The following is a 141,429-nucleotide window of genomic DNA, read 5'->3' as shown; positions in this document are numbered from 1 at the left end:
CCGTTTAGTAGAATGCTTGGGTACATTTGGCAACAAGTTAGACGTATGACTGGAGTATCCCAAGCGGTTCAGTACACCCCCCTGTGGGGGAACGCACACTTACCACAAGTTATGCAACTGGGTGATGTTGAATATTGGGAGAAACAGGGGATACATTTTATTGCACAGGTTTTTGATAAAGGACAGATCAAGCCTCTAAACGAAATCCTCCCTGACACCACACTAGGATTCATTGATAAATTCCGATACGAACAGTTACGACACGCCATACACTACACGGAAAATAAGAACTATTTAAATATCGCACGGAACACCTTTCTAGATCTCTGTTATGACATGACAATAAACACTTCCGCTATATTGCACATCTATGTAAAGTTAAAATATGAATATACAAAATCGATCACATTTAGAGCTGAGGCTAAATGGGAAAAAGATCTGCAGAATGTGGAATCCATCTTGTGGAATATTGTCTATAAAAATATTAAAAGGTCCACGGTCTCCCCTGCCCATACGTGGATTCTTTTGAAAATTATACACCGTCTCTATTACACACCAGCACTATTGCACACTGTTTATAAAGACAGAGAACAGAACTGCTATAAATAATAAAGACAGAGGAGAGTACAAACACTTGCTGTGGGAATGCCCGGGGATAAAAGATTACTGGATTAAAATATTTGGGAAACTGCAGAATAGCTCCCCCATGAAATCCGAAGTGCGTATTGATTATGCGATTCTGGGTATTTTCCCAGAGACAGATAAAAATAAAACTGAGCAACTACTTTGGCTTCGGGGCATTGCCTTGGCCAAAATAATAATAGTTAAACATTGGGGCTCCACTAAATATCCTAATTTCCAGGAATGGATAGAGTGTATGAAGAGGGTAAAGCTGTATGAATACAGTCTTGCCCAAACAGAGCCTGGCTGCGGACATGGGGTAATTGGAAATGACAACACTAGGTGCGATGACGGTAGCTCCACGAAAAAAAAAAAAGGGGTTGGAGGGATGGGTGGGAGGGTATAAAACAAGGGAGATTTAATACAAGATGAGAACATGTCGTATTGTACTGCTTTTGATATTGAATTGGAATACTGTAGATTTTTCTGAAAATAAAAAAGTATAAAAAAAAAACTATTTTAGGAGGTATCACTATCTGTTTTAAAAACAGAGAAATTGCAATATTGAAAATTGAGAATTTTTTCCAAATGTTTGGTAAATTTGGTATTTTTTTTATAAATAAGAATGAAATATTTTGACTCAAATTTACCACTGTCATGAAGTACAATATGTGACGAGAAAACAATTTCAGAATGGCTTGGATAAGTCAAAGCGTTTTAAAGTTATCACCACATAAAGTGACACATGTCAGAGTTACAAAAAAATGGCTTGGTCCTTAACCCCTTCACGACCGCAATCTGTATATATACGTGATAGCTGCACATACCCCGTGCAGCTACCACGTATATAAACGTCAAACAAGCTCTTTAATCCAAGCGCTGCAAAGCGCTTGGATTAAAGCTTCTGCCCCTGCACTGTATGCTGTCACGGACAGCATACAGTGCAGTAATGCCGGCACGGGACCAATCAGAGTGGCCCCTTGCCGGCAATCGATCCGATTGGTTAGTCTGTGCAGACTAACCAATCGGATCGCGGCAGTGTTAAAATGCCGGTTTCAGGCTCTGATCTGCGCTCTGCAGATCAGAGCCTGAAAGCCGATAGTGTTCCTCATGCACCCCCCCCCCCCCCCGATCTGTGCCGCTCTAAGACCATGATGCCCCACTGTGCCTTGCCGATCTGGCCCTCATCTCCTTCCTGCCATGCGATCCGCCCCTCCCCGCCCCCTGCATTAATTTTCTGTCCGCCCCTCCGCCCCTCCTGTAGTTTGTACCCCCGATTTATCCCCCCCTCCCTTCCAGCGCTGCCCCCAATTCCCCATTCTGTGTGTGATGGCGGCGGCTCCATTCCCGAGCCGCCGCCATCAGCAGAGTGTCAGCTCTATGCTGACACTCTCCTGTAACCCCATAGATGCCGCGGTTGCGGCATCCATGAGGTTAACAGAGGGAGGGAGCTCCCTCTCTCCACCATCGGGGCTGCAGCGCTGTGATTGCAGCACCCGATGGTTGCCATGGCAACCGGACGCTTTGCAAAAGCGTCCGGTTGCCATGGCAAAGGTGTCCAGTGCTGCCACCTACAGGCAATCTGGAAGTACTATACTTTGGAATGCAAGAGCATTGCAAAGTATAGTACAACTATCAGCCCCACTGGATCTTCAAGATCCAAGAGGGAACTGATAAAAAAAAAAGTGAAAATAATAAAAGTAAAAATAAATCAATAAATAAAAAAATGTAAATAAAAAAAGACATTGCCTTTTCCTATAAAAAAATGAAAAAATAAAATAAAATACACATATTAGGTGTCACCGCGTCCGTAACGACCGTCTCTATAAATATATCACATGATGGACCCCGTCCGATAAACACCATAAAAATAAAATTAAAAAAACAGTGCCAAAAAAGCTATTTTTGTCACCTTACATCCCAAAAAGTGCAACAGCAAGCGATCAAAAAGGCTTATGACCCCCAAAATAGTACCAATCAAACCGTCACCTCGTCCCGCAAAAAATGATTCCCTATTTAAGACAATCGCCCAAAAAATAAAAAAGATATGGCTCTCAGACTATAGAGACACTAAAACATCATTTTTTGGGTTTCAGAAATGCTATTATTGTGTAAAACTTAAATAAATAAGAAAACGTATACATATTAGGTATTGCCACGTCCGTAACGATCTTCTCTATAAAACTATCACATGACCTAACTCCTCAGATGAACGCTGTAAAAATAAATAAATGAAAACTGTTCCAAAACAGCCAATTTTTGGGTCACCTTGCCCCATAAAGTGTAATAATGAATGATCAAAAAATCCTATGTACCCAAAAATGGTACCAATAAAAACCTCAACACTTTCTGCAAAAAACGAGCTCCTGCACAAGACAATCGGCAGAAAAACAAAAAACATATGGCGTTCAGAAAACCAATCCAGCACAATCTACCTTCCAAAAACCGTATGGCATTCCTTTCCTTCTGCGCCCTGCCGTGTGCCCGTACAGCAGTTTACGATCATATGTGGGGTGTTTCTGTAAACCGCGGAATCAGGGTAATAAATATTGAGTTTTGTTTAGCTGTTAACCCTCAATGTGTTAAAGAAAAAAAATATATAAAATGGAAAACCTGCCAAAAAAGTGAAATTTTTAAATTTCATCTCCATTTTCCTTTAATTCTTGTGGAACGCCTAAAGGGTTAACAAAGTTTGTAAAATCAGTTTTGAGTAACTTGAGGGGTGCAGCTTCTATATTGGTGTCATTTATGGGGGTTTCCACTATGTAAGCCCCACAAAGGGACTTCAGACCTGAACTGGTCCTTTAAAAGTGGGTTTTGGAAATTTTTCTTTAAAATTGTAAGAATTGCTTCTAAACTTCTAAGCCTTCTAACGTCCTAAAAAAATAAAATGACATTTCCAAAATGATGCCAACATAAAGTAGACATATGGGGAATGTTAAGTAATAAATATTTTATTAGGTATCACTTTCTGTTTTAGAAGCAGAGAAATAGAAATTTGGAAAATTGTGAATTTTTCAATTTTTTTTGTAAATTTGGGATCTTTTCATAAATAAAGGTGAAATATATTGAGTCAAATATATGACTATCATGAAGTACAATGTGTCACGAGAAAACAATCTTAGAATGGCTTGGATAAATAAAAGTGTTCCAAAGCTATTACCACATAAAGCGACACATGTCAGATTTGTAAATTTTGACCTGGACACTGGGGCATCAATGACCCTTGGTCATGAAAGGGTTAAGGTGAAATAGAAAATGCCTATTCTTGTCCGCAAATAGTTTAGAGCAGGGATCAGCAACCTTCGGCACTCCAGCTGCTGTGAAACTACAACTCTCAGGATGCAAACATGCTCAGTTGTTCTCACAACTCCCATAGAAATGAATGGAGCATTCTGGGAGTTGTAGTTTCAGAACATCTGGAGTGATGGAGGTTGCTGATCCCTGGTTTAGAGGAAGAGTAGCCCCAGCAGGGTTGTCCATATGATGTTTCCCTGCATGTTGCGGTTGACATATAGTGGCAGATGGAATGCTGCCTACTGCTGTCTACTTTCACACTCGCGTTTTGGCTTTCCGTTTGTGAGATCGGTTCAGGGCTCTCACAAGCGGTCCAAAACGGATCAGTTTGCATTGTAATGCTTTAGTTCAGTCTCCATTCCGCTTTGGACAAACAAAAAGTGGAAGAGCAGCACAACCGGACCTTTAGACCAAAACCGGAATGCAACAGCCGCGATGGGACCGCAGATCCACAGCAGTCCAGGAACAGCAATGAAAGATGTTAGTCACAGCAGCATATCCAGTATGTCATTTATTGGAATCCTTGAGTGCACACACAGAGTACGACGTTTCGGCTGCGCAGTAGCCTTTGTCAAGTATACAAAAAAAGGTAAAAACTGTCAATGTTAAATACAGATATGTGACCTCTCCCACCACATGTTGGAGCCAATCATTAAAAGGCTCAGCCCACTCAATGCATCAGTGCAATTAAAAACAGCCTCTTCAGTAATCAGGCCGTCTGAAACATATAATAAAATAAATGTGTACCTGAAACATATAAAACATCGTCCAATAGCGCTAGACATATTCCCATCCACCTCGGCGTCTGGCCAATCGCAGTGCACATGACGTCATCGCGCTATCACCATGACGCGCTGCCGTCAGTCACGTGCATAATGTGTCATCAAATCACATGATGATGACGTGTTGGGCGCAAGGTCCTATGCACACATGAAGATACAGCCAACTGGAAGGTCCTATCAACAGACCTAACTGTTCGGCCTGTGTGTGTCAGTGGGGAAAAAATTATGTCTCACACACGGACAACAACACAGGGGCAAAGAAATATATCCACTTTATCTAGATGGATGTTCCATGAGGTCGGACACATATAGAGCATGGCCGTCTAACATTTAATGGATATGGGAATAAAAGCTTAATTCCAACGGAACCGGACAAAACAATGTATCAGATACACAACACAGGTATATATTGTAAATAGACATGTGAACTTAGTGATCAAACAAAATAATCCAAATAAACCATAATCCAACCTAAAAACCAAGTCTATACTGATTCAGACATAAATAGAACCCTACCTATCTATCTACACTGTTTACATTAAATTCAATGTTGAGTCCCTGGGGTTGTAACGATTGTAATGTAAAGATCCATTTACACCAAGTCAATGACCCTAAATCCCAATTGGCTGACAGAGTGTCCACAGTCAACAAAATGCTTAGCCACCGGTTTGTCCACCATTATTTTTTTCCTAATGGTGCTTTTGTGTTTGTTAATACGCTCCCTAATTTCCATGGTTGTTTCTCCCACATAAATCAAACTGCAGAGACAAACAATCATATGGATTACAAACTTGGACCGACATGTATAATATCCTGCAATTTTGTATTTCTTGCCATTGTAAGGGTGTACAAAGGTGTTCCTCTTTAACATATTCTCACAGTTACAACAGCCCAGACATGGCAAATTCCTCATCTTTCTGGGTTTAAGGTAAGTTTGGCCCCCTTTAATAACACCTCCTATGTCAGTCTTAATCAGCTTGTCACGGAAATTGGTGCCCTGTTTGTATGCCATTAATGGCGGACTGTCAAATTCATGTATAGTCGGAAAACCCCTATGAAGGATATGCCACTCTTTCCTCAAAATATGTGTTATCTCAGCACTGTGGTTGCCATAAGTGGAAACAACTCAAGGAGGTTAAGGACAAACCGGTGGGCATCAGGAGTGAGTCCCGTGGCGGCCAGGGCCACATCAACGACATTTAATCCATAATCGTGTGAAATAGACGTATACAGCGACACAACATCAAAACTGACTAAATAAAAGTGAGCCGGTAAAGTAATCTCACTCAACCTAGTCAAAAAATTTCCAGTGTTCCTGACATAGGAGGGCGCTGAGGTTGCATGGACACGGAGCAGTCTATCCAGAAAGATGTGTAACATCCCAGAGTATGTCACTAAAAGCTCTGTTCCCTTGGTACAACATGTTAGGTGTGTATATATTATCATCTTGTGTAATCTTGCTTTGGATTTTCCATTATATGTATTTTCTATGCCTGTTTTATATTATTGCTGTAATTTTCCATGTACACCAGCAGGTGGCAGCAATGTGTAAGCAGTCCATGGTTAGTTAGTATATCTAGTCTGGAATAGTCCATTCCAGTCTAGGCTCCCCTGTGTGATCAGAAGTGGGACGTTCCCATGTCCTGTATCATGAGGAGGAGAAGAAAGTGTAGTCAGTGTACCAGCCACCCCCTGCTGGGGTAGGTTGTGTTAGTTGGAGCTCCCACAAACAGGGATCCCAACCCTGGATCCCGCCTCGGCTGAGGCAAGGATTCATCTTCCCAGCTTCAGCCAACAGCCTCAGCTGGTTGACAAGGAGAGCAGCCACCTCCAGCCTCCAGGAAGAAGCATCCCCTGTGAGCCAAGCTGTGAGTACATATCCAAAGTCCAGGAGAAGCCAAATTCCTCCTCAGCTGGTCAGGCCCGTTTATAAGCAGAAGACAGACAGAGCAGAAGACTAATACCTGCCAGACTCTTTAGGCATATGACAAGAAGCAGAATACATATAGATTCCTGCCACATATTGCCAATACCTGCTGGGACCCAAGACTATTGCTGTAACTTGTATGGATTTAAAGCTGCCAATCAGTAAAGACGAGTTGGATTATATCTCCTGTCTGGATCTCAATTATTCCACCATAACTCCTACTGACCACACTCAATTTATTGCAAGTGAGCCAGGATCCAGCTGTACCAAGGTAGGAGACACCGTTGACACTACTCAGAGAGATTATCCCCCTCTGGCATTCCTCACCTGGTACGTGAGTTATAACATCTTAAAGGGCCCTGCTACAGTACCTGTGCAAGCTGCAATTGGCATCACGAACTATTACATTTATATACTGACCCACTGCATAGCTGACCCACTGTACCGGTGTCCTGCTCATTACATAAAGTGGCGTCACGAACAGGATTCGGATTGAATTGTGTGACCATTCCTGCTAACAGAACCGGATCCAATTGTGTGTGTGAACGGATCCCATCGCATGTTTCACAGTCCTGAAAGTGCTGCTGCTTGTGCAAAGACCCTGAAAAGTGACTGTATTGCTGTGCCAGAAAGCGCTAGACGTGTGCTCCAGCATTCAAAGAGTTAATTCAACATTGTGAAATTCGCCATATTCGTTAAAATGGCGCTTCATCTTCATGCCCAGAAACAAAGGAACAAAAGAAACGCTCTCTCAAGAGCCCGAAAATGCTGAATACACCCCCCAGAAGCGGGAAAATCTAGTAACTCCCCTCAAGAGCGCGAAGATAGCGATTACGCCCCTTTGGAAGCGGGAAGAATAGAGACATTCCCTCCATGAACTTGTTATTGGGACCCAAGGTGATAAAGACTCCACCCTCTGCACCCCTCCCTTAGTTCTGGCAGTCAGTGTGTTCAGAAGAACAGCAAAGATGGCCTACCCGCGTCCCAGGTGGAGAACCTGTTTACCCAGAACAGCCGCTGGAGATCCAGGTCTCCCAGCTCTTGCAAAGACGGGGTCCATCGACCTTTGGTGCCGGTCCGGAGGCAGTGGATCCCTCCGTGCCCAAAAGCCCAGCATCACCTACCCTGGCCAGCATCCCAGAGGAGTCGGAGAAAGCCGCCGCTGATGCCCCAATCCCTGATGTGAAGAGCCAGGATCTAATCAAGTTCCCGGAGGCCGTGGATCCCTCCGTTGAGTCAAGTGCCCCCGCGGAAGAAGACGTGCCTATAAAGATGGAGATTGACGTCAAGCCTGTTCCCGCGGAGGACGCCGCTGACGTACTCACCTTCACCGTGGAGAAGCCAGAAATCCAGATGGTGCCTGAACCTCATGAAGACCAACAGGAGGCACCGGAACCGGCCGCCCGGCCTCGACAACAGGTAGGAGCTCTCGCGGTCCCTGAGGCCCCGGCCCGATCTGTGTCTGTCCCTCCGCCACATCCGGAAACCCCAGCACCTGCCATCAGCCTTGAGGCCCGCATCGCCATTACCACCTACTGGTGCGGCGGAGGCGGCCGGTGATTCCACTCCGCTGCCCAGCTGCGCCAAGCTCTGGAGCCTTAATCCTGAGGTGCCCCACGAAATAACCGCATTTGCCCAAACCGCATGGGAATACAAATCCGCGGTTGAGGAGTGGGTAAAGCAGGTGATTGATAACCCACAGCCAGGAGACCCTAAACTAACCAGGAGAACCGGAACCGTATTATGGTTCTCAGTAGAAAGAGGGGTCGGATTTGTGCAGGACAGTCACTCCGGCACTGAACTGTTTGTGGGCCGACGATCCGTCAAAAGACATTACTTGCCCCAGGCCCGGCATAATCTTTATTCAGGCGACCAAATTGAATACACCCCCATGCGGTCCATGCAAGGACTCTTTGCCGCCGGAGTCACCTTATTAGACAAGCCACTCTCCCCTGCCGTCACCCCAGAGGTCTGGCAGGAGGATCCAGGCTCTGCGGGCAGGACCCGTTGCCTACAAGAAGCTCCAGATGGCCGTTTACAATTTAAAGAGGAGGCCCAACCTGCACCTGCACCCCTAATTCCGGACCTGTCAACGCCACCAACCCTGAGGGTGGGACAGATTAACAATAGCGTATTAACCTTTAACCCCAAGGTCCAGCCATGCTTCATGCCACCATACATGCTTCCCTGGAAGCAGCCTAAACAATCTCCTCCAGCTCTCCCTGAGCCCCTGCAGCCAGAAGTTCTGCCACCTCCTGTATCGGCTGTGGATTCCGGGCTACAGCGTGTCACAGCAGCATTTACTAGGCTGTCAGCACAGCCAATTCCTACAGCCACTGGTAGAGGGCAGTGGCGCACCAATACTAATGCCACCCTAAGCTACCAACAGAGGCTGGAACATCCTCTTATGCATTTTAGCAGCTCCAGCAGTGATGAGGAGCTGGACACCTACCTGTAAGGTGTCTCCTATCAAGAAAATAAATATATATCAGTGACATTTGGGAGCCACTCCATGGACTGCTATCTGACGGGTGAGGACCTGTTCGGCAGTTTTGTGTGCTGTTTTAACCGCTTTGTTTCAGGTTGCCAGTGTTTGTCCTCATCCGGATGGTCATGTCAGTTAGGACTCCCCCCAACAGCACTTAACCCCCTCATGTCCAACTTAACCGTTTTATCCCCTTTTTCAGGTTACTTGATAGCCTTTGCCGCTCTTAGACATTTTAGCCCTTTGGATTACAATTTACTCCTTTGCCCTGTGGATTGCAAGAAACTTTTATCAGTTTCCAGAGGATTCTACAACTTTAAGCACTTTCAGGAAACAGGACTCAAGTTATTGTTGAGCTATCCTCATATTAAAATTTGCACTATTTTATAAAATGTTTTATTGCAACGTAAAAGTTTGCTATTTAATAATTTTTGCACTATTGTACCAGTTTACAAGTTTGGTAACGTTCAAGATAACATGCCCATTGTTTGTATTCTTCTTCTAGGTGCCGCAATGTGATTTTATGCACTGATTGTCTTGATTGCACTTAACAATTGTACTTAACAAAAATGTAGCAACTTACTTAAAGTGTGCCTTTTTACAGCTCTTGTTCTCTTCCCCCTTGTACGGACTGTCATCATAGGGACGTTGTATACTAATGGCCTATACCCGGTGATATATGCCCATAGCTACCCAGTGTAGGACCAAGTGGTAAGTCCAGGCAGATCCAGTAGTTACTTCACAGGTACCCCTGCTGCTTCGGGAATCGTTAGAAGCCCTAGGCTGCTCCTTCCTGCTTGTTTTATGTTCCGGATTGTTCCCATCCGGAGGTGTCTCATTTCCAGGAGCGCACGGGATTAAAGGCCCTCCTCCTGTGACATTGCCAGAAGACACGGAGGTGATAAATACCTCCCCTTCTGAGCCTTTTGCCTAAGGTAAGGCGCCTCATACCTTAGAGCCATACTTAGCTTCCTCTTAGTCATCATAGTGATTGTGCTACAAGCCAAATTTCTTCAGGCTATGGTGCAGGGAAGGGAATACAGGATAAAGCCACCCTTCTATTTGCGGGCTTTGCATTACACAATGGTGGGATTACGGAGTAAAGACACCCCCATACTTTCTTTGGTGTCTACCGAGCTCAGGACATACAAAATAAGTTAGTAATGTTTGCTTTGTGCAGTATTAGGTTACCTGGTTATACCAAGAGAAGGAAACTGTGTGTTGGATACCTTACTCTAGCGGGCAGGAACTTATATGTAAATTCATGCAGCACTTTGTATTTATTGGGTACCCAGAGCTGATTCCTCCACCCTCTTAGCATACGCCGAGGACGGCTTCCCTTAAAGTAAGCGTGTATGTAACATCCCAGAGTATGTCACTAAAAGCTCTGTTCCCTTGTTACAACATGTTAGGTGTGTATATATTATCATCTTGTGTAATCTTGCTTTGCATTTTCCATTATATGTATTTTCTATGCCTGTTTTATATTATTGCTGTAATTTTCCATGTACACCAGCAGGTGGCAGCAATGTGTAAGCAGTTAGTATATCTAGTCTGGAATAGTCCATTCCAATCTAGGCTCCCCTGTATGAGCAGAAGTGGGACGTTCCCATGTCCTGTATCATGAGGAGGAGAAGAAAGTGTAGTCAGTGTACCAGCCACCCCCTGCTGGGTAGGTTGTGTTAGTTGGAGCTCCCAGAAACAGGGATCCTAACCCTGGATCCCGCCTCGGCTGAGGCAAGGATCCATCTTCCCAGCTTGAGCCAACAGCCTCAGCTGGTTGACAAGGAGAGCAGCCACCTCCAGCCTCCAGGAAGAAGCATCCCCTGTGAGCCAAGCTGTGAGTACATATACAAAGTCCAGAAGAAGCCAAATTCCTCCTCAGCTGGTCAGGCCCGTTTATAAGCAGAAGACAGACAGAGCAGAAGACTAATACCTGCCAGACTCTTTAGGCATATGACAAGAAGCAGAATACATATAGATTACTCCCACATATTGCCAATACCTGCTGGGACCCAAGACTATTGCTGTAACTTGTATGGATTTAAAGTTGCCAATCAGTAAAGACAAGTTGGATTATATCTCCTGTCTGGATCTCAATTATTCCACCATAACTCCTACTGACCACACTCAATTTATTGCAAGTGAGCCAGGATCCAGGCGTCCAGCCGTACCAAGGTAGGAGACACCGTTGACACTACTCAGAGACATTATCCCCCTCTGGCATTTCTCACCTGGTACGTGAGTTATAACATCTTAAAGGGCACTGCTACAGTACCTGCGCAAGCTGCAATTGGCATCACAAACTATTACATTTATATACTGACCCACTGCATAGCTGACCCACTGTACCGGTGTCCTGCTCATTGCAGATGGCAATAGTGCTAAAGATAGATCCCCTGCCAGACACAATGTGTCTGCCAGGAGGATCAATCAGACATTTGTGTATCTTGGGGAGCACATAAATCAGCGGGGTGTGGAACCTTGAGAAACTGGCATTAGTCAGCATCTATGATACCCTGTGCACAGGCCGTGTCAACTAAATCAGCGATCACCCTTGCAATCTCCCATTTGGGATCCTGTCTCAAAGTTTCATATACCTCCCCGTCACCCAACTGCCTACGTAACTCTCCCAAATATTTTTCCATGTCCATAACAACCACCGTGCCCCCCTTGTCGGCAGGCTTGATGGCAATGTCACTGTTGCGTGACGGCCTGATTACTGAAGAGGCTGTTTTTAATTGCACTGATGCATTGAGTGGGCTACTGCGTATCCGAAACGTCGTACTTTGTTTGTGTGTGCACTCAAGGATTCCAATAAATAAAGCACTGGATATGCTGCTGTGACTACCATCTTTTATTGCTGTTCCTGGACTGCTGTGGATCTGCGGTCCCATCGCGGCTTATTGCCATTCCGCTTTGGAGACAGACACCAAAACGCTGCTTGCAGCGTTTGTTGTCCGTCTGACAAAACTGAGCAAAACGGATCTGTTTTTACTGAGACAATCTGGCACAATAGAACACTGATCCGTCCTCCATTGACTTTTAATGGTGGTCAAGACGGATCCGTCTTGGCTATGTTAAAGATAATACAAACGGATCCGTTCTGAACGGACGCAGGCGGTTGTATTAACTGAATGGATCCTTCCATGACCGATCCGCACAAAACGCGAGTGTGAAAGTAGTCTAATCCTGTTTCTCCTCTATGTCTGCTTCTGAACTCCACCTTTTGGGTCAGATGGGATATCAATTTTGACATCCTGGCTGGAGTTATCTTCTTTGCTTTCTTCATCTTGGCCTTTCTTTCTTCCTCTTTTTCACTGGCATCTTCGGTGATCTTGATAACCTCCTTATCTTTCTCGTTGCCTCCTCCTTATCTTCTGTCTCTTTTTCATGGCCCCATGGCCTTTCCTTCTTCGTCCATTTCAATGGCCTCTTCCTTTTTCTTTTTTTTTTACTGATGATCTTGACGTCCTCCTCACTGGTGCACTCCTTCCTTATCATATCTTCTTTCTTTTCTTGCCTATTGAATACTTCAACTTTCGCCATCATTATGGGCTCTTCACCATCCGGCTCCTCACACAACATTCTAGTAATTGCTTGCTGTGCCCTATGTTTCTCACTTGGTCTTGTTGTTGGTTCTTTATCCAGGAGAAAAAACTGCCTTTGAGCAAACAAACTTGTTGGCATGAGGTGCTAGGAAAACAAGAAATGAGTACTTTTTTAAATCAATTTTACCTTTTAGCTATAGAAAGAGCATTAAAAAATCATTAAAAAACACAACAGCATGCTCACTCACCCCCTTCTTGAAAAGAGGAGAAGGTAGGACTTTCATACAAAATGCCAGCCGTCGTAGACCTTCCTCTGGTGTGATGCTGGCATAAACTAAAGAAAGAACACAAGAAAAAGGGACTGATCAAAAATGCTCAGAAACTGTCAAAAACACACAGAAAGATCACCCGTTCACTATTCAGAGTAAAATATAGCATGTTCAGTATTTTGCAGTCACTATTTGATGATAAGTTCTCTGCTGTCACGAGGCAGGGTATGGAGCATTTCACCACATACACTTCAGTGCAGTATAAACCACTGTCTATGTTCCCTGTTAGTACTAGAAGTGCACTGTCCATCAGGTGAGTTGTGCCTCTGGCCTCAGGTGGGCTTTGCAGTGGTGGCAATTCAGCCTCCAGCCCTGCACTCCTACATCTATGCATTCGGAGATTATTGTATATTGCAGTTATGTTGTTGTAGTCATTTGCAACAAAAAAAAGGCAACAAAACCACAACCGCATATGTTTTCTTACTGTATATATGTCTGGGTGTAGTTCTCAGTAAATGATCTTGTTCTATATATGTCTACAGAAAGCAGGGCATGCAGGCCAAATTTGACTGGCACGCAGCCACTCTGCATCGCAAAAATTCAGAGGCGCCACACAGGGTGCATCTGTTAGGCCTCGTTCACACTTCAGTGTTTGGTCAGTGATTTCCATCAGTGATTTGTGAGCCAAAACCAGAAGTGGAGCCTCCACAGACATGAGGTAGAAGGGAAAGATCTGCTCCTGTTCTGTGTTTAGAGTTGCACCTAGTTTTGGCTCACAAATCACTGATGGAAATCACTGACCAAACACTGAAGTGTGAACGAGGCCTTAGGCTTGCTTCCCACAGTGCCAGCCAGCTATGAGACTCCACTGCCTCACAGGTGGCCGATTACTGATGCCCCCTGCAGTACCCATCACCAAGGCCCGCCTCTGATGCTTCCGGCCATGCCAGCCAGCTTCAGACTCCTCTACCTCACAGGCTGGCTACCTGCTGTACCGCTGGTGTTCCTCGGATGCTGTTCTGCTGCTGGCTTAGCTTACAGCATAGATATGGGATTACTAATGACACAGATGACAGGGATGGGAGTAGTAGTGACACAAGTGACAGTTAGGCCTCTTGTACACGACCGTATGTATTTTGCGGTACGCAAAAAACGAATCCGCAAAAAATAGGAATGACATCTGTGTGCATTCCGTATTTTGCGGAACGGAACAGTTGGCCCTTCATAGAACAGTACTATTCTTGTCCGTAATGCGGACAATAATAGGATATGTTCTATTTTATTGCGGAACGGAAATATGGAAATGGAATGCACACGGAGTACCTTCTGTTTTTTTTTTTTTTGCGCACCCATTGAAATGAATGGTTCCGTATATGGTGCACAAAAAAAACGGAACGGACACGGAATGAAAATACGTTCATGTGCAAGAGGTCTTAAGGAGATTGGAGTAGTAGTGGCACAGGTGACAGCAGAGGGTTATGAGTAGTGGTGGCATAAGGTGACAGCAAGGGATAGTGTGCTGGGGCAGTAAGATGGAAGGATGCTGATGAGTCAGCAGAAAAGCTAGGTGCACCCCTGATTAGGACATCACAGATGGACCTTAACCCTTTAAGCACTGGAAGTTTTTCAATTTTTGTTTTTCACTCCCTGCCTTTCTGGAGCCATCTTTTATTTTTCCGTTCACATAGCCGTTTGAGGGCTTGTTTTTTGCGGGACAAGTTGCACTTTCCAATTCCAACATTTAATATTGCATACGATGTAGTAGGGAGATGGGAAGAAATTCCAAATGGGGTGAAATTGGAAAAAAAATTCAATTTTACAACTGTTTTATGGGTTTTATTTTTATGGCATTTGGTAAAACTGACCTGTTACTTTCATCATTCAGGTCAGTATGATTATGGTGATACAGTAACATCCACAGTGAACGCCTCTTTAACAGTGACCTCCACAGTGCCTGCCCCTTTAACAGTGATCTCCACAGCGCCCTGCCCCTTTAATGCTAGGGCTACACAACGACATGTCTCGCACAACATTTTGTCTCAACAATTTTTATAATGATAGGCTATGGTGTCGCACTGCGACATGTGACATGCTGCGACGCAACAGTCACAGAAAAATCCATCTTGAATGGATTTTTTGCAACTGTCATGTCGCAGTCGCAGTCGCAGCATGTCACATGTCGCAGTGCGACACCATAGCCTATCATTATAAAAATTGTCGCGCGACATCAATGTAGCAGTGTAGTTGTGCCCTATGTGTTGTGGCAGGCACAGCACTATGAAGTGCTTTTTGCGCTGTGGCATTAGAAGAATTTTGATATCTCTTTTAGTCTAACCAGACTGTCTATTAGGCCTCATGCACACGGCCGTATTTTGTTTCCGTGTCCGATGCGTTTTTTTTGCGGATAGGATGCGGACCCATTCATTTCAATGGGTCTGCAAAAAACGCAGACAGCACACCGTGTGCTGTCCGCATCAGTATGTCCGTTCCGTTGCTCCGCAAAAAAAATAGTGCATGTCCTATTTTTTTCTAGTTTGTGGACAAGGATAGGCATTATTACAATGGATCCGCAACAAAAACGGATCCGCAAAAAAAAACAGATGCCATACGGAACGTCATCCGTTTTTTTTGCGGATCCGCAATTTGCAGAGCGCAAAACACATATGGTCGTGTGCATGTAGCCTAACTCTGTAATTCCTCTAGCGCCGTTCTATGGAAACAGTAGCTTTAAAGAGCACACCAATAACTTTTTTATTAACTGCAACTTTTCTTCATATATAACACTGCCGCCTCCGCAGCAGATAGTCCATATACATAACACGTGTTGAAAAGATATCACGAAATGGCGGTATGCATAAGATGGTGATTCATCTGTTCAATCTTGTCATTCAACATAAAATGGTGGATATATTTCTCTCTTCAGTATCTGTACCCTCACTTTAAGTTATTTAAGCACTTTATGATCTCTCTGAGAGGTATATCTGAGGTTTAATAGTTCTACTTGCTGAATTTGGTTGCAATTTGCAGTAAGCAGTAACTATTTACAGATTGGTTGAGTATGATCTGGCATGGTTGTATGCAATTTGGATTGCAATATGGAATTTTAATGGTTGCAATTGTGAACTTTGTACTTTGCAATTTAATTTGTGGTTTGCAATTGGTAGAACTGTAAGTAAACACACATATAACTGGTTCAGTATACAGTTCACTATATTAACAGTAGGAACATTATATAACTGTTTTAAATAGCTATTTTGGCCTCTCTGCTTCCATAAAACACAGCTCTTAGTAGAGTGAATGTTCAGCTTCTCTCTCTGATGAATGATGATTCCAGCAGCTCCTGCTAGGGGAATTTCCCACACAAGCTGTGTATGAGGCTGGCTGCAATTGGTCAAAACTCCTGGGCTGTGTGAGGCTGGCTAGGATTGGTCAAGACTCCTGCCCAGCAACAACAGTTTAACTCTATGCTTTCTGTTGTTTCTGCTGTGTCATTGAGCTTACCTTACATTATATAATGAATCTTAAAGGCATATTATCTTTTTCTGCTTCCGTGAACACAAAATATAACAGTTTTATGACATCCAAACATGAATTCACTGTAGATAGCTCTGCTTTTGTCTTTAACACACAAACATAGGAACTGTATTAAGGTTATTGGCAGGTTTATCTGTATAAATATATAAGCTATATTAGCAACCTAGGACAGGTCTTAGCTGGCCAGCTACATGTGTCGTGCGACTAATTGTCGCGCAGCCCTAGCCTAAAGCTGACCTCCAGCAGTAAAGAAAAATGGCTGGGTTGTTATGGAAACCTGGAGCAAAACTGTGTGTATGTGGAGACTAACTGCGGAATTCTATTGGCTGATAAGGGACATGTGGCCGTGTGTATGGCAGTTGGGATATGAAGAGAGAGACTTGCAGGCTTGTATTGGCTAATGCAGGTCATTTTTGGGGAATATCTCAGGAATGGTACGTCCTAGAGAGCTGTGCCCCCCCCCCCCCCACAAGATTTCTTTCCAGGTAGCAAGGGATGTGTATACCAAGTTTAGTTGAAATCGATGGTTGCGTTTTTGAGTAATCGCGGAACATACACACATATATACGCCCTTTTATATATATATATATATATATAGATAGATATAGATTGACAGACAGAGTATTACTACTACTGACCAGCCTACCCGGGGTTCCAACCAGTCTCTACTTCCCCTAACCTACTGTCTGATTACCACACTGCACAAACTCTGCATGTCTTGACCACAACTTGTCCACTGACCAAGAAACTACGCCAAGAGTTAAACTTGGTGTACAGGGGTGAAAACCAGGGAACCGCTTTGATAATTCCCTAAATAGAAGTAGTGCTAAGTGAAATCAGTTCAGTTGACAATGGTTCCACACTCACTGCATACAAACTGCATAACAGCTCAGGTCATGGAACCCGCTGGCACCCCAAAGTGTTCCAGGATCTATAAAAGAAGCTGAATACTCAGCGGAGGCACCAAGAACAATTGCTACAGAACATGAACATCATCTCTGCACCTTTGAATTCAATGACTATTGCCATTCCAGTTCCCTCTCTTCAAACCACAGCTCCTGCTCGTCAGCCACGGACTCTGTCATCCCAGCGGTATCGGATTACACCTGCTACTGCTGCCACGTTATGAAGGATATCCTAAGACTTGCCATGACCTCTTGAACCAGTGCATATGTTTCAAACTTCAGGCCCACTAGTTCCCTACAGATCGTGCCAAGATGGCCGTCACAGTTTATCCTCTATGCGATCTGGTATAGCATTGGCTTGGAACACACCTCTTACTAATCTGCATGAATTCCTGAATACCTTCCGTAGGGTCTTTGAAGAGCCTTGTTGGGCCTCATTAGCTACATCAGCCTTGCTACGCCTCCACAAGGACAACTAGGCGGTGGGACAATATGCCATCCAGTTCTGCAACTTGTCCTCAGAGTTAGGGCTCATGCCCACAAACGTAAGGGCTCCGTGCCCGTGCTGCAGACCGCAAATTGCAATCCGCAATGCACAGGCACCGACCGTGGGGCAGCCGCATGTGGATCGCGGACCCATTCACTTGAATGGGGTCTGCGATCCACATCCGACGGTCCACACTGCAAAACAGTAGTGCATGCACAATTTTTTTGCGGTGCAGAGGCACAGGCAGAAACACCATGGAAGGACTCAGTAGTGCTTCCGCTAGGTTCCGATCCATGCTTCCGCACTGCATCTTCGGATTTCTGGACCCATTCAAGTGAATGGGTCTGAATCCGTGATGCTGGGTGCACACGGCCGATGCCCCATGTATTACGGACCCGCCGTATGTGGGCCGCAATACAGCCACGGCGGGGCAACGGCCGTGTGCATGAGCCCTTATCCTGGAACAACAAGGTTCTGGTAGCAGCTTTCTGGCACGGTCAGGCAGGTCAAATCAAAGATGAGCTTGCAGACCGGGACTCATTAGCCACTCTGGACAAATGAATCACTCTGACTACTTGCTTAGGCCTCATGCACACGACCGTATGTATTTTGCGGTCCACAAAAAAATGGATCCGAAAAAATACAACAAAGCTTTAAAATTCCAGTCTGTTGTTACCAGGATTTACCGCAGGGATTCCTGAAGGTGAAGTGGGAACAATTCACAGTTCAGTCAATGCGTTCCCTATCTAATCAGGAAAGCCTCTTCAAGCTCAGATAATCCAATTTCATACACATAGGCAAAACATCAGGACCCACCAGTATTGTTTTCCACCAGATATTCCTGTGGGATATCAGAAAATACACTGATAGCGAAACACTGTAATCCAATGCTACTGACACTCGTATGATTATATTCACGAGCGCAAATGAATATGCAGGCACATCAAACAAATCCAGAGACTTTAATTTCCTTCCTTTCCTCTCTTTTATCCAGTGTAGCTGTGTAAAATATATAAATCGCTCCAAAGCACCGCTTTAAAACCAGTATGAAATGGATTTATTATACTCACAAGCATAAAAAGGTTACATACATTAAAACCAATGCAACGATCCTGCCTGACCCGGGTTTCGCTCTAAGGCCTCTTTCACACTTGCGTTGTCCGGATCCGGCGTGTACTCCACTTGCCGGAATTACATGCCGGATCCGGAAAAACGCAAGTGAACTGAAAGCATTTGAAGACGGATCCGTCTTCAAAATGCGTTCAGTGTTACTATAGCAGCCAGGACGCTATTAAAGTCCTGGATGCCATAGTAGTAGTGGGGAGCGGGGGAGCGGTATACTTACAGTCCGTGCGGCTCCCGGGGCGCTCCAGAATGACGTCAGAGCGCCCCATGCGCATGGATGACGTGCCATGCGATCATGTCATCCATGCGCCTTGGGCGCCCTGACGTCACTCTGGAGCGCCCCGGGAGCCGCACGGACGGTAAGTATACTGCTCCCCCGCTCCCCACTACACTTTACCATGGCTGCCAGGACTTTAGCGTCCCGGCAGCCATGGTAACCATTCAGAAAAAGCTAAACGTCGGATCCGGCAATGCGCCGAAATTACGTTTAGCTTTAGGCCGGATCCAGATCAATGCCTTTCAATGGGCATTAATTCCGGATCCGGCCTTGCGGCAAGTGTTCAGGATTTTTGGCCGGAGCAAAAAGCGCAGCATGCTGCGGTATTTTCTCTGGCCAAAAAACATTCCGGTCCTGAACTGAAGACATCCTGATGCATCCTGAACGGATTTCACTCCATTCAGAATGCATGAGGATAAACCTGATCAGGATTCTTCCGGCATAGAGCCCCGACGACGGAACTCTATGCCGGAAGAAAAGAACGCAGGTGTGAAAGAGCCCTAAGCTTCATCAGGGGCGTGTTCAACAGTTTTCCCACAATTCTCTAAATACCCTCATACCCCTCCCCCATTTTGCCTATAACAAACTTTTAAAATGTATTAATAAAATTAAATACCCAGCAAAGTATCATCTCCCCATCCACAGATCAAATACACAACCTTACCAATTTCATCACTAATTCCTATTATAATATATTCCCTCATCTCCATTAATTCATTCACGGACCCTCCATTCATAAATCTCCTCCAGTCACTTCTCCAATGTGCAGCACCTCATGTGGTACACACCCACCATCCCCGATCGGTCAGCGGCGACACACCCCACTTCTAAAACTCCTTGTACAAATCACCGCTACTCCACCAGGCACGGCTTCAAATCCAATTCCACATTGAGTCCTTGCGGTTGAATTGTATCAAGCTCATATATCCACTTCACTTCTCGACTATCTATCTTTTTAACTGCATCTTCTCCCCGCCAGTCACCTCTTATTAACTCTACTCCAGCAAAGATAAGTCCTCTGGGATTCTTCTGATGGACATTTTTAAAATGCATAAAGACCCTGTGGGTCTCCAGACCTTTTCGAATGTTGCTTATATGCTCCTGTATGCAGACTTTCAGTTTTCTCATAGTGCGTCCTAAATACTGGAGGCAACACGGGCACTCCAGCATGTAGACAACACCGGATCTCTCACACGTGAGTTGCCCTTTGATTTTAAAATCTGCATTCCTTTTAGTTGAATAATTTGTCGATGTTCTCATCTGCTTGTTCTCTCTACTCCTATTCCTATATGGAGGACACAAACCGCACCAGGAAAAAAGGTCCTGTCCTTTCTTCCCATTACTTATCGCGATAGCACTGTGCGCTAGATGATTTTTTAAGGTTCGGTGCTTTTTTTAAAAATAAAGTCAGGGTGGTTTGGGATTTCTTTCCCTATAACCAGATCATTTTTCAACACTGTCCAATTTTTTCTAATAGCATTCTTTATTAATCCTGCATGTGCAGTATACTAGGTGAGAAACGCAAACCTAAAATCCTTACTCTTTTTACCCCCGTCCCTCATCTCCCTTCTTTCACCTTCTTCTACCTCTTGACTATAGGCAGATAAGTCCTCTTTTGTATATCCTTTCTCCATAAATCTTTCTTGAATCACCAAGCTCTGTTCCTTAAATGTAGAAACATCAGTGCAGTTACGGCGAATCCTCCCGATCTGGCCCCCTGAGAATATTTTTAAGCCAAGTGCCATAGTGGCAACTGCTGGTATCAATATAGCCATTTACATCAGTTTTTTTAAGAATATGTTTTGGTCTTAATTTTGCCCTCCTCCACAAAAATCTTAAAAAATCCAGAAAATTGACCTCCCTGTCACTGATGTCGTTAGTAAAATTCAAATTCCAATCATTATCAATAAGCTAAGCAATAAACTACTCCAAGCCTCGTCTTTCTCCTTCCCACACTAAAAGACAATCATCTATGAATCTCTGCCATAAATTTAGTTTGCCAAGTTGCGTTTTCTTACCGTATTTTGCGGAACGGAACAGCTTGCCTCTAATAGAACAGTACTATCCTATTCCACAAAATCTGGGGATCTATGTCGGGAGTTGCATTAATATCGAAATATAATTCAAGGGCTGATTTTAATCTATCCCTATAGTCTGGATGATAAAGTATCGAATCGTTCAAGTGCCATTGTGATGGAAGGGGAGATGAGAATTGTTCTGATAGTGTGACCGTAATGGGGGCATGATCCGACCACGTGATGGTCTGATCACCTGAAGTAAAGAGACCTTATTTACTAGAAAAAAAGTAAATCCTGGAGTATGAATGATGGGGGAGGAGAAAAAGGCATAGTCCCTATCATTACCATGCTGACAACGCCACACGTCAAAATATCTCTCTCTTACATTTAACCGGGCAAGATGCCATAAAGATATGAGGGAACCTCTTATTTGTAAGTTTGGGGAACTTATTTTTATGGAAATTAGTTTCTTGCAGAAATAGTATCTCACAATGGAGATCTCTAGCTTCTTTCTAGACCATGCTTCATTTGAAAGGACTTCACATTTAGAGAAGCAATATTAATTACCTTATTGAGAGTATATATTGTGCCGTCTCTATGATCCACTCACGAGCAGCTGCACCAACCTTCATTACTTCCCAATAGTGAAATGCATAGTGAACTGTACCAATTAGGAAAAAGAAATTAGAAGGTCAGCCTCTGAGTAAAACTGAGGCTAAATCTAAGCATCTTGGGGGGGGGGGGGGGGGGGGGGGGGCGGGGAATGTCAGTCCCACAGAATATAAAGTGAGATGATTGGTAGAAACCTAAAACAATCAAAGATGTGTTAGTATTATCACAGACCCAGGATCTGGGTCCCCACGAATTCCGTCTTCATCCCGGCTTTTGTCTGATAGGAACTGTGGTCCAGTCGGCCTCGATTGTAGATGTCGGACGTCGGTGAGATAGATGGGGGCGACGATCTTTCAACTTGAAGATTCCATGACTCCAACAATTTCATGCCCTCAGCCACTGATGAGATGACAGTCGTTGTTCCGTTCCGTGAAATCAGAAGTTTAATAGGGAATCCCCACCGATATTTGATGTTACTTTCCCTGAGCAACTTAGTAACTGGGAGGAATTCTCTACGGGCTTGCAATGTCGCTGCTGCTAAGTCCGGGAACAAGGAGATCGCAGTGTAAGGCGGTGGAAATGAGCCTCAAATAGGATAAGCTCTTTAATGTGGTAAAAATGTACCCTCACTATTGTATCTTGTGGAGCTTTTTCTGGAGCAGCTTTAGATTTAGGAATCCTATGCGCCCTGTCCAGAGTGAGGTCCATAGGGGTCAAATTGGGCACTAATGTTTGGAAGAGGCGTTTAAGATAGTCCATAAGCTCAGGAGTAGAGACCTCCTCTGAGATGCCCCTAATTTTAATGTTGTTATGTCTGGACCTATCTTCTGCATCTGTAGCTTTGGTCTTAAGCCATTTAATATATTCTCCTATGGCAGCTACATTGGCTTGAAGTCTCTGAATGAGGGCCGAAACTGATTTATTAATTCCATTTTGCAATAGAATGAGCAAACCTTTAAAGTGTCTACTGTTACTCGACCTGAAGATGCTGGAAACTGAGAGATATCATATTGTGGTAATACTGTAGCGGTTGTTTCTTCATCATCTTTCACTTAGCTCTTCTTATAGGTCGGGCTTATGCTGTTAGATGAAGAGGGTGAAGGTGCTGACCTTCTTTTCCCTGTGTCTTCATTCACTCCCTTATTGGGAGGGGGAAATACTTGGGTCAGAGATGGGAATTCATCATCACCTGGAGGGACACTGTTTAATAAAGTGGGCCTCATGGTGCGCGGTGAAGCTGGCGCAGACTCAGTGTTCTGGCCCAGATGGTTCTGCTGACTCAAAGAAGTCCGTTCATTTTCTTGGGGCAGATGCTTTCACCCTTTTTTTTGTAGATTTGGGCCCTCTATTCATTTTTACAGTCCTCTTATTTACGAGGAAGCCCTTAATATTGCAGCAGAAGGGAAGTAAAGCGCCACTGGCCTGATTCTGCAGCCCCTGCACTGTGCCAGCCGTGCAGTGTGTGGCCAAGATGGCCGCTGTGGCGAAAATGTGGAAGTGCTGATGCCGTAGGTGCTCGGTGCAGGAAAGGTCCCTGAGTGGTGTCCTCCGGTTTTAGGACGTGAAGGTGTCCCCCTTTGAGACACTAGGTGACGGTTTTTATTGCTGTGGGCCGCTGTGCTTACTCTGTGGGTGGGAGAGCTGAGGACTAAGCAGCCATCTTGCTCAGCAGCTCGGCTCCACCCCGAAAAATCCTTTTAAATGTCCATGCCTGTAAAATGTTTCCCGGTTCTGTGTATAAAGGGTGGGGGAGTACTCAAGGCCCCTTTACACTGCTCAATTAAGCAGACTATTGTTGGGAAGGTGGCATTCCTTCTCGACAATGGCCTGCTCGTCGGGGAAGGAGATCGCTACATTTACATGCAGCAATCTTCTCCACAGTATGGGAAGATCGATCCCCATAGAGAATCAATATTTTCTGGCAGCAGAGCGCTGCTTAGAAAACACGATCTGCAGCCAGCAAACGATGATTTAGGTGTCCGCACATACAATTCTATTGCATTTAGCTTGTTCATTGGGTAACTGGCGGCACCTTCACACCGGCAGATTGTGACTAACAACACTCGTTAGCAGTAATCTACCTGAGCAGTCTAAAGATGCCTTTAGGGGATGTGGTTCAGGAGTGGCTTGGTGGTGGTAATCCAAGAGAAGGCAATTTCCAATGCTTCACATGCTGGTTATGAGACCAAGGCACCTCATGTGCCATTCTGCCAGCACAAGTAGAAGGTAAGGGGAGAGACAAAGTCTCCTCATGCCCCTCAGCCCCTTCATCCTTCACAACATCCTTCGCTAGACTGTCAACAGTGCTGTGAAGTGATAAATGAAAAAGATTTGAATAACTTCAGCCACATCATCTGTACTGTTTGCAACCACCCTGACCATAAATAACTGCTTCACAGTGATGTGTAATTTGTGCTCATATTATTTATGTAAGCACAGTACAATACAGTCACAATCAGATAGGAACCGAGTGTTTCATAAATAACTAGGATAAGGTCAGTTTGGTTCATCAGAGCCACGCTTCATACAGGAGATGTGGCTGACACATGCCCCGTGTCTCTAGGATCTACAGTAGTTGTACGTATCAGTGGTTGAGATTTATATCAAAATTCGTCTAAAGACAACTTTCTTAGTTGCCCATAGCCAGGGGTGCACCTGGCCTTTCTGCTGCTTGAGGTGAAAGCTGAAACAGCGCCCCCTCCATGCTGAATTCTCAACCCTTTCCACTTCCCTCCAGCCCTAGTGTTAAAGGCATACTTGGAAAACATTACATAGAGTGCTACAAAACATACAGGGTAATACAGTGCCACATACCTATTACATCCAATGATGTAGATTCTCTTTTCCTTATCATCTCCATTCAGAGCAGACCACCATGATAATTTTTTAAGACACCTCTTGTCTCTGCAGAGTTTGGCACACAGACATCTTAGTTTCCTACTTTTCAATCCTCCTCCCCACCTTCTGAACACCCCATCCTGCCACCCCTAATACTATGTTCACTGTGCTCCCTAATACTATACTGCATAAACAATACTAGTACCACACCGATAGTGCACCCTTCAATATAATTACAGGGCCCTAAAATATAACTGTACCCAGCAAATACCTTTCCTGACACCTATAGTGCCGTAAACATACTGTAGTGTCCTCCAAAAATAATTGTGCTAAGCTGATACTGTGCCAGGGTGCCCCCCACTGTAACAGTCCTCCCAAAAGCCTCACCAATAGTAATATTTCTCTGCCAGAGTACAGTGTGTGGTAACAATGCCCCCAATAGTAATAATGTACCTCATTTTGCCCCATGTTCTCCGTAGTTCCCCAGTAGTAACAAAATCCTTTATAATCCCCCCAATCGTAATAACTCCCCCTATAATGTGTGCCTGTACAAAAAATACCCCCTTATAATGTGTGCCAGTACAAAAATGCTCCCTTATAATGTGTTCCAGTACACAAAATGCTTCCTTATACCGTGTGCCTATCACCACCAGACATCTGAGAAGCTCTGACAGACGTTCTTCAGAACCTCCTGCTTGAGGTTCTTTTGTTTTGCTTTCGTTTTGTCATCTCGTTTCCCTCTCTCAGCTGTCATCTAGTTGCACTGATTGCATCCCTTTAAATCCCCTCCCATACTGCATCACTTTGTGGTTTATACAACTTCCTGGAGTGTGTACATGCTGGATGCTACAACTAATGCTTCTACAGATAAGTCTGTTCATTGATTTGTGTTTTCCTGTTTGCTTGATCCTAGGTGACCCTGACTCCCTCTGTATTAAGTGTAGGGAGCCGGTGGTCGTGTCCCCTCACTATTATAGGGTGTTCAGGTGTTTCAATTTTCTATCATAGAGATCTTTGCATGGTCTGAGAAGTCAGGGAGAGTTTCAGGGCTTAAATAGGGGTCACCCTTTTGTTCCTTAGTTTCGGATCAAGCCAAACGGATCCTTATTTGTAACTTCTTGTTTTCTGTTACACCATCCGTGACAGTGACAGTACAAAAAAATCACCCCTTTTTAGTGCCCCCAGTAGAATGAATTTCCCCATTATAATGTGTCTCCATAGTGCTTCCCCAAGTTACAAAATAATGACCCATTGTGGACAAACAGCATACTGCCAAATAAAAAAAATATACTCAAATACTTACCTCTATTCTGCTGTCAGAAATGCTGTGCAGGACACAGACCGCTTCCAGTCTGTGTCCTAAGCTGTATGCAACTCCGCTCAGGCAGTGTGATGATGATGACACTAGCCTCTGATAGGCTTTAGTGCCAGTGCCTGTAGCCTATTAGAGGGAACGGCGGGGCAAGGAGAACCCTGACAACCGTTGCAGTATTCAATTGTAGCGCTGCCCTGAGAACAGCATTACAGTTAAATATGCAGAGATGAGAGCTTCCACAACAATGGAAGCGCTCATTCACCATGGCCATTCTGCTCTGCCCTCCACTTGTCCCTACCTGGTGCCGCCTGAGGCAATTGCCTCACTTTGCTTCATTGCCAGTGCTCTCCTGCCCATAGCAACCACCTGGATTGATCCTTTCGATTTCACATTGAGCTCATATAATGAAAGGGGGAATTACATTTTTTGCTATGGACATTAAAGCCAGTTTACCATTTCACCAATTTAGTAAATTTACCACCTTTTTGTTTAAAAAATAAATAAAGGTACTTATGGTCACAGTTCCATCATGGGTCAAAGAAATTGCAGCTGCTCAGTATATACAGGTGCATTCAATAAGTTAGAATGTCTGTCACTAACTTACCTGACTGGGCTCCAGCAACATGCCCTTGGGCTGTGGCGCGGCGGCGATAAGTGAGATGTGCTGTTGGGCTGCTCCTGCCACAATGTGCAGTCTAAGCCACGCCCATGGTGACATGCCACCTAAGCCACGCCCCCTGGTGACGTGAGAGTGTCTGTAGCAACGGAGCACTCACTCCGGTCCTCCCTGCTACACATGCTCGCTGGGGGAGATTAATGAGTTATAGGTATTATCTGTGCAGAGTGACTGCTCAGCCTGCCTATTTCATGACTACTTGTATTCTTGTCCAATGTGGTTCTGATCCAGGGACTCAGCAATACACTCCTGCAGTTATAGGCTTCACTCCCTTGAGGTGCTCCCAGCTGCGTTTGTGCATTTGGATTGCTTGTTATATTGACCTTGGCTTGCTTTTCACCTCTCTCCGTTTCATGATTTGGTACTGTGATTCCTGTTTGGTTCTGACTTTGGCTTGGCTTTTCTGACTAGCCTCTATCTAGTGATTTTGTACTGTGCTGTCCACCCAGTTCTGACCCATTCCTGTAAGACCATATTTTCTGTGTTGTGTGTCTCTGTGTCTGCCTGTGCTGCACCTAGCAGATGAGGGAACGTCGCCAAGTTGTGGACTTGCCACTTAGGGCTTGCACTGCAAGTAGGCAGGCAAAGTAGGCAGCAATAGCATCCCAAATGGAGGGTATTGCTCAGCTATTCCTGAACTTGGCAGAGAGGGTTCAGCAGCAGGATTTCCACCCCCGTCGGTCCGGAACTTACCTGTACAGCTCCCTGAGTTCTCTGGGTGCCCTAAAATTTTTTACCACCTTTTAAGTTAAGCTGTAAATTATACTTTCGTCTTAGACCTCACTCATCGGGGTTGGAAGTTCAGAGGGTGGGCATTATTATATGCTTTCAGGAGGACCCTCAGGAATGGGCATTTTCTCTGGAGCCCAATTGCCCCAAGTTTTTTTCTGTTGACCGTTTTTTTTCTCTTCTCCAGGCCTGCTATATGATGAGCTGGACAGGGCGGCTTATGTTGAGAGTCAGCCTCTGAGTCAGGGCAAGCAACCGGTGGAGGAGTACTGTGCGGGGACATCAATACAGCATTTACACAAAGTTTTGAACGAATCGACTTTAGATCTTAGATCTGAAGCTCGTTTCGCTCAACACTAGTTATGATCCTCAATACAGATAAGATCTTCAGCTGACTCTCTGTTGGAATGGAGATCATGAGGAGACATGAAGTACAGAGAAGAGGTGGGGATGTGGCTAATGAGCAGCAGAGCAGCACTTGTATGCCGTCTCCATTACCACAGCCTGTCTTGTCAGTTAGATTCTTATCAGCTGTATTCAGGATCATAATCCCTGACATTGTATCTCAGTGTTGTGAAGTAACTTGTCCTCCTGTGTGATTAGGGCAGGTTTTGTGTGTACTAATAGGATGGCAGCCATTTTATTTCTCCTAATGATTGCTCCCTAGACAAAATGAGCAATTATAAATAATGAAAGGTATTTGGGAATATATTTATAATAAAGTAATATTTACCGGTAAGTATTTTCATTTTCTTAATTCCTGGAGAATTAATATAGAATAAAGTGCAAAAAAGTATTCTGATGCTAATGCTATGCTTATTAAGTAAATATGAGATTATTAGCAAATACATTTTGTACAAAATTATTTGGGCCCGTCTGCCATACGTCAAAGCGATCTCTATAAGACGGGAACCTGTTATGTGCCATGACGGCTATCATAAAATTCAGGGAATGCAGGTTCCACGTGCATGCTGGGCCCACTCAGATTTTAGTTAATTTTGGTGCCAAAATGGCCTCCATTGAATTCACGGAATGCAAGTACCAACATGTATGCCAAGCCCACTCCATACCTCTCCTGGTGCCAAATGGCCTCCAATGAATGCAATGAAAGTCCACTCTATACCTCTCCTGGTGCCAAAAGGCTTCCAGTGAGTGCAGGGAGAGGAGGCTACGGCTTTAGAGTCCATTCACACGTCCGCAAATGGGTCCGCATCCGTTCCGTAATATCAGGAACGGGTGCGGACCCATTCCTTCTGAATGGGGCAGGAATGGATGCGGAGAGCGCACTATGTGCTCTCCGCATTTCGGGAGCACGGCCCGAACTACCGGGCTTCGGCTCCGCAAAAAAATAGAACATGTTCTATTCTTGTCCGCAATTGCGGACAAGAATAGGCAGTTCTATGGGAGGTGATGGCCGGGAATTGCTGATCCGCAATACACTATGGACGTGTGAATGGACCCTTATACTTAGGCTACTTTTACACTAGCGATTTTGCTGGATCCCGCAGAGTTCATCAAAAACGCTTCCGTTACTGATACTACAACCATCTGCATCCATTATGAACTATCCGGTTGTATTATCTTTAACATACCCAAGACAGATCCGTCATGAACTCTATTGAAAGTCAATGGGAGACGGATCCGTCAGAGAAAACAAATCCGTCCCCATTGACTTGCATTGTGGGTCATGATGGATCCGTACCACTTGGAACAGAACCCGAGTTTGAGAAATGTTTTTTTACAGTACAAATTAACTTATTTAGTTATTGCGCAAAGTCTCCCGAGACTTCGCAAAGCAATAACTTCAGCAGGAGCCCAATACATTCTAATACTATACGGAGGTCCTGCTCTGTACAGTATTAGAACTAAGTTTCAACTTCGGATGTTTCATCTGAAGTCGATTCGCTCATCCCTAATTGAGACCCTATGACGAATCTCAATACCGGAAAATATTAATGCTAGTGTGAAAATAGCCTAAGGCTACATTCACACGTCAGTATTTTTCTATAATCCGAATTTCAGTCCGTTTTTTGCGGATCCGTTGTTCCTGAAAATGTTTCCGTATGTCATCCGTTTTTTGCGGATCCGCAAAAAACGGAAACATGTATACATTCAATAATCAAATAAAGTTGTTTGGATTTCTTTGAAAAAAAATTGAAAAAAAAAAAAAATTTGCTATGTGTTTCCAGGAACGGATTCCGCAAAAAACGGAAGACATACGGAATGACATCCGAATGTCTTCCGTTTTTTGCGGATCCATTGACTTTGGCCCCATGCACACGGTCGTTGTTCACGGCCGTGGAACCGCGGCCTGGATCCCTCCTGAGAGCAGGAGCGCACGGCGTCACTGGTTGCTATGACGCCGTGCGCTCCCTGCTGCCGGCACAGTACAGTAATACACTGGTATAGATCATACCAGTGTAGTACTGTATTGCGGCGGCAGCAGGGAGCGCACGGCGTCATAGCAACCAGTGACGCCGTGCGCTCCTGCTCTCAGGAGGGATCCAGGCCGCGGTTCCACGGCCCGCACACGGCCGTGTGCATGGGGCCTAAGTATTGTACCAGGATCCGAATTTTGCGGAAAAGAATAGGACATGTTTTATATTTAAACAGACATGCGGAACGGAACAACGGAAACGGACAGCACACATTGTGCTGTCCGATTTTTTCCAGGACCCATTGAAAATGAATGGGTCCAGATCTGTTCCGCAAAAAACGGAACAGATCAGGAAAGAAAAAACGGACGTGTGAATGGACCCTTACTCTAATTAAAATCAGCCTATGGGGCAGACAGGCTGGTCAGGAGTGCCCCACTGAATAGAGTCAGCCACAAGTCCGGTTCAAACATTGCAACTTGTCCAACAAAAACAAGCCCTCATACCCTAATGTGAACGGAAAAGTAAAAAAGTTATGACTCCGGGAGGACAGGGAGCAAAGATTTGGACTGGGAGTATTTGGAGATTCCTTAGGAAAGCTGCACAAGCCACACACTAAAAATCGGTTCTGTGAATGCACCCTTAGCCACTTTGTTCCCCTCACCCCCACAACACATGTTACTAAATTGTAAAGGCTCCTCCAAGCACCACCATCTGCTATAAACCAGAACTGCAGGGACATCCTCTACTACGAGGACACAACCAGCCTACAACTGATGACGTCAGCAGCTTGCTGGGGCAGGCGCAGGTCACTCAGCAGCTAAGCCCGAGAATACGTCAGCAGTCGCCCTAAGCACATTGGTTGATCAGCCCTGCTAGCCCCGCCCACTGTTTGGAGCGCGAATTCTGAGGCGGCTGCAGGCTGTATTGGCGGGAGCTGTCACCGGGGAGCGCCATGGCTGCCAGCTTGGAGGCTCAGGTGAGAGGAGCTGTGGTGGTTGTGTGCTGCATGTGTAGCAGTGGTGCCCGTTTACCGCCGTGTAATACCAGTCGCTTTCTTCTGGCACCAAACAAAGGCTGTCTGCGGCTGTTCCACCGCCTGAGAGCCTACGGTGTATTTCTGGAGGGTCTACTATAGCATGGCGTTTACCTCCAGCTGTAATGTGCTAGTATGTCTATAGCTCCACCTTCAGTTACTGTGGAATATATATATATATATATCTCTATCTATATTAGTATAGTATATAGGAACTTATTGCTGATCTCCCCTATGTAAGTAGGAGCTTCCTGTATACACCCTGCATCACTGACTGCTGCTTTCAGTGCTTGCTGCAGTCATTCATGCAGTTTTTAACATAATGTTCTCTCACTGTTTCCTATGGTAACGCATATCCAGTTGGATCAAGTTTGAACTGACCTGATGGTTGAGGACCACTTCCATGGGGCGATGATCCTCTTAACATTAGTTCTTAGGAGCCTTCATTGTCTTGTGTAAAGGTAGGTTCACACTGAGTTTTCTGGAGGAGGGTTTGAGGCAGACTTTTCAGCCAGAGCTGAGTTCAAAAGGAATCGGAGATATAAAGAAAGGATTGTACTTCTCCTACCTGCTGGATCCAGTGGCTTTGGCTGAAAAACTTGCAGAAAAATCTGTCTCAAAATCTCCTCCAAAAAATGCTATAAACCTACCGTAAGGTCCTTTTACATGTGCGCAGGGGTGTAGCTATAGGGGGTGCAGAGGTAGCAATCGCTATCGGGCCCAGGAGCCTGAAGGGGCCCAAAGACACTTGTGCTGCATAAGCAGACACACAAAGCACTGAGGGAAGGGGAGCACAAGCTGAACTCTTGCACCAGGGCCCATGAGCCTTTAGTTACGCCCTGCATGTGCGTGTACCCAGAATGCATCCTGCTCAATGCTCCTTTACTATGTTTCTATGTGCTGATAACTGGAGGGTTTTTATAGGAATCCTTGTCCTTGCTCTTCTCTCATGTCGTTTACACGAGGGGTGCACTGCTAACGATTTTGATGGATTTACACAGCCTGATGGAGCAGGCAATTATCAGGAAGCATTTCTTCCCGATAGTTGCCTGCTCGTCAGTGGAGGTGAGGAGCTGCATTTAAAGGAAACCTGTCACTTGGAATTTGGCAATAGAGCTGGGGACATAGGCTACTAGATCTCCGCTAGCACATCCGCAATATGCAGTCCCCATAGCTGTGTTGTGTTTTTTTTTTGTTCCCCACAATAAAATCAATTTGATACATTTGCAAATTAACCTGAGATGAGTCCAGCATGAAGGGGCCAGCACCGCCCCACATCCTCCAAATCTCCTCCTTGCTCCCTGACGTCAAAGCTAGAGCGCCGTAATCTTGCGATGCACAAGCTAGCGCATAATGTTCCTTCCCTGTGCTGGCATCAGCCTCGGGGAATGAACTGCGCATGCACTAGCTCGCGCATCGCAAGATTACAGGACTCATCTGAGCTTCGTTTACGTATCTATAAAAACGTTTTTTTTTTTTTTTTTTGTTTTTTACACAATAAAAGCACAGAGAGCCATGGGGAATGGCTATTGCGGATGTGCTAGCGACGATCTAGCAACCCATGTCCTAAGCTCTATACCCAAAATCCAGGTGACATGTTTCCATTAAAGGCAGTGATCACTTCCACTGCATGGGGATGAGTGATCACCGCTCGCCCCATACACATCCATTGCACCCCACTTGCAACACACCTGCAACTTGGCATTTTTTATTATTCTTTTCTAAGCCAAATCACAGTTCTGACATAGTTGTGTGACAGCAAGTTGCACATATTTTTGGGTTGCGTCACTTATGTTGCCATACCCTAAAAGATGCGATCAACCACAGCAAAGCTAATTATTTTTGGCTCGCAGTCACTGATGGAAATTGCAAATCATACCCTGACTGTGTGAAAGCAGCCTTAAAAGCTTCGGCAGCCCCTGTAAATGTGGTAACAAGAAGAGATAATACTCAACCCTCTTCTCTCCTCTGGCTGTCGAGGTGATGTTCTGTGCAGCCAATCGCTGGCATCAGCAGTAAACAGGGTGTCAAAGATGAGGTTGGTGATTGGCTGCACAGTGAGCTGTGTGCTCGGAATGTCTCCGCGGTGGGAAAAAGACGGTGAGTATCAATTATTTTGTTAATTTACCACATCTACAAGGGTTGCATGAGTTTTCATCTAACTTGGATAATCCCTTTAAACTGGTCCAAACAACAAAAATCATTGTCAGACGTCCATCCCCCTTGTGTACACGGGTGTGCTGCTGACAATGGCAAGTGTATAAAAATGCCAGTCCAGGAGCCAATAATCATCCAGATTATCGGGAACGAACGCTCGTTCATCGGATGATCCTGTCACTCATGCAGGCACCACTGATCATAGTTTGTGGGCAGCAGATCGTGTGGTCACAGCGATCTGCTGCTCAGAAACCAGGATTCTGTATGAGGATGAGGGATCGCTATACAGTGGAGGAAATAATTATTTGACCCCTCACTGATTTTGTAAGTTTGTCCAATGACAAAGAAATGAAAAGTCTCAGAACAGTATCATTTCAATGGTAGGTTTATTGTAACAGTGGCAGATAGCACATCAAAAGGAAAATCGAAAAAATAACTTTAAATAAAAGATAGCAACTGATTTGCATTTCATTGAGTGAAATAAGTATTTGAACCCCTACCAACCATTAAGAGTTCTGGCTCCCACAGAGTGGTTAGACACTTCTACTCAATTAGTCACCCTCATTAAGGACACCTGTCTTAACTAGTCACCTGTATAAAAGACACCTGTCCACAGAATCAATCAATCAAGCAGACTCCAAACTCTCCAACATGGGAAAGACCAAAGAGCTGTCCAAGGATGTCAGAGACAAAATTGTAGACCTGCACAAGGCTGGAATGGGCTACAAAACCATTAGCAAGAAGCTGGGAGAGAAGGTGACAACTGTTGGTGCGATTGTTCGAAAATAGAAGGAGCACAAAATGACCATCAATCGACCTCGCTCTGGGGCTCCACGCAAGATCTCACCTCGTGGGGTGTCAATGGTTCTGAGAAAGGTGAAAAAGCATCCTAGAACTACACGGGAGGAGTTAGTTAATGACCTCAAATTAGCAGGGACCACAGTCACCAAGAAAACCATTGGAAACACATTACACCGCAATGGATTAAAATCCTGCAGGGCTCGCAAGGTCCCCCTGCTCAGGAAGGCACATGTGCAGGCCCGTCTGAAGTTTGCCAATGAACACCTGAATGATTCAGAGAGTGACTGGGAGAAGGTGCTGTGGTCTGATGAGACCAAAATAGAGCTCTTTGGCATTAACTCAACTCGCTGTGTTTGGAGGAAGAAAAATGCTGCCTATGACCCCCAAAACACCGTCCCCACCGTCAAGCATGGGGGTGGAAACATTTTGCTTTGGGGGTGTTTTTCTGCTAAGGGCACAGGACAACTTATTCGCATAAACGGGAAAATGGACGGAGCCATGTATCGTGAAATCCTGAGCGACAACCTCCTTCCCTCTGCCAGGAAACTGAAAATGGGTCGTGGATGGGTGTTCCAGCACGACAATGACCCAAAACATACAGCAAAGGCAACAAAGGAGTGGCTCAAGAAGAAGCACATTAAGGTCATGGAGTGGCCTAGTCAGTCTCCGGACCTTAATCCAATCGAAAACCTATGGAGGGAGCTCAAGCTCAGAGTTGCACAGAGACAGCCTCGAAACCTTAGGGATTTAGAGATGATCTGCAAAGAGGAGTGGACCAACATTCCTCCTAAAATGTGCGCAAACTTGGTCATCAATTACAAGAAACGTTTGACCTCTGTGCTTGCAAACAAGGGTTTTTCCACCAAGTATTAAGTCTTTTTTGTTAGAGGGTTCAAATACTTATTTCACTCAATGAAATGCAAATCAGTTGCTATCTTTTATTTAAAGTTATTTTTTCGATTTTCCTTTTGATGTGCTATCTGCCACTGTTACAATAAACCTACCATTGAAATGATACTGTTCTGAGACTTTTCATTTCTTTGTCATTGGACAAACTTACAAAATCAGTGAGGGGTCAAATAATTATTTCCGCCACTGTAGCTATTCCTCGTTCTCATAGGCTGCTTTCACACTAGTGTTTTTGTTGGATGCGGCAGGGTTCAGCAAAAACGCTTCCATTATTGATAAAACAACCATCTGCGTCCGTTATGAACGGATCCGGTTGTATTATCTTTAACATAGCGAAGACGGATCTGTCATGGACTGCATTGAAAGTCAATGGGGGATGGATCCATTTTCTATTGTCTGATGGCGTCAGAGAAAACGGATCAGTCCCCATTGACTTGCTTTGGGGTCATGACGGATCCGTTTTGCATCCCTGAGGAGAGAAGGCAAAATACAGCATGCTGCGGTTTTCTCTCCGGTATAAGAACACAGCCGAACGGAATGCATTTTGGAGCATTCCGTTCTGTTCAGTTACGTTTTGTCCCCATTGACAATGAATGGGGAGAAAACGGAAGCAATTTTTTTCCGGTATTGAGCCCCTGTAACTGATCTCAATACCGAAAAACTAAAACACTAGTGTGAAAGTAGCCTTACTGTGATATATGTAAATGAGCAGTCTCCTTCACTGAACGAGCAGCCGACTGTCAGGAAGGAACGCTTCCTACCTGACAATTGGCTGCAGCGTGGTCCTAGCTAAATCCACCTTTAGTTTTAGGGGCTGTTCACACCACCATATCCGTTTTGCTGTCAACAAATCGCAGATCTGTAAAATACGGATGTGGTCTGTGTGCATCCTGCACTTTTCACGGGCTCCATGGAAAAATTGCCTATTGTCTGTAAAACATACAGGAATAGGATTTTGTTTTTTTGTGGGACTGCAGAATGGACATGTAGATGCCGACAACAAACAGCGTTCTCTCTGCATTTTTTGCAGCCCCATGGTGGATCGCGTGTGGACCGAAAATACAGTTTTGTAAATAGCCCCTTACTTCTGTAGAAGTGGTTGGCAGTAAAATGTTTTGGATCAAGGGTGGTTTTCACAATACTACCTTATTCCACCTCTCTTGTCAGCACTTAGGGCCACTTGGCTTTGCACACGGAAGACATCCTAGCCACCTGTGTAGACTTCATTTCTTGAAGTTTCTACTTTCTAGTCACGTGTTAATTCTCATTTTTATGGCATTTTCTTAAAAAATAAAAAATTGGGGGCATCTTAAATAAATTGTAATTACATGTCATATTAATTTTAGAGATGACAAAAAAATGAAGCATATTTGCAGTTAAAAAAACATTCCAGTAAATTTGACATTTGCTTATATAGTATAAGCACATATAGTAGAGGAACATCCATCTACTGAGATGAGTGCTGCTCTCTCGGTCCTGTCAGTCTTGTGCTTTGCTACTGCTACTGGAGCAGCGACTGTGCCGGCACCCGGAAGTGTGGTGGCACATGCGCAGTCACTGTTCCAGTAGAAGCAGACACTTCTGTACTTAAACTGCTACTTGGAGCAGCAGTGACAGTGCGGGATGATCCCCCTGCACAATAGAGTAAGGCTACTTTCACACTAGTGTTTCTGGGTCCGCTTGTGAGCTCCATTTCAGACCTCGTACAAGCGGCCCAAAACAGATCAGTTTAGTCCCAATGCATTCTGAATGGATAAGAATCAGTTCAGAATGCATCAATTTGGCTGCGTTTGGTTTCCGTTACGTTTTTTAGTCTGTCACTAAAACGCAGCTTGCAGCGTTTTGGTGACCGTCTGACTATGCAGAGCCAAACGGATCCGTCCTGACTTACAATGTAAGTCAATGGGGACGGATCCGTTTTTCACTGACACAATATGGTGCAATTGAAAACGGATCCCATTGACTTTCAATGTAAGTCAAGACGAATCCGTTTTGACTTAGACTTTTTTTTTTTTAAGACTAATGCAAACGGATCCATTATGAACGGATACAAGCGTTTGCATTATCAGTGCAGATCTGTCTGTGCAGATCCAAGTTCTTCTAACACATGCATAGTAGAGCTGATGAGTGTTTTTCTCGTGTCTTAATTTCACTTTATCTTCTTTCTGTTAACATAAGGCGTATTTGGTAGAAGATAACCAGATTGGACTAAACGTCTTGGAGAGCGATTCAGATAGTGGTCAGGGGAGCTGCAGAATGGATTCCCCTACAGACAAGCAAGAAAGCATGGACTTCCTGGAGAATGGAGGTATTTTAGATACAAGTTTGTTAGTAAATCCTTGTATTCCACATGAAATATCAATTCTGGAGTATCTTTTGTTAGAACTTGGCACTGTGCCTGCTGTTCCTTTTGTTATTCCTCCTAGGAATGTAAGAATTGACACTTTCCAATTGCACACCTACAGTCCGATACTATCAGCACTGATTGGACTGTGTCAGACAAGTGTAATGATAACACGTCAATTTATTCATGCATTTCCAGAAGGAATAATAGGCACTGCTAAAGGCAGAGATGAAATGATCTAGAATAGTTTGGTGAATCCTTTATTCAGATGGCAGTACTACACCTCCATATGAGAGCTGTATATTTAGCTCTGAAATTAAGATCGTCTCCCTTAACCCGAATACATGGAAATCCTTTCCAAAAGAATGTTTTTCTGATTTATGCTGCAGGAAACATGTTATTTTTAATGTCATTATTGGCATTTTTATTTTATAACTGTTTTAACATGTGCTTTTCTAGAGGTTTTCAAGTTTTATAAGGATCCTGTCGGGGAAAATGCTCCATATGTGGTGTTCACAAAGCAACACTGACCCTAAATAGCATAGTATGTAGAATGTTTAATACTTGTAGACTCTAAAGTAACATCTGGCAGCAGCATTTTTGTCCTAGAAAAATGCTGTAAAACATTGAGTTCAGCCTTATGAATTCATTTTAAATCTGATCTTTCTTCTCAATTCTTTGCCACTCCTTTCTGGAATTACTGTAAAATATAATTACATGGGATTAAAGGTGTTATCCGGTAATTAGTATTAATGAATCTATTATCAGTAGCAGCCCCCTGGGACCCCTGCTGATCAGCTGTCAGAAGAGCGCTGTGCCCTCTTTCTGGGCCCTGCAACGTCACCATACATCTGTCCCATGGCCTATTTGCATCTCTGCCACATTTAAGTGAATGGCACTGAGCTGCAATACCAAGCATTGCAACTATGTGATGTATGGCACTGTGTTTGGAGAGAAGATGGCAGTGCTTACTAGAGCTCTGGTGAGTGCAGACACTCCCTGTAGCAGCTGATCGGCAGGGTTGCCGGGATTTGGACCCCTGCCAATCTGATAATGATGACCTATCCTAAATGATATTTAACAGGATAACATCTTTTGGTGTTTTTCTGTTAAGATTCAGGTGACGATATCTTGGTACGTAAGAAGTCTAAAAAAAAGAGCGTTTTTGAAGAAAGTGATGATTCTGATGGTGACACCACTGCTGTTACTGCCAACACTAAGCCAAGTCTTGAAAGTGACGAAGATAACGAGAACAAAGCCACAGATAGGATAAAGCCTCGACGAATCCGAGCCGCTCTTCTTGACAGTGATGATAGTGACTGTGATGGAGACCTTATTGCAGATGGTGAGGTAAATGCCATAGTGGCTTCCACTGATAAAGACAGTCCACAAAAAAACACCTCCGTAAAACAGAATAACTCAAAGTCTTCCAAAAAGCAAACTGGAGTAGAAGTAAAAGAAAAAGGCAAATCAAAACGAAGAGCAGATAAAGAGAGAAAGAGAATGGCTTCTATTGAAAAGTTTAAAAAGGACAAGAAGCAGAGTTCAAATGCAAGTAATGAGGTTAGTAGCCTGGTAAATCGCATTAGTTTACCGTTACCACAGTCTCTATTTTTACTTCCATTTTCATGCAATGGGAGAGACTCAAAAAGGTACATGCAATAAACAACGGGCTGCATTCAGAAAGAACATCCACATCAATTTTTTACTTTTGGCTTGCTGTATGTTTGAGATGTTGAGTACTCCCCCTGTTTGTAACATATTTGGACGAATATTTTTTTTTACCATTCCTCCTATTACCAGCCTAGCTCCAGTATTGTGTTGACGCCCTTGCAAACTTTGTCTCTTCTGCAGACTGAGTTGGTTTTCATGCACATGGCTTTAATTTGTATGTTGTGGTAATAAGGCTACCACAGAATTCCCTTACTGTATTCATGTAGTAGACCTCAGATTTCATATTGACAGTTTTATTTTTTATATATCTAATCTGAAAAAATTTACATGCTATTTTGCATGCCTTATTACAGCCCCATACAAGATTTTTGTCTTCTTGAAGTATTTCTTTTACAGGAGAATATATTGCACATTTAGCACCTCTGTCTTTCTATACAATTTCTGTCAAAAAGCAATGAAAAGTGCATGTTTGTATTTTTTTCCCCCCATCAGCTACATAGGGAAGAAGATCATCCTCCTTTTGATGACAGTGGCTGTCTTTTAGCTGATGGTGAGCTGTTTGATAAAGACGAGGAGAGTGATAATCCTGATGAAGAATCCCTAGATGCTATACGTGCCAGCATGAAAAACAGATTAAAGAGTCGTTCTGTAAGTATTACTGAAGATTCCAGTGATTATAGGTTGCGTATCAACTTAGGGGAAAAAGTGGTGTCAAATACCTGCAATTTATGTGTAAGACCCTTTGGGCCGGATTTATCATTAGCTCAGGTCAGAATAATGGAGTGAAAAAGTCCCAAACGCTAAAACTGCGCATAAATTTGCGACTTTTCTGCTCTGCACTATGCTCGCCAGTTTTCTGAAAGTGGAGCGTGTTTTCTTATGTAAATCAATCTCTAGACAGATTTACTACTGGGACTATTTAAAAAGTCGCAATTTCACTCCAGTGAGGACCATGCTTATCTTATGAGACTTTTTAATAGAACATGCGACTTTTTCATAAAAATGTGCGACTTTTTCATAAAGATGTGCGACTTTTGTAAAGCTGCTTACTGATGGATAAACTGCTACTGTCAAACCACATTTATTACAGTCTTAAAGAGGACCTTTCACTTGTATAAACTATGTGAACTGAGTATTCTGCCATATAGAGCGGCGCCCGGGGATCTCACTGCACTTACTATTATCCCCGGGCGCCGCTCCGTTCTCCCGTTATAGGCTCCGGTACCTTTGCTCCTTAAGTTATAGTAGGTGGGTCTTCCCTTGTCCTGTGGGCGTCTCCTTCTCCTAGGCTGCTGCGCTGGCCAATCGCAGCGCACAGCTCACAGCCTGGGAGAAAAAAAACCTAGGAGAAGGAGACGCCCACAGGACAAGGGAAGACCCACCTACTATAACTTAAGGAGTAAAGGTACCGGAACCTATAACGGGAGAACGGAGCGGCGCCCGGGGATAATAGTAAGTGCAGTGAGATCCCCGGGCGCTGCTCTATATGGCAGCATACTCAGTTCACATAGTTTATACAAGTGAAAGGTCCTCTTTAACCTCTTAAGGACATAGGGCGTACAGGTACGCCCTTGTGCCCTGGTACTTAAGGACACAGGGCGTACATGTACGCCCTGTGCATTTTCGATCACCGCCGCACGGCGGGCGGTGATCGGAACCCCGTGCCTGCTCAAATCATTGAGCAGGCACTTGGAGCAAATGCGCCGGGGGGTCCGGTGACCCCCCCCATGTATGCGATCGCAGAAAACCGCAGGTCAATTCAGACCTGCGGTTTTCTGCGTTTCCGGGTTATTCGGGTCTCTGAAGTCCCGATAACCCGGAACAGGATGGTGATGGTGGTGTGATTTCACCCCACCAATCACCATCCAGCGATCCTGAGTGGTGATGGTGACATCACCACTCAGGATCGCTTTCTGATTGGTCTGTGGGCGGTCCGGCGGCAGATTCAAGAGGCAGGCGCTCCTCTCCTCCTCCTTTTGTGTTCCGGAGGAGAGAGGAGCTGCCTGCACGTGTCTGCCACCGCTGCCTGCACCCCGATCTGTGCCCCCCAGGACCCCATCAGGTACATAGGGACAGCTAGGGAAAGTTTGGTTTAGGCAGGGAAAAAAAAGGGAAAGTTAGTTTTTGAACTTTGATTGCATCACCCTAAGTTAGGGTGTCTGGGGTCCACAGCAGAGCTTTTTTCGTGTACGCTGACTGTGGCCGGCACTTAGTGTCCGGCCACTGTTAGCGCATCGCACACCCCACCGCTGATCAACTTCGGACGGTTGATCAGCGGTTTTGAATTTTTTTCCCCACATTTTTTGCCCTTTTTTTAGTTAGTTTATTTTATTTTTTTTCTGTTAGTTTTAGGGTGAGTTCGTGAACACCCGTGCCCCCACACACACGCACACAAAATAAAGAGTTACACACACGCACATATACACGCAGACACACACTCCCCTATGGCCCGCCGGACGTTCTCGGCCGAGGAGGCATACGCCCAGATTGCCTCTGACTCCGAGAGTCCCAGTGAGGATGAGGATGACCCCACATTCCTGTTGTCATCCGCATCCTCCTCATCATCTAGCGATGATGAGCCCCCAAGGCGGCGGAGACGCCGCCAGGCGGAGCAAGGGGACCGCCATGTTAGGGACCCTGTGGCCCACACTAGTACGAGCAGCTCTGGGGCTCGTACTGGTTTCCCGGCCCACCAGTTAAATCCACCGGAGCCCCCTGCCGGTGAACTTGTCTGGTGTAGCCCAGAGCGATACGAGCCTGTGATTCCTGATTTTGTAGGCCAATCAGGAATCCAGATTTCCACAGTGGGCTACACTGAATGACTTTTTTTGTCATTTTTTCAGTGACCCACTGGTAAATCTGATGGTGGAGCAGACGAATCTGTACGCCCAACAGTTCGTCGCTCAACACCCGGGCTCCTTTTTGGCCAGGCCCGGTGGCTGGACGCCGGTCAGTGCAGCCGAAATGAGGACATTTTGGGGCCTTGTGCTGCATATGGGCCTGGTCAAAAAACCCAGTGTCAGGCTGTACTGGAGTGGGGATGTCCTATACCAGGCCCCACTTTACAGTACAGCCATGACACGCTCCCGGTTTGAGGCCATCCGGAAATGTCTGCATTATTCCGATAATGCAGCATGTCCCCCCCGAGGTGATCCTGCCCATGACCGTCTGTACAAGATACGGCCGGTCATCGATCACTTTGGGGCCAAATTCATGGAGGCCTATGTACCTGGAAGAGAGGTCGCGGTTGATGAGTCTCTCATTGCGTTCAAGGGGAGACTCATTTTCCGCCAGTATGTGCCCTCCAAGCGGGCGAGGTATGGCGTGAAGCTATACAAAATTTGTGAGAGTACCTCAGGGTACACTTACAAATTTCGTGTGTACGAGGGGCGAGATTCCTGGATTCAACCCCCAGAATGTCCCCCCACTCTGGGTGTTACCGGGAAACTTGTGTGGGACCTTATGTACCCACTGCTGGATAAGGGTTACCACCTTTACGTGGATAACTTTTATACCAGTATCCCCTTGTTCCAGTCCCTTGCCGCCAGATCCACGTCCGCTTGTGGGACCGTGCGGAAAAATCAACGCGGCCTCCCTGCCCACCCCCTCCAGGTACCTATCCCCAGGGGTGAGACCCGTGCCCTTACCACTGGAAACCTGTTGCTGGTCAGGTATAAGGACAAGAGGGATGTCCTTATGCTGTCCACAATTCATGGTAACGGCATCACCCCTGTCCCTGTGCGAGGTACCGCGGCAACGGTCCTCAAGCCCGATTGTATCGTCGCTTACAATCGGTATATGGGAGGAGTTGATCTCTCTGATCAAGTCCTCAAGCCATATAACGCCATGCGCAAAACCCGGGCATGGTACAAAAAAGTTGCGGTCTACTTGGTGCAGGTTGCCATGTACAACTCTTTTGTACTATCCCAAAGCGCTGGCAGCACAGGGACATTCCTCCAGTTCTATGAGGCAGTCCTCAAGGCCCTGATCTTTTCGGACCGGGAAAGAGCAGGCCGGAGTACCTCGGGAACTGTAGGTGCCCGGATCGTCCCTGGCCAACACTTTCCAGGTGTGGTCCCCCATACTGGAAAGAAGGGACGAACCCAAAAAAAGTGCAGAGTGTGTCGCAGGAGGGGGATACGGAAGGACACAACTACTCAGTGCGACACTTGCCCCGATCATCCGGGCCTCTGCATTGACGGTTGCTTCAGGGAGTATCACACTTCCATGGAGTACTAAATTTTTATCCCAATTTAGCACTGACATCGGATAAAAAAAACTGGTTCTCAGACTTGAGACACCCAAAAAAAACTAAAATAATTTATTAAAAGTAGACATATTAGGTATCGCCGCGTCGGTAATAATCTCCTCTATAAAACTACCCCATGACCTAACCCCCCAGATTAACACGGTCAAGGGAAAAAAAAAAAAAAAAAGGTGCAAAAAAAGGTTTTTTTTGTCACCTTACATAATAAAAAGTTTAATAGCAAGCGATCAAAAAGTCATATAGCCCCCCAAAAAGTGCCAATAAAGCCGTCCGCTCATCCCACAAAAAATGAGCCCCCACATGAGATAATTGGATAATTTTTTTTTTACAAAAATGACCCTTAGACTTTAGAGATACCCCCAAAAAAATTTGAATCAAAAAAGATCATATAGTCTAAAACCAAAATAATTGTAAAAAAAGTACTTATCAGGTATTGCCGCGTCCGTAAGAATCTCCTCTATAAAAATACCCCATGACCCAACCCCCCAGATTAACACGGTCAAAAAAAAAAAAAAAATAGGTGCAAAAAAATAATTTTTTTGTCACCTTACATAACAAAAAGTTTAATAGCAAGCGATAAAAAAGTCATATAGCCCCCAAAATAGTGCCAATAAAACCGTCCGCTCATCCCGCAAAAAATGAGTCCCCACATGAGATAATTGGATAAAAAAAAAAAAAAAAAATGACCCTTAGGCCTCTTTCACACGGGCGTCATGTTTTTTGCCCGGATAAGAGGCGGGTGCGTTGCGGGAAAATGCGCGATTTTTTCCGCGCGAGTGCAAAACATTGTCATGCGTTTTGCACTCGCGTGAGAAAAATCACGCATGTTTGGTACCCAGACCCGAACTTCTTCACAGAAGTTCGGGTCTGGGATTGATGTTCTGAAGATTGTATTATTTTCCCTTATAACATGGTTATAAGGGAAAATAATAGCTTTCTGAATACAGAATGCTTAGTATAATAGTGCTGGAAGGGTTAAAAATAATAAAAAAGTTAACTCACCTTCTCCTCTTGTTAGCGTAGATGCCGGTCTGTTCTTTAGCTGTGGACTGAATGACCTGAGGTGATGTCAGATCACATGCTCCAATCACATGGTCCATCACCATGGTGATAGAGCATGTGATCTGACGTCATCAAAGGTCCTTCAGCCACAGCTAAAGAACAGACCGGCCTCTACGCGAACAAGAGGAGAAGGTGAGTTAACTTTTTTATTATTTTTAACCCTTCCAGCACTATTATACTAAGCATTCTGTATTCAGAATGCTATTATTTTCCCTTATAACCATGTTATAAGGGAAAATAATACAGTGAATAGACTGTCACCTAGAACCCATGCGTGAAAATCACACCGCATCCGCACTTGCTTGCGGATGCATGCGATTTTCACGCAACCCCATTCATTTCTATAGGGCCTGCGTTACGTGAAAAACGCACAAAGAGGAGCATGCTGCGATTTTCACGCAACGCATAAGTGATGCGTGAAAATCACCGCTCGTGTGCACAGCCCCATAGAAATGAATGGCTCAGGATTCAGTGCGGGTGCAATGCGTTCACCGCACGCATCGCACCCGCACGGAAAACTCGCCCGTGTGAAAGGGGCCTTAGACTTTAGAGATACCCAAAAAAAGATTTGTATCAAAAAAGATAATATAGTCAAAAACCTAAATAATTGTAAAAAAAAAAGTAGACTTATTAGGTATTGCCGTGTCCGTAAAAATCTCCTCTATAAAAATATCCCATTACCTAACCCCCCAGATTAACACAGTAAAAAAAAAAAAAAAACAGTGCCAAAACCGCTATTTCTCACCCAATTCCTTGGGGGACACAGGAACTCTTGGGTATAGCTTATCTCCATAGGAGGCGTGACACTAAGTAAAAGACTGTTAAGCCCCTCCTCCAGCAGCTATACCCTCAGCCTGGAGAGAGAGACTTCCAGTTTTTTGCTTAGTGTCAAGGAGGCAAGACACTCTCTGCACTGCAGAGTTGTCTTGAGAAGATTTTAGAGTTTTTAATTTTTTATTTTAATTTTTTCACTTGGATTTTTCCACAGGGACAACAGAGTCGCAGTAGACTTCTCTGTTTTCCCGGGGTTGAGCTGCACCAGGGCCGGTTATCCGCCCTGCTGCCTCCCCCACAGAAGAAAAGGAGGACCAGGGCAGCTCATGCTCCCCTGCATCCCGCCAGCACTGGGTCGCCCACCTGCAAGCCCCTCTCCAGCTACTGTCACTCTTGTGCCAGTGGCTGAAGGGGCGTCCCAGCTGGATGGACTAGAGGGTGAAGACGTCGCAGGTGAGGTGGCTAGTGCAGCCGTTCCGCTCCCCTTCCCCTCCTCTCCGTTCCGTTCTAGGCTCCCCTTTGCTGATGGCCTCGTTGCTCGATTCGGAGGCGGCCTGGCGCCCTGTTTGTACCGCCTGGGACAAGTCCCAGGAGAGCTGAGCGGCGCTCATGGGGAGGCTTGTTTGGGGGCGGCCGGGTATGCGACCGCTGTGCCGTTGCATTGCAGGACGCCTACACCCGGTCCTCCTCTTTCGGCTTCCTACCTCTCGCTTCCGCTGCGTCGGGGGCCATTGGGGAGACCTGTGATGGTTTGGAGCGGGATTTGAATCGCGCGCGATAATGTTTTCGGTGGGGGGCGGAGTTTCGGACCGGCCCAGCGTCTTGCTTGGTCTTCAGTCAGGGGCCGGACGCCTTTCTTCCCGCGCCTCTTTAGTCCCGCCCACTCTCGTGCCTGCATGCTTCTGGGAACTCACTGCAGGACGGACCATTGCTCTAGTTGCCGCCGCCGTTCTTCTGCTGCTGCCGCTGCCGTTCTGCTTCCTCTGTGACCTGGTAGGACTGTTGACCCTTCCTCACTGTAGCCCCCTGGCCTGGACTCGGGGTTTTTTCTATTGCTCCTACCAACATGTCTGACCCCTTAGTGCCTGTGGGACCTTGGTATCATACCTGCACCGCATGTAAGGCGCCCTTTCCTCAAGGGCAGTCTGACCCGCATTGCTCGCTTTGCAAAGACCCATCGCAGGGTCCGCCATCTGTTGTGTCACCCCCTGGCCTCTTGGATCCCCCTGACTGGGCTAGATCCCTCTCCCAGGCTGTGGTTAGTCTCACTAGCGTTGTGGGCCGACTTGCAGATGTGTTGCCCTTGTCGCAGCCGGATGATTCCCCTGCTGGGCCCTCCGGGTCCGCTGTCCTGGCCGACCCGTCTGAGTCTCTCTCTGCAGGCGATTCCTCCAGAGCCCGCCAATCCCAGAAGCGGTCAAGGGCGGATCACCGGTCATCCTCGGATGCTTCGGTATCCCCCCCAAGGGTGCGTTCTCAGTCGGGTCCTTCCTCCTTGCAGGATTTGCCCTCTGAAGGGGAGCTGGTTGATTCCGATTGGGATATGGATTCGGCGCTGCCTTCAAAGCTGGCTTCCGCTGTGGGCCACCTTATAAACAATATCCGTGATACCTTTAAAATTCGCGATGATCCTCCTGATCCTGAGAAAACCAGTGTTTCCTTTTTTCGCCAGAAGCAGGCTTCTGCGGTTTTTCCCCTCCATGCTGACTTTTCGTCAGTGGTTTCTAAGGCCTGGGCCCGTCCTGATGCACGGTTTACCCCGCCGAAAAAGTTAGATGTTTGTTATCCGTTTCCGGCGGATTGCATCACAAACTGGGCGTCTCCTCCTAAGGTCGACCCCCCTGTGGCCCGTTTGTCCAAGAGCACGGCTATTCCCGTCGCAGATGGTTCTTCCTTACAATCCACTGAGGATCGCCATATAGAGGCCCTTACAAAGGGTATCTTTTCGGCCTCCGGATCCGCGCTTAGGCCAGTCTTTGCCTCCGCTTGGGCTGGTAAAGCGGTTTCAGAATGGGCGTCTCAGCTGGATCTGGAGCTTGAATCCGACGTCCCTATTCAAGACCTCCGTGCCCTGGCTCAACTTATCGTTCAGGCTGGAAAATTTGTATGTGAAGCATCCCTGGATGCAGGGGCTCTTATTGCCCGTTCGTCTGCCCTGGCCGTGTCGGCTAGGAGGGAGCTTGGTTAAAGGTTTGGTCGGCGGACGCCGCGTCAAAGCGGTCTCTTACTAGCCTTCCTTTCTCTGGTGCTCGTTTGTTCGGGACCCGTTTGGATGAAATCATCTCTGAAGCCACGGGGGGGAAGAGTACCCATCTTCCCCAATCCAAGGCTAGGAGCTCCACTCGTGGTCGTCCCACCTTCTCCCGTTTTCAGGTCTTCTCGTAGGGCTTCCGCTCCTCGCTCCGCCTCAGGTCCGTCCGCTAACCCTGTCCAGGACAGGCGTAAGAAACCCTTTTTTCGGACCCAGCCCTCCTGGCGCAAATCTCAACCTGCTCGCGCTCCAGCGACCAAGCAGGCCCCCGCCTGAAGGTGCGCCCCCACCCACCCGGGTGGGGGGACGTCTCCTCCTGTTCAGGGACTTCTGGCAGGCGCACGTCTCCGACGCCTGGGCTCTCGAAGTTGTGTCTTCCGGGTACAAACTCGAGCTTGCGTCCCTTCCCCCAGTTCGGTTCTTTCGCTCTCGGGTTCCCCGGGATTCCCGAGGGGTGGCCGATTTCTTTGCTGCCGTTCAGACTCTTCTAGACAAAGGAGTCATCACCCCGGTTCCTATGGGAGACAGGTTCAAGGGGTTCTATTCGAACCTTTTTGTGGTCCCCAAGAAGGAGGGTTCGGTGCGACCCATTCTGGATCTAAAACGGCTGAACCGCTTCCTTCGTCTTCAGCGTTTCCGGATGGAGTCTCTCAGGTCGGTGGTGGCCTCTCTGGAACAGGGGGAGTTCCTGGCCTCCATCGACATCCAGGACGCCTACCTTCACATTCCAATCGCACGGTGTCATCAGTGCTTTCTGCGTTTTGCAGTGGGGTCCGACCACTACCAGTTCGTTGCCCTTCCCTTCGGGCTGGCGACGGCCCCTCGTGTTTTCACGAAGGTCCTGGCCCCGGTCCTCGCCTTACTTCGTTCCAGGGGAGTTTTTCTGCTTCCATATCTAGACGACCTCCTAATCAAGGCGCCTTCTCTGTCACTGACTTCAGCCAGCGTGGATCTCTCGCTGCAGACCTTGCGCCGGTTCGGTTGGGTTATCAACCTACCCAAATCCTCTCTTGTTCCTTCCCGGCAATTGGTCTTTCTGGGGATGCTGCTGGATACGGATTCAGCGGTGGTTCGACTTCCGTTGGAAAAGCGCCTGCTCCTCCATCGGTCGGTTCAGGGCCTTCTGTCCCACCGCCGTCCTTCTTTCCGGTTCAGCATGCGGGTCCTGGGTCAGATGGTGTCCTGCTTCGAGGCGATTCCTTACGCACAGTACCACTCCCGCACCTTTCAGACGGCCATTCTGTCCGCCTGGGACAAGTCCCAGGAGAGTCTGGATCGGCATTTTCCCCTTTCCCCCCGGGTTCGTTCCTCTCTCCTCTGGTGGCTGCGGACCCCTCTTCAGGGGAAGTCTTTCCTGCCAATGACTTGGCTGGTGATTACCACCGATGCCAGTCTGCGGGGTTGGGGGGGAGTGTTTCCTCCTCGGTCCGTCCAGGGCACTTGGTCTCCATCGGAGTCCAGACTGCCGATCAATGTTCTGGAGCTGAGGGCCATCCTCCTCTCGCTCCGACACTGGACTTCGTTGCTTCAGGGTCGCCCTGTTCGGGTCCAGTCGGACAATGCCACGGCTGTGGCGTACATAAATCACCAGGGGGGCACTCGCAGCATGGCGGCGATGAGGGAGGTGTCTCTGATCCTTCGCTGGGCGGAGGTTCATGTTCCGGCCCTTTCGGCCGTTTACATTCCGGGGGTGGACAATTGGGCGGCGGATTTCCTCAGCCGGACGACGATCGACCCGGGGGAGTGGTCTCTGCACCCCGACGTCTTCGAGTCTCTTTGTCTCCGCTGGGGTCGTCCGGACGTGGATCTCATGGCCTCCAGATTCAACTACAAACTTCCCATCTACGTGGCCAGGGCCAAGGATCCGGACGCTTACGGCGCGGACGCGCTCGTCCTCCCCTGGACGGATTTTTCGCTCCTCTACGTGTTTCCGCCCCTGCCTCTTCTTCCGCGTGTCCTTCGGAAGATTGCGGCGGAGGGCACGCCAGCAATCCTAATCGCCCCGGACTGGCCGCGTCGTCCGTGGTACGCCGACCTTATGTTGCTTCTGGCAGACGCTCCCTTGCCTCTGCCTCTCAGAGAAGACCTCCTCTCTCAGGGGCCGATCTTCCACCAGCATTTAGGGTCGCTACGTTTGACGGCGTGGCTATTGAAACCGCGGTCCTGACGCGGCGGGGGTTTTCGGCTGACGTGGTCCGTACCATGATTCGTGCACGAAAACCGGCCTCGGCCAGGATTTATTATCGTACCTGGCGGGCCTATTTGGCTTTCTGTGAGGCCTTGGGGACTCCCCCTCTGAGGTTTTCCCTTCCTACGGTTTTATCCTTTTTGCAGTCTGGTCTGGTTCTGGGCTTGGGTCTCAGTACCCTGAAGGGTCAGATTTCGGCTCTTTCGGTCCTTTTTCAGCGTCCTCTGGCTCCGCTCGGTCCGGTTAAGACCTTTCTTCAGGGGGTTGCTCACTGTGCTCCCCCCTATCGCCCTCCCGTTCCTGCTTGGGATCTTAACGTTGTGTTGGCGGCTCTCCAATCTTCCCCTTTCGAGCCTCTGCGCAAGGTTTCCCCTCGCTTGTTGTCTTGCAAAGTTTTCTTTCTCGTCGCTATCACGTCTCTTCAGGGTGTCTGAGTTGGCGGCTCTTTCTTGCGTGGAGCCCTTCTTGGTTTTTCACCAGGACAAGGTGGTTCTCCGCCCTGTTCCGGAATTTCTTCCGAAGGTGGTGTCCGCCTTTCACCTGAATGAGGATATTGTCCTTCCTTCTCTGTGTCCGTCCCCGTCGCATCCCCGGGAGCGGGAGCTTCACCGTCTGGATGTTGTTCGGGCTCTCAGGATCTACCTGGATGTGACCAGACCCTTTCGACGCTCGGATTCTCTGTTTGTGATTCCGGAGGGTCCGCGCAGGGGGCTGGCGGCGTCTAAGGTGGTTGTTGCCCGCTTCCTCAAGATGGCTATCGTTGAGGCTTACCGTGCTCGGGGCAGGGATCCGCCCTTTGGTGTTACCGCTCATTCTACCAGAGCGGTCGGGGCTTCCTGGGCTCAGTGTAATCGTGCCTCGGCTGAACAACTGTGCAAGGCGGCCACCTGGTCTTCTTTGCACACGTTCACCAAGTTTTACAGGGTGAACACTTATGCATCGGCGGATGCTGCTTTGGGCCGCTTGGTCTTGCAGGCGGCGGTGCCTTAATGTTTACGGTGCCTGGTTCGCTTTTGGTTGTGGTCCCTCCCTGTTTGTGGACTGCTTTTGAACGTCCCAAGAGTTCCTGTGTCCCCCAAGGAATTGGGCGAGAAAACGAGATTTTTGTATAACTTACCAGTAAAATCTCTTTCTCGCTCTTCCTTGGGGGACACAGCGCCCACCCATTGTTTTTTGTTGGCCTTCGGGTGTTTTTTTCTGACTTGTTGGTATTGGTTTGGTTACTCCTTGCCTTTGTCTTGCACTACTTGGGCACATAACTGGAAGTCTCTCTCTCCAGGCTGAGGGTATAGCTGCTGGAGGAGGGGCTTAACAGTCTTTTACTTAGTGTCACGCCTCCTATGGAGATAAGCTATACCCAAGAGTTCCTGTGTCCCCCAAGGAAGAGCGAGAAAGAGATTTTACTGGTAAGTTATACAAAAATCTCGTTTTTTGGCACTTTTCCATTTCAATCAGTTTTTTCCGGTAATAAAACAAGGGTTAACAACCAAACAAAACTTAATATTTATTACCCTGATACTGCAGTTCACAGAAACACCACATTTGTGGTCGTAAACTGCTGTATCAGTAAAAGGGAGGCCGCAAAAGGAAAGGACCGACATGGTTTCTGGAAGGCCGATTTTGATGGCCTTTTTTTATTGACACCATGTCCCTTTTGAAGCCCCCCTGATGTACCCTAGAGTAAAAACTCCCCAAAACTGACCCCATCTAAGAAACTACACCCCTCAAGGTATTCAAAACTGATTATACAAACTTCATTAACCCTTTAGGTGTTCCTCAACAGTTAATGGCAAATGGAGATGAAATTTCAGAATTTCAATTTTTGGTAACCTTGCGTCACAAAAATGTAATATAGAGCAACCAAAAATCATATTTACCCTAAAAATAGTCCCCAAAAAAATGCCACCTTATCCCGTAGTTTCCAAAATGGGGTCACTTTTAGGGAGTTTCTACTCTAGGGGTGCATCAGGGGGCTTCAAATGGGACATGGTGTAAATAAACCAGTCCATAAAAATCAGCCCTCCAAAAACCAAACGGCGCACCTTTCCCTCTACGCCCCGCTGTGTGGCCGTACAGTAGTTTACGGCCACATATTGGGTGTTTCTGTAAACGGCAGAGTCAGGGCAATAAAGATACAGTCTTGTTTGGCTGTTAACCCTTGATTTGTTAGTGGAAAAAATGGGTTAAAATGGAAAATTAGACAAAAAAATGAAATTTGCTAATTTCATCCCCATTTGCCAATAACTCTTGCGCAACACCTAAAGGGTTAACGACGTATGTAAAATCAGTTTTGAATACCTTGAGGGGTGTAGTTTCTTAGATGGGGTCACTTTTAGGGAGTTTCTACTCTAGGGGTGCATCAGGGGTCTTCAAATGGGACATGGTGTAAATAAACCAGTCCATAAAAATCAGCCCGCCAAAAACCAAACGGCGCACCTTTCCCTCTACGCCCCGCTGTGTGGCCGTACAGTAGTTTACGGCCACATATTGGGTGTTTCTGTAAACGGCAGAGTCAGGGCAATAAAGATACAGTCTTGTTTGGCTGTTAACCCTTGATTTGTTAGTGGAAAAAATGGGTTAAAATAAAAAATTTGACAAAAAAAAGAAATTCTCAAATTTCATCCCCATTTGCCAATAACTCTTGTGCAACACCTAAAGGGTTAACAACGTATGTAAAATCAGTTTTGAATACCTTGAGGGGTGTAGTTTCTTAGATGGGGTCATTTTTGGGTGGTTTCTATTATGTAAGCCTCGCAAAGTGACTTCAGACCTGAACTGGTCCCTAAAAATTTCGTTTTTGTAAATTGCTGAAAAATTTCAAGATTTGCTTCTAAACTTCTAAGCCTTATAACATCCCCAAAAAATAAAATATCATTCCCAAAACAATTCAAACATAAAGTAGACATATGGGGAATGTAAAGTCATCACAATTTTTGGGGGTATTACTATGTATTACAGAAGTAGAGAAACTGAAACTTTGAAATTTGCTAATTTTTCCAAAAATTTTTTAAATTAGGTATTTTTTGGTGCAAAAAAAAATATTTTTTTGACTTCATTTCACCAGTGTCATGAAGTACAATATGTGACGAAAAAACAATCTCAGAACGGCCTGGATAAGTCAAAGCGGTTTAAAGTTATCAGCACCTAAAGTGACACTGGTCAGATTTGCAAAAAATGGCCTGGTCCTAAGGTGTAAAAAGGCTGTGTCCTTAAGGGGTTAAAGGGCCGATCATAAATCTGACTTTAGCCATATGTGAAAGTGGAGTGAGCTGTCAGAGTAATGATAAATCTAGTCCTTTGTGTCCTGACCACCTGCCTCTAAAAAAGTGGGAAGTGGTGGTGGCCTACGGGGCTCAAAAGATTGAACACTGCTGCTTATGCAAAAAACTGATTGAAATTGTACCTGAAATATACACCAGCTCCTAGAATGCATAGATTTCAGTTTCTGGTGCAGAGACCTCCATTGATGCACAAAAAGTAAAAGGCGTTCCATAAAAACTAGCGAAACTAGCTGGCTGCGCCACTTAGCTATTTTCGGCACTCTCATAGAAATGAATTAAGGGCGGCCTCACATGCGCGATGGGCTCTCCCAAACTTTGGACACCCCATTCTAAAGATAGGTGCTGGACCAATCTTTACCAATCGCCTGTTTCAGGGAGCTGCTGCACTCAACAGTTGAGTGATGCAGGCTCCTGGCAGCTTTCCAAGGACATCGCTGTGCTTCGTATTGCAACTCTGCCCCATTGACTTGAATGGGGCTGACCTGCAACTAGGCCATTTGACCGATGATGTACAGTGAAGTTACTGGCCTACGAAAAGGCTGCAGCGCTCACTGCCTCTTCTAACAACTAATCAGCGGGGGTCCCGGGTATTGCCCCGCAGATCTGGTACTGATGACCTTTACTGAGCACATAAATATATTTTCCTGAATAACCCCTTTAAGGATCTGACCTTGTAGACAGTTGTGATTTGGTAAAGTAAAGCCCATCAGGTGAGATTTAGACCCATGTCCCACAAGTTACTTGAGGATCTGACCTCTGGACTGGAGCATATGCTGTCTATCGTAATTGATTTTAATGGGCATATTGTTTTCAGCATTCCCAGTGCAGAAAATTATCATGTCATAGTCCTCTGTAGAACTATATAAAAAGTAGCCAAAAATTCTGACTTTTTCCACTTAAATCACAGTTGGATAACTACATGTTCCTTTGATTCACCTTCCATTGGAGTTCCACCGTGCTCATGTTTATTCAGTATACTTTCACTGATATGTAGGTCTCAGGGCTGAGGAAGACGTCAATATAGTGAGATAAACATTTCTTACTCGGTCATTGTCAGGGCTGTGGAGTCGGTAGATAAATGCTCCGACTCCTCTGTATTTAATATGCAAATATATTTTATACTTCCTTGAAGGAAAGAAAGGCATCATACGGCTGTTCCACAAAGTTCTTCTAAGCTCTTATAGCAGAGAGAGGTAGTTGGGCAGAAGCTGCTGCCTTCTCCTTTGTGTGCTGATCTTCTGCTGAAGATAAAGCAGTGGGAGGATCCAAGAAGGGGCAGGGGAAGGGGCATTTATTGTAAAACATGATTTTCCTAGTAGAATCCCATAGTCATGTTTAAAGTTTAGGCTAACAATTTGAGTTTACAAGTTTTTATAGCTTTAGCTGAATGACAGCAGTTTTTCAAATGGTTTACAGCTTCAGTCTTGAACTATTGACTATCCATTCCCTTCACTTATACAAGTGTCTCTAGTCCTGCAAAAAACATATTTACTTAATCAGTTATCAGTGAGAGGCTAGGTTAACGATGGGCGTTGCCTTCCCTGTAACAGCGGAACACAACACAATGGAAAGTATAAGTATTGCCGCGCCTTAACTGTGCGTTGCGTGCCATATAGTGAAGCATGTGAAAAACATGCTTCTTCACGGTCACTTAACGTGTTTGTTTTGAGGTAACGTGACGCACTGCATGTATTGATCTTTATTCTTACAGTAGAGAAGTAATTAAAGGGAATCTGTCACCTGCTTTTAGCATTTTAAGATTTCAACATTGCCATGTTCAATAAAGTACCTTATTTCCTGCAGTGGTCTTCTTACTTTATTTCATTTTGCTAAAAAATATATTTTTCTGATGTGCTAATGAAGCTCCAAGGTGCCCAGAGGGGCGTTTTTTCTCCCTCTGGAGCCCAGTGATGCCTCCCCCCCCCCTGCAGTGCCCAACCCCCCTTAATTTGAAGGCCAAGAACGCCTCCTGATACTTAAATAACCTCCCACAGCCCCGGCAAACGGTTCAACGCCCTCGCCACGTCATCTTCTACCTTCAAGAAATGCCCCGTTCTTCTTTCTGACGGCCCCCAGAAATCTTGCGCAGTACTGCCTGCGCGATCATCAAGCTCCTGAGGGCAACAGCCTCAAAAGTCTCACTGGGCATGGGCCGAGCCCAGTGACGTAATCTGAGCGCTGTTGCCTCAGGAGCTTAATGAGCGGTACTGCGCCTGCGCGAGATTTCTGGTGGCCGTCAGGAAGAAGAACGCGGTATTTCTTGAAGGTAGAAGATGATGTGGCAAGGGCGTTGAACTTTTTGCCGGGGCTGTGGGAGGTTATTTCAGGATCAGGAGGCGTTCTTTGCCTTCAGTTTCAGGCGGGCTGGGCACTGCAGGGGGTGCGTCACTGGGCTCCAAAGAGAAAAAAAAAAACGCCCTTCTGGGCACCTTGGAGCTTCATTGGCATATCAGAAAAATATATTTTTTATCAAAATGAAATAAAGTAAGAAGACCAGGAAATGAGGTACCGTATATACTCGAGTATAAGATGAGTTTTTTGGCACATATTTTTGTGCTAAAAAAGCCCCCTCGTCTTATACTCGAGTCTAGGTCTGTATTATGGCAACTTACATTGCCATAATACAGACTATGACATGTTGGGGGCCGGAGAAGCTGTTACTTACCTTTACAGCTGCTCCGGTCAGCTCCCAGCATGTCCGCTCGGCACCTCTGTTAAGCTCCCAGTGTAAATCTCGCGAGACACGCGGGCCGCGAGATTTACACTGGGAGCAGACTGCGAGATTTACACCGGCAGTAAGTACCGGCCCCTGCACAGCCCCCCTCCCTGACCAAGTATGAAGTAGGGAGGGGTATTTTCTTGATTGCGAAAATTCGCTAAAAAATCGCTTTCAAATTTTTGCATAAAAATTCGCATGAACTGGTATTTTCCCAAAAATCAAATTTTATTGGTACGGTATCTATTTTTATTTTTGAAATTTACCAGTAGCTGCTGCATTTTCCACCCTAGTCTTATACTCGAGTCAATAATTTTTCCCGTATATACGGTACTTTATTTAACATGGCAATGTTGAAAGCTTAAAATGCTAAAAGCAGGTGACAGATTCCCTTTAATTATAACTTTTTGTTAATTGGGACATTTAAACTTTTTTTTATTTATTTTTATTCCAACTTAAATTTAGTCGGTCGGTTCATTTTTGCCCACTCTAGGTACCCAAAATTGCCTTCGACTCCACAGCCCTGGTCATTGTTGGTAAAATGTTACCCTCATTTCATTATTGTATTAGTTTCACAACCTAATTGTGCATGAAAAGTGGCGTTAAAAAGTCGCAAACTGTGCGATTGTTACTTGTTTTGTTTGAAGTGGTGTTCTTAGGCTGCCCTTGCTACTTTTCGGAAATTGGGCATGGGAAAGGGGCATTACCAGCAGCCGCAACAAATCTATTTTCATTTACCCCAGTTTTCTGGCGCAAATTAAAGGGACACTGACAGGCCCAATAACCATAATTAGCTGTACATATCCATGCACAGGTCTTCTAATGTGCATTTAAAACATATAAGTATCCCCCTGTCCACATTATGAATACTGCAAACTCGTGTTTTATAACCTGAACTAATCCCTGTTCTTTCTGCCCAAGGGGCGGGGTTTCAGCTTCTCTTGTGCCCATGGACCGCTGGAGAATGTGCCTACTTTATGACTAGGCCTGCACATCCTCCAGCAGCACAGGGGCGTTCTCCCCATAGTCGTTTATAGAGAGCGCAACTCTGAGTTTTCTAAACCTCCTTACCCCGCCTGTTCTCTGTGTGGTCCATTCTGAAGAGTAGTTGTGAAACTGATACCTTCATTGCTTTTTTTACTGTTTCACTACTGATGATACGTAGGTCGAAGTTGGCTCAGGAGCAAAAAGAAAGTTTTCTTTCAAAGACGACCCTCATGGCACCCTCATGCAAACTCTCTTCCTCAAAGGCCATTTGCATCTATCTTTACTTTTTGCGAGTTGCAGTCTGACACAAAGAGGAGAGCTGCAGCTGCTGTAAATTAAGTCAAAACTCCCTTTTTTATAGTAAGGAAGTTAGTGACAACCAATAGGCTTTCAGCCAGTAAAGTTAAGCTTTAATGCTGTTAGAAGGCATGGCAGATGCCACTTTTACTGACAACAGAAGTCTTGAACATTGTCTTGAACTTAAGGGTGTAATGGACACCCCGATGCTGCAGACAATTGTGGAGAGAGAATTGTCAGATAGCCAGAGGAGGACACCACTGCTTTTACACGCTTTGCTATCGGTCATCCCCATGCAGAGCAGTTGTGTGCCTGCGGCACATCATTATTACCCGGCGCGTTCTGCCGCCAGCACCATTGTGATTTTTAAGCTTTCTTAAAAAACACAATTGCCTGATGCATAAGCATTTGCTTGTTCATTGGGCATTTGGAGGTAGTATTAGACTGCCAGATGATCACTATGGAGCATTCATAGGAATGCCCGTTAGCGATCATCTGCTAGAAAATCTGGCCTAATAGACCCTTTACACTGTAAGACGTTATGTTTCTGGGCCTAGATCTCAGACAGTAGGTGCATATTGCCGTATATTATTTATGCGCAAATACCTCATTTTGTTGCAAGACAGTTGGGAATATATATATATATATATATATATATATATATACAGCACCGTCCTCAATGCAGTGCTGCCCATTTTTCCATTTTTGCATATTTATATATTTATATTACAAGCAGATTTTAATGTACAGGCCTTTCACATAGAATTCAATCATTTTTATAACCTACAGCCTCATTTATCTGATGGAGCAGAGGATGAAGAGACGTTTGAAGAAAAAGAGTCTGGAAAAAGAAAGGTTTGGTCTTTTTGTTTTGTCAAAATGTTTGCCCGAGATAAATTGTGTATATTGATGCTTGATCCATTGGCTTCTAACAACCTCCAGTATCCCCACCATCTATTAGATCAGGGATGGGGAACCTTTTTGCTGCCGACGGCCATTTGAATATTTGTAACGTTGTTCGGGGGCCATACAAAATTCTCAACTTAAAAATTTGACTGCTATATTTGGTCAAACATTTAAGTGACTTAAGGGTAAGTTACAGAAATTGCGCTTCAATAAAAAAAATATAGAGCGTTGTATTTTTGCAGCACAAAATGGCGCTACACTGTATTATATTTTGACCACATGTAGTAGACTAATTTTTAAGTTGAGAATGTTGTGTATATAAGTTCTTTATTTGGCATTAATGGCAGCCAAGCTAAACCCAGAGGAGTCCAGATAGGGGCTCACCCAACTTTCACTGTCCCTGCCTTTGTCCCTTTCTCAGCCTCAGATCTGCACCCCACCTCCATCATCCTCCTATCAGACCCGCCAGTCTACATCAGCCTCAGATAAGACACTCCCAGCCTTAGATCACACCCCCATCAGAACTCGCAACCTCAGATCAGACCTCTCCTCCCCTCCAGCTTCAGATGGCAGATTCACTTACCCTCCCTGGTCGTCTTTTTGCTGTGCTGTACTGTGACCTGACAGAGCACAGCGTCAGGTCATAGTGTCAGGACACAGAGTGGGGCTGGAAGAAGACCAGGGAAGGTGAGTACAGCTAGTAATGCACTGTACTCACCTTCCGGTTCCTCCCGCATTCTAATGACCACTTCCAGAAGTGGTAATTAGCATTTTCACAGTATGTTCTGGCCGGGGGACAGATAAAATGGTCCCACTGGCTTAGATGATTGCAGTGCATAGTATATATTACACACGGTTATTTTATCATAATATACATGTGTTTTACAAACTTTATGCTGAATATTGCTGATCTGACTCAAATTTTTTATTCTTAAGGAGAGAAAAGCAGCACGAATGAGTAAGGAAGCCATAAAGCAGTTGCACAGCGAGACACAAAGGCTCTTGCGGGGTAAGTGTTCAATTTTATATTAGTACTGAGGGTTACACTCTAGTCTAGGGTTAGCACAAGAATGAAATATTGTACATATTTGTTTTTCTTAGAGTCTGCTGTGTCTCTACCATATCACCTACCTCAACCTAAAAGCATTCATGACTTTTTCAAGCGCCGATCGAGACCAGCCTGTCAAGGAAATGCAATGCAACTAATCAAGTAAGAAAAGTCAATGTGTGTGTGTGGGTTTTTATTTTATTTATTTTTTATAATACAGTTGTAAATCAAGAGTACTTGTTGATAGTTTCTCAAAATTATTGCATGATGGGGATGAAAACATTTCATAGTCTGTTACCATGATTTTGCTAACGAAAATATGTTATTACTAATTTTGTACCTGAGCAATTTACAAATGAGTCAAGGGTTTGATTTACTGACTCCATAGCCCTGTTTATATTTAAAAAGACAAAAACAAAAAACCTGTCATCTCAAAATGCAGTGCAATCTGCAGGCACCATATTATAGAGCAGGATGAGCTAAGCAGATTGATATATAGTTTTGTAGGAAAAGATTAAGTAAAACTTGTCATTTATATCAGCTTTTTCTGAACTTGTCTGCCACCTGTGTACAGCTGATAACACCTCCCCATATAGAACTGAAGTAAAAAAAGAAACATGTATAAATTACAAGTTTTACTTAATATTACTTAACTTGTACTGAATCCCACAAAACTTTATATTCTATTCAGCTCTTTCTGCTCTATAACCTGTCTGCACTGCATTTTGTGATTACTGTTCTTCTATAAATGGATGGATATTGCACATCTCGCATAATTGGGGAAGGGGCCTATGTGTATATTTACTTGAATAATGCTTTAATGTGGACCTTTCAGGTGATTTGTGCTGTCTGGGTATGCTGCTGCCAACTCAGAAATCCTGCTTCAAATCATATAAGCCTATGTATCGCAAAGCTCAGCTCCTCTCAATCTGTTTATGATTAGTACAATTGTCTGTTATGTATGTGCACCGCTTATCATATGTACAGCGCTATGGAATGAATGGCGCATAAATAATAAATAATAATAATAATCTATTCTATCTTATCCTCAGATAGGGCAGCAGAAATCACCTGTCATATTCAATTTGACTGAAAAGCTACTTCTCTTTTTTGCTTTAATGGATTGTGTAGTAAATATATTAAAAATGTATAAAAATCGAATATAGACCTATTTGTAAGCAGCACTGGGCTCAGATTACATTGCAATTTGTGAGACTGCTCCCATATCACTACCAACTAACAGGACACATTTTTAATTGTGTACTTCTGGTAGAGCTATAGAGGGAACTATTTAGTGCTGTGTATGTGTTCAAGAAGTGGACTTGTCATTTAATTTTTAACTTTGTATTTTATAGGTCCTCAAAGTACAATTTTTCAACTATTGAAGACAAAACAGAGGTTGAAGCTAAACCCCCAGAGCCTGCAGATTGTGACACTGCCTCAGTACCAGGATGTACAGTAAATTCTGAAGTACCTCTCCAGAAGCCACAAGCTGCTGCCGTTGAAGAAGCTGTGACTGAGGCTTTTGCAAGTGAGGATTGTCAGCCTGTCAGCTCGGAGAATAAAGCAGTAGATGTTAACAATTCAGAAAATTCATCCATACTTTCTGGTGCTCATGTTGCACATCAAACATTTGCTGATGGGGAAAATGAAGCACACGTTCAAGAAAGGGCTATTGAAATGTCGCAAGATATTTCTAAACCAGACCTTAAGTGCACAACATGTGACCATGCTGATGCAACAGAGGACAACCGCTCAAATATTGCTTCAGTACAAGAGAAGCCCAAGCTGTCAAAACTGGAAAAACTTCGTGCACTGGGAATCAACCTGTCAGTAAAACCTCGCCTATGTCCAGATGATGGTTGTTTTATAAATTTGGATGAGCCAAAGCCAAATAAAGGTACTTCATTTCTTTATAACTTGGGGTTAAAGAGGTTGTCCGGGTTCAGAGCTGAACCCAGACATTATATCCTTCTTCCCCCACTCTGCCCCTCTGACATGAGCATTACAATTCAGTGCAGGGCAAGGGCTTTTTCTGGAAATCTGGTGACATACCGGGCTCTCCATAGATAAGCTAGCAGAGTTTCCGCCTAGCAGTGTAGAAATATAAACAAACAGCCCTTGCCCTTTAGAGCATGTTAGAAGGGCTGAGTGGGGGAAGAAGGGGATATGTCCACGTTCGTCTCTGAACTTGGACAACCTCTTTAAGGCCCATTTCACATGGGCATTGCGCATAGGGGCCAGATGCGTTCAGGGAAAATGGTGCGATTTTTGACACTAAAACATCAGTTTTTACTGCGATTGCGTTCCATGTTTGCGTTTTGCACACGCGGGTGCAAAACATTGTAATGCGTTTTGCACGCACGTGCGAAAAATCGTCATGCTTGGTGACGACGAAAAAAAGAAACACATGGTCAGTAAGGCCCAAAACAGGCTGGTCACTAAGGGGTTAAGAATCTCATTTACAAGCAGTGTAAAATCATCATGCATAAATTAGCCTGTGGTGTGGATTTGAAATCTGCAACATGTCCGTTTTATGCTGCGGATCTCCACCGCAGATTTTGCTTTTTGCAATGAATAGGGGGAAATCTGCAGTGGATGTCTGCAGCCAAAACTGCATGTAATTCTTGCGCTATCAATATCTAATAACTTTTAAAAAGAATGTGGCATGATTTCACAATACAGACTGCATACATTATTAAAAGGAAGCTAACACTGATCCTGGCCATTGCACAGGGAGCCTACCTGTATTTTACAGCCTACTTCTGCAGAAGATGTTGCAGCACCAGCTTCTGTGCATACGCCATCAATGTGATGTACATAAACTGCATGGTGCTGGAAGGGTTTAAAGGGGTATTCCAGTGTGATCATTTTAAATGCAGATGCAATCTGAGTGCAAAAATAGTGAACGGTGAGCGTATGCATTACCAATCCCCCACCATTACTATTTGGCAGCTGCTCTGGTCCCCATTCATCTGTAGTTTTTCTTCTTGGGCTCAGTCAATTGCCTCAGCTAGTGATTGGCTAAGCGTGCCGTCAAAGGTGTTTCCCAAATGGAGAGGAGGGGGAGACTGAGGGGAGAACAATAGCGGAGGGGTATTGTTTAGGTATTGTGGTTTTTTTTTTTCTCCTCCATTTTTATTTTAAATTATCTTATTAGTATACCGTTTTAAGGTTTCTATATTTCCTTGTAGAGAAGCAGATTTACTTCTTTTCCGTTTAGAAGTCTCATCTTATTTCACAAATTCATATTTCATACATAGCATTTAGATTTGTATTTAACAGATTTTTTTTATTTTTTAAATTGGTTTCTTAAATATCTTTCCAATGCTATCTCAGATCTTGAAGCACTAAAGGAGCGATTCTTAAAACATAGCTTGCACAAAGTAAAAGCTGTGACAGAGAAAAAAGTTCATCTCAACATTGTTCGCAAAGAGACAACGGCTGATGGTAAAGAGGAGCTAAAAGCAGATGTTGTGCCAGTCACTGTAGATGTTGAAAACCATGACAACAAAGTACATGGCAAACCAGGTAGTGTGTGTGTGTGTGTGTGTGTGTGTGTGTATATTGTGCTGGTTTGCATTCTCTTGTTTTGTACTTTTTTCCTTATGAGTTGTGTTTGACCAGGTGAGAAGCTTCAAGTTCTTAAAGCAAAGCTTCAGGAGGCAATGAAACAGAGACGTCTTGAAGAGCGCCAGAAGCGCCAAGCGTTGTTTAATCTTGACAATGAAAATGGCTATGATGATGATGAAGAGGAGGAGGAGGAAGAAATGACTGAGTCTGAGGACGAGGAGGAAGAAGAGGGCAATGCAGAGGTAAATGCATAACAGAATGTATAGTTTGTAGCTGATAAAGCTTACTTAACCTTTTAAGGAACCTGCAATTCTTTTTTTGTATTTAATTTTTACTCCCTGCCTTTCTGGAGCCATCTTATTCATTTCTCCGTTCACATAGATGTGAGGAATTCTTTCTTGTGGGTTAAGTTATACTTTCTAATGACATCATTTAATATTGCATACTACGTAATTAGAAGCTGGAACAAAATTCCAAATGGGGTGAAAATGAGAGGGAAAAAAAACATAATTGCACCCTTTTTTTTTTTTTTTTTTTTTTTTAGTGCCCTTCCCTATGCGGTAAAACAGAGATGTTTCCTCATTGTCAGGGTCATTACGATAACAATTATACCACATATATATAGTGTTTCTTGTGTTTTAATATCACCATATTTTGACCCGCATAACTTTTATATTTCCATCTACGGAAACGTGTGAGGGCTCATTTTTTTCACAAAGGTATTGTCCGGCCGCCTCTTGGCATATTTGCTGTACTGCTGCCTGATCTTTGCTGCTCCCCTTTTAAAGTGAATGGGGCTTGGAGAACTTCCAGCAGCACATGGACTACGGAAAAAGTAAATGCCAGTGTGAAACAGGCCCTTATACTTATTATTTTTTCTGTGAGCTTTTCTGCTAGAAGGCCCACAATGCTTACCAAAGCACCTAAGCCTCTGAAACAGCTGATCAGTGGGTATTCTGGGTGTCAGAACCCTGCCATTCTGATATTGATGACTGATCCTGAGAATAGGTCATCCAATATCAATTTCAGAAAACCCCTTTAATGTCTGAAACTCATTCAGGCTGTTCCATGTTTCTGTTTGGACTTCATAGACCATAGAGGATCTCCTTGGAGAAGATGGGAATGAGCAGGACCTTAAGGATGAAGGTTTGGAGGAAAGTGACATAACTAAAGTGACAATCTCTGTGCCAAGGCCTGTAACAACAGAATCAACTTTGCTGTTGTTTAAAGACAGTTCAACTAAAATTGGGTAATATTTTAAGTTTAGATTCTAATTTGTAGTTGTTTGCTTCTCCATCTCTCACTTCTTACGATCTGTGTTCTCTTACAAGCTAGTTATTACTTTGTGTTATATATTAGGGATCGACCGATATAGATGTATTTTTTTTTTTTTTTTTTTCAGGGCCGATAATGTATACCAGTATTCTGTGCGCATTCTTTTTTTTTTCTGTTACGGTTCTCACACTTGCCCTGTGCATAGTACACACAGCTGCTGGGAGCTGACCATGGCAGCCAGGGCTTCAGTAGTGTCCTGGCCCCCATGATAACTGATCGCAGCCCCATTAGGGCTCATGCACACGGCAGTGTTTCACGGCCATGAGCGGTCCGTAGAACCACGGGCTGGATTCCTGCTGAGAGCAGGAGCGCACGGCGTCATAGCAACCAATGACTCTGTGCGTTCATGCTGTCAGGAGGAATCCCAGCCAGGTTTCCACGGTCTGCTCTCGGCCGCGGAACACGGCCGTGTGCATGAGGCCTTACACTGCTGGGACTCCGATCAGAAGCTGCGACTGCCGCCAATGGAGGGGAGAGGACCCTGTGGCCATGCCACCAATTATTTTAATACTGGGGGGAGGGTGCACTCCGCCACCAATGATGATTAACTTTTAATAAAGGAGGCAGGTGTGTCGGCGCAGAATCACATAGCCGACACCCTGCCTCTGACAGGGAGCTGCGATCAGTGGCAGCAGTTAACCCCTCAGGTGTGGCACCTGAGTGGTTAACTGCTGCTGATCGCAGCTTCCTGTCATAAAGGCTGGGCACCACCTCCTGTATTCGTATTGGGCTATTTTCACACTGGCGTTTTGGTATAAGTTTGTGAGATCCATTCAGGGATCTTACAAGAGTCCAAAACGGATCAGTTTTGCCTTTAATGCATTCTGAATGAAAAAGGATCTGCTCAGAATGAATCAGTTTGCCTCCGTTCCGCCTCCATTCCGCTTTAGAGGCGGACACCAAAACTCTACAAGCAGCATTTTGGTGTCAATGGGGACGGATCCTTTTTTATTGACGCAATATGACACAGTAGAAAACTGATCCGTCCCCCATTGACTTTCAGTGGTGGTCAAAACGGATTTATCTTGGCTATGTTACAGATAATACAAACGCATCCGTTCAGATAATACAACCGTCTGCATCTGTTCAGAACAGATCAGTTTGTAGTATTATCTGAACGGATGCGTTTGTGCAAATCCATGACGGAAAGTAGCCTTAGACGTTAATTATCATTAGTGGCGCAGTGCGCCCGCCCCTCCTTCTCCCGTCTCTCCTCATTGGCAGCGCGGCACAGGGGGGATGGAGAGAGAGAATGACTCCTTCTCCCCTTTGCTGCTGAGGAAACATTAGAGTGCTGACGGCAGCACGCTTATGTTCTGTGATAATACGTCCAGTGCGCTATCGGCAAGATTAGATGCTGATACCGATAACTTTAAAAAATCCATGAATATTGGCTGATATCGGTAACTCAGATAATTGGTCAATCCCGATTTATATATAAAATATACCCTTTTGGATGGCTGCAAAATTTTGACAGCTCTGACAAACTTGTACAAATAATGTTTTTGGCCAAAAGAGTACATAACCCCTACATTTTGTAATCCTTGTTCATGTCCCAGCTTTCCCAAAAGACCCCAACCCTCTTTCTAGGGGGGTTTCTAGGCATGCTCTGTAACCTGTGCAGAGGTCATTGTACAAGGAAAGAGTAGATCAGCTTTGACAATCACCTATTGTGAACGGTGGATCCTGTGTTATCTATACACAGAGGTCATTACAGGCAGGATTAGAATGAGTTAACTGCAGTAATGTGATCTGTACAAACCAAGAAGTGACGGCAGTTATTAGACATAGTGGCCAGTGCAAAAACTGCAGGATTTTTGGTTGTTTAAATATAAAAAGAAAAACTTAAAAATGTTAAACATATAAAAAGTACTATATATGGATATAAAGGTATAATGCTATATTTTATAATAAATGGTTTTATGAGACTTTAATACTGATGACTAGAGATGAGCGAACTTCTGTTTTAAGTTCGGCGTCTAAAGTTCGGGTTTGGATTAGCGGAGAATCCCGATCTGGAACCGGATATGGATTCCGACTTCCGTTGTGGTCCGTGGTAGCGGAATCAATAATCGGCCATTATTGATTCCGCTACCACGGACCACAACGGAAGTCTGAATCCATATCCGGTTCCAGATCGGGATTCTCCGCTAATCCAAACCCGAACTTTAGACGCTGAACTTAAAACAGAGGTTCGCTCATCTCTACTGATGACCTATCCTCTGGATAGGTTATCAGTATCTGATCTGTGGGGGTCTGAAACCCAGGACCCCTGCTGATGACCTGTTTGAGAAGGCACTGGAAAGCCTGTCAGTGCCATGAGCTTCTGTCTGCTCACTATGCACAGCACGGTATTTGGTATCACAGCTCAGCCCCATTCACTTTATAATTTCCATTGAAGGGTAATGGCTCATCAGTATCTTATCAGAGGCAGTCTGACACCCCCACAGCGGTCAGAATCTAAACTGTGAATGGAGCCAGAAGCAGAAGGGTCCATCCAAAGTATAGTGGCTGTGCCGGCTTAATGCAGCTTAGCTCCTCTTCTATGTTTGTGTACGATCCTTCTTTCCTCCAGACGCAGAGTATGTCCCCTCGTCACAGTCCTGGGGATAAATAGATGATGGGAGACATCTCTGTACTGACCCCTGATATATTTATACATGGTTAGTAGTTCTCACCTTTCCAGCTCTGCTATGTCTGCCTTGTTCACAGGAGACCAGAACTGTACACAGTACTCCATGTGTGGTCTGACTAGTGATTTTGTAAGCAGGGCTATGTTCTCATCATGGGCATCTATGCTTCTTTGAAGCAACCCATTATCTTATTGGGCTTGGCGGCAGCTTCCGGACACTGGTTTCTACACCTTAGTTTGTGGTAAACCAAAATTCCTAGGGCCTTTTTCAGGTCAGTGTTACCCAGTGTTTTACCATTTAGTATGTACGGATGACTTGCATTATTCCTTCCCATGTGCATAACCCTACATTTGTCAGTGCTAAACCTCATCTGCCACTTATCTGTCTAAGTCTCCAATCTATTCAGATCAATCTGTAGCAGTATACTGTCCTCTTCCGTGTTAATTACTTTACACAGTTTAGTGTTACCTGCAAAAATTTATATTTTACTTTGCAAGCCTCATTAAGATCATAAAGAAAAACTACTTGATTCTGCCAGGTAGCTCTGTTACAGCTCTAATGGTCCTGTCTCCCTTGCTTCAGGTCCCCTGTGGACAGGAAGTGTAACTTCCCGTCCATTGCGTGCACTGCTGCAGCAATTCACTGACCTCCACAATGAATTGTTTGCAAGCGGCACATGACTCCTGAGGCCAGTGAATGGCTGCAGCAGTGCATTGATGTAAACACATTCCAACCCTTAATTTTGAGTTGGGAACCAGACAAACCCTGACGCTGAGTTCAGACCTGAGCGTTTTACAGCGTGTTCCTACGCGCTGTAAAACGCTCAGCAGGCAAGAACCAATGATTCCTTATAGGAATGGTTCTCACCTGAGTGTTTTACAGCGCGTACGATCGCGCTGTAAAACGCCCGACGCCCCAAGAAGTACATGAGCTTCTTTGGGCGTCTTGTCGCGCGTTCGCGTACATAGACTTCCGGGAACACGCGACAATGGGCGTTCGCTTGTCTCTGTATGCGTAATTGCAAACGCTGGTACAATCGTGCATACAGAGCGCGACATCCCGAACGCTCAGGTCTGAACCCAGCGTTAACATTAAGACATTTCCTGTACAACTAAATAAAATAAGGTCACTGTTAAAATGTTTCACAGCTACAGTCGTATGTTAATGTTGAACTATTTTATATCACGCAGCGATTCCATACCTGACAAGATGGAGCATGATGATGTTGAGAGCAAAGGCAATGACAAAATCGGTAATTGCTCTTGTGTAACTTTATTTTACTATACAGCAAAAACTTATTGCTAAAACTTAATTTTCTTTTTTTTTCCTCCATGAAATGCGTTTAGCAGAGGAAGATGATTTTCTTTTACCTATGACAAAGGACAGCAGCCACAATAGTAGCTTTGAACTTATTGGGTCCATGATTCCTTCATACCAGCCTCTTAACAAGAGTGGGCGAAGTTCCCTCCTTTCCGGTGTTGGGGGATTCCGGTCACCATCCCCAGTTACCTTCAAAGCAAACTTCCTCAGCTCTGCATCAAAGGTTAGATAAGAAGCTACTTGTTGAATGCTTTCACTCTTATTTTGTGGTTACTGTATTAATTTTTTATGTATAGAATTTATCTGATTTCTCTTACGAATGTTACATGCCTTAATAGATTATAATTGTGAGTTTAACTATCTTAGAGTTCAGGGAAGATGTCAGAACCATCCCTTCCTGTGGAAGATTCACAGGATCTGTACAACGCCTCACCTGAGCCTAAAGCATCTTTTGCTTGTGCTGGTGAAAACTCTCAGTTCCAGTTTTCTTTGGAAGATGACACACAAAGCCAATTACTGGATGCTGATGGGTAAGAACTACCATTTTTAATATAATCAAATGATTAGAACTCCGTTTTTATGATAATATAAAATTGTGTTATGCACAAGTTAGGGATTTCGTTTGTATGTTGAGTTGATGGCAGGAGCTCAGTTGCATACCACAATTGTCTGACCAAAAGACACTGTGATGCCCTAGCTTTAAAATGTTTGTCATGAATGAAAGCATGTGTTTCCAAGTTCTTATTTAGCTCTTAAATGAGTTTAGTGCATTTATGTCTGCAATATCTTTATTATTTGTCTTCAAAGGTTCCTAAATGTAGGGCACAACAGGAGCAAATACAGCTCTGTTAAGCAAAGGTTAGTAATGGATACAATGGATGAGAATGCTATGGATGCCAACATGGGAGAGTTGCTGGACCTTTGCTCTGGAAACTTTAGAGGCACCCTTTCAGACTCCAGTCAGCATGATGGGCATGTGCCCAAGAAAGATGCCATGGATGAGCTGCTGGGATTATGCTCTGGAAACTTTAGAGGCACCCTTTCAGACTCCAGTCAGCATGATGGGCATGTGCCCAAGAAAGATGCCATGGATGAGCTGCTGGGATTATGCTCTGGAAAATTTGTGTCACAAGGTAAAACTGCTACATATTTAAAGGTCTTAATTAGGTTAGGGATCTCTTGTCATTTATGAACCAAGTGCTGCCATTTGGTCAAGTGGCTAGATCAGAATGTTTATTTTTTTTGCATCTGACAATCAAATTTTTTCGGGTCAGATGAGCCATAGTCAGCCCAGGAGATGTGGCAAACACACAGGTCATGTCCTTGGCTGATCACTGTTGGTCTGTGAGCCATTATTAACAGTGTACTGACCTAGTACATTGTGTAGCTGCATCAATATATTCAATTTTACATTGTTTAATTCAAAGATCACTTGTGATGTTTGAATCTTTGGTAAGTGTTCATAAATTTTGATTTTATTAGTCTAAGAGAAGAGATGCACACGGTTACTAATAATGATTAAAGTTTTCACCTGCAGATTTTTATTTTTGTACTTAGTGCTGTAGTGCGATTTACTATTCAAATCTGCATATTTATAACTGTCCGGTCTTCTCTTGTTTAGCTGATTCCTCAACTCAAGAGTCCTCAGGCTTGGTTAAAGTGCACTCGGAGTTGCAAAAAGAAAATAAGTTTGCTCAAGCTGAGGTTGCTTCCTTTCCAGTAGAACGGTAAATTAACATGCAATTAATAATTAACAAGAAGTTAATTCAAGCAGATGGCTTTCTTTGCAGTGTTTATATAGAAACTGTGTAAATGTATTAGAAAATTGTATCAGCATAGTTCTTAGCTGTATGTGCTGATACTTTGTTTTATGTGTTTGAGCACCTTTCTGAAGAAAAAAAAAAAGTTTTGCAACTCTTCCTTGTTTTTGTTCTCATAGTGGTTCTCTCTCCCCCACCCCCCCCTCTTTTGCCCTCCAATATGCCCCCGATTTCTGATAGGTGCGGATCTCACCTTAGAATGGAGCTTGCAAAGTCCCATAGGGCACACCGCACATGCTTGGCCACCCTCCATTCATTCCTATGAGAGGGCCAAAAATAGCCGAGCACTGGCTCTGTTTCTGTCAGCCCCATTGAAGTGAATAGAGCGGTGGCCGCACTTGCCTGGTACACCTCCCATTTATTTCAATGAGACTTCCGAAAATAGCTGAGCGTGCAACTTGGCTATTTTCGGCGCTCCTATAGGAACTAATGGAGGGCAGCCACACATGCTTGGTGGTCCCTCCGTGACTGCAGGCTCAGTTCTAAGTAGAAGGGCGACCTGCACCTACTAGACATTGGGGGCATATCCTAGCGATTTCTGAGATGGGAATAACATTTTAAATTGCTTAGTTACTTTAGCAGTACTACTTACATTTATTTTTATTAATCATGTTATGAAATAGTTTTTTCTTTACAAATATTTACAGAGAGGAGAACGAGGAGGAGGAGGAGGAGGAGTTTGGTGATTTTCAGCTTCTTCCATGTGATGAATCAGACAGTGAGGTTGGTTGCTGAAAATTTGCTGTTGCAGTGATTGATTTTTTTTTTTACAAGGGTAACAATGTTTAAGTAGGGATCAACCGATATATATATTTTTTTTTATAGCCGATAACCTGTGAATTTTCCGGCCGATAACTTATGCCGATTCTGTGCATTTTTATTTTTGAAACAAAAAAAAGTTTTGTTACGGCGTCGCACCATATAGGAGATTTTTGCTTCCGCATTAGGGTTTGGCATGGCTATTCCCAGCTTTTGCGCCTTATGCCCCCCTTTTTTCGGGGTGTCCGGGGGATGCATTCGAACTTACCGCGCGCGGGTTTCGCCCGATGTTGTCTGCGATTTGGGGGCGGAGCTTATCTCTCCCTCTCCTGCTGTTCTGCCTCAGCGCTCCTCTCCCCACACGGTTGGAATCCTCCTGCATCCTCCAGCTCCCTGCTGCTGCTCCTCCTCAATCGCGGTAGGAGACACTACTCTTTAGCGTTTCCCGCCCTCCCCCCAGTGTACTGGGAATACTGCCATCATGCCAAAGCCAGGGCCCCCCCAAAAATCTGCCAAAACTGCACCTCAGGCCCTATGGACGCCTGCCCGGTCTGTTTTCTGCCACTGTCTGTCTCAGGCTCTTGTGGCTCCTGCCTTGCCCCTGGACAGGGTCGCCCTCCACCCCCTACTCCTCAGCCCAGTCCCCCCACCGCCCCTGCGGAACCTGCCTGGGCATCCACCATGTCTAGGGCAGCCGCTGTCTTAGCGCAATTTTCACGCACCGCCATGGCCTTCATTGAGCGCATAGCGGTCACTAGTCCTGTGGCGCACACCACTCCACCTCACAGTGGTTCCCACAGATGACGCTCGTCTACTAAGAGGCAGCGTACGCAGCAGCATCCTCCCTCGGATGACTCTGCCCCCCCCCCCCCCCCCCCCCCCCTCTCCTGGAGGCACGCACAGACTCTTCCCCTCACCACAGGGATCAGAGGTCTGAAGGGGAACGGTCCATCTCGGACCAAGACACTCAGCTGGAACCTTCGCCTAAGCTCTCCGCTATGGTGGCTGACTTAGTGGTGGCAGTGCGTGACACCTTCAATCTTCAAGGGGAATCTCCCTCCACCAGTAGTCAGGAGTTCCATTCCAGAAAACCGGAGACTGTTTTCTTCCCCATCCATGGTGAATTTTCCAAGGTCCTCTCGAAGGCCTGGGACCGCCCTAATCACAGTTTTTCTGCCACTAGACGGATGGATACTCTTTATCCTTTTCCGCCGGAAATGGTGGAACAATGGTCTTCTCCTCCCAAGGTAGACCCGCCTGTGTCCAGACTAGCCAAGAACACGGCTCTCCCTGTCTTTGACGGTTCCTCTCTGCAGGACTTAGTTGACAGGCGTTTGGATTCCTTATCCAAAGCCATCTTTACTCTGGCAGGAACAGGCTTTATGGCCCGCCTTTGCATCTGCTTGGGTCGCTAGAGCGCTATCTGAATGGTTACAGCGACACCATCAGGACCTCGCGGAGCAGAACGCCTTCGAGGACACCCTGAACTTTCTTCTCCAGATGTCTCAGGCCACAAAATTCCTTTGTGAAGCTTCCTTGGACATTAGCTCTCTCTTCGCGCGTGTCTCGGCCCTGTCCGTCACACAGCGCAGGGAGATTTGGTTGAATGTATGGGATGCGGACGCCTCCTCCAAGCGTTCCGTCACTAACCTCCCTTTTGCGGGCTCCAGGCTGTTCGGTGCTAAGCTGGACGAGATTATCTCGGACGCTACAGGGGGCAAAATCGCCCATCTGCCCCAGTCTTAAGTCAAAGCGCGTCTTTAGGCCTAGATCTTCGGGTTCCAGAAGCCAGTCCTTTCGTCGCTTGTCCTCTTTCAGATCCACCATGGTCCCCTCCTCCGGTGAAACGCAGAATTCCTGTAAGAAGCCCTCGTTTAAGCCCCAACCCTCCTGGCGACCACGAGCCCAGTCCGCTCGCCCCGCAACCCCAAGCAGCCCTCTGCCTGAAGGGGCGCCCCCACCTCTTGCGGTGGGGGGCCTGCTGCTCTCCTTCCAGCAGGTTTGGAGAGCACACATCCAGGACGCCTGGGCCCTGGAGATTGTAACTTCGGGTTAAAAAATAGAATTCGCTTCCAGGCCCCCGTAACGGTTCTTCCTTTCCCGCGTTCCGGGGGATCTGGTCCGGGCCTCGGCCCTTTTACAGGCTGCCTCTTCCCTTCTATCCAGGGGAGTGGTTTCGCTGGTTCCCTGGAGGAACAGGGCACAGGTTTTTATTCCAATCTGTTCGTTGTTCTGAAGGAGGGATTGGTCCGTCCGATCCTGGACCTAAAACTGCTAAACAAGTACTTGAGGCTGCGGAGGTTCCGAATGAAATCACTCCGCTCAGTCATTGCTTCTCTTCCAGGGGAGTTCCTCGCGTCAGTGGACATCCAGGACGCTTTCCTGCATGTCCCTATCGCAGAGTCTCACCACAGGTTCCTCCACTTCGCTGTTGGTTGCAGTCATTACCAGTTCGTCGCCCTTCCCTTCGGGCTGGCGACGGCCCCGTGAGTCTTTACAAAGATCTTGGCGCTTCTCTGCGTCAGGGGCATATCCCTATTGCCCTACCTAGACGACATCCTGATAAAGGCTCCCTCTCGCTCTCAAGCCGAGGACAGTGTCAGGATCACTGTCCAGACTCTGGAACAGTTCGGCTGGCTGATCAACTTCCCAAAGTCCTCTCTCCAGCTGTCCCAGAGGCTGACCTTTCTGGGAATGTTTCTGGACACTGTGGTTGCTCGAGTATTCCTCCCGGAATCCAAGGCCTCTCGGATCCAGGACTCTGTCCCGCCTCCTGCACTCCCGGGACCTCTCCCTCTAGGAATGCATGCAGGTTTTGGGCCTTATGGTGGCCTCAAGGCAGTTCTCTATGCCCAATTTCACACCCGGCCTCTACAGCGGGCCATCCTTTTGGGACAGGACGTCACGTAGTCTGGACACTCGGGTACAGTCGGCATTCCCTTGGTGGCTGTCTCCCCAGAACCTGTCCTCAGGGAGGTCCTTCCTCCCTATCTCCTGGACGGTCGTCACCACAGACGCCAGTCTCCTGGTCTGGGGCGGTGTTCTCCAGTCCCAGACTGTTCAGGGAGTTTGGTCGGTGGCGGAGTCCCACCTTCCGATCAACATTCTGAAGCTCAGGGCTGTTTTCCTTTCCCTCTCCCATTGGACCCCTCTCCTGGCGGGTCTCCCGATGCGGGTCCAGTCAGACAGCGCCACCACGGTGGCCTACATCAACCACAAAGGCGGAACCCGCAGCAGGAAGGTGGTGGAAGGGATCCTCCAGTGGACGGAGGCGCATGTTCCAGTGTTGTCGGCAGTGTACATCCCGGGAATAGACAACTGGACGGCCGATTTTTCTTAGCCGCCACAAGATGGATCCGGGCGAGTGGTCCCTGCATCCAGTAGTTTTCGAGGACCTCTGCCTACGTTGGGTCCGCCCGGACGTGGACCTGATGGCGTCCAGACTCGACAGCAAGGTTCCCACATTCCTGGCCCGAGCTCAGGATCCGGAGGCATACGGGGTAGACGCGTTGGTGTCTTCGTGGCAAGACTTTTCCCTCCTTTGTCTTTCCTCCACTGCCTCTGCTCCCAAGGGTTCTTCACACGATCAAGGCAGAAAGGATCCCGACCATCCTCATCGCTCCTGATTGGCCTCGCCGCGCCTGGTTCTTGGAGGTCGTTCGAATGCTGACGGAAGTCCCTTGGCCTCTCCCTCTCAGGAAGGATCTGCTGTCTCAAGGGCCGCTCTTCCACCCGAATTTACGGCCGCTTCGTTTAACGGCGTGGCTGTTGAAACTGCCATCCTGAAGAAGAGGGACTTCTCGGACGCTGTTGTGAGAACGATGATCCGGGCTAGGAAGCCTACCTCTTCCAAAATTTACTACTGTACCTGGAAGGCTTTTCTTTCCCTCTGCGAGACGTGGGATGTTTTTCCTCTTATTTTCTCTATTCCAGTGGTCCTCTCCTTCCTCCGGTCAGGCCTGGAGATGGGGGATGTCCCTGAGTTCCCTTAAAGGTCAGATCTCCGCTCTGGCCATTTTCTTTCAGTGGTCTCTGGCTCTTCTGAGACCTGTGAAGACCTTCCTACAGGGGGTGGCGCATTCGGTTCCCCCATATGTTCCTCCCCTGCACCCCTGGGATCTCAACCTAGTATTGCTCGCCTTTCAGGCGGCTCCCTTTGAGTTGCTGAGGGAGGTTTCGTTGACCTTTCTCACCTGGAAGGTGGTCTTTCTGGTGGCCATCACCTCTATCCGGCGGGTGTCGGAATTGTTTGCTCTTTCCTGTCGAGAGCCCTTTCTGGTCTTTCATATGGATAAGGTTGTGCTTTGCCCGGTCCCGTCCCTTTTGCCCAAGGTGGTCGCCGCCTTTCACCTTAATGAGGATCTTGTCCTGCCTTCCCTTTGTCCCTCTCTGGCAAATTCCAAGGAGCGTGCGCTCCATTCCCTGGACATTGTCAGGGCACTGAGGGTGTATCTGTCGGTTACGGCCCCATTCTGCCGTTCGGACTCCCTCTTCCTGATTCCCGAAGGGCCTCGTAAGGGTCTAGCGGGCTCTAAGGTCACTGTGGCTCGGTGGATTAGGTCGGCTATTGCTGCGGCATATCGCGCTTGTGACTGGGTTCCCCAGGCTGGGGTTACCGCTCCTGGGCGAGGCGTAATCGCGCCTCTGCTTCTCAGTTGTGTAAGGCGGCCACTTGTTTATCCTTGCACACCTTTACAAGGTTCTACCAACTGCACTCGTTGGCTTCTGCTGATGCTGCCCTCGGGCGAACGGTGTTGCAGGCTGTGGTTCCTGAGTGACCGTGGGCGTTCCCCTTGGTGGTGGTGAACTGTTTTTTTTCCCACCCCATGGACTGCTCTGGGACGTCCCATGGTCTGTCCCCCAATGGAATGTACGAGAAAGGGAGATTTTTTTATTTATTTTTTTTTTTTATTGGTGTGAAACTCGCCTGTAAAATCTTTTTTTTCTAGTCTTTTCCATTGGGGGACACAGCACCCACCCATTCTTGCCTGTTGCAGGAGGGGTATGTTCTGTTCAGTTGGGGCCTTCTAGATACTGGTTCGATGGCTGTGTTCCTGGTTTTTCGTTCTGATTCGTCTCCTCCTCCTGCTTTTGCACCGACTGAGGTCCTACTAGTGGAGCCTGGGGGTAGAGCCTGTGGGGGAGGAGCTCTTTGTTATTTGCATAGTGTCCCTCCTAGTAATGGCCTAGGCTATACCCATGGTCTGTGTCCCCCAATAGAAAAGACGAGAGAGATTTTACAGGCGAGTTTCACAAAAAAAAAAATCTCCCTTTTAATAGTTTGGGCTTTTCGGACAAGGCAATATGTGATATATATATATATATATATATATATATATATATATATATATATATATATATATATATATGTAAAATTGGGAAAGGGTGTGTTATATATAATACCTAAAAAAAAATATTTTTTTAATGTAAAAACGATTTCCCCCCTTAGGTGCTAGAACCTGGAATCTTTGGATCCCTTTCCTATTCACCCTAATAGATCTCTATTAGGGTGAATAGGATTTCACACACTCCTTACCATGGGAGCTTACCATGGCAGCCAGGACTTCAGTAGCTTTCTGGCTGCCATGGTTACCGATCGGAGCCCCAGGATTACACTGCTGGGGCTCCGATCAGAAGCTGCCACTGCCACCAATGAAGGGGAGAGGACCCTGTGGCCACTGCCACCTATGACTTTAATATTGCAGGGGCCAGGGCGCACTGCGCCACCAATATCATTATATAATATACCATTATCATTGGTGGCGCAGTATGAGTCCTCCCCTGTGCTGCTGAGGGAACATGAATGTGCTGACAGCAGCGCGCTCATGTTCTGTGATAGCACGCTGGACGCATTATCGGCAAGGTTTAGATACAGAGAGCATTAAAAATCATGAATATCGGCCGATAATATCGGTAACTCCGATAATAGGTCGATCCCCAATTGTAAGGTCAATAGTTTTCAACAACCAAGAGTTAGTGATTTGCCATGGATCCTGTTTTTAATGTCATTACGTCCTAATCTAGGAAGGAAAAGAAGAGCAAAGTGAAGGGGAGGATGATGAAAATGAAGGTTTGGAGGAGGAGGATGATGAAGAAGAAAAGATTTTGAGAAAACAAGGCAAAAAAAGAAAGCTGTAAGTAGTTTGTGTTATAATACAAAATAACTAACACTATAAGAAGTGATGAAATAAAATCTCGTAACAGTTTGGCTTGGTGAATAAACTGCTGATTTAGTTCAGTAACTAACGTTTATATTGCTTTATGTAATGCAGCAAGCTTCTGGACTTCATGGAAGATGAGGCAGAACTTTCTGGAAGTGATGATGGGAGTGGTGATGAGGATGAAGGAGATGAGAGTGATGACTATGAAGAAGAAGCCATAGATGAAGAACTCCCTTCAGATGAAGAGCTCCAGGACCAAGTCAATAAAATCCATATGTATGTATCTGTCTATGGAGTATACAGATGGCTCATTAAAGGGGGTGTTTTAAGGGGTTGTCTGAGATTTTTATATTGTTTGCTTGTCCTCAGGATAGTTCACCATATATCAGATCGGCAGGGGCCCAACTCCTTTTAACAGTGCCGATCAGCTTTTTGAAGTGTCCGTGGCCCCTTACTCGGCCAATGATGTCACATTGCCTAGGTGTGCAGCTCAGTCCCATTCAAGTTAATGGGGCTGAGTTGCATTATCAAGCACAGCCGTTATACAATGGATAGTGCTGTTATTGGTAAGCTGCGAGGAGGCTAAACGTTAACAGGATCATTGGAAGTGCCTCAAACAGCTGATTGGCAGGGGTGGCAGCAGCTGCACCCATCCTAATCTGATGTTGATGACCTAGCCAGAGGATCAATATTAAACACCCCAAATAACATCTTTAAAGCTTGGGACAACCCCTTTAAGGCTCACAATAAAAATCTGGCATGTCTTTTTAATTCTAGGAAGGTTACTATGGATGAAGACAAGCGCCGCTTGCGCCTATACCAGGAGCGGTACTTGGCTGATGGGGACCTTCACAGTGATGGTCCAGGAAGAATGAGAAAATTCAGGTGGAAGAACGTTGGTATGTTTTGAAAATGTAACATTGGTGCTGTTTGGAGTGATGTAATAGAAATCTGTAGATAAGGCCGATATGATGGTTCTGGTTGATGCCACTAGCACAGAACTTCAGCCTTAATTTAAAGGGTATCTGTTGCCACAATCTTGGACTACAATCTGCTGTAATACATGAGCAGTGCTGCAGATAAACACTCCACATTCCCCTGTGGTCAGTGTTTAACCCCTTTGTGCCTTTGGACGTACAGTCACGTCCAAACTGCTTATCAGGGCTGTGACACTATAAAGTTTAAAGAGACTAACCAATCGGAGCGCTTTAGTGTGAAAATGACCGTTTCAGAGTGTGATTGCCACCCTGGAGATCACAGCCTGAAATCAGGCAAGAGCCCCTATGTGCAGTGCCCCTTGTCCATGTGCTGGGCCCCATATGCTCCTAAATGTCTAATGTTCTCCATATGCCCCCTCTGCTCCACTTTGTGCGGCCAGCATTGATGGCAGCGGCTCAGGAACAGAGCCGCTGCCATCAAGCAGAGAGTGTAAGCTGTAACTTACAGCTGTCACTCTTCTGTTTCAGCCGAAATCTGTGCTGGCACCGATCTCTTCCGATTAACCCCATAAATGCCTCAGTCAGTAGCCCCCCGCAGCATCCATGGAGTTGAGAGGTGAACAGTCATATGTACCCCAAAATGATTCCAGTAAAAACTACAAAAAACAAGCCCCACACACAGCTACATTAGTGAAAAAAATAGTTATGGACTTTAGTATATGACGACTCAAAATATTTATTTTTTACACAAAAGTAATTTTATGCTGAAAAATAAAACATAAATTTGGTATCGCCATAACTGTATCAAACCACAGAATATAATTATATCATATGTACTGCAAGATTACATGTTAGAACATCCCAGATGCCACTTCTGAATGCTGCCGTGTTCCCAAACAGCGGTTTACGACCACATATATGGTTTTGATAAATTCAGGAAAAAATGCATTACAAATTGTGGAGTGCATTTTCTCCTGCTACCCCTTGTAAAAATAAAACATTTGGGGTTAAGGCAACATTATACTGGAAATAAAAGTAAAGTTTTCATTTTCACAGCTATGTGTTTCAAAGCATTCACTTCACACTAGATTTATTCCTTTAGGGGTGTAGTTTCCAAAATGGGGTTAATTTTGGGGGTTTTCTTTCTAGGGGTACCTTAAGGGCTCTTCAAATGTGACATGACACCTGAAAACCATTCCAGCAAAATCTGCCCTCAAAATCTGGTGGTTCTTTCCTTCTGTGCCCTGCCGTGTACCCATACAGCAGTTAAGACCACATATCGGATGTTTCTGTAAACTGCAGAATCTGGGTAATAAATATTGAGGTTTGGTTTGCTGTTAACTCTTGCTGTGTTACAGGAATAATTGATCAAAATGTAAAATCTGCACAAAAAACTTTTAAATTTCCCTTGCGTTTTGCTTGAGTTCTTATGGAATACTCTAAAGGGTTAACAAAGTTTGTAAAATCAGTTTTGAATAACTTGAGGGGTGTAGTTTCTAAAATGGGGTCATTTATGGGTGGTTTCTATTATGTAAGTCCCACAAAGTGACTCCATAACTGGACTGGTCCTTAAAAAACAAACAAAAAAAAACATTTTGTACTTAACGTAAAATCTGTTTCTCTTCCGTTCATTGGGGGACACAGGCTTAACTATGGGTATAGCTGCTGCCACTAGGAGGCGGACACTAAGCACAAAAGTGGGAGCTCCTCCCTTCAGCTATACCCTTCTTACAGGGACTAAGCTAGAACAGTGCAAAAGCAGTAGCAGAAGCAAGAAAAAACTGGGAAACTGAACAATGTACAGTCGGGGCCAAAAGTTTTGAGAATGACACATATATTAGTTTTCACAAAGTTTGCTGCTAAACTGCTTTTAGATCTTTGTTTCAGTTGTTTCTGTGATGTAGTGAAATATAATTACACGCACTTCCTACGTTTCAAAGGCTTTTATTGACAATTACATGACATTTATGCAAAGAGTCAGTATTTGCAGTGTTGGCCCTTCTTTTTCAGGACCTCTGCAATTCGACTGGGCATGCTCTCAATCAACTTCTGGGCCCATTCCTGACTGATAGCAACCCATTCTTTCATAATCACTTCTTGGAGTTTGTCAGAATTAGTGGGTTTTTGTTTGTCCACCCGCCTCTTGAGGATTGACCACAAGTTCTCAATGGGATTAAGATCTGGGGGGTTTCCACGCCATGGACCCAAAATGTCAATGTTTTGGTCCCCGAGCCACTTAGTTATCACTTTTGCCTTATGGCACGGTGCTCCATCGTGCTGGAAAATGCATTGTTCTTCACCAAACTGTTGTTGGATTGTTGGAAGAAGTTGCTGTTGGAGGGTGTTTTGGTACCATTCTTTATTCATGGCTGTGTTTTTGGGCAAAATTGTGTGAGTGAGCCCACTCCCTTGGATGAGAAGCAACCCCACACATGAATGGTCTCAGGATACTTTACTGTTGGCATGACACAGGACTGATGGTAGCGCTCACCTTTTCTTCTCCGGACAAGCCTTTTTCCTGATGCCCCAAACAATCAGAAAGAGGCTTCATCGGAGAATATGCCTTTGCCCCAGTCCTCAGCAGTCCATTCACCATATTTTCTGCAGAAGATTAATCTGTCCTTGATTGTTGTTTTTTTTGGAGAGGAGTGGCTTCTTTGCTGCCCTTCTTGACACCAGGCCATCTTCCAAAAGTCTTCGCCTCACTCTGCGTGCAGATGCGCTCACACCTGCTTGCTTCCATTCGTGAGCAAGCTCTGCACTGGTGGCACTCCGATCCCGCAGCTGAATCCTCTTTAGGAGACGATCCTGGCGCTTGCTGGACTTGGACGCCCTGAAGCCTTCTTAACAAGAATTGAACCTCTTTCCTTGAAGTTCTTTATGATCCTATAAATTGTTGATTGAGGTTCAATCTTAGTATCCACAATATCCTTGCCTGTAAAGCCATTTTTATGCAACGCGATAATGGCTGCATGCGTTTCTTTGCAGGTCACCATGGTTAACAGTGGAAGAACAATGATTTCAAGCATCACCCTCCATTTAATAGGTCAAGTCTGCCATTTTAACCCTATCAGCCTGACATAATGATCTCCAGCCTTGTGCTCGTCAACAGTCTCTCACCTGAGTTAACAAGACTATTACTGAAATGATCTCAGCAAGTCCTTTAATGACGGCAATGAAATGCAGTGGAAAGTTTTTTGGGGATTAAGTTATTTTACATGGCAAAGAAGGACTATGTAATTCATCTGATCACTCTTCATAACATTCTGGAGTATATGCAAATTGCTATTATAAAAACTTAAGCAGCAACTTTTCCAATTTCCAATATTTATGTAATTCTCAACTTTTGGCCACGACTGTACACACACAGGCCCATAAAAAGAGAGAATGGGTGGGAGTGTCCCCCAATGAACTGAAGAGAAACAGATTTTACGGTAAGTACAAAAATCTAGTTTTCTCATCTGTATCATTGGGGAACACAGGCTTGACCATGGGATGTTACAGAGCAGTCCCAAGGGTGGGTCATAAACGAAGAAACTCCAGCCAATCGGAGAACCGCCGTCTGCAAAACTCTACGTCCCAGAGAAGCGTCAGAATATGAAAAGTTGTGTACTGTGTAAAATTTAGAAAAGGTGTGCAAAGACTGCCAGGTTGATGCCTTGCATGCATACCTGAAGGGCCAATGTCCCATGATGTACTGCCTGCAGAATGAGCAGTAACCCGGAAGGGTGGGGCCCGGTCACTGATGCGGTATGCTTCCAAGATGGCCAAACGAATCTATCAGGAAATTCATGTTTTGGACGCACCCAGCCCTGGTCTTGGCCCCTCTGGAATGCCAAACGGCGAATACGTCCGTTGGAAAGATGACGTCTGAGACAGATGGGAACAGCTTATACTAAATCCAGAGTGTGGAGCGACTGCTTAGGAAGGAAGGATTGATCAGGGCGAAGGACCACTTGGAGGATCAGGAAAGAGCTGCGAGTTCTGACCCCCTACGCATGAAAGTATTTGCCACCAAAGAAGCCACCTTGTAGGACAGGAAACGAAGGGACACCTACTGTAAATGCTCAAACAGTGCGGACTGGAGAGCGCTTAGAACCAGATTAAGGTCCCAAGGATTCAACGAGGATGGTAAGGGGGCGCAGCGTGCGCATCCCCCTGCATAAAAGTCCTAACTGCAAAAAGTGAAGCCAAGTTCCTCTGAAATAGAATGAAAAGAGCTAAGACTTGCCCTTTGAGAGAACTGAGAGCCAGCCCAAAGTCCATGCCAGACTGTAGGAAGGACAACAGTCGAGGCAATGATAAACGAATGGGAGACAGGTGGTGGCGTTCGCACCAACTCAAGTAGGACTTCAAAATCCGGTGATAGATCTGGCAGGATGATGGCTTTCTGGCACGAATCATGCGGACCACCTCATCCGAGAAGCCCAGAGCCTTTAGTACGGCGGATTTTACAGCCATGCTGTTAAATGTGGAGACCTTAAATTCAGGTGGAAGATTAGTCCCTTCGACGGGGAAGACGCCAGGGTTCGTCAGTGAGGAGGGAGACTAGGGATGCGTGCCACAATTGTGCCAATCCGGGGCTACGAGAATGACGGGCAGACCTTCGGACCTGATTTCTCGTACTTTTTTCCATTGGGGGGACACAGACCATGGGTATAGCTTAGAGGTATTAGTAGGAGGGACACTATGCAAATATAAAAGAGAGCTCCTCCTCGGGCTATACCCCCAGGCTCCACCAGGAGGAACTCAGTCTTTGCTTAGTGTATGGTGAAGGAGGTTGACACTTATTGATGCGTCTCCTTTTGGTTATTTTCTTCTAGATGGGGACACAGATCGGCATAGCGCCTTCCTGGTTCCCCCGTGGAGTGCCCGCCGCTGTAGTTTGGACCCTGCGGTATTAGCCAGGGCCTGGGACCGTCCTAATCAAAAGTTCTCGGCCACCAAACGCATTGATACGCTTTATCCTTTTCCGTCTGACAGTGTGGGGAAGTGGTCCTCTCCCCCTAAGGTGGATCCCCCGGTGGCCAGGTTAGCCAAGAACACGGCCCTCCCTGTTCTAGACGGCTCCTCTTTGCAGGACGCTGTGGACAGACTCCTAGATTCTCTTTCCAAATCCATTGGACTCCCGCAAGAATCCCTCTTTCAAGTCACAGCCTTCCTGGCGCCCTAGGGCACAGTCGGCCCGCCCTGCTGCTCCCAAGCAGTCTTCCGCATGAAGGGGTGCCCCCACCCCTCGTAGTGGGGGGCCGCCTGCTCTCCTATCAACAAGTTTGGAGGGCTCATGTTTAGGACGCCTGGGCTCTAGAAGTTGTAACGTCTGGTTACAAAATAGAATTCGCGTCCAGACCACCGGAACATTTTTCCCTTCTCGCATTCCGGGGCATCCGGCCCGAGCCTCGGATCTCTTGATGGCAGTTTCTTCCCTTCTGGACCAGGGGGTTATTACCCCAGTTCCCCCAGAGGAACAAGGCACAGGTTTCTATTCAAACCTGTTTGTGGTCCCAAAGGAGGGGTCGGTGCGCCCAATCCTGGATATGAAGCTGCTCAACAAGTTTCTGCGGGTGCGGAGGTTTCGTATGGAATCCCTCTGCTCCGTTATTGTTTCTCTTCTTCCAGGGAAGTTCCTCGCGTCCGTAGACACAGGACCCCTATCTGCATGTCCCTATTGCAGAGTCTCGCCAACGATTCCTGCTCTTCGCCATTGGTGGCAGGCACTTTCAGTTTGTCGCCCTTCCTTTCAGGTTCGCGACTGCCCCTCTGGTCTTTACCAAGATTCTAGCACCGCTAGATCCTTTCCCTCTAGGACAAGACCCCTCGTGGTCTGGATGATCGCATCCGCCTGTCCCAGTGGGTTCGGGCAGCTCTCCCTTGGTGGCTGTCCCTGATGAACCTGAGGTCGGGAAGATCTTTCCTCCTGTTCTCCTGGACAATCGTCAACACCGATGCAGCGTTCTCCAGTCATGCACGGTTCAGGGGGTTTGGTTGGCGGCGGAATCTCGCCTCCCGATCAACATTCTGGAGCTGTAGGGCGATTTTCCACTCCCTCTCCCATTGGACTCCTCTCCTTGCAGGCCGCCCGGTGAGGATTCAGTCGGAAAAATGCCACAGCGGTGGCTTACATCAACCATCAAGGTGGGACCTGCAGCCGGATGGTGATGCAGGAGGTGACGAGAATTCTTCTGTGGGCGGAGTCGCTCGTTCCGGTGTTGTCAGCGGTATACATTCCAGGAGTAGACAACTGGACAGCGGATTTCCTAAGCCGCAACAAGGTGGATCCAGGCGAGTGGTCTCTGCATCCGGATGTATTCTAAGACGTCTGCCGGATGTGGACTTGATGGCGTCCAGGCTCAACAACAAGCTCCTGGTGTTCCTGGCTCGCGCCCGGGATCCGAAGGCTTACGGGGTGGACATGCTGGTGTCTCCGTGGCGGGACTTCAGCCTCCTCTGTCTTCCCTCTGCTTCCTCTGCTAGCGATGGTTCTACGCAAGATCGAGGCGCAAGGGATTCAGACTGTTCTCATCGCCCCGGATTGGTCTCGCTGCACATGGTTCTTGGACGTGGCTCGGATGCTGGCGGGACGCCCCTTGGCCTCTTCCCGACAGTGAAGATCTCTCTCAGGGCCTGCTCTTCCACCGGAATTTACAGTCTCTTCGTTTAACGGCGTGGCTATTGAAACCGCCATTCTGAAGATGAAAGGGTTCTTGGATTCGGTGGTGAGGACCATGATCAGAGTGAGGAAGCCGGCTTCCTCCCGGATTTACCTGGAAGGCTTTCCTGACCTTTTGTGAGAACTCAGGTTTCCCTCCTCTTCGTTTCTCCATTCCTATGGTGCTCTCGTTTCTTCAATCCGGACTCGAGACTGGACTGTCGCTGAGTTCCCTGAAGGGTCAAGTTTTGGCTCTGGCCGTCTTTTTTTTTTTTTTTTTGAAGTCCTTTGCTCTTCTGGGTCCTGTGAGGACTTTTCTTCAAGGGGTCGCACATTCGTTCCCTCCGTACGTCCCCCCTTTGCCGCCTTGGGATCTCAATTTCGTCCTTTGCACCCTTCAGACGGCCCCCTTCGAGCCTCTGAAGGAGGTCTCCCTGACCTTTCTCACCTCGAAAGCAGTCTTATTTGTGGCCATATCTTCCATCAGGTGGGTGTCGGAGCTGGCCGCACTTTCCTGCCAGGAGCCTTTTCTGGTTTTTCACCAGAATAAGGTGGTGCTCCGTCCGGTTCCCTCCTTTTTGCCTAAGGCGTTCTCTTCCTTCCACCTGAATGAGGATCTTGTCCTGCCCTCCTTTTTGTCCTTCTCCGGCAAACCCCAAGGAACGCACTCTCCATTCCCTGGATGTCGTCTGGGCCCTGAAGGTGTATCTGACGGCTATCGCCTCCGTCCGCCGTTCAGACTCCCTCTTTGTGATTCCCGAGGGACCTCGTAAGGGTCTGGCGGCCTCCACGGTCACTGTTGCGCGATGGATCCGCTCGGCTATCTCCGCTGCCTATCGCGCTCGTGGTACGGTTCCCCCGGCTAGGATTACTGCTCACTCCACTAGGGCGGTGGGAGCTTCCTGAGCAAGGCGGCCACCTGGTCGTCCTTACATACTTTTACAAAGTTTTATCAGTTGCATTCGCTAGCTTCGGCTGATGCGGTCTTTGGTCGCAGGGTTTTGCAGGCTGTGGTTCCTGGCGGTGCTGATGTTTTATCCCACCCCATGGACTGCTTTGGGACATCCTATGGTCTGTGTCCCCCAATGGCAAAAAGTACGAGAGGGGTCTTCAGGAGGGGTCTTCAGTTTGTGGTTGGACCTCATGGGCTTTGGTCCGATGGCTTCCATTATTTTTTTTCTTGTCTCCTTCTCCTACTGCTTTTGCAACACCTGAGTTCCTCCTGGTGGAGCCTGGGGTTATAGCCCGAGGAGGAGGAGCTCTCTTTTATATTTGCATAGTGTCCCTCCTACTAATACCTCTAAGCTATACCCATGGTCTGTGTCCCCCAATGGAAAAGACGAGAAAAAGATTTTACAGGTGAGTTTCACAAAAAAAATTCTCCTTTTCCCGGCGGAGACGCGGAATGAGGTGAAGAGGAGGGAAACGCGTAGAGAACGTGAACTGACTCCACAGAATCAGAAGAGCGTTGTACACCAGGGCATTTTTGGACTGCGCGGCGAAGATCTAGACCTTGTGGTTGAAACGAGAGGCCATGAGATCCATGTCCGGCTGACCCCACCGCTCGCTTATCGCTAGAAAAACCTGCGGGTGACGAGCCCATTCGCCGGAATTGCGATGCTCCCGGCTGAGAAAGTCGTCGATCCAGTTGTCAACGTGGAATATAAACTGCCGACAGAGCTGGGACATGGTTCTTTGACCTGTTGAAGCGCGCCCTGCTCTGCCGCAAATGGGTGCTTTTACCACCTATAGCATCGGAGATGATCTCATCTAGACGTTTGCCAAAAAGTCTGCTACCAGTAAAGGGGAGGGCTGTTAAGGCCCGTTTTTAAGCATTATCCGACGCTTGGCAAGAGAGACAAAGGGTATGGCGAATAGCCACTAAAAGTGCTGAAAAGCGGGCCATAAGCCTGGCCGCATCCAGAGACTCTTCACAAATGTAAAAGCTGGCTTGGCACAGCTGCAGTGCAATATCCAAAAGTTTATCCAAAGGGTACCCAGAGGTGAGGCCATGATGTAGTTTGGTTGCCCACTTGTTCATAGCCTTGCTAACCTATGTAGAGACAAAAACAGGGCGCAGGGCAGTGCCAACTGCTTTGAAGTAAGATTTAGATTTTGTAAAAAAAAAAATATATATATATTTAATTTTATATCCCTGGGATCCAAAAAGGAAAATGGTATGCTTAGCCAGGCGGGATACCGGAGGATCAACAATGGCAGAGGACACCCACTTTTTCGTTAAATCTTCTGGGAAGGGATAGACGTTTGGAAAGGCAAAATGCCTGTCAGGGAAGTTCCACTCCTTGGAAAGAGAGGAATCAAAATCCGGGTGGTTGGGAAAAGATTTTGGCAGGCGACGGGACCGCCTAAAGGAAAAGGGTGCAGGGTCTTCAACCTGTAAGGTTTCTATAACCACTGCAATGAGATTGTTTACCATAGTGGACAGTTTGGAAGACTCTCACCTGTCAGCGTCTAACAACTTTTCCTCAGAACGCGCCTCTTCTAAGGAGGACGCCTAGGAGCGAGACTCCCTGGGAGTTGGCGGTGAGACGGGGGAATCTGACACCCTTCGAGGAGAGTGTGGTCTGGCCCGTTTTGCAGGACAGCCACGATGGTGATTAGCAGGGGGGTCCCCAGAGCCTGTGAGTGGTGACAGGAGAACATACATACCTGTCTGACTTCTGCCCCTCCCCATCTTGAGCCGGGTCATAATCATCGGTGTGCTTTATCTTGGGGAGGACTGCTACACTGGAAAAGGGGGTAGGGGGCTTACCGCAGGGCGACCATGGTGACCCAAAAGCTGGCGGGATACAGAGGATTTGGGAACCTGGTTCTCCTTTTGCTTCTGGCACCTGGAAACAAGCAGCGGGTTTTGAGACCCTCTGATCTCCTGGGTGGGAACACAGGGAGCGAAGGCTTCCTGTAGCCCTGCTAATAAAAATAAAAATATAAGTAAAAAACTGCAGACCTACAAAAGCAGGGAGGTCTGCCTCCTACGGACACTAAACTGAGGCTACTTTCACACTAGCGGCAGGGCGGATTCGACAGGCTGTTCACCCTGTCGGATCCGTCCTGACGCTTTTTCGCCGTGTTGCCAGACTGCCACTCCGTCCCCATTGACTATAATGCGGACGGGAGACGGAGCTCCGGCGCAGCACGGCGAGAGGCCGCCGGACTACAAGTACCGCATGTCCGACAGCTTAGTCCCTGTAGCAAGGGTGTAGCTGAAGGGAGGAGCTCACACTTTTTTGCTTGGTATCCACCTCCTAGTGGCAGCAGCTATATCCATATCATTGGGGGACAAAGGTCAAGCCTGTGTCCTCCAATGATATGGATGAGAAAGTTGGTTTTGGCAATTTTATTAATTTTGAATTTACTTATAAACTTCTAAGCATTCTAACTTGAAAAATTTAAATGTTTACAAAATGCTAACATTTAAGTATACATATGGGGCATGTTAAGTAAATAACTATTGTATGATCGCCCGATCCACATTTCCCCTTGGGTCCGCCGGGACTTGTGTTGGTGGCTGAGCCCCCGAACCGTCTTTCTGCAAATCCCCCCTTCCCCTCCGTTGGCAGGTGATCTCCACCGATGCCAGCCTGTCAGTTCCCGCTGTCTACATACCCTGAGTTGACATTTGGGCAGCAGACTTTTAGTTCCCAATGTCTCGACCCGGGCGAGTGGTCTCTCCATCCAGAGGTGTTTCAATCCCAGACGTGATCTTTTTGCCTCCGTCTGAATCACTAACTTCCGCTTTACGTCGCCAGGTCTCGGGATCCTCAGGCTCTTGCGGTAGACGCCTTGGTGCTCCTGTGGTCCCAATTCAGTCTCCTGTATCTCTTCCCTCATCCTCCGCTTCTTCCTTAGGTGCTCAAAATGGATCGGCTCCCGGTGATATTGGCGGCTCCGGACTGGCCCCGCAGGGCGCGGTATGCAGATCTAATCTTCCTGCCCGCTGACTCCCCATGGCGGCTACCACTGCATCCCGACCTCTTTTCGCAAGGTCCGCTGTTCGATCCGAGTTTACCTTGGCTTAATTTAATGGTGTGGCTGTTGAAGCCCCAATCCTGAGGTTCCGCGGCCTCTCCAAGTCAGTCATCCAGACCATGCTTCATGCACGTAAACCCCAGTCGGCCAGGACTTAGCATCGTACCTGGAAGGCTTATTTTGCTTGGTGTGAATCTGGCGAGGTTCACCCTCCCCTTTTTTCCGTCCCTGGGATTCTTGCCTTTCTTCAGGCTGGCCTTGAGAAAGGTCTCCGCCTGGCCTCCTTCAAAGGTTAGGTCTTGGCCTTATCTGTTCTTTTTATAATGGCCCTTGGCTTCTCGTTCCCAAGTGAAAACCTTCCTTCAGGGACTTGGCTCATCACGTCCTCCCCTTCCGTTCTCCGGTGGAACCATGGGATTTGAATCTCGTCTTAGATGCCCTTCAGTCCTTTCTCTTCGAGCCCTTGAAGGAGGTCTCCCTTTCTTATGCCTTTTTTAAGGTTGCCTTTCTAGTCACGATTACCTCCATTTGCAGAGTCTCTGAGCTGGTGGCGCTCTCTTGCCGGTCTCCCTTTTTGGTTTTTTACCAGGACAAGGTTGTCCTGCGCCCAGTTCCCTCCTTTCTTCCAAAGGTGGTTTCCTCCTTCCACATTAATGAGGAGATTGTCCTGCCTTCATTCTGTCCCAACCCCTCTCATCTCCACCGTCTGGATGTGGTTCGGGCGCTCCGGCTGTATCTCCAGTTAACAGAGTCCGTCCTGACTCTGTCGTCCCTGAGGGCTCACGTAAGGGTTTACAAGTCTCCAAAGCTACCATCTCCCATTGGATTAGGTCGGCTGTCAAGGAAGCTTATGTTGCAAAGTGTTGTGTTCCCCCTTTCCTGTTGACGGCGGTCTGGCCTCTGCCGCCCAGGTCTGCAAGGCCGCCACCTGGGCCTCAGTTCACACCTTCTCCAGGTTTTACCACATCCATTCCTTGGCCTCTGTTGATGCCAGTTTGGGTCGCAAGGTTCTGTAAGCAGCTGTGCACTAGGTTTTTCGCATAGATGTTTCTTCCCACCCTCGGGGACTGCTTTGGCATGTCCCATGGTGCTGTGTCCCCCAATGCCATTCACGAGAAAAAATTGATTTTTGTACTTGCCGTAAAATCCTTTTCTCGTTGGGGGACACAGATCCCTCCCTTGTTGTTTTTCCTCTTCGTTAGGTTTACTGGGTTTCCCAGGACTCTTAGATATTGGTCCTCTTTCTGGTTTAGGACATGTTGGCTTCACTTCTTGCTCTGGTTTTTGGTGCTCCTACTGCTTTAGTACCAACTGATTAGTTTAGTGTCTGTGCAGAGGGTTTAGCCTATCTGGGTGAAGCCGACACTTTTCCTTTCTAGTGTCAGCCTCCTAGTGGCAGCTGGGCATATACTCATGGTGCTGTGTCCCCCAAGGTATTTAATAAGAAAATAATTTTATGGGAAGTACAAAAATCTAATTTTTATTCTCAGCAACTCGGGCACATTTAAACAAAGGACCAACACAGATGCCTTCAGCTGCCAAGTGCACATGTAACAGGTCAGCCAGTGTCATAGGTACAAATCTGTTTAAGGAAAAAAAGCCTGCAAATGTGCGGTGTGCTCTTTGCTCAGGCCCTGTTCTTGAGATAGAGGTGGGACCTGCACCTTTCTGACATTTATGGCATATCCGATTGATATGCCATAAATGTTTAAGATGGGTCAACATTTTAATGGCGCTTTTGTGTATATCAGGTATAATGGTAAGTTGCAGAGCATGATCTGTTTCTTTTGTATCCTTAGATGATGCCTCTCAGATGGACATGTTCCACAGATATTCTGAACTAGAAGATCAGGAGGCAGAGAATGAAGAAATGGATGAGGCAGAAGCCAAAAGGAGGAAGGAGCGATTTGAACGAGAGCAGTGGTTCCGCGAACAGGTAGAGTGCTCAATTGGGTTCAGCTATGTTGACATTTGTATGGTTGAAATGTCAACTATGAAGGGATTGTTTTCATATTGGCTTTTACTGTTTGAAGAATCGAATTACTTTATTTTTATATTTTAGTCTGAAAATGGTGGCAAAGTAGTAGAGGACGACATTGGGGAAAACAGTCAGTTCATGAAGTTGGCAAAGAAAGTTACAGAAAAAGTTTTACAGAGGAGATGTGAGTAGATTTTAAATAATTAAGAAGTATTAAATATGTCTTAGTTATAAGGGGCTAAAAGAAACCAAAGTTGGCCTCCTAGCACTACTGTTTTTAAGCAGTTTGTTAGAAAGGAACTATTTACATGTCTTCATCCACTATCCCACGATAAGGATTAAAGTGTTTCCACCTATATCCCTGTGTTTCCCTTTTATGATAGGAGTGGAGGTTTGGCATGCACCTGGCTAATCCATTTGTTCCTATGGGACTCCAGACACAGCGCTGTACTCCCTGTCTCTTGCTATCCCATGTGAAGAATGAAGTGGCAGCAGGCATGCTTGACTGAGGCTTCATTCGTATGTTTCACCATTCTGTCTGATTTTGCTCATACATAATCCTACTATCAACTTTATATTTACAGCGACCATAGAAACTACTGAGCCAAAAAAGCAAGCCCCTAAAAATCCTTTTGAAATTCAACGACCTTTTAGTCTTCCAAAGGTGAGAGTTTATTAAAAAAAATTATATGGTGTATGAGAAGACGAACCATTTCTTCAGCTCACTAATCATAATTTACTTTACATTAGATGAAAACAGGTTCGCTGTTGAACAAGCCAAAAGAAGTACTTGAAAAACTGGCAGCAATGTCAAACCTGAACCCTAATGCACCAAGAAACACAAGGAAGTTTGTCTTTCACATGCTGTCTCCACAAAAGAAAGAAGAATCCACAGCTAAACCAAAACCAAAGGTAATGTACTTTGTCTGCAGCAAACAATTGCTTGGGAACGCTATGCAGTTAAGATGTGCAGTGGTGGTACTGAAACGCAAGACTTATTTTTGTATGATATATATGTTCAGTATGTATATTGTCCGTTTTTGCAGAATATTTTTGCTTGGTTGTATTTATATTTGCGTGTCCCCTGTTTGAATAAAGCAGCAGTATAGTTTTCTTTCACAACTTTGTGGGAATGTCGGAGATAAAGTACAAACGTCTGGTATCTCCAGCAGTCCCAAAGTTTTTTTTTTTTTTAAATGTTACCCCCTTTTCTTGTGATCGGTGAGGGGTTGCTGCGATCAGACATATCCTGTGGATAGGTGATAAATTTCACTCTTGAGACAAAATTATTATTTTTTAAATACTAAAGAATAGCCGCTGCGTGTGTTTTTTTTTTTTTTTTTTTTTTTTATATTGTATTTGAGGTAACCTGAAGTAGTACACATTCTAAAGGAGTAGATGGACTGTATATACTATTGAGTAGATTCTGAGACCATGTTAGATCCCTGAAATCACAAAGGAGTTCAATGTATCAGTCCGCCTTCAAATAAACATGGCGTATAAAAACCACATTCTTCCAGCTGTGGTCTGAACCTACGACCCAAACACAATTTGTCTCCAGCCCAAAATAGAATTTTAAAAAAATAGATGGCAATTCCATGTCGCAGTAAAAGAATTCCGCAGCACTCCTAGGATTCTTCCAAATGATGTCCTTTATTCACCAATGAAACGTTTCAGTGCTTACTGGGATTTTTCGCAATCCATGTAATAAATACTTGATATATTTTTTTGGTAGGGTTCTATTAGCTCTGATTACAATATTGAAAGGATTGCAGCAGGCTAGCTTGCCCCCATCTCACATAGCTTTATTGGGGAGACAAGATTGCATGATTTTTGCCTGACTTAGAGGGCCTGTCTCCAAAAAATTCTGTGCAATCTAGAAGCACCAGATTATAGAGCAGGAGAAGCTGGGCAGATTGTCATATAGTTTTGTAGGAAAAGATTTAGTAAAACCTGCAATTTTTACATTTTAGATCTATGCTGTGAATACCTATGGGTACAGGAGCGAGGAGTTATCAGTGATTGGCACTGTGTGTACAAGGCTGGTTTCACACGAGCGAGTGCCACGCTCCAGACTCGCAGAGTGGTATTGGATAACAATTGACAGCATTATGTCGGTGTTATTCAATACATTACAGACCTAAGGGTTACATAGCATCATAAATCAATATAATGCTATGCGACTCGGGCAGTGCTGGAAGTTCAGATGGGATACTCACGCTGCGAGTCCAGAGCATGACACTTGCTCGTGTGAAACCAGCCCAAGTGTGCATACTGAGGTAGCTGTCAGTTACTAATAACATCTCTTCCCTGTACCGATAGCGGTTTAGAGCTGCATATACAGGTCCTTCTCAAAAAATTAGCATATTGTGATAAAGTTCATTATTTTCTGTAATGTACTGATAAACATTAGACTTTCATATATTTTAGATTCATTACACACCAACTGAAGTAGTTCAAGCCTTTTGTTTTAATTTTGATTTTGGCATACAGCTCATGAAAACCCCAAATTCCTATCTCAAAAAATTAGCATATCATGAAAAGGTTCTCTAAACGAGCTATTAACCTAATCATCTGAATCAACTAATTAACTCTAAACACCTGCAAAAGATTCCTGAGGCTTTTAAAAACTCCCAGCCTGCTTCATTACTCAAAACCGCAATCATGGGTAAGACTGCCGACCTGACTGCTGTCCAGAAGGCCATCATTGACACCCTCAAGCAAGAGGGTAAGACACAGAAAGAAATTTCTGAACGAATAGGCTGTTCCCAGAGTGCTGTATCAAGGCACCTCAGTGGGAAGTCTATGGGAAGGAAAAAGTGTGGCAGAAAACGCTGCACAATGAGAAGAGGTGACCGGACCCTGAGGAAGATTGTGGAGAAGGACCGATTCCAGACCTTGGGAGACCTGCGGAAGCAGTGGACTGAGTCTGGAGTAGAAACATCCAGAGCCACCGTGTACAGGCGTGTGCAGGAAATGGGCTACAGGTGCAGCATTCCCCAGGTCAAGCCACTTTTGAACCAGAAACAGCAGCAGAAGCGCCAGAGAAGCAGCACTGGACTGTTGCATGTCATTCGGAAATCAAGGTGCCAGAGTCTGGAGGAAGACTGGGGAGAGGGAAATGCCAAAATGCCTGAAGTCCAGTGTCAAGTACCCACAGTCAGTGATGGTCTGGGGTGCCATGTCAGCTGCTGGTGTTGGTCCACTGTGTTTTATCAATGGCAGGGTCAATGCAGCTAGCTATCAGGAGATTTTGGAGCACTTCATGCTTCCATCTGCTGAAAAGCTTTATGGAGATGAAGATTTCATTTTTCAGCACGACCTGGCACCTGCTCACAGTGCCAAAACCACTGGTAAATGGTTTTCTGACCATGGTATTACTGTGCTCAATTGGCCTGCCAACTCTCCTGACCTGAACCCCATAGAGAATCTGTGGGATATTGGGAAGAGAAAGTTGAGAGACGCAAGACCCAATACTCTGGATGAGCTTAAGGCCGCTATCAAAGCATCCTGGGCCTCCATAACACCTCAGCAGTGCCACAGGCTGATTGCCTCCATGCCACGCGGCATTGAAGCAGTCATTTCTGCAAAAGGATTCCTGACCAAGTATTGAGTGCATAACTGAACATAATTATTTAAAGGTTGACTTTTTTTGTATTAAAAACACTTTTTTATTTTATTGGTCGGATGAAATATGCTAATTTTTTTAGATAGGAAATTTGGGTTTTCATGAGCTGTATGCCAAAATCATCAATATTAAAACAATAAAAGGCTTGAACTACTTCAGTTGGTGTGTAATGAATCTAAAATATATGAAAGTCTAATGTTTATCAGTACATTACAGAAAATAATGAACTTAATCACAATATGCTAATTTTTTTAGAAGGACCTGTATAAATGTAACATTTTACAAGTTTTATTGAACTTTTCCCACAATACTATACATCATCCTTCCCCATCTTTATCAAGTGACCAGCATATGACTCCTGCAGCGTCCGCATTCATGTGCTGTACTACTGCTTAGCTATGGGTGCCATGAAACCGGACAACCCCTTTAATAGACCGTGACTGCATAAATAACATAAACATGAATTCTGACTAATGGAATCCATTTTTTTTTTTGACAAATTGTGTTCTGCTTCTGTCTGCAGGTGAAACGAAACATCAGTGCTGCAACCTCTTCACCCAAGCGGTTTAAGTCAGACCGTTCTGATGCTGCCAATAACAAAAATCGCAGCATCTTCCCTTTCCTGGAGAATTAACTGGCTGCACTTTATTAACTTGTGCCATGCTTATTGAAATGTAGTAAGGTGGGTGTCTGGATGTGTCATGAATGTAGGCAAGAACAAGACTGGAAGTTGCTTGAACGTATTACGTCCTTCAACGTTTGAACTGTTGTCTACAAAGTTGAATTATTTGACTTGTACAGATTGTTTGTAAATGTTCATGTTGTATTCTTTGCTAAGTTATCTCTGTGTTCTTGCACAAATTATGTAAATTTGTAGGTATGTGCTCTCCCGTGTAAAAAATGAGATGCTTGGAGCAAATAGTGTGTGTGTGTGTTTGTATATATATATGTGTGTGTGTGTGTGTGTGTGTGTGTGTGTATTTCATTCATAGGCCTTGCTTGCAGCATGTAGTCTACTTTACATGGGGATTTAAATAACACAGAACACTAATGTAGTAGTCTCTTAGCATTTTTAAATATACATTTTTTTTAAGCATATTTTGTCTGAATGTAATTATATTGTTTGTAAAGTATTTTTGTAAATGGTTTTAAATGTAAATTGCTTTTGCAATTGAGAGTTCTGATTTTATTAATAAAATTGCTCTTCTAAATACTGTATGTTTCTGGTTTTTAAAGTACCATTCAGGGTGTGTGACAAATCAATTAAATGACTCCAAAGCTTTAATAACAGTTGGAAATAAAGGTTAGTTTGTAGTTATCAAATGAATATGAATAGTAAATTTGAAGATAAATTGTGTAACATTTACATAGGGAGCAGTCTATAATTGCATGCATAACAGCATCATTGTTTCAACCTGCATATACAGAAATGTTTCCAGCCTAGGACAATTCACTTTGTACAATTTTTGTATAGATCCTGTTTGTCCCAAATATAGGACATAATTTCTTAGAGGTATAAGTACAAGTCATAGACAAACACTTTGTATACGATCTATTACTACATATGCATGTAATAGCTGTGTTTCCTTTAACTCTGAAGGTAGCCATACACATTACATAGAGGTTAATTTGTAGTTGAACAATCAATCATCTGATCAGTGATCTTTTCACAGACACAGCTCCCCCCCCCCCTTTCCCCTAGACGTATTTAAGTCCACATTGGCCGTTACAGTTGTTCAAACTGGCCAAACAAGTTAAATGGAACCGGTTGATGGATGAAAGATTTTTCTGGGAACGTTCTTTCAAATTTTTTTTATCCATGAATGAGATTTTTATATAGAGAGATAGAGAGAGATAGAGAGAGAGATAGAGAGAGAGATAGAGAGAGAGAGATAGAGAGAGAGATAGAGAGAGAGAGAGAGAGAGAGAGAGAGAGAGAGATAGAGAGAGATAGAGAGAGAGAGAGAGAGAGATATAGAGAATCCTGCCAGCTGAAGGGTCACCCATCCAAGTCCCTCTGCCAGCTTCCTGCCACTACGGTGCCAGTAGCTGAAGTGGTGACCCTGCTGGAACCGAGAAAGGGTGAAGACGGCGGCTGGACAGATAAGTGATGCCTGCTCCAGGCCGTCGTCCCCATCCCATCACAGCCGCTGCGCTGAGCGGGAGATGCAAGACCTGAGGGGGCGGGGCTTACTCTTCCCGCCACAGCTATTCAGGAAGTCTTCACTGGGGCTCCTCTCCTCACGTCGCTGTACTCTCTCCAGCCTCAGATTGCCCCTACCATCATGTCCGATCCCTCGGGTGCTCCACCTTGGCTGCCAATAGCTGTCACTATGCCTGTTCTATGTCAGGCAAAATTCCCTTGCGGGCAACCGGGTTCTGTCTGCTCTGCTTGTCAGACCCCCCCCCCCCCCCCCCCCCCCCAGGTCACTTCAATCAGTGCATGGCATTCACAAAAGCATCCCAGAGTAGACCATGTTTCTTTCTCTGACGCATCCGTGTACGGTCTCCCTCAGGGTTTTCTTCTGGGGATGTGCTGTCTGACTGAGAGGTTGAGAATTCGGATTTGGATATGGATACGGAGCAGCCTTCTAAGTTTCCCTCGACCATGGATAGCGTCATTGCTGCCATCCGCAACACCTTCAGGGTGCAGGATGATCCTCCCTCACTGACAAACAGGGGGTATCCTCCTTCCGTCCAAAACAGGCCTCAAGGGTTTTTCCTTGCCATAATGATTTTTGGGCGGTGGTTTCCAAAGCTTGGGATCATCCAGACATGTGTTTTTCCGCCCCCAAAAAGCTGGACATCCTATATCCTTTCCCAGCGGACTGTTTTTCCACGTGGACATCCCCTCCTAAGGTGGACCCACTAGTGGCACGGCTAGCCAAAAATACGGCTATTCCCATAGCCAATCGATCCTCCTTTAGTCCGCTGAAGATCGTCAGATGGAATCCTTGACGGAGTCCCTCTTTGCAGCTACGGGGTCAGCTCCCTTAGGCCCATGTTCAGTTCCATGTGGGTGGCAAAGGGTGGGGCAGCCAGCTGGACCTGGCTTGGTATCTGAGGTCCCTGCTCGGGATCTCCAATCCTTGGCGCAACTGATCATCCAGGCAGGGAAGTTCCTCTGCGAGGCGTCCTTGGACGCTGGTGCCCTCATTGCGCGCTCGCGGTCACCTTATGCCGTGAGCTTTGGCTGAAGGTGTGGGCAACGGACGCGACTTCCAAGTGTTCTTTAGTCTGTCTCCCTTTCTCGCCCATTTTCCTTGGGGGACACAGACCTTGGGTATAGCTCAGCTCCCTAGGAGGCGTGACACTAAGTAAAACTGTTAAGCCCCTCCTCCATCAGCTATACCCTCAGCCTGGAGATGGAGGCTACCAGTTTTAGCTTAGTGTCCAAGGAGGCAAGACACTCCCTGCTACTGCAGGGTTGTTTTCTCCTTGTTATTTTATTATATTTTTCTAATTTTATTTTATTTTTTCCTAGGGATACCAGAGACGCATTGGACCTCTCTGCTCTCCCGGGGTTGAGCTGCGCCAGTGCCAACTTATCTGCACTGCTGCCTCCCCCACAGAAGCAATAGGAGGATCTGGGCAGCAATGGCTCCCCTACATCCCGCCAACTAGGGGGTCGCCCGCACGCAAAGCTCCTCTCCCAGCTTCCTGCCACTGCGGTGCCAGTGGCTGAAGGGGCGACCCTGCTGGAAGGAACTGAGGGTGAAGACGTCGATTGGTGAGATGGCTATTCCAGCCCATACCCCGTCCCTATCGGCAAGCATGTACCCCTCTGGGTAAGGGGGGCACCCGTGGTCGCTCATTCTGAGCGCTCCAGCAGACCCTCCCCAGCTCCCCTCCGTGTATCCTCGGCACCCCCACGCCGTTTCCCCCACGCTGTTTTCAGGCCCGGCATGCTCTCTCCCTTCCCGCCGCCGCCCGCTCCATTCCGAGAACGGGGGGCGGGGCTTATGCCCGACATGGCCATATCGGGATCGGCGGGGCAGGGGAAAATGGTGGCAGAAGGTCACCCACCTGGGCAAAATCGCCGCACTTCTGGGGCCTGCGGGCCCTTTATTTCACGGCATCCGGCTTCTTAGCCCTGAGTTTTTTCCGGCAGCAGGGGGCGTGGCTTACGCGTGCGCGTCATTTTGGGGGCGGAGTTAGGTTCTCCTTCCCAGGGGACATTTCAAGCGCTAGAGGGGCGGAGCTTGTTCCCCGCGCTTCTGCTGAGTTCTTCCCGCGCTTCCTCACTCCTAGACAGGAAGCTGGGACACGTGGGGGACTCTGAGCTCCTGGTACATCGCTCGGCTTCTGTGGGCGCTATCTGCAGGCTCTCTGCTGTTTGCTGCTCCCTGCTGCTGATCCTTCTCTACTCCTGACGTTCTTCTGAGGCACTGGTAGGACAGTTAACCCTCTCCTAACCCTCCTGGTCATAGCTGCTATATCCCTTGTGGTCTCTGTATTAGGGTACGACCACATTTCAGCATGTCAGATCCCACGGGTGCCCCCAAACCCTGGTACCATGCCTGTACCGCCTGTAAGGAACTTTTTCCGCGTGGGCAATCTGAGCCGCATTGCCTTGCATGTCAGGCCCCGGTGCAGGGCCCGCTTCCCGCTGCGCCCCCCGGTGCCTCTGAACCCCGACTGGGCTAGGTCTCTGTCTCAGGCGGTGGAAAGCCTTACACACGTAGTGGGCCGTCTCGTGGATAGACCGCCTCTCCCGCAGGCTGCCACAATCCCTGTCGCACCCGCTGGGACTACCGTTTCTGCCGCCCCCACTGGTTCCCTTCCTCCCAGCGAATCTTCCAGGGCCCGGCATATTCAGAAACGTTCAAGGGTTGAGCGCACATCTTCTCCAGATGCTTCGCTCTCTCCGCCATGCGTGCGAGCTCAGTCAAGTCTATCCTCTCAAAGGGATACGCCTTCTGAGGGAGAACTGGTGGATTCGGACATGGACTCAGAGCTTCCGTCCAAATTGGCGTCCGCGGTGGGGCATCTTATCACTAGCATCCGTGATACCTTTCACATACACGATGACCCCCCCAGCTCTGAACAGGCCGGCGTGTCCTTTCTCCGCCCCAGACAGGCCTCCAAGGTCTTTCCCATCCACGCTGATTTTTCTTCTGTGGTGTCCAAGGCTTGGACCCGGCCTAACGTCCGCTTTGTTACACCCAAAAAGCTGGACATTTGTTATCCCTTTCCAGTGGATTCTGTGACCACGTGGACGTCCCCGCCTAAGGTTGATCCTCCCGTGGCTCGCCTGTCCAAAAGCACTACTATTCCTGTACAAGACGGATCTTCCCTCCAGTCTGCTGAGGACCGTCGTACGGAATCCCTCTCCAAGGCCATATTTACTGCCTCTGGTTCGGCCCTTAGACCGGTCTTTGCCTCCGCCTGGGCTGGTAAAGCGGTCTCTGAATGGGGTTTGCAACTGGAACAGGAGTTAGGGTCGGACGTCCCTCTACAGGACCTCCGTTCCTTAGCCCAACTAATTGTCCAGGCCGGAAAATTTGTCTGTGAGGCCTCTCTTGATGCGGGTGCCCTCATTGCTCGTTCCTCTGCCCTGGCAGTTTCTGTCAGGAGGGAACTCTGGCTGAAGGTTTGGGCGGCGGACGCCGCTTCCAAACGCTCTTTGGCCGGCCTACCATTCACGGGTTCCCCCTTGTTCGGGACCCGTCTGGACGAGCTTTTATCTGAGGCCACGGGTGGGAAGAGTACTCGCCTCCCCCAGGCCGAGGGGCGCCCCCCGTGGTCGCGCTGGTTCGTCCCGTTTTCGGTCCTTTCGCAAGCCCACCGGGTCTAGACCCGCGGCCAGTTCTTCTTCCTCTGGCCCAGCCCAGCATAGACGCAAGAAGCCGTTTTTTCGGACGCAACCTACCTGGCGCAAGCCCCAGCCCACACGGGCTCCCACAGGCCAGCAGCCCTCTGCCTGAAGGTGCGCCCCCACCCACCCGGGTGGGGGGCCGCCTTCTCCTGTTCAGGAACGTATGGCGGGCCCACATCTCAGACGCATGGGCGCTCGAGATTGTATCTTGCGGATACAAGATCAAATTTGCGTCCATTCCGCCAGACCGTTTCTTCCGGTCCCGTCCTCCGCGGGATCCCGTACGAGCGGCCGCCTTCTTCGCGGCCATTCGCTCTCTAATGGAGAAGGGTGTCGTCGCCCCCGTGCCTCCGACGGAAAGGTTCAGGGGGTTCTACTCGAACCTCTTTGTGGTTCCCAAGAAGGAAGGCTCAGTGCGACCGATCTTGGACCTAAAGCGCCTGAACCGTTTTCTCCGACTGCAGAGATTCCGGATGGAGTCTCTCAGGTCCGCAGTGGCCTCCCTGGAAAGAGGGGATTTCATGGCCTCAATCGACGTTCAGGATGCATATCTCCACGTTCCGGTTGCTCCATGTCATCACCGCTTCCTGCGCTTCGCGTGGGGGACGATCACTTCCAATTCGTCGCCCATCCCTTTGGTCTGGCGACGGCTCCTTGAGTATTCACCAAGGTCCTGGCCCCTGTCTTGGCCCTTCTGCGTTCAAGAAGTGTTTTTCTTCTCCCTTACTTGGACGACATCTTGGTCAAGGCACCCCCCTTCTCTCAGGCATCCGGCAGTGTGGAACTCACTCTGGAGACCCTGACGCGGTTCGGTTGGATCATCAACCACCCCAAGTCTTCCCTTACCCCCTCCAGACGGCTGATCTTCCTGGGGATGCTCCTGGATACGGAGTTGGCGGAGGTCCGCCTCCTGTCGGACAAGCGTCTGGCCCTTTGCGGGTTGGTTCGCAGTCTCCTCCGTCATCACCGCCCTTCCCTCAGATCCAGCATGCGGTTGTTGGGGAAGATGGTTGCCTGTTTCGAAGCGGTGCCGTTCGCACAATTCCGATCCCGCACCTTTCAGAGGGCAATTCTGTCGGCCTGGGACAAATCACCGAGGAGTCTGGACAGGACCTTTCTTCTGCCTCCCCTGGCTCGGGCTTCCCTCAGCTGGTGGTTGCATATCCCTCTACGGGGGAAGTCCTTCCTCCCACTGAACTGGCTGGTGATTACCACCGATGCCAGCTTACGAGGGGGGGGGGGGGTTTCCCTCCCCGGTCCGTCCAGGGCGTTTGGTCTCTATCTGAGTCCAGACTTCCAATCAATATTCTGGAACTGAGGGCGATTCTTCTGTCCCTCAGACACTGGACCCATCTACTGAGGGGCCACCCTGTTCGGATCCAATCGGACAATGCCACGGCTGTGGCATACATAAACCATCAGGGAGGCACTCGCAGCGATGCAAGAGGTGACCCTCATTCTCCTCTGGGCGGAGACGCACGTGCCGGCCTTATCCGCGATTTACATCCCGGGGGTGGACAACTGGGCGGCGGATTTCCTCAGCCGGTCCACCATCGACCCGGGAGAATGGTCCCTGCACCCAGAGGTGTTCGAAGCCCTTTGTCTTCGCTGGGGTCGCCCCGACGTGGACCTCATGGCTTCCAAATTCAACCACAAGGTCCCCCTATACCTGGCCAGGGCACGGGACCCGAAGGCATACGGCGCCGACGCGCTCGTCCTTCCGTGGCGCAAATTCTCCCTTCTGTACGTCTTTCCTCCTTTCCCCCTCCTGCCACGGGTTCTTCGGAGGATCGCGGCAGAGGGCGTTCCCGCGATTTTAATCGCCCCGGATTGGCCCCGCCGGTCTTGGTACGCCGACCTAATGTTGCTGTTGGCAGACGCACCGTGGCCACTGCCCTCCAGGGAAGACCTTCTCTCTCAGGGACCGATCTTCCACGAGCATTTAGGCTCGCTACGTTTGACGGCGTGGCTATTGAGACCGCCGTCTTAACGCAACGGGGTTTCTCCGCGGACATGGTCCGCACCCTGATCCGTGCTCGTAAGCCCGTATCCTCTAGGATCTACTATCGGGTTTGGAGGTCCTATCTGGGGTTCTGTGAGTCCCAGGGCATCCCTCCTCTCTGATTCTCTCTTCCCACACTCCTGTCCTTCCTCCAGTCGGGTCTGGACCTGGGGCTGACCCTCAGTTCTCTGAAGGGACAGATTTCGGCGCTGTCTATTCTTCTCCAGCGTCCCCTGGCCCCTCTAGGGCCAATTAAGACTTTCTTACAAGGGGTGGCTCACTCTGTTCCGCCGTACCGCCCTCCAGTTCCTTCCTGGGACCTGAATGTGGTGCTCTCGGCGCTTCAATCCGCCCCCTTCGAGCCTTTACGGGAAGTCTCCCTTCGTCTTCTGTCCTGCAAGGTCATCTTTCTTGTGGCCATCACGTCTCTCCGACGGGTGTCGGAGTTAGCGGCTCTTTCTTGCTCCGACCCTTTCCTGATCTTCCACCAGGATAAGGTTGTGCTTTGGCCTGTCCCGACCTTCCTGCCAAAGGTGGTTTCCGCCTTTCACATCAATGAGGACATCGTCCTTCCGTCGCTCTGTCCCTCTCCTTCCCACCCCAGAGAACGGGAACTGCACCGTCTGGATGTGGTCAGGGCGTTGAGGATTTACTTGGAGGTCACCGGATCCTTTCGGCGCACGGACTCCCTGTTTGTGGTTCCGGAGGGTTCGCGCAAGGGTTTGGCGGTCTCCAAAGTGGCTATTGCCCGTTTCATTAAACTGGCGGTGTCTGAGGCTTATCGAGCCAAGGGCAGAGCTCCGCCTTTCGGCATCACTGCTCATTCCACCAGAGCAGTCGGAGCTTCCTGGGCGCAGAGGCATCGGGCCTCGGCTGAACAGTTGTGCAAGGCAGCCACTTGGTCCTCTCTGCACACTTTCACAAAGTTCTATAGAGTGCATACGCATGCATCAGCTGATGCTGCTTTGGGCCGCCTGGTTTTGCAGGCAGCGGTTTCCTGATGCTCTGGTGGTCCGCCTTGGGGTTGTGGTCCCTCCCTTCTTGGACTGCTCTTGAACGTCCCATGGTCTGTGTCCCCCAAGGAAAATGGGCGAGAAAAGGAGATTTTTGTATAACTTACCAGTTAAATCTCTTTCTCGCTCTTCCTTGGGGGACACAGCACCCACCCTTCTGTGTTTGGTTACGGGGTTATGGTTTGGCGCCCCGTTGGGTTGCTGGCTGGTTGTTCCTGTTATTGGTTGTTTTTCTTTCACTACTTGGACACGCAACTGGTAGCCTCTATCTCCAGGCTGAGGGTATAGCTGATGGAGGAGGGGCTTAACAGTTTTACTTAGTGTCACGCCTCCTAGGGAGCTGAGCTATACCCAAGGTCTGTGTCCCCCAAGGAAGAGCGAGAAATAGATTTAACTGGTAAGTTATACAAAAATCTCCTTTTTGCTGGCACCGTCTCTTTGGTTTTCGGCTGGACAAAATTATTTCTGATACAGAATGTTACGGGTAACGCGCTAATTCTAAAGCAATATATGGAATTGTTGGTTACTTAGAACCCAAAAGAACAATGGGCCAAATTCGTAATCTGTTACAAAGTGAAAATCACAGGTCCATAATGCATTTGTGCATAGACAGATCTCACAAGTCTATATTCAACACGTGGAATTTTTCAACAACCCTTTGCTTGGCTGCGCATATACAAAGACAGCTGCCTCACGTCTAATGTTCCATATGCGATAGACCTGTTGTCCGCCTCCAATATGAAATGAGATTTCCCTTTGTGGCACCAACCGCTTGCTCCAAACCAATCTGGATTACAAAAATGCAGTTTTCACATGCGTAAAATGCCCGACCCAGGTTTCGCACTTAGCTTCGTCAGAGTGCTGCGGTGAGGACGCCACCAAAGGTCAACAGATATATAGCAATCCTTAACCCCGGAACAAGTACGGACTTCTGTTTGTCCGGCAATGTATTTAAACATTATAAAAGATATAAATACTAAAATGCTAAAGATTAGCTCTAATAGCTTGCATAACAGCATAATATAAAACAACAATAGAATACAATCAGTATAAAAAAGTATTAAATATTTTCAAAACTTGCTTACAAATAAAACATAAAATATTATATTCTGGGTCAGACCATACAAACAGATTTAATATCCCATTCAATATTATGTCCATGTGGCTGCAATGTATTCATGTCATAAATCCATTGAGCCTCCCTTTTGTTAATCTGTGGGGCGGGAGGCAAGAGCACCCATCTACCACAGCCTAGGTCCAAGCAGGCCTCTCACGTTAGGGGGGGGTTCCTCATGTGGCAGGCCCTTTCGTCGATTCGTTAGTTTCCGTCCTGCGGGTTTACTTCCCAAGATCAACGCAAAAAAAACTTCCTTTCGGGCACAGCCCTCCTGGCGCCTCAGGCCGCTCTACCTCCTGTGGCTAAGCAGTCCTCAGCCTCAAGGTGCGCCCCCGCCCAACGTCTCCAACGCTTCGGCACTCGAGATTGTATCCTCGGGATACCTGATCGAGTTCCTGTCTCTTCCCCAGACAAGTTTTTTCAATCCAGTCTTCCACGGGACCCCGAGTGGATGGCCGCCTTCTCCCAAGCCATTCAGTCCCTCCTGGACTGGGGAGTCACCTCTCCTGTTTCCCCAGCAGAAAGGTTCAAGGGGTTCTATTCAAACCTTTTTGTGGTCACCAAAAAGGAGGGCTCGGTTCCCCCCAATCCTGGACTTCAAACTGCTGAACAAGTTCCTCAGTCTCCAGCGGTTTCGGATGGAATCCCTTAGTTCGGTCATTGCTTCTCTGGAGCAGGGGGAATTCCTTTTAGTTGTAGATATCCAGGACACATACCTCCACGTCCCCATCACGTGGAGTCACCAGCGCTTCCTGAGGTTTGCGATAGGAGACTATAATTACCAGTTTGTCGGCCACCTGTTCGGACTGGTAACTGTGCCTCGGGTCTTCACAAAGATCCTGGCCCCTCTTCTCGCCCTGCTCCGTTCCAGAGGCATCTTCCTTATGCCTTATCTGGACGACATCCTCCTTTGCTTAGGCGTCAAGCAGCGTACGGATCACGCTGGAAGCCCTGGCACATTTTGGGTGGTTGGTCAATCTGCAGAAGTCATCTCTGACCTCCTCCAGACAATTGGTCTTTCTGGGTATGCTTCTGGACACAGAGGTGGCACAGATTCACCTTCCTCCGGGCAAGCGAATGGCCTTACACCGCTCCGTGAGGGTTATTCTCCAGTGCAGACGTTCGTCCTTTTGACTCTGCATGCGGACGTTAGTTAAGATGGTTGCCTGTTTCGAGGAGATTCCTTTTGCCCAGTTTCACACTCACACGTACCAGAGCGATACTGTCCTGGGACAAATCTTCTGAGAGCCTGGATTATCACTATCCCATCCGCCTCTCTCCTCCTTTGTTGGTGGCTGTCGGTTCCAGTTCTGGGAAGGTCTTTCCTTCCAATATCCTGGACGATTCTTACCACCAACGCCAGTATCCTGGGTTGGGGAGCAGTGTCTAAGCCCTCCCGTCCCCAGGACAGTCCAAGGCACATGGTTGAAGTCTAAGCTCCTGATTAATGTACTGGAGCTCAGGGCGATTCTTCTATCGCTCCGGCACTGGACCCACCGCTCGAAGGGTCGCCCCGTCAGTCCAGTCGGACAACGGCGTTGGCGTACATCAATCACCAGGGGGGAACGCGCAGTCTCACGGTGATGCAGGAATCTGCCAAGATCTTACACTGGCCTCCGCCCACTTTATCAGCAATTTCAGCAATTTACATCCCGTGTGTGTAGAACTGGACTGCGGACTACCTCTGCAGGACCACGATAGGCCTGGCGAGTGGTCCCTCCACCCAGAGGTATTGGAGGCGATGTGTCTACGTTGGGGTCACCCCGACGTGGACTTGATGGCCTCGAGGCTCAATTGGAAACTTCCCACCTTCCTCTCCCGCGCAAGGGATCCAAAAGCTTGCGGCGTGGACGTCCTGTTCTCCCTCCTTTACGTGTTTGCCCCCCCCCCCCTTCCCCCTCCTACCCAGGGTTCTACGGAAAATCAGGATGAAGGGCATTTCCGATGATCCTTGTTGCACGTGGTACGCCGACCTTATTCTCCTAGGAGACGTTCCTTGGTCACTACCTTCTTTTGCAGGGACTAGTCTTCCATCAGCATTTAAGGTCTCTTAGTTTGACGGCATGGCCATTGAAACCGCCATTCTAACGCGCAGAGGGTTTTTGGCGGATGTCATCCGCACTATGATTCATGCCAGGAAGTCTGCGTTGTCCAGGATTGATTACAGGACCTGGAGATCCTTCCTGGGTTTCTGTGAAAGTCTAAATATTCAATCACTTTGTAGAAAGGACAGGACTGTGGGGAGAGAAAAACAATCAGGGTTGGACCTTGATCTGGCCCTTAGTTCTTTGAAGGGTCAGGTGTCGGCGCTTTCTATCCTTTTCCAACGCCCTCTGGCCCCCCTGGGGCCCTTTAAGGACCTTTCTTCAGGGAGTGGCACATACGGTTCCTCCGTACTGTCCTCCTTTTACCGCCTTGGGATCTGAATTTAGTCCTCTCAGCTCTCCAGGCTTCCCTTTGAGCCCTTGTGGGAGATTTCTCTCCGACTCCCGTCCTGGAAGGTAGTTTTTCTGGTCGCTATCGCTTCCATCAGATGGGTGTCTGAGTTGGCGGCACTCTTGCAGAGAACCCTTCCTGGTTATTCGTAAGGACAAAGTAGTTCTCCGGCCTGTCCCTTCTTTTCTTTCAAAAGTGGTCTCTGACTTCCATATTAACGAGGAAATTGTCCTTCCCTCACTGTGTCCATCTCCTTCCCACCCTAAGGAAAAGGCTTTACACCATTTGGACGTTGTCAAAGCTCTGAAGATCTATTTAGCAGCTTCCGGTCCCGTCCACTGTACGTACTCTGTTTTTCCGGAGGGTCCTCACAAAGGATTGGCGACCCTCCAAGGTGGCAATCGCACATTGGATTCGGTCTGCAGTTGCTCAAGCATACAGTGCCCGGGGCAGGGTTCTGCCCTTAGTTGTCACGGCTCACTCCACCATAGCAGTGGGTGCATCTTGGTCTCTGAGGAATCGCGCTTTGGCTGCACAGTTGTGTTAAGCGGTTACTTGGTCTTCCTTGAAAGAATATTATCCTTCGCTCTATGCACCGTGATTCCTTTCTGTGTCCCCGAAGACAGACGTCTGGAGAACGTGTCAATGACAGATGCAGAATTATGTCAGAAACAGTTCTATTTATTGTTGTCGTACAAGGCCTTATATACTTTCAAACATACATACAAGAATAGCTGCAGCTCTCATTACAATAGTAGCAGTTCCTTATACAGCTCTCATTATAATAATGCTGACTAGAAACTTTCCTTATAAAGACAGAAGGTAAATTGTATACATAGTCACCCTTCAATATGATGTCACCCAACCTCTTGTCCTTCATACAGATCACACAGCTAATTCTGTTTAACCCTTCATTCCTTACACACATTCACAAAATTTTACCAGGTTCATACTTATGCATCGGCGGACGCTGCCTTGGGCCGCATGGTCTTGCAGGTGGCAGTTTTATAGGTGCCTGCAGGGATGCTTGCTTCCATGGGTCTGTGTTTTGTTTTTTTTGTTTGTTTTTTTTTTCCCTTGCTGTGGACTGCTTTCGGGTGTCCCCCAATGAATATGGGCGAGAAAAGGAGATTTTTGTATAACTTGCCATTAAAATGTTTCTCGCTCTTCTTTGGGGGACACACCACCCACCCAGTATTGTTGTTCGACCACAGTTGTGGCAGTTGCTGGTTTGAACCCCGTTGGGTCCTTTGGCATGGTTGGTGTTCCATGTTTTTTTTTTTTTTTGGTTGGCTTGCTTCTCCTACTGCTTATACACAAACTGAAGCTCTCTCTCTCTCTCTCCAGGCTGGAGGGGGTATAGCTGTGTCAACGCCTCCTAGACGACATAGCTATACCACGCTTCCTGTGTTCTTTCTAATTATTCAACCTACTCTGGTGGTTTAATTAAGAGGAGGGTCGGATGATTGACCTCATTCAAGAAAGCAAAATAAAACATTTCAAAGGAAAATGAAGAAAAACAAAAAAGAATAGAGCCATCCAGTGTGTACCTCATAAGAGCCCAAAATTTTAGGACAAACTCTCAGGAGAGGCTTGTATTAACCCCTTTCCAGCGTGCTTAGGTCCAGAGTGGGAGCTATAGACATGGTTCTTGTTTGAAAGCGGACAGTCTAAGCATTAAGATTAACAAGATGGTGTTCTCTTCACTACATCGGGAGATATACAGTTTCAAGAAAAAGTATGTGAACCATTTGTAATCATATGGATTTCTGCACAAATTGGTCATAAAATGTGATCTGATCTTCATCTAAGTCACAACAATAGGCAATCACAGTCTGCTTAAACTAATAACACACAAAGAATTAAATGTTACCATGTTTTTATTGAACACACCATGTAAACATTCACAGTGCAGGTGGATCAAGTATGTGAACCCCTAGACTAATGACCTCTCCATGAGCTAATTGCAGTGAGGTGTCAGCCAACTGGAGTCCAATCAATGAGATGAGATTGGAGGTGTTGGTTACAGCTGCCCTATAAAAAAAAAAAAATAAAAAAACACACCAGTTCTGGGTTTGCTTTTCACAAGAAGCATTGCCTGATGCCTCGCACAAAAGAGCTCTCAGAAGACATACAATTAAGAATTGTTGACTTGCATAAAGCTGGAAAGGGTTATAAAAGTATCTCCAAAAGCCTTTTTATTAATCAGTCCATGGTAAGACAAATTGTCTATAAAAGGAGAAAGTTCAGCGCTGCTGCTACTCTCCCTTGGAGTGGCCGTCCTGTAAAGATGACTGCAAGAGCACAGCACAGACTGCTCAATGAGGTGAAGAAGAATCCTAGAGTGTCAGCTAAAGACTTACAAAAGTCTCTGGCATATGCTAACATCCCTGTTAGCAAATCTACTATACATAAAACACTAAACAAGAATGGATTTCATGGGAGGATACCACAGAGGAAGCCATTGCTGTCTAAGGCTACTTTCACACTAGTGTTCGGGGCTCCGCTTGTGAGTTCCGTTTGAAGGCTCTCACAAGCGGCCCCGAACGGATCCGTCCAACCGTAATGCATTCTGAGTGGATGCGGATCCGCTCAGAATGCATCAGTCTGGCACCGTTTGTCCTCCGCTCAGCAGTCGGACACCCGAACGCTGCTTGCAGTGTTTGGGTGTCCGCCTGGCTGTGCGGAGGCAAACGGATCCGTTGTTCATGGTAATGAAAACGGATCCGTTCTGAACGGATCTAAGTGTTTGCATTATAGGTGCGGATCCGTCTGTGCAGATACCAGACAGATCCGCACCTAAACGCAGGTGTGAAAGTAGCCTAAACAAAACATTACTGCACGTTTACAGTTTGCACAAGAGCACCTGGGTTTTCTACAGCAGTATTGGCAAAATATTCTGTGGACAGATGAAACCAAAGTGAAGTTGTTTGGAAGAAACACACAACACTATGTGTGGAGAAAAAGAGGCACAGCACACCAACATCAAAACCTCATCCCAACTGTGAAGTATGGTGGTGGGGGCAACATGGTTTGGGGCTGCTCTGCTGCCTGGACGGATTGCTATCATCGAAGGAAAAATGAATTCCCAAGTTTATCAAGACATTTTTCAGGAGAACTTAAGGCCATCTGTCCACCAGCTGAAGCTCAACAGAAGATAGGTGTTGCAACAGGACAACGACCCAAAGCGTAAAACTAAATCAACAACAGAATGGCTTAAACAGAAGAAAATACGCCTTCTGGAGTGGCCCAGTCAGAGTCCTGACCTCAACCCGATTGATGCTATGGCATGACCTCAAGAAAGCGATTCACACCCGACATCCCAAGAATATTGCTGAACTGAAACAGTTCTGTAAAGAGGAATGGTCAAGAATTACTCCTGACCGTTGTGCACGTCTGATCTGCAACTACAGGAAACGTTTGGTTGAAGTTATTGCTGCCAAACGAGGTTCAACCAGTTATTAAATCCAAGGGTTCACATACTTTTTCCACCTGCACGGAGAATGTTTACATGGTGTGTTCAATAAAAACATGGTAACATTTAATTCTTTGCGTGTTTTTAGTTTAAGCAGACTGTGATTGTCTATTGTTGTGACCTTAGATGAAGATCAGATCACATTTTATGACCAATTTGTGCAGAAATCCATATCATTCCAAAGGGTTCACATACTTTTTCTTGCAACTGTAGCTATGTAGATGTCGTGTACCGGCAGGTCAGGTAGTGGATCCTCTGGACCAGAGAGGCGATGGCGCGGGTTGTACTAAAGGACCGGTTCTAAGCAGTTACTGGTCTTCACCAGAGCCCGCCGCAAGGCGGGATGGATTTGCTGCGGCGGTAACTACCAGGTCGTGTCCCCTAGTAACAACTCGACCTCTCTGGCAGCTGATAAGGCGTGGTACACAGGGAGAAGGCAAGAGCGTAGTCGGACGTAGCAGAGGTCAGGGCAGGCGGCAAAGGTTCAAAGGCGAGTAGACGGTAGCAACGGGTTCGGCAACAGGCAAGGCAAACAAACACAGTAGGGAACGCTTTCTCTGAGGCACAAGGCACAAAGATCCGGCAGGAAGCTGTGGGTGGAGAAGGTATATATGGGCAGTGCACAGGTGCAGCCTAATTAAGTCAGCACTGCCTCTCACAAACCTTAACCCTTAATAACCCTTTTGGACCAGGCACCAGTCACTGGTGCACTGGCCCTTTGAATCTAAGAGTCCCGGCGCACGCGCGCCCTAGAGAGCGAGGACGCACACGCCGAGACACTGGAGTGCTGCCTGGGGGCATACACTGTGAGCGCTCCGAGGCCAGCAGGGGACCCGGAGCGCTTAGCGTAACAGTACCCCCCCCCCCCCTTTGGTTTCCCTCTCTTTGGTACCGAAGAACTTGTGGATGAGACTGCGGTCCAGGATGTTCTCCTCCGGCTCCCATGACCTCTCCTCAGGACCGCAGCCCTCCCAGTCGACCAAAAAAAATCTTTTTCCCCGGGAGATCTTGGTCGCCAAGATCTCCTTGACAGAGAATATATCGGAGGTACCGGCGACAGGGGTGGGAGAAACAAGCTTGGGAGAAAAACGGTTAAAGACAGCAGGTTTAAGAAGGGAGACATGGAAGGAGTTATGGATTCGGAGGGAGGGAGGAAGATGGAGCTGATAAGAAACTTGATTGATACGACTCTTGATTTTATAGGGTCCCAAGAAACGAGGGCCCAACTTGTAACTTGGGACCCTAAATCGGATGTACCTAGAGGAGAGCCACATCTTGTCACCCGGGCGAAATTCCGGAGGAGATCTGCGTCTCTTGTCAGCTTAAACCTTCATACGGGCGGAAGCCTTGAGGAGAGCAGCGTGGGTCTCTCGCCAGATGGAGGAAAAATCCTGTACAAGACTGTCAACGGCAGGTACAGAAGGAGTGGGAGACTGCGGCAGAGGTGGAAGAGGATGACGGCCAAAAACTACAAAGAAAGGAGACTTGTTAGAGGCAGAGGATTGTTTGTAGTTGTAGGAGAACTCCGCCCAGGGAAGTAGATCAGCCCAGTCGTCATGGCGTGAGGATACAAAGTGACGCAGATAGTCACCCAAAATTTGGTTCACCCGTTCTACTTGGCCGTTAGACTGAGGATGGTATGAAGAAGAGAAGTCCAATTTGATCCCGAGCTGAGCACATAGAGCCCTCCAGAATTTGGAGACGAATTGTACCCCACGATCCGAGACAATATGTTTGGGAAGGCCATGGAGATGGAAGATGTGTTGGAAAAATTGTTTGGCCAACATGGGTGCAGAGGGTAGACCGGGCAGGGGTACAAAGTGAGCCATCTTGGAGAAGCGATCCAGCACGACCCAAATAACGGACTTGCCATGGGAGGAGGGAAGATCTGTAATAAAGTCCATGGTGATGTGAGACCAGGGAACTTCATGAACGGGTAGAGGCAAGAGGAGACCCGCTGGTTTCTGGCGAGGCGATTTATCCCGGGCGCAAATCATACAGGCCTGGACGAAGTCCGAGACATCTTTCTCTAGAGAAGACCACCAGTACCTTTGGGAGATTAGTTGGAGAGACTTTTGCACCCCTGGATGACCGGCAAAAGGGGAGGCGTGGCCCCACTTGAGAATTCGCAGCTGCTGACGTGGAGGTACGTAGGATTTGCCAGGAGGAAGAAGGCGCAGGTCCACGGGAGCGACTGTTATAAGGCGTTCTGGAGGGATAATATATCGAGGTGTTAACTCGTCGCCCACCACATCAGAGGAGCGAGACAGAGCATCTGCCCTAATGTTCTTACAAGCCGGACGGAAATGGATCTCAAAATTAAAGCGGGCGAAGAACAGAGACCAACGAGACTGACGGGGATTTAATCTCTGAGCAGACTGGAGATAAGCCAGGTTCTTGTGGTCCGTGAAGATGTACACAGGATGAGTGGCGCCCTCGAGTAAATGTCTCCATTCCTCCAGTGCCAATTAATAGCCAGCAGTTCCCTGTCCCCAATGGAGTAATTTCTCTCTGCGGAAGAGAATGTTTTAGAAAAGAAGCCACAAGTAGAAGTCTTGCCCCGGGAAGACTTCTGGGTGAGGACAGCTCCGGCTCCCACCAAGGAGGCATCCACTTCAAGAGAGAAAGGCTTGGTGGAATCTGGTCTAGAGAGAACGGGTGCAGAGGCAAAGGCGCATTTCAGGGACTGGAAGGCTTCCTCGGCTTGGGAAGGCCAGGATTTGGGGTTAGCTCCTTTTCTTGTGAGGGCCACGATAGGAGCTACCAGAGTGGAATAGTGAGGGATGAATTGCCTGCTAGTAATTCGCAAAGCCCAGAAATCTTTGTATGGCTCGGAGACCAGAGGGGCGTGGCCAATCCAGAACCGCCGAGAGCTTGGCTGGGTCCATTTGAAGTCCTTGGGCTGAGATAATGTATCCCAGGAAAGGCAGGGAGGTCCGTTCAAAAAGACATTTTTCAAGTTTAGCGTACAGGCGATTTCTCCTAAGACGAGTAAGAACTTGTTGCACATGGACCCTGTGTTGATCCAAATTGGAGGAAAAGATGAGGATATCATCCAGGTATACGACCACGCAGGTGTAAAGTAAGTCCCTGAAAATATCATTAACGAATTCCTGAAAGACAGCAGGTGCGTTGCAGAGGCCGAAGGGCATCACCAAATACTCAAAATGGCCGTCCCTTGTGTTAAAGGCGGTCTTCCATTCGTCTCCCTCACGGATACGGATCAGATTATAGGCCCCTCGAAGGTCCAATTTAGTGAAGATCTTAGCCCCTCGGAGACGATCAAATAGCTCAGAGATTAGAGGCAGAGGGTAACGGTTCTTGATGGTAATTTTATTAAGACCTCTGTAGTCAATGCAGGGGCGGAGGGAGCCGTCTTTTTTTGTCACGAAGAAAAAACCGGCCCCAGCAGGAGAAGAAGATTTTCTTATGAATCCTCTCTGTAGGTTCTCACCTATATAGTTGGACATGGCAAGAGTCTCAGGAGGTGAGAGAGGATAAATTCTGCCCCGAGGTGGAGTAGAACCGGGTATCAGGTCGATCGGGCAATCATAGGATCGGTGAGGAGGAAGGACCTCAGCTTGTTTCTTGCAGAAGACATCCGCGAAGGAATGGTATGGCTTGGGCAGCCCAGAAGGCGGAGAAACTTGCGGGTTCTGTTTGACCAGAGCAGGCTTGAGACAGCGGTCCGAACAGGAGGAACCCCAACGCAGGATCTCACCGGTGGACCAATTCAGGATAGGACTATGACGTTGAAGCCACGGCAGACCCAGGAGGAGTTCGGAGGAACAGAAGGGAAGGACAAAGAACTCTATAGTCTCAGTATGAAATATTCCGATGTCCATCTGCAGAGGCTGGGTACGGAACTGCACGGTGGCAGAGAGTCTCTCACCGTTAACAGTAGAGATGAAAAACGGCTTAGGTAGACGGATTACTGGAATACGGTACTTGTCAACCAAGGAGGCGTGAATGAAGTTGCCAGCTGAACCGGAATCCAAGAAGGCGGCTGCGGAGAAAGAGGACTTGGAAGAGATGATCAACTGCACGGGTATGATGAGACGTGGAGAGGAAGAATCCACACCTAGCAACGCCTCTCCCACGTTTACTAGGTGCGAGCGTTTCCCGAACGCGGTGGACGGAGAGGACAATCTCTAAGGAAGTGCTCGGTACTGGCACAGTACAGACACAGGTTCTCGTTTCTGCGGCGGCTTCGTTCTTGCTGAGTCAGGCGTGACCGATCCACCTGCATGGCTTCCACGGCGGAAAGCCCAGTAGCGGGTTGAGGTGGACGCAGAAAAACGGGAGCCAGACGAGGAAAGCGTCTAAGACGAGCTTTTTCCTTTTCAAGGAGGAGTTCCTCTTGTCTTTCGGCGAAACGTTTGTCTATCCTAGTGGCCAGCAAGATGAGGTCACTAAGAGTGGAAGGAAGCTCACGTGCAGCCAGAACGTCCTTTACTTCACTATTGAGTCCCTTCTTGAAGGTGGCGCAAAGGGCTTCATTGTTCCAGTTCAGCTCAGAGGCCAGGGTGCGGAACTGAATGGCATAGTCACCCACGGAAGAACCTCCTTGGGTCAAATTTAGTAAGGCAGTCTCTGCGGAGGTAACCCGGGCAGGCTCCTCAAAAACATTCCGGAACTCTAGGCAGAAGCTATGGACGGAAGCGGTGGCAGGATCTGCGCGGTCCCATAGTGGTGTAGCCCAGGCCAGGGCCTTCCCGGACAGCAAACTGAGAATAAAGGCTACCTTGGCTCGCTCAGAAGGAAACTGGTCGGACAGAAGCTCGAGGTGGAGAGAGCACTGCGACAAGAACCCACGGCACTGCTTAGGATCTCCGTCATATTTGTCTGGTAGGGACAAACGGATTCTGGAACCAGTGGCAACTGCAGGCGGAGGTGACGCAGCAGGAGCAGACGGAGGAGCTGGCTGTTGCTGAGAAGGCAGGAGCTGCTGCAACATAGCGGTCAACTGGGCCAGCTGTTGACCCTGCTGGGCCACAATAGTGGTGATGTCCGCTAGGCTTGGCAGGGGAACATCAGCGAGATCCATGGCCGGATCTTACTGTCGTGTACCGGCAGGTCAGGTAGTGGATCCTCTGGACCAGAGAGGCGATGGCGCGGGTTGTACTAAAGGACCGGTTCTAAGCAGTTACTGGTCTTCACCAGAGCCCGCCGCAAGGCGGGATGGATTTGCTGCGGCGGTAACTACCAGGTCGTGTCCCCTAGTAACAACTCGACCTCTCTGGCAGCTGATAAGGCGTGGTACACAGGGAGAAGGCAAGAGCGTAGTCGGACGTAGCAGAGGTCAGGGCAGGCGGCAAAGGTTCAAAGGCGAGTAGACGGTAGCAACGGGTTCGGCAACAGGCAAGGCAAACAAACACAGTAGGGAACGCTTTCTCTGAGGCACAAGGCACAAAGATCCGGCAGGAAGCTGTGGGAGGAGAAGGTATATATGGGCAGTGCACAGGTGCAGCCTAATTAAGTCAGCACTGCCTCTCACAAACCTTAACCCTTAATAACCCTTTTGGACCAGGCACCAGTCACTGGTGCACTGGCCCTTTGAATCTAAGAGTCCCGGCGCACGCGCGCCCTAGAGAGCGAGGACGCACACGCCGAGACACTGGAGTGCTGCCTGGGGGCATACGCTGTGAGCGATCCGAGGCCAGCAGGGGACCCGGAGCGCTTAGCGTAACAGTAGATATTAGTGGTTAAAGCAGCCCACCCTGCTACCTGAGTTCTGCAGACAGTGAGCACACTCTGCTGAAAGCATCAGGATTGCCTAGGCAACTCTGGTGCACTTCAGGCCCAGCAAGCATTGAAATAGTGCTGAGGGGCCCTGCTGAAAAATAAGACATCAGACCAGTACTTAAACAGAGTGTTTGCGGACTATATAAGACGCAGGCACTTTTAGCAAGTCATTTTAGTTAGCGCTAATTAACACAGTTTTTCCTTCAGGACTCCTCCTGACTGGTCTCTTCTTCCAGCAGGAACATCTGATTATGACAACTACTGTATATTACCCATTTAATTTAGTGAATGAGGTGTCAGTGCTGTCAGTAAATTCTGTTGTAGCATTTAGTCCTGGTCTTTTAGTTTAGGTTTTGTGATGGTGGACAACCATTAACACACCTTGTAGACTTCAGAAGCTGAAGTACCTCCAATATCGAAAAACTTAAGGTCAGTGTTCCTCAACTCCACTCCTCAGTGCCCGCCTGCCGAGCATGTTTTCAGGATTTTCTTAGTATTGAGCAGGTAATATAATTAGTATTCATGTATCAGGACTTGCCACAGGTTTTCATTCTGTGGGATATTCTCAAATCATGACCAGCAGGTGGGCCCTGAGGACTGGAGTTTGAGTTACTTTGCTGTAGATCTTTCACAGAATAGGTAGACAGGTGACTGTGACAGAGCAGGTGACAGTTTTTTTTTATTAGGTACCACACACTCTAGTTATAAGGACCATAATACTGGAAAACCTCTTTAATGTAAGCAACAAAACTAGTCGGCCAAGAACTGAAGATTCTCTACATCTATTTGTCAAAACGGAGTAGCAATAAGGGAACTAACTAGAGTCACCATTAGTAGCACTTACCAAGGGCAATTCATAACCAAAGTCTTATTCTTACATGTTGCAACATACTATGAAACTTGGTGGAGGGCTGATATAAGGATATAACACACCGGTTAGTAGTACATTTACAATATGAAACACAAAGTACATACAGGTAGTCAGTGCTTGCACATAATGTTTGTTACATATAAAGGGAATCTTACCACCAGCTAGCCCTATTAAGTACAATAATACATGTATACACCTGTTGCTGACTCCAGATCGGTCATGATGTATGTCGATACACCCATTTCCCACTCTGCACCCACAAACTGGCCGTGGAATGCAAAAAGGGGATTTCTGGAGTCCTCTCTATTATGTGTGCATGCACAGAAGTCCTCTGAATGCATTCCATGGCTGGTTTGTGGGTGGGTGCCTAGTAAGGGAATGGAGGCGAGTACCAACATAAAGTTACTGATAATGCATCATTCACACGTCAGTGTTTTCCATCAGTGATTGTGAGCCAAAACCTACAGGGAAGAGGCAAGAGAGGCCCTCTTGAGGGTGAAGAAGCAGAAGCATGGAAGTAGCCACAGGGTTACTAGGGCTGGAACTGGGTCGGGAGGTGTCCGGCTATTCCTTCCAGTTCCTCAAGGCCCTGCTAGTATCTCTATGCGATGTTCCCTAGCCTTTCCCAGTTACCACTCTCCCACATGGCCGTGGTATCTGGGAGTCGATGCCGCTTCCCCTCCGGGGATCAAATGGCCAAGAGAGGAGAGAAGGCGCTCATAGGTGAGGGTAAAACAAATTGATGTCTCTTCCCCCTACCCAGGATGAGTGAAGTTACTCACCTGGTTTGGTTTGCACTGATTGTGGTGCAACCTTAGTGGAGGGAGGTTCGAATGGTGGAAGTTGTCTGGGTTGGTGCTGCCAGTAGGTGTCCGAGACGACCCTAGGCCAGGGGCCAAACCGCCGCTTGGGTAGATATGTAGATATATAAAAAAGGTCTCGTCTGCACTGGATTCGTGCGGTGAGCCGATGGACTTAAGGCGCAAATCACAACCCAAGCTTGGATATGAGATATTTTATTTTGAAAAGACGCGTTTCGGGTGTACTCAGGACCCCTTTATCAAGTCTGTATCCTCGGCACCGTGAGCCCGCTGGTACACTCTCTTGGAGGGTCCCTTCCAGTAGGAATGCTAGTCAGCGCTGGTGAATGAAGCTGGAGAGTGTCCTGTTGTGGCGGGGCTGCTGTGCTTGCTGCACGTGCGATGTGCCCTCCGGGGGCTCTGGGCTCGGCAGCGCGCTTTCTTCATCCTCCACATCAAGGGTCCATAGCGGTGACATCATTTCCAAGGAACGCTCCACGTACAAGAAGTGAAGTCGCACTACCAGAATCCAAGATGGCAACGCCCAACTTTCCGTGCTGGAGGGCTATGTAATTTATTATTTTTTTTACCAGACCCGGCTCTATTCTATTTTCTAATGTGTATTACTACTAAGGGAGAGTTCCTCTTGTTGTTCCTAGGGGGAAAAGGATCCGAGACATAGATCCCAGGCGGAACCTAAAAGGAAAAAAAGAAAATGTGTTTCCTGTACTAGAAAGTTACAGGAATATTACAAAAAATAGTTGTGCTCTGATTGTATTGCCAAACTTCTGAAATAGGAACAGCCGTTCTTCCTCTCTGATCTGAGAGGAAGTACAGGCTTCAGTCTCTAGCTTAATTCCTCCTCTACCGGTTTCACTGCCAGTTTCAAAGAAACCTAGAATCCTGCTAGAAGCGGATTCAGATGAACAGGGTGAAAATATTTACTTTTCGGATGGGGAGCTAGTAGAAGAAGAATCTACCTTTCCCTCAGGTTCTTCTGAAGACCAGAAAACCTCCTCTTTAATCCTGATGACACTAAATTATGGTAAGAAGTTCCTAAAATAGATGCAAAAAAGACGACCATCCCATTTGAAGACTCATCCCAATTTAAGATGCCATGGATCGAAAATCCAATGGGCTCCTTAAAAAAGTATGGGAATCTGTAGCAGCTACAATCAATACGAATATTGCCGCCACGTCTGTAGCCAGAGCTATGGGTTTATGGCTTAATTAATTGGAGAACCATTTAAAACTCAAGACACCTAGAGAAGTAATTCTAGATTCTCTACTTTTACTAAAAATGGCCACAGCTTTCATGGGTGACGCCTCTGCAAAATCTAACTGTTTTGCAGCACGAAGTGGAACACTATCAAATACTACAAGAAGGGCTTTGTGGCTGAAGACCTGGATGGGCAACATATTTAAAAAAATAAGTTATGCGCAATACCATTTTCCAGTTCGTACGTAATTGGACCGGTATTGGATGCCATTTTAGAAAGAGCGACGGACTAGAAAAAATTATTTCCACAAGAGAAGACCAAGAGATGTCAGCCCTTTCGGAAGAATAACAGACAATCCCAGTACTCATTGAGTAGAGGAAAGGGAAAATGTGGTAGATGGAGCTACCCGAAAGGGGGCAGAGGAAGAGGGTTCCTTCTAAACCCTAACAACACAAATAACCCCGGTAAACAATGACGCCATCCCGGTGTGAGGAAGACTTCGATTTTTTTCAGCCAGGAGTGGGTTTCCATTACAAAAAGTCCCTGGGTAATAGAAACCTTTCAGGAGGGTTACAAACTAGAATTCAAGTCTCCTCCCCCACAATGATTTCAGATAACCAATCCTCAGATTCAACTTCTATAGTACAGCTTCCAGTACCCTCTCATCAACATTTCAACATTTCAAGGGTCATAATTCCAAATTATTCCTAGTAAAAATAAATAAAAAATGGATCGTTCAGGACAATTATAAACTCAAATTCCTGAACATTCAAGATGGAATCTATTCGGTCAGCCACTCCACTCATCACCCCAGCAGCAGTCATGTGCACAATAGACCTAAAGGATGCATATTATCATACCCCTATTCATCCTCATCCTCAAAAATGCCTGAGATTTGCAATAAAAGTGAACAGCCACATAAGTAATTTCCAATTTCAGTGTCTGCCATTCAGAATCTTGTCAGCTCCGAGGATTTTTACCAAACTGATGGTAGAAGTGATGGCTCATCTAAGGCATTACAAAATAATTACAATCCCATACCTGGATGATTTTATTATAACAGCCCAAACTCACTAACTAACACTGGCGGTATTGACAAAATTGGGATGGATTATAAACTTCGGCAAATCAGATCTGCGGTTGGAAACCAGGAAGATTTTCTTGGGTACACTTCTAGATTCAGTGAACTAAATGTGCTTTCTACCTATAACTAAACAAAGGACCATGGTAATAAAATTCCAACACTTCACAAAGATCAAAAGTTGCATGATCAGAGAGGCAATAGAATTCTAGGCATCATAACGTCTTGCATACCTATGATTCCCTGGGCCCATTTTCATTCAAGACCATTACAGAAATTGATACTATCCCGGTGGGACAAGAGGCAGGAATCTCTAGACAAAAGGATATCCCTTACCACAGGGGTAAAGAACTCCCTAAACTGGTGGTTAGCTCCAAACAACCTACAGAAAGGGATTTCCTGGAAGCTGGATCCAATGGTGACAGTAATCACAGATGCCAGCAGGTTAGGCTTGGGAGCCCAGGTGGCGGATCAATACTTTTAAGGAGAATGGTCACCTTTAGAAGGCCTGGGATCGTCAAACCTAAAAGAGCTAACAGCGGTTCTGAAGACTCTGAAACAGGCCAAGAATTTTTTAAAAAGGGAGACATCTAAGGATCTTCTCAGACAACATCACTACGGTGTGTTACCTCAAACACCAAGGGAGAACCAGAAACCCCTTGCTGCAGAGGGTGTCCAATCAGATTTTTCAGTGGGCCCAATTAAACAGGTTATCAATCTCAGCCTTACATCTAAAGGGCAAAGAAAACATTACGGCAGACTTCCTGAGCAGGAAGAAAGTCGATCCTGGTGTGAGGAAGACTTCGATTTTTTTCAGCCAGGAGTGGGTTTCCAGTACAAAAAGTCCCTGGGTAATAGAAACCATTCAGGAGGGTTACAAACTAGAATTCAAGTCTCCTCCCCCACAATGATTTCAGATAACCAATCCTCAGATTCAACTTCTATAGTACAGCTTCCAGTACCCTCGCATCAACATTTCAAGGGTCATAATTCCAAATTATTCCTAGTAAAAATAAATAAAAAATGGATCGTTCAGGACAATTATAAACTCAAATTCCTGAACAGGTGGATTTCCTATCAGAAGTTCAAGATGGAATCTATTCGGTCAGCCACTCCACTCATCACCCCAGCAGCAGTCATGTGCACAATAGACCTAAAGGATGCATATTATCATACCCCTATTCATCCTCATCCTCAAAAATGCCTGAGATTTGCAATAAAAGTGAACAACCACATAAGTAATTTCCAATTTCAGTGTCTGCCATTCAGAATCTCGTCAGCTCCGAGGATTTTTACCAAACTGATGGTAGAAGTGATGGCTTATCTAAGGCATTACAAAATAATTACAATCCCATACCTGGACGATTTTATTATAACAGCCCAAACTCACTAACTAACACTGGCGGTATTGACAAAATTGGGATGGATTATAAACTTCGGCAAATCAGATCTGCGGTTGGAAACCAGGAAGATTTTCTTGGGTACACTTCTAGATTCAGTGAACTAAATGTGCTTTCTACCTATAACTAAACAAAGGACCATGGTAATAAAATTCCAACACTTCACAAAGATCAAAAGTTGCATGATCAGAGAGGCAATAGAATTCTAGGCATCATAACGTCTTGCATACCTATGATTCCCTGGGCCCATTTTCATTCAAGACCATTACAGAAATTGATACTATCCCGGTGGGACAAGAGGCAGGAATCTCTAGACAAAAGGATATCCCTTACCACAGGGGTAAAGAACTCCCTAAACTGGTGGTTAGCTCCAAACAACCTACAGAAAGGGATTTCCTGGAAGCTGGATCCAATGGTGACAGTAATCACAGATGCCAGCAGGTTAGGCTTGGGAGCCCAGGTGGCGGATCAATACTTTTAAGGAGAATGGTCACCTTTAGAAGGCCTGGGATCGTCAAACCTAAAAGAGCTAACAGCGGTTCTGAAGACTCTGAAACAGGCCAAGAATTTTTTAAAAAGGGAGACATCTAAGGATCTTCTCAGACAACATCACTACGGTGTGTTACCTCAAACACCAAGGGAGAACCAGAAACCCCTTGCTGCAGAGGGTGTCAAATCAGATTTTTCAGTGGGCCCAATTAAACAGGTTATCAATCTCAGCCTTACATCTAAAGGGCAAAGAAAACATTACGGCAGACTTCCTGAGCAGGAAGAAAGTCGATCCTGGAGAGTGGATGCTGAACAAAGGAGTATTCCAGGATTTATGCGACAAATAGGGTCGGCCTCAAATAGATCTATTTGCGACCAGAGTAAACACACAAACAAGTTTCTACTCTCTAAATCCAAGGGACAATCCTCTAGCATTGGACGCAATGTCACAAACCTGGAACATGGATATCGCCTCTGCCTTCCCAATTCCTCTTAATTCATCAGTATTGAGGAAGATTGGCGAGAGCACGACAAAGATTCTATTAATTACTCTGGCCAGGCCCAAAAGGAGCTGGTACTCACTCCTCAGAGCAATGTGCATAGAAGAGCCATTAACCCTTCCAAGGAGAGAGGATCTTCTTGTGCAGGGCCCTCTGAAACACCCAGATCTGAAAACCTTAAATTTGACGGCCTGGATCCTGAAAGGGAAATGCTGAAAAGAAATACCGAAGAGGAACATTTCTATTGCTTGGATGTGCGGAGAACGGTAGTTAAATATCTCCAGTCAACAGAATCTTGGAGACAGGATACAAATGTGTTCATTCAGCACGGAGGAAAAAATAAAGGCCAGAAGGTTACTAAGCAAACCTTGGCAAGATGGATCAAAGATGCAATTCAAGAGGCATACTCCCTACAAAAAAAATAATAACTTTCCAATCTCCATTAAGCCCCATTCGACCAGGGCTAGGGATGGTAACATTGAGGGCAGAGAAAGCTAATGCCACGATAGATCAGATTTGTAGAGCGGCTACGTAGACAAATTATACTTCCTGAAAACATTATCGCCTGGACCTTCTCACCAATCAAAATGTAATGTTTGGATGAAAGGTCCTTCAAGAAGTGGCACCCCCACCTAAAAAAGTTAGTGATTGGGTATTTCTCCCATTTGTGCTGTCATAGAAATTGGTAATTAGTCTTACCGGTAATTGTTTTTTAAGGAGTCTAACATGACACCACAACTCTCTTGCTTCCTGTCCCTGCAGAGGCCTATAAGGACCACCTCCCATGTGTGCTGTCCTGTTGGACTCCTGGAAAAACAATTACCAGTAAGACTAATTACTGATTTTAACCCCTTGGCAACCTTCAAAATGGCCACTTTAAAGATGGCGTCCGCGGGCAGAGGGCGCCATAGCCGCCGGGTTGCTGCTGTTTCAAACAGCCTATAACAGCGTTCCCCGACTGAGATCAGGGAACCTATTACTGAATAGTAATAGCCCAAAGCCTCAAGCAGGCTTCGGTAGCTATTACTAGTATATACCACTACAGGCCAGCAGGTGGCAGTACTGTATTAGTATACTGTAAATCGAGTGTTCTATGATGGCTATTTAGCCATCACAGAACACAATGGGCAATCTAATGATTTAAGTTATAGTCACCCAGTAAAACAAAAAAACAAAAATTAAAATATAAAAGTTCAAATCACCTCCTTTTCCCCCCCAAAAATAAAAAATACAAATCATGGGCAGATGGCGTAACGTTAAAGAAATGACCAATCCACTATTTTTTGTCATTTCACCTCCCCAAAATAATGTAATAAGTGAAAGTAAAGTCACTTACTTTTAAATGGTATCGCTGAAAAGTACAGGTCATCCCACAAAAAATGAGCCATCATACAGCTCGGTACACATAACTACAAAAAAGTTATAGGGGTCAGAATATGGCGATGAAAAGAAAGTGTGGTATCGCTGTAATCGTACTGACCTGTAGAATGAAGGTAACAGGTCAATTTTACCACATAGGCAATGCCTTTAAAAAAATAATTAAAACTGGCAGAATTGTGTGGGTTTTTTCCCTCTATTTTCATCTCATTTGGGATTTTTTACAGCTCTGAACGGAAAACTAAAATATAAAAAAATGTTATGGCACTGGAAAAACAAAAGGTCATCTAATAGTTAAGCATCCGTTATACTCATTTATGCACATTTGGCATCTGTGTTAGCCATTTCTGTTTGAGAGCCATTATTTTAGACAGCAAGCCCCTAAGAAGCTGGAGTAGAGGATGGGCCCTGATGATGTGTCACGGTCCCTCCCAGGACAGAGGTGAGAAAATCGGGGAGACTGGTGGTCTAGGGATTCCTAGGAGGTCATTATCCCTCTCCCTTACTTTGAGGCCTAGACTCCTGTCGATTTCTTTTTGTGTGTTATCTGGTGTTTTCCCCTTCTCTTACTTGTGACGGGTGTACTTCCTCAGACCGTTGCTCTTTGGGGATTAGTTCAGTGAAAAGGTGGTATAAGGAATCATGAGTTGGTTCTCTGGTCCTTTAGGGCAATAGGACGTGCTTCCTCACTCCTCACAGTCTTAGCTAAGACTTCCCTCCCTCGTAGGAAATGGCTCATTCTGGGCTTTGAAGTCAAGGGGGCAGTCCTCTCAGTGATTTTCCTGTCAGTGCCTTCCCTCTATGACAGCTGTCAATCACGGATAGGACCTCATTCTTGACTTCAAAACCCAGAATGAGCAGGACTAATGAATAAATTACAAGTTTTACTTAATCCTTTCCCAAAAACTATATATCTATCTGCTCAGCTCCTTCTGCTTTATAACATTCCGCCTGCAGCTCAGACACCATGTTCAACATGACAGATTCCCTTCATATATGAATGAATGTTCGAACTCTCAAAAACAAAGTCGAGGGTGTTTCCTGTTCATCCAGTACTTGATAAAAGACAAACTCTAAATGTGTGTATCGCCCTGACAATAATTTCTGTGACAAGGGCACTGCGAATCTTGCTGAGCAAAAAGTTGTGTAGGAGGTGGTGCTTACTGAGATTTTACAGAACTTTTACACTGATGACACTGATGCTTCCAGAAAAGCTATTTGAGCCAAACAGTGAACTGCCTATGTACAGTACAATCCAATGACCATTTCTGTAACCTGCTGTTTGACCCAGGTGTTTTGTTTGGACCTCAACTAGTAAAATTGTCGCTGAACAATGATGTCAAGTTCTCAAACACTCAGAAGAGCACCCTGTTTGAAGATTTTTTTTTTTACCCCCAAATGATTCTAAGTTCAGACCTAACTAGAACACTTCAGATCTTTGACACCAGGCAGATGGGGGCCAGACTGAATAAATTCCCATCTGTATGGTCCAGGCAGCACTCCATTAGACACTTGGGTCTTATCATCCATAACAAACAGTCAAACAGGAGAAAAATCCAGCTTCCCAAGAAAAGTGATAATCTTTAATACATACGTGCTTTAAAAGCCGACATACAATACATACATGTCTACGCGTTTCGGAACACAAAAATGTGGACCCCTACTCATGACAATAAACAGTATTCACCTGACATAAATAGGGAAAGATGTCAGCAAAAACTGCTGTGAACAATTAACAGACTCCACCTCAAAGGCTGCTTCTAAGTGACATAGCATACAAATTCAAAAAAGCCATATACATTTGTGCTTTTAAAAAAAATATAAAAAGACAGAATAAGAATCAATTATGTAATATACAATCATGTTTGCGATTAAGACCCTTTGGAACACAAGAATCCATACGGAAAATCCAAAAGGATTCCTTGTTTAAAAGTAGCCTTCTATGATCTCCCCCACGTTTAGGCGGATTAACCCTTTCCACGCCCTGTACCTGTAAACCTGTGGTGTCTCCAGCATGACATACTGCATAGTGTGAACTGACCGCTGATACATTTCTGGTGGTAACATGTGGAATATCGGAGATATGTCTCCAAATTGTGACCTTTAAACATTTAGCGGTACAGCCCACTAATTGGAGACAGCACAGGGAACAAGTAATACAATACACCACAAAACTGGTGTTGCAATTAATATACTGTTTTATTTTAAACTCCTGCTGGTTTGCAATAGAAAAAACTGACTGACCAGTCTGAATAAATCTCCAGCATGTGCAAATGCGATGTCCACACCTCTAATTGCCCTTAAAACGAAGCCAAGTGGACTGGGTACTGTTCACACTAGAAAATAAACTTGGACTGACTCTCTGGGCAATGGTCGGTGCACGTCGAGCTACACATTTTATTCCTGAAGACACGATATCTGTCCACTGTGTTGTGCATTTTCATACGTATACAATATTATCTAATGACATTATAATCAAGATGAATGCTCATCTCATTTCCTTTAAGAATAAAATCAGCCTGAACCAAAGTTCTATTATGTGGCTGAGGAAGCCAAGATGAGTTCATGGCAAGTTCAGTTTATATAAAAAACATTGTATTTAAAAGTTATTGCTGAGGATATGGGTTTATCTATGGGGAGTATACCAACTTCCTAAGACATGTCTGTCTGGAGGGAACAAGGTTGTTTCATGGATAAGCCATGACGTGATAAGGGTTCATATCCTTGAGGCACACCTGCTGTATGAGGTTCAATTTATATATTCATAATTATATACCGTATTTTTCACTTTATAAGACGCAGCGCAGCCAGCGAAGTATCAGTGTGGAGGGAGGAGGTGGGGACACTCATGGCGGGGCCCGGTGCAGTGACTCTACTCTAATACATCGGGCCCCGCAACTGTTAAATACATTCAAAATGATCTATATCTTATTGTATATGCTCTGTACGGTACTTACTGTAGTACCGTAAGTATAGCATTAAGACGGCGCAGACCGGCATCTCCCTCGATCATGCGCCGCCTGCCGCAGCTCTATCCTCATGCGCCGCCTGCCCCAGCTCCCTCTGTCATGCGCCGCCTGCCCCAGCTCCCTCTGTCATGCGCCGCCTACCCCAGCTCCCTCTGTCATGCGCCGCCTGCCCCAGCTCCCTCTGTCATGCGCCGCCTGCCCCAGCTCCCTCTGTCATACGCCGCCTGCCCCAGCTCCCTCGGTCATGCGCCACCTGCCCTAGCTCCCTCTGTCATGCGCTGCCTGCCTGTTCATTCATAAAGTGAGATAGGCAGGCAGGCGTTGAATGAGGAGGGAGCTGGAGCAGGCAGCGCATGACCGAGGAGCTGGGGCAGGCGGCGCATGAGGAGGGAGCTGCGGCAGGCGGCGCATGACCAAGGGAGATGCCAGTCTGCGCCGTCTTAATGCTATACTTACGGTACTACAGTAAGTACCGTACAGAGCATATAAAATTAGATATAGATCAGATTGAATGCATTTACCAGTTGCGGGGCCCGGTGTATTAGAGTAGAGTCACTGCACCGGGCCCCGCCATGAGTGTCCCCGCCTCCTCCCTCCACACTGATGCATCTGATGGGGGATCTGTAGATGACACCTATGGGGATATGTGGATGACATAAGTGTCATCCACAGATCCCCCATCAGTGTCATCCACAGATCCCCCATCAGTGTCATCCACAGATCCCCCATCAGTGTCATCCACAGATCCCCCATCAGTGTCATCCACAGATCCCCCATAACAGTGCGTCATCCACAGATCCCCCCATAACAGTGCGTCATCCACAGATCCCCCCATAACAGTGCGTCATCCACAGATCCCCCCATAACAGTGCGTCATCCACAGATCCCCCCATAACAGTGCGTCATCCACAGATGCCCATAACAGTGTGTCATCCACAGACCACCATTAGTTCAAAACCTACCAAAAGCACACCTTTTGGTTCAAAATATTTTTTTCTTATTTTCCTCCTCAAAAACCTAGGTGCGTCTTATCATCAAGTGCGTCTTATAAAGCGAAAAATATGGTATATCGCTGTATGGTATATTTAGTTTACAACATATGTTAATTGCATGATTTTCCTAGTCTATGACGTAAAGTCATGATTTTATGAAAGACACGGAGGCGAGTATTGCTATCTCTCTCTTTACTGAAAATCCACAGCAGCAAAGAAGAATAACAAAAGTAACATACTGAACCACCCCTAAGGGTAACCCCTCCCACCAACCAGATCTTAAATAGGCCCTCCTTTCTGACATCTTCCTCTTTCTTTGTCAAACTGCAGAACCAACGGGCCCAAAACGAGACACTGGAACTTCTTCAAACCTGTGAAACTCCAACGGGAGATAACCATAACGCTGTTCCAAACGGGAGTGACAGCACTGGAACGTGAAGGCATAGGACTTTAAGGAACCAATCCGGGACCAGGGATCTCAACCTAAGGAAAAGGAGAACAAAACGCGTGGTAATTGCACAGCAAATCGACCAATAACAATAATATAATAACTCTAACAAAGCTTGGCATAGTACCAGCCTACATAATAACATAATCTAAACACAGTAAGTATCTAGCAGATATACTATCCTCGGAAAATAGAGTTCAAACCCAGCAAGTCGGGAGAGGAAGGGAGGGCAATACTCGCCTCCGTGTCTTTCATAAAATCATGACTTTACGTCATAGACTAGGAAAATCATGAATTTTATATCAAGACACGGAGGCTCATATTGCAAGTTTATAGCGAGGAAATAACCAAAGAAAAAGCATGACGACTGGGTCTGAAATAAAACTCCCTAAACGTAGAAGCTCTGGACCAGTCCGCTAATTTCAAGATATCCTCCAGACGGGCTCCCGAGACCGCCATGGATGTGGCAGAAGCACCCCGAACCGAATGGGCTGTGAAAACCGAAGTATCTGCCCGCGAGGGAAAGAATCCACTTGACCCAACGAGACAGGGTCACACTGGCGACTGGAGCGAAAGGTCTATGAAAGGAAATAAAAAGCTGCAGAGAATTCGAGGACCGCAAGGATGAAGTCCGAGAAAGGTACTCCCTGAAACACGAAACCGGACAAACCGCTGGAGACTCGGGAAAGACAGGGAAAGAGACCGATCTGATACCGGTTTTGGTACGGCGGGAAATGTTGAAAGAGACCCCATCCGGGGTAAAGGAAACCGCGTCAAAGTCCAAAGTGCGGACATCAGAAACTCGTTTACAAGACACAAGGCAAAATAAGGTTACGTGTTTTGCAGAAAGTTGACGAAGAGAAAGATCCGAATTAAGCGGCCATTGAGAAAGGAAATCACTGACCAAAGAGACGTCCCACGAAGAATTGAAACGGGGTCTAGGAGGCCGAGAGAGACGAGCCCCCTTGAGCAAACGGCACACCAATGGATGCTGATCCGCCGGGAAACCGGAAAACCCTTGATGACGGGAGGAAATAGCCGACCTGTACAAATTAATAGTTTGATACGCATTGCCGTCCTCAAAAAGGGAGGACAGAAACTCTAGAATATCCGCTACAGGGGCCGTAACGGGATCCAGGTTCCGGACCATACACCAACGAGACCAAGATCCCCAGGCCGTCTGGTCCCGGGGGCCCACGCACTTTCCAGTAGGAATCTAGTTGTCTCCAATACTCCAGCGACGTCCCAGCGACCCCCTGAAACTCTGCACACCAGAAGACTAAGAGAATTGTCCATAAGGAGGGGATGGTGCTGGCCCATTGGGCCCAGAAGGAGATCCGGCAGGGACGGGAGATACCTGGGCCTGCCAAAAGGGAGCCACCAGAACAATCTCTGCCGCTTGGCAACGCACCTGAGACAGTACTCAGGGAATTAAAGCGAAGGGTGGGAAGGCATAGGAGAGGGTACCTGACCAATCCTGGAGAAGTGCGTCCACCGCCTCCGACTGAGGATCTGGTCTCCAACTGTAAAACCTGGCACACTGGGCATTCTATCGCGAAGCAAACAGGTCTAAGGTAAAAGGCCCCCAGAGGGATTTGATGGAAGAGAACACCGTCGATTCCAATCGCCAGTCGCTGAAGTCCAAGATGTACCGAGAATTCCAATCTGCGTGGTAATTGAGAAGACATGGAATATACTCCGCCACTACCGTGAAGCCCCTGTCCAGACAGTAAGACCAGAACTCCTTCGCTAGATGCGTTAACATTGCAGAACGAGTGCCGCCTATGAAGTTCACATAGAGAACAGCTCACACATTGTCCATCCTGAGCCGTATGCAAGCACTGACTCTGCCGCTGGCGAAGAATCGCGAAGTAGCCCGCCAAAAGCACCAAAACGTTGATGTGCAAAGTCGCCTCTGACGTTGACCAAGGACCCCCGGTGGAAACGCTGTTGCAGCGAGCACCCCACCCCTGCAGGCTGGCGTCCGACTCTATAATCAAATCCGGCTGGGGGCCTACGATGGCCTTGCCATTCCACGTGTCGAGATTGTGAATCCACCACTTCAGTTCGTCCCTGGTGCAAGACCACTGAGTCCACTTAGGAGGCACCCTCCTGTAGATGTGCAATCTTGAGCCGTTGAAGTGCGCGGTAATGCAGGGGGGCAGGGAAAATCGCCTGAATAGAGGACAACATGAGGCCTAAGATACGGGCCAGGTGATGTAGGGAAACCCGGGGAAGCCGTAGAGTGTGACGCAGCTCCTTGCGGATGGACCGGACCTTGACCAGTGGAAGGCAAAGAGTGCGTGTAGTTAAATCCACTCTGAATCCCAAGAACTCCATGGATCTCGACGGTCGAAGACAAGACTTCTCTCGATTGATAACGAAACCGAGGCCGGTGAGAAGGGAAATGGACAAACGCAGGTGAGCCAGAAGAACGGACAGATATTAGGCAATGAGCAGCATGTCGTCCAAGTATATTATCAGACAGACACCCTGACTGCAAAACCATGAGACTACTGGCTTTATGAGCTTGGTGAAGCACCATGGAGCCGAGGAAAAGCCAAACGGGAGACAGGTAAAGCGCCAGACCTGCCCCTTCCAAAGGAATCGTAGCAGGCCCCTGGACTGTAAGGCAACCGGCACTGTAAGGTAAGCATCTTTCAGGTCGAGCTTGACCATCCAGTTCCCCGGAAGACGGAGGTCCCTGAGTAGGTGGATACCCTCCATTTTGAAATGGCGGTATGGAACATAAACATTTAGGTTTATGACTGGACGAAATTGTCCTCCCTTCTTCTCTACCAGAAATATTTCGCTGATGACACCTCCATGGGGGTAACGGAGCTCTCTCTATAGCCCCTTTTTCCTGAAGGGATAGGAGTTCTGCGTCTATGAGCCGACGAGACTCTGGCGAGAACTCCCTCGGCCTGGATGGAGGAAGACAAAGTGGGGCGTCTATCAGTTCTATCTAAAAACCCCTGATAGTAGCCAGGACCCACGGGTCGGACGTGATGAGAGACCAAGCATGCAAAAAATGTTGGAGTCTGCCTCCTATGTAAAGGGAAGAAGAAAGAAGCGGATTTTGAGGACTCACCGAAAGAACGTCTTCAACCCGGAGCTCCTCTGAAACCTCTGGACCTTCCGAAAGCACCTCTGGACGGGAAGAAAGAGGCTTGTTGTCTCTGGTCCTGGAACGCTGGACGCTGGTTGAAGGGACCTCGACCTGTGTTACGGGTCTGAAAATGCGCACGGCCGGACAGTCAGCCCATAACACTGCCGGCCCTGGTAGAGACCCTACCGTGAAAAACTTTGTGCATAGACGATTGCGCCTTGTCCAAGGCCGTGAAGGCCCCCACAAACTTTCCTAGTTCCTTTATAAAGGAATCGCCAAAAAGGAGCCCCTGAGCACCCTTGCCCGCTTCAGACAAAGCCACGTTGGCCAGTTTTGGCTCTATTTTCATGAGGATAGCCTTCCTCCTCTCAATCGCGAGGGAAGTATTTACGTTCCCCGCAACGCAGATCGCATGCTGCACCCATTCTCGGAATTCCTCCGGGTCTATCAGCGTGCTGTCCGCTCTAGCAGACTCTGCTATATCAAAGATCTTTGCAAGGGGTCCTAAAATATCCAGGAGTTTATCCTGGCAAGCCTGTAATGCAGAATCCAGGCCCCTGCGGGGGTTAAACCCTGTCTTGGCCAGGAACTGGACCATTTTTGGGTCAACATTAGGGGTCTCACAGACCTTATTGGGTATTAAAGTGTGTGGGCATTCGGCCCTTAATTTATTTCGTGTCTCTTTACATAAGGGCGTCCTAATCCTGGCCTCTAAATAATGGGCCACATGTGGGGCGGGGATCCACTCCACAGATCTAGGATGATGTAATTTATCAGGATAAAAAAGGGTCTCGCCTGTAGGATCTGTAAGGGAGACAGAGCCCAAAGTGGTAGCATCTGGGGCCAACACTAGTAGAAGGCCGTGACAAAGGGACGTTATCGTCCACCTCAGGGTCCACCATAGCGCCCTCAATATCATTATCTGAATCACCTTGGTGGTAAATCAAAGCCTCCTCATCAGACTCCATGTCAGAGTTCGAACTAAGCTCGGGCTGAGTGCGACTGATTTCCATGGCCGCGCCTTTTCTGCCTGGCGTGGACAGTCTCCCTTGCGTGTGCTGAGCACGCTCTCATTTGATAGAACTACGCTATCTTTAGCTAGACTTCTGGAGGCAAAAAGTATCAGGTGGAGGAATACGGGAAGGCCCTAGAGGGACAAGGGCCTGTGATATGGATTGGGAGATAATAGAGGACATAGACCCCATAGCAGAAGCAATGGCATGGGAGATAGATTGCTGCAGGGCCAGGGTCTGTGCGTCCACCGAGGGCATAGAAGCAGCCCCAGGAGGAGCAGGGGAGGATACCTGAGTTAGGGCAACCTGTGAACTGACAGGTACTGAAGGGCTAAAATCGGCAGAATGGGACATAGTAGCGCCACTGAAGGGAGTTAGTCACTCCTGTAGGGAATCGTCACAAGATGAGGGAGACAAGAGAAGAACCCAAGCACAGCAGAGGCAAGCACAAAATGGCGACCAAAAATCGCGAGGATGGGCAGTGAAGCGTGGGGGGTCACGCCCCCCACCCCCTCCGGTCGCGAATAGGAAGAGGAGTCAGAGCAGGACAAAAGTGCCGCCATAACAAAGGTGCCGCCCAGGGAATCAAATCTAAAGCGCGATGGGAAGAACTAAGATGGCGCCCGAAATCCCATCACTCGCGAGATCTCGGGCGCAATGAGAGTGAGCGGGGACGCCGTGACGGAGGCGCCAAGTGTGGAAAGATGGCGCCAAAACCCCCCAGCACAGGTGAGGATGTACAATACGGAAAGGGAAGGAAGGATAGCGAGGGGAAGGCGCCAGCGGCGCGTAATGCCAGAGAGGATGAGGGAACACAAGGGAGGGTATAAGGGCAGAACTGAAGCAATAATAACAAGAAAGTATGACCCAATAAAAAATACAAACGATACCAAATGAGGAAAAACCTAAATGAGGGAAAATTTAAGAGAACCCCAATCTTTTGGGGGAAAATCCTTACATGGAAAGCAAAATATTATGAACAGCCAAACTGGAATACTTATCTGCCATGGAGCAGCAAAGAAAGAGGAAGATGTCAGAAAGGAGGGTCTATTTATGGACTGGTTGGTGGGAGGGGTTACCCTTAGGGGTGGTTCAGTATGTTACTTTTGTTATTCTTCTTTGCTGCTGTGGATTTTCAGTAAAGAGAGAGATAGCAATATGAGCCTCTGTGTCTTGATATAAAATCAATAATTCATATAATGTGTTATCTATGTGTAACAGTCTATCGATTTATATATATGTTATGCCATGTATTTATCATTTAGAAGGTACAGAAACATTGAAGTAAGTTTATGTTAATTGGATTTCTGAGAAGAGTAAATGTTATTTCAAAACAATAGTTATTCATGGATGTAGATATGAAGATTATTTTTATATAGAAGATATATGACAACTGTTCATCAGAGCAGAGTACTCGTAAATATTTTTTCATAATATGACAGATTTTTGGGTATTCAAGACTGAAGTTAGCAAAAACTGAAGCAGATAGTTTTTCTCTATTTTTTTTCTCTGTATTTCTTGACTAGATTTTTTTTTATTTTAGGAAAAACCGAATCCGCATGCAATGTAGATGAAACATATCTTTTAGCTTGATATAAGGACTGATTTGAATATTTTCGTGATGTTAAACCGTCGGCAACCTCATTCAACTCTTTTGAAAAAGCCTTATCATCAGAACAATTGCGTCTAGCTCGTATATATTCACCCCTAGGTATATTGTGAATGACATGTGGGGGATGACATGATGTAGCAAGAAGAGTGGTGTTGCCGGCGGTTTCCTTATGATATGTATGTGTGGTCACCTTGGAAGTACTGATATCGCCTATGAGAAGGAGATCCAAATATGGGATGGTGGAAGCATTAAAATAAAGTGTAAATTTGAGGTAGCATTTATTATTGTTGAGAAACTCTCCAAACAACGGTATTGTCGATTGGTCCCATCAATAACAGAATTCTATGCACCCGAGTTCAGAGAATATCTCCCAAATGCCTTTTTCTTTAACGCAAACAAGAATCCAGTCCTCCTTCATCTTCTCCAGAGGCTTATGGAAAAGGCTGTAATAGAAGAGAAAGATTCCTGGTGAATAGAAAATGAAAAATGAAGACTATTCGATCACTCATGGTGTTTTACCAAGCACAGTGCCATTCATTGTATAGCGGCTGTGCTTGGTATCGCGCTCAGCCCCATTGCATTTAAATGGCCTAAGCGCAATACCAACCATAGCTGCTAAACAATGTACTGTGCTGTGCTTGGTAAACACAGAGAAGGCAGCAGCACTCACAGGAGCGCCGGTGCCTTCTCAAATAGCTGATCGGCAGGGGTACCGGGCATCGGACCCCCACCAATCAGATACTGATGACCTATCCTGAGAAAAAACCCTTTAAACTCTGTGGCAGCCACAAGCTAAGAGGGTTTCTTCTGACTCTACTGAGGTCCAAAAAGGTGGACTTGTATTTTACTCTAAATGCCTAAACAACAAGCATCAATACCACCTATCAACCAATAATGGGTAAAATACCACTCATGGATGTAACACAAAAGGAATTCAATCTTTAGAGTTCTAAGGGACAGCTGTAGTATCTAACAAATGTTCTATTCGAAGCCTGACGGGGAATCCTTTTGCAGTTGCTCTAGAAGAAATAGCTTCCCTTATCGAATAAAACTTGAGAATATAAATTTCCTGATTTTCATACTACAGCACACCTATGGGTTAAAGATGCTTCATGGCCGGGTAGAAGAGACAATTAAATAGCAATTAACCAATACTTAAGTCATATATCCTCAGGACTTCAAAGCATAAAAAAAGAAGGGAAGGGATAGTTGAAGACACATTTTTTACTTTTTTTTAAACATTGTTTATTTTCATAACAATAAAACATTTACAGTCAAAACTGTATTACAAAGAATAATGTAACAACAAACACAGATTGCCTAGTAAAGTTACAGCACAATTGTCTGTGCAACCTTGAGTATCCCTTAGCTGGGATCTAGTTACAAATCAATCCTTGTGTAGGAAAGGGTAGTAATAAAAATTGGAGAACAACGAATCTAGAGATAGAAAAGAAAACTGCAATGATCGTCTTGAAAAGACATCTCAATTTCTGCGTGATCTCATAAATATGGACCATTTCTCCCACCTCTCCACTGCCGTGGCTGATTTGGCTGGCAATAAGCCATTCCATTGTGCAGTTATATTGCACCCTACCAATGACCTACCAAGGCAGGAAGATTAGTAGATTACCAATGCTGGGCAATTAATGTCCTGGTTACTGTAAGTACATGACATTAGGGTTGAGCCGAACTTTAGGGTTTTTGGACACCGAACCTGAACTTTTCATTTAAAGTTTGGGTTTGGCGAGTTATTGGCGCTTTTTGAAAGGCTGCAGAGCAGCCAATCAACAAGCATTTAACTTGTGTGCCCTTAGAAGCCATCACAGCCATGCCTACTAATGGCATGGGTGTAATTGGCCAGTGCAGCATGTGACCCAGCCTCTAAATAAGATGGAGTCACGTAGCTCTTCACGTCACTCTGCTCTTATTAGTGTAGGGATAGGATGCTGCTGCTGTGAGGGAGAGAATAGGAAAGAATCTTTTATCAGAATTGCTCACTACTCAGCGATCTACAGCGATTTTGTTTTGTGGGAGCAGTGCACAATTTATTTACCCTGCCCTGAGCCCAGTGACACAGAAAAATAACTTTTATCCGTCTGTCAGTTAAGTGGGCGTCGGCGGCCATTTTATGCAAGTTCAGTGTACCAGCACAGCATATGTGCATTTGTGACATATGTGCATTTGTTTAGTCAAGTACAAGCTTGAAATACTGCAATTATATCCTGGGTTTTAAAAAAATCACCAATTTCTGGCAATACCCTTCATCCTGGGGACTTTGCTAAAAAAATTTAACTGAAATACAAGCTTGAAATACTGCAATAATATTCTGGGTTTAAAAAAACACAAATTTTTGGCAATACCCTACATCTGGGGCCTTTGCTGCATTTGTCACAGTGAAATACAAGCTTGAAATACTGCAATTATATTCTGTTTTTTAAGAAAAACACATTTTTTGCAATACCCTACATGTGGGGCCTTTGTTGCATTTGTCACAGTGAAATACAAGCTTGAAATAGTGCAATTATATTCAGTTGTTTTTTTTTTAAACACCCATTTTTTGCAATACCCTACATGTGGGGCCTTGGCTGCATTTGTCACAGTGAAATACAAGCTTGAAATACTGCAATTATATTCTGGTTTAAAAAAAACACAATTTTTTTGCAATACCCTACATGTGGGGCCTTTGCTGCATTTGTCACAGTAAAAAACAAGCTTCAAATACTGCAATTATATTCTGATTTAAAAAAAAACTCAAATTTTTTGCAATACCCTACATGTGGGGTCTTTGCTGCATTTGTCACAGTGAAATACAAGCTTGAAATACTGCAATAATATTCTGGTTTTAAAAAAAACACCAATTTTTTGCAATACCCTATATGTGGGGTCTTTGCTGCATTTGTCACAGTGAAATACAAGCTTGAAATACTGCAATAATATTCTGGTTTTAAAAAACACACACATTTTTTGCAATACCCTACATGTGGGGCCTTTGCTGCATTTGTCACAGTGAAATACAAGCTTGAAATACTGCAATTATATTCTGGGTTTAAAAAAAAACAGCCATTTTTTTTGCGATACCCTACATCTGCGGCCTTTGCTGCATTTCTGACAGTCCAATACAAGCGTGATATACCGCTGTTATATTCTGGCATTAAAAAAACACCCATTTTGGTTAAGATAATACATTTGTGGCCTTTGTTGCATTTGTGACAGTCAAATACAAATTTTAAATACTGCAGTTATATTCTTGGTTTAAAAAAACACCAATTTTTTGCAAGACCCTACATCTTGGACCTTTGCTGCATTTGTCACAGTCCAATACAAGCGTTATATACCGCTGTTATATTCTGGTATTAACCGCCTCCGGACCGCCTAACGCAGGATCGCGGTCCGGAGGCGGCTGTCTCAGGCAGGGTCACGCATTGGCGCGTCATCTCGCGAGACGCGAGATGACGCTCACAGCCGGCTCGCGCATGCGCATTGCGGGCCAGCAAATGTTAGAGGGGTATTACATCATCAGCCTGACAGCCAATGATCATCGCTGGCAGGCTGATGATTTTCAAAAAAACAAATCACAAGCCATATAACACCTTATATTTATAAATATAAGGTGTTAAATGGCTTCTCTGCTCCTCTGCTGGTCCTTTTGGTCGGTTGGTTCCAGCAGTGGAGCAGACATCACAGTGAGTACACACCAAACATCACACATAGCCCCAGATTACCCCCCATCACCCCAATTAACCCCTTGATCGCCCCTGTCAATCACCTAGTGAAAGGGAAAAAAGTGATCAGTGTAAACTGTCACTTTTTTTTTCTCACTGGTATTGACTGTTAGGTTTTAGGATAGTTTAGACCCCTTGGTTAGGTAGTTAGCGATCGTTTAGCGCCCAGCCCACTGCACCGCAGTCACTGATTCGCTGATTAGCGTATCGCTAATCAGCATTTGTACTTTTATAGTATCTGTAAGTGATCAAAACTGATCACAGTCAGATCTATAATAGTATTAGTGTCACCTTAGTTCACCCTCCACCCAAAACGCAGTGTTTGCCCGATCAGGCCTGATCGGTCGCCCACACGTGCGTTCACCCACGCCCGCCCCGCCGCAGTGACAAAAATATTATTATTTTTTTATCACTGCACAATCACTTCACAAGCTCTGCGGCGATAAAAAAATCAGTTTTGATATTTTTTATCAATCGCAGCGGCTTCCGATACTTCGCTAGCCTCCCATTTGTAAGACAGCTTTTTTTCTTGGGTAGTCTCAGGGAATACCCCCTAAATTTAGTAGTCCAAATGTCAAATAAGGGGTATTCTTCTGAAGAGGCCTACAGGCTTCTGACCCAGTCGGATGAGGAATGGGAACCCTCATCTGACGAATCCAGCGGGTCAGAATATGAACCTGTAGAAAGCAGTGGCAGTCTGACACAGACAAGGAGGTTGAGGTCCCTGATACCACCAGGCGTTGCTACACCACAGGTTGCGCAGGATCCGCTTCAAGGGCAGCAGAGTGGGGCTGGCGCTGTCGGATTACGTGGTGAGGCATACACCAGCAGCGCAGCCCACCCTGGACCTAGTACCAGCACTGCCGTACAACATGGTGAAGTGGCAAGCACCAGAAGGGCAGTTGAAACTGGTACGGTGGCACGTGCAGTAGTTACCCCGTCGCAGCCACCGCACAGACAGGCCCGTAGAGCCCCTAGAGTCCCTGAGGTGCTGGCAAACCCTGATTGGCAGTCCCCAACTTCAGCCGCACCATTAGTTCCCCCTTTCACCGCCCAGACTGGAGTTCGGGTTGAAACAGCTCAGATCCGTTCGGCACTGGGATTTTTTGAGCTGTTCTTGACTGCGGAGCTCTTGGACATAGTCGTGGCAGAAACAAATTGGTATGCCACTCAATTTATAGCCGCCAACCCGGGAAGCTATTATGCCCAAATTCTTTCTGGGCCGTCTCCTCAACATGGGTCTAACCAAAAAGCATGAATTGCGGTCATATTGGTCCACGAACCCAATTCCTCACATGCCCATGTTCTCTGCTGCCATGTCCAGGGCACGATTTGAGGCCATCCTGCGTTTTTCAGCACTTTTGCGACAACACCACCTCCCGTCCCAGAGGCCATCCAGCTTTTGATCGGCTCCACAAAATTTGGCCCCTCATAGACCACTTCAACAACAAATTTGCAGATTTGTATACCCCTGAGCAAAACATCTGCGTAGACGAGTCCCTTATACATTTTACCGGGCGCCTTGGCTTCAAACAATACATCCCAAGCAAGCGCGCCCGGTATGGGGTCAAATTGTATAAGCTCTGTGAAAGGGCCACAGGCTATACCCACAAATTTTGGATCTATGAGGGTAAAGATCAGACCCTGGAGCTGGTCAGTTGCCCTGACTACCTGGGGAGCAGTGGGAAGACAGTCTGGGACTTGGTGTCACCCTTATTTGGCAAGGGGTACCATCTTTATGTGGACAATTTCTACACAAGTGTGACCCTCTTCAGGCATTTGTTCCTAGAACAGATTGGCTGCTGTGGCACCGTGCGACCTAGTCGCCGGGGCTTCCCCTAACGGCTCGTTACCACCCGTCTTGCAAGGGGGGAGAGGGCTGCCTTGTGTAACGAAGAACTGCTCGCGGTGAAATGGAGAGACAAGCGTGACGTTTACATGCTCTCCTCCATTCACGCAGACACAACAATACAAATAGAACGAGCAACCAGTGTCATTGAAAAGCCCCTCTGTGTCCACGACTATAATTCGCTCATGGGAGGGGTGGACTTCAATGACCAGATGTTGGCTCCTTATTTAGTTTGCCGACGCACCAGACGCTGGTATAAGAAGGTGTCTGTATATTTGATTCAATTGGCTATGTACAATAGTTTTGTTCTCTACAGTAAGGCTGGGAGAACACGATCCTTCCTCAAATTTCAGGAAGAGATCATCGAGAACCTCCTGTATCCGTGGCCCCAACCACCAGTGTAGTGAGCCGTCTACACGAGCGACATTTTCCCAATGTCGTTGCTGGTACCTCAACCCAACCATCACCCCGAAAAAGATGTCGTGTCTGTAGCAGGAGTGGAATAAGGCGTGACACCCGCTATTTCTGTCCTGACTGCCCTGACCACCCTGCCCTATGCTTAGGGGAGTGTTTCCGGAAGTACCACACACAGGTACACTTAGCATAGGAATTGCATCTCACAGGACAGGCACACAGGGCTATTAGGGCCCATTAACATAGAGCTGCTGCAAACCTCTCCTTTCACCTGGGACAAAGTGCATAATGTACTTCGCCACATCTCTGGGCAATTTGCGCTTTGCACATTGTCCCATGGGGAAGGATAGGTTTCTCCTATAAAGGTAAAAAATAAATAAAAATCACCGGTAAGCAAAAAAGTTAACGTTCTGTTCAAAAAGTTAAATAAAGTTTATATGTTCCGTTCAAATGTTATTATAAAGTTAATAAATTTATTGCGTTGCGGCCTGGTTTTTTCTGTTTTGTTTAGTTTTTTTTTACCTTCCAGGTGGACCAACCGATCGACTAGCTGCAGCACTGATGTGCATTCTGACAGAAGCATTGCGCTGCTGTCAGATTACACAAAAGTCGGTGTATGCGGCGCTGCAAGACGAGATTTCTCCTCTGCAGTAAAAGATACGTTTGCCGAGGCATATGAGCTGAGGGGGCGGCGGTGTTCATATGCTTTGGCAAACACTTTGTATATAAAAAAAAAATCCTGGCAATGATTTATTCATCCACATCGATTGATGTGAATGGAGAAATCGGGTTTGCCAGGGCAGACGAGCTGAGTGGGTATAGATGTTGGGCGGAGCTCCTTTGTCCTGGCAGACGCCTTTCCCCTCCTTTTTTTTTTTGGCAGAGATTTTTTCATCCACATTGATTGATGCGAATAAAGAAATCTGTGCCGTTCATTTTTTCTTTCAGCCCAGAGGCTAAACAGAAAAAAAAAATCTCATTACCTGTATGCTCAATATAAGGAGAATAGCAGAAACTCCTAATGCTGGTCATACATGTAATGATTGCGGAGACCCTCAAATACCAGGGCAGTACAAACACCCCACAAATGACCCCATTTTGGAAAGAAGACACCCCAAAGTATTCGCTGAGGGGCATATTGAGTCCATGAAAGATTGAAATTTTTGTCCCAAGTTAGCGAAAAGTGAGACTTTATGAGAAAAAAATAAAATAAAAATATTTCCGCTAACTTGTGGCAAAAAAATAAAATTCTATGAACTCGCTATGCCTCTCATTGAATACCTTGGGGTGTCTTCTTTCCAAAATGGGGTCACATGTGGGGTATTTATACTGCCCTGGCATTTTAGGGTCCCTAAAGCGTGAGAAGAAGTCTGGGAGACAAATGTCTAAAAATGCCCTCCTAAAAGGAATTTGGGCCCCTTTGCACATCTAGGATGCAAAAAAGTGTCACACATGTGGTATCGCCGTACTCAGGAGAAGTTGGGGAATGTGTTTTAGGGTGTCATTTTACATATACCCATGCTGGGTGAGATAAAAATCTTGGTCAAATGCCGACTTTGTATAAAAAAATGGGAAAAGTTGTCTTTTGCCGAGATATTTCTCTCACCCAGTATGGGTATATGTAAAAAGACACCCCAAAACACATTGCCCTACTTCTTCTGAGTACGGCGATACCACATGTATGACACTTTTTTGCAGCATAGGTGGGCAAAGGGGCCCACATTCCAAAGAGCACCTTTAGGATTTCACAGGGCATTTTTTACACATTTTGATTTCAAACTACTTCTCACGCATTAGGGCCCCTAAAATGCCAGGGCAGTATAACTATCCCACAATTGACCCCATTTTGGAAAGAAGACACCCCAAGGTATTCCGTGAGGGGCATGGCGAGTTCCTAGAATTTTTTTATTTTTTGTCACAACTTAGCGGAAAATTATGATTTATTTTTTTTCTTACAAAGTCTCATATTCCACTAACATGTGACAAAAAATTAAACCATGAACTCACTATCCCACAAGTGACCCCATTTTGGAAAGAAGACACCCCAAGGTATTTAATGATGGGCATAGTGAGTTCATGGAAGTTTTTATTTTTTGTCACAAGTTAGTGGCATATGAGACTTTGTAAGGAAAAAACAATAAATCATAATTTTCCGCTAACTTGTGACAAAAAATAAAAAGTTCTATGAACTCACTATGCCCATCAGCGAATACCTTAGGGTGTCTACTTTCCAAAATGGGGTTATTTGTGGGGTCTTTCTACTGTCTGGGCATTGTAGAACCTCAGGAAACATGACAGGTGCTCAGAAAGTCAGAGCTGCTTCAAAAAGCGGAAATTCACATTTTTGTCCCATAGTTTGTAAACGCTATAACTTTTACCCAAACATTTATTTTTTATCAAAGACATGTAGAACAATAAATTTTGAGAAAAATTTATCTATAGATGTCGTTTTTTTTGAAAAATGTTACAACTGAAAGTGAAAAATTTAATATTTTTGCAAAAATTTTGCTACATTTCGATTAATAACAAAAAAAGTAAAAATTTCAGCAGCAATGAAATACCACCAAATGAAAGCTCTATTAGTGAGAAGAAAAGGAGGTAAAATTCATTTGGGTGGTAAGTTCCATGACCGAGCAATAAACTGTGAAAGTA

The 141,429-nt window shown here is 46.4% G+C and overlaps 1 protein-coding gene across 1 annotated transcript; it reads left to right on the top strand.

Moving 5' to 3' along the window:
* Positions 1–30,723: 30,723 nt before the first annotated feature.
* CLSPN (claspin) lies at positions 30,724–94,519 on the top strand. The gene is made up of 25 exons (XM_044285078.1): positions 30,724–30,802; positions 36,905–37,034; positions 38,185–38,633; positions 39,237–39,392; positions 57,357–57,422; positions 58,410–58,482; positions 58,575–58,683; positions 59,877–60,421; positions 61,861–62,052; positions 62,149–62,336; positions 63,186–63,343; positions 67,253–67,314; positions 67,409–67,605; positions 67,749–67,912; positions 68,190–68,515; positions 69,004–69,109; positions 69,850–69,925; positions 75,986–76,095; positions 76,234–76,398; positions 76,900–77,021; positions 89,499–89,635; positions 89,762–89,861; positions 90,262–90,341; positions 90,428–90,589; positions 93,829–94,519. Exons 1-25 carry the CDS (start codon positions 30,779–30,781, stop codon positions 93,937–93,939), a joined length of 4,008 nt encoding a protein of 1,335 aa, XP_044141013.1. The 5' UTR covers positions 30,724–30,778; the 3' UTR covers positions 93,940–94,519.
* The last annotated feature ends 46,910 nt before the right edge of the window (positions 94,520–141,429 follow it).

The sequence above is a fragment of the Bufo gargarizans genome, chromosome 3, assembly GCF_014858855.1.
Source record: "Bufo gargarizans isolate SCDJY-AF-19 chromosome 3, ASM1485885v1, whole genome shotgun sequence".
Lineage (NCBI taxonomy): Eukaryota > Metazoa > Chordata > Amphibia > Anura > Bufonidae > Bufo > Bufo gargarizans.
The sequence above is the reverse complement of the archived record's forward strand: the minus strand, read 5'-3'. Positions and strand labels throughout refer to the sequence as shown.

Coding starts and splice junctions, on each gene's coding strand:
- CLSPN (XM_044285078.1), top strand. CDS start 30,779: ATGGCTGCCAGCTTGGAGGCTCAG. Junction 67,606..67,748: donor TCCTCAGCTCTGCATCAAAG/GTTAGATAAGAA, acceptor TAACTATCTTAG/AGTTCAGGGAAGATGTCAGA. Junction 90,590..93,828: donor CAGCTAAACCAAAACCAAAG/GTAATGTACTTT, acceptor TTCTGTCTGCAG/GTGAAACGAAACATCAGTGC.